This window comes from Balaenoptera physalus (assembly GCF_965194825.1).
Source record: "Balaenoptera physalus genome assembly, chromosome: 5".
NCBI lineage: Eukaryota > Metazoa > Chordata > Mammalia > Artiodactyla > Balaenopteridae > Balaenoptera > Balaenoptera physalus.
The window spans coordinates 80,896,858-81,041,036 of NC_138884.1; the positions used below are offsets into that span (position 1 = coordinate 80,896,858).

Below are 144,179 nucleotides of genomic sequence, written 5' to 3' on the forward strand. Positions count from 1 at the left end.
TTCAACTACAAACTAAATTAGCTCATCCCCCTACACTAACAGCATAACAAAAGAGACATGACCATTTACAAGCATAAACACTATTTACTTCAGTCTGTATTATTTTACATACAATTCCTGATATGCAAGAAAATTATGAGACATTGAAAAATGTAAGACAAAAAATTAAAATTATTGTCAAGAGATAAAGCAATCAACAAAATCAGACTCAGAGATGGCCCTGGTCTTGGATTATGAGATAGGGACATTTACATAACTAAAATTAATATGTTAGAGGATCTACTGGAAAAAGTAGACAACATACATGTGTGAGGAAAGTTTAGTAAAAAGATAGATAACATAATAAGGTAAAATAATAATACTAGAATTCTAGATATTGAACTTGAGTTGGAAGAGGCAAGTCCGGTCTCAAAATGGAGGGCCATGATCCAAAGGAACCAGAACAGTTGAGAAAACTGTTTATTGGTGGTCTGAGCTTTGAAACTACAGATGATAGCTTAAGAGAACATTTTGAGAAATGGGGCACACTTACAGATTGTGTGGTGATGAGAGACCCCCAAACAAAACGTTCCAGGGGCTTTGGTTTTGTGAGTTACTCTTGTGTTGAAGAGGTGGATGCAGCAATGTGTGCTCGACCACACAAGGTTGATGGGCGTGTAGTGGAACCAAAGAGAGCTGTTTCTAGAGAGGATTCTGTAAAGCCTGGTGGCCATCTAACAGTGAAGAAAATTTTTGTTGGTGGTATTAAAGAAATACAGAAGAATATAATTTGAGAGACTACTTTGAAAAGTATGGCAAGATTGAAACCATAGAAGTTATGGAAGACAGGCAGAGTGGAAAAAAGAGAGGATTTGCTTTTGTAACTTTTGATGATCATGATACAGTTGATAAAATTGTTGTTCAGAAATACCACACTATTAATGGGCATAATTGTGAAGTGAAAAAGGCCCTTTCTAAACAAGAAATGCAATCTGCTGGATCACAAAGAGGTCGTGGAGGTGGATCTGGCAATTTTATGGGTCGTGGAAGAAACTTTGGAGGTGGTGGAGGTAAATTTGGCTGTGGTGGAAACTTTGGTGGAAGAGGAGGCTATGGTGGTGGAGGTGGTGGCAGCAGAGGTAGTTATGGAGGAGGTGATGGTGGATATAATGGATTTGGAGGCGACGGTGGTAACTATGGCGGTGGTCCTGGTTACAGTAGTAGAGGAGGCTATGGTGGTGGTGGACCAGGATATGGAAACCAAGGTGGTGGATATGGTGGCGGTGGTGGAGGATATGATGGTTACAATGAAGGAGGAAATTTTGGAGGTGACTATGGTGGTGGTGGGAGCTATAATGATTTTGGAAATTATAGTGGACAACAGCAATCAAATTATGGACCCATGAAGGGGGGCAGTTTTGGTGGAAGAAGCTCGGGAAGTCCCTATGGTGGTGGTTATGGATCTGGTGGTGGAAGTGGTGGATATGGTAGCAGAAGGTTCTAAAAACTCAGAAGAAAAGGGCTACAGTTCTTAGCAGGAGAGAGAGTGAGGAATTGTCAGGAAAGCTGCAGGTTACTTTGAGACAGTCGTCCCAAATGCATTAGAGGAACTGTAAAAATTTGCCACAGAAGGAACGATGATCCACAGTCAGAAAAGTTACTGCAGCTTAAACAGGAAACCCTTCTTGTTCAGGACTGTCATAGCCAGTTTGCAAAAAGTGCAGCTATTGATTAATGCAATGTAGTGTCAATTAGATGTACATTCCTGAGGTCTTTTATCTGTTGTAGCTTTGTCTTTTTCTTTTTCTTTTCATTACATGAGGTATATTGCCCTGTAAATTGTGGTAGTGGTACCAGGAATAAAAAATTAAGGAATTTTTAACTTTAAAAAAAAAAAAAAAAGAATACTAGAATTCTAAAAATGCTACCAGATATAAAGAATTCCTTTAATGGATTTATTAGTAGATGGACATAAAAGAGAGAAAGAAGAAAAAAGAGAGAATCCAAGAGCAGAGAAAAAACATGGAACAGTCAAGTATATGTATAATTGGGGTCCCAGAAGGAGAAGAGAAAATTTGGGTGCAGAAGAAAAATTTGAAGAGATAATGATCAAAATGCCCATAGAATCTTAATCAGTATATATACAAAGAGAAACAAACATAAAAAAACTACCCACTTAGATACATCGTAGTCAAAATGTGTGGGGGGAAAAAAGATTTTCAAAATTTTGAATGCAATCAGGGAAGAAAAGAAAACATTACACACCAAGAAAAAATAAAAATAATCTTATTGATCAGAAATTATGCAAGCCAGAATACAAGAGTTTTACATCTTCAAAGCACTGGGCAAAAAATAAAAACACTCAAAGTGGAATTGTACATCCAAAGAATATATCTTACAAGAAACTAAGATGAAATAAAGAACATTTTTCACTGACAGCATGCCATGTTAAGAAATTTTTCAGACCATGTTAATATGATACCAGATAGAAACTTGAATCTAGGCAAAGAAAAAAGAATGTGGGAAATAATACACACAAAAAAGATGCAAATAGAAATTACATACTTTCTTATTTTTAATTCTTTAAAACATATTTGATTCTCTAAAGCAAAAATGTGAAAATATAATGTGGACCTTACAGCATATATAAAAGTAAAATTATGAGAACAATAGTAGAATGGATGGGAGTGCGTAATTGGAATTATATTGTTATAATTTTCTTAAATTCTTTGTGAATTGGTATAATGTTATTTGCATGTGAAATGTGATAAGTTAAAGAAGAATATTGTAAGCCCTATGGCTACTACTAAGAAAAAGAAATATGAGTAACATACATGCAAATTGGATTAAAGTCTTGAACATAAGACCTAAAATCATAAAACTCCTACAATAAAATATAAGCAGTAATCATCTTGACATAGGTCTTGGCAACGATTTTTATAATCTGACACCAAAAGCAAGAGCAACAAAAGCAAAAATAAACAAGTAGAACTACATCAAACTAAAAACTTCTGAATAGCAAAGGGAACCATCAACAAAATGAAAAGGCAACCCAATGAATGGGAGAAAATATTGGCAAATCATATATTTGATAAGAAGCTAATATCCCAAATATATAAAGAACACATACAACTCAATAACAAAACAAACAATCAGATTAAAAAATGGGCAGAAGATCTGAATAGACATTTTTCCAAAGAAGACATACAGATGTCCAACATTTACATGAAAAGATGCTCTACATCATTAATCTTCCAGTAAATACAAATCAAAACCTCAATGAGATACCACCCCACACCTGTTAGAATGGGTGTTACAAAAAAACAACAACAAATAAGTGTTGGTGAGGATGTGAGAAAAGGGAACTCGAGTACATTGTTGATGGAAATGTGAATTGGTGCAGTCACTCTGGAAAACAGTATGGAAGTTCCTAAAAAAGTTAAAAATGAAACTAGCATATGATCCAGTAAATCCACTTATGCAAAGAAATGAAAATACTAACTCAAAAAGATATACAACTACATGTTCATTGCAGCATTGTTTACAATAGCCAAGATATGAAAACGATTTAAGTGTTCATCGATGGATGAATGGATAAAGAAATTGTGATACGAATTGTGAGTATATTACTCAGGCACAAAAAAGAATAAAATCCTACCATTTGTGACAACATGGATGGACCTAGACAGTATTATGCTAAGTGAAATAAGTCAGAGAAAGACAAATACTGTATGATCTCTCTTTTACGTGGAATCTAAAAAAAAAGAAAACAAAAAAGCAAAACCAAGCTCATAGATACAGGGAACATACTGGTGGTTGCTAGAGGTGAGGAATGGCGTTGTGGGAGAAATGGGTGAAAAAAAAATGACCTGTGCCTCCTGGTATGATGCTTGGAGAAGGACAAAAAATGTTTTCGTTTGTGTTCTTGCCAAAATCATGTAACCTAAATCTAGTCAGAAGGAAATGTCAGAAAACTCCAGACAGAGGAACATTCTACAAAATAACTTGTCTACTCTCTTAAAAAATATCAAGGGTAAAATAGACAAAGATAGATTCCATTATTGGAACAAATGTCAAAGTATGAATAATGTCTATAAATTATATAGTAGTATTGTAAAAATCTTAAATTCCTAATTTGGATCATTGTTCCTAGGAAATACACACAGAAGTATTCAGAGTTGAGAGATATCATGTCTACAACTTACCCTCAAATGGTTCAATAATAATGATAATGATTAGTAACAATATTATGAAGAAGAATATGTATATATGGAAAAAATAATCAAAGGTGTGGGGAAATTTTTACAGTTGGGACTATCACAGAAGGGTGTCCCTATATTTCTTTTTATTACTATTTTCTGTAAGTCTGAAATTATTACAAACTAAATATTTACTAAATAAACTTCAAAAAGAGATATAAGTAGTAGTAAAATAAATGAAATCATGAAAATAATTAATACAAAAGGACATGAAAAAGGATGAAAAAGAACAAAGAATAGATGGAACAAACAGAAAATAAGGATTAGTATAATAGATTAAGACTAATCATATCCCAGATCAAGTTAAACTGAAATGGTCTAAACACCCCAGATAAAATGATGCGCTTATCAGATTGAATAAAAAACAAGACTGAGCTACATATGACCTATAAAGAAACTACTTTATTTATAAAGGTATATATAGATTAAAAGTAAAAAAAGAAGGAAAGAAGAAATAAAAACATAAAGATAAGAACAGAAATCATTTAAATTAAAAACAGAAAGACACTAAAGAACACCAATGAAGCAAAAAAGGTGGTTCTTTGAGCAGATCAATACAATTAATAATCCTCAGCCTGATTGATCACAAAATCGATTTTAAAAAAAAGCAACACAAATTACCAAAATCAGGAATGAAAGAAGTGACATCTTTAGATCCTACAGACATCATAGCAAGTATTGGTAATTTTTTTTCTTTATATGGACCAATAATAAATACTTCAGAATTTCCATGCCACAGTACAGCCTCTGTAGCATATTCTTGTTGTTTGACTTTTTTTGCGACAATTTAAAAATGTAAAGAACATTTTCACTTCGTGGGGTGTATAAAAACAGGGCCAGATTTGGCTCTCAAGCTATAGTTTGCCAAACCCCAGTTAAAAGGACATTAAGGCAAAATTATGAACAATTTTAAGTCACTAAATTAGTAATTTACATAAAATGTACAATTTCCTCAAAATATAGAAACTTCCAACGTTCACTCAGGAAGAAATAGATAACAGGGCTGATTACATGTCTATTAAAGGAATTGAGTTTCTAGTTAAAAACCTCCCAACAAAGAGAACTCCATGCCCAGATAACTTCACTGGCAAATACTAACAAACATTAAAGGAAGAATGTACCAGTTATACACAAATTCTTCCAGGAAATAGAAGAAAGTTGAGAATTTCCAACTCATTTTATGAGGAGGAAGAAAAATCCTACTAAATAGCCCTCAAGAATATTGTATTAGTTTCTTCTGGTTGCTATAACAAATTACTACAAATCTGGTGGATTAAAACAAAAGAAATTTATTCTCTCACATTTCTGGAGACCAAAAACCTGAAATCAGTATAAGTGGGTGTAAATCATGAGTTGGCAAAGCTGCACCCTCTCCAGAGGCTTTTAGGAACACTTCATTCCTTGCCTTTTCCAAAAATAATTTGACCTTTATGATAAAAACTGTCAGCAAAGGAGGAATAAAAGGGAACATTCTCAACCTGGTTAAAGGCATTTACCAAAAAAAAAGCAGCTAATATCATATATATATATATATATATATATATACATATGTGCACAGTAATATTGACAAATGCATTCTTGCTAAGATGGAGAGTAAGGCAGTGATGTCCTCTCTAACCATTATTATTCAATATCATAATAAAAGTCTTAACCAGTAAAATAAGGCAAAAAAAAACCCCAAAACACTAAAAGTATAGAGATGAGAAAGAAATAACTAAAATTTATTTTATTCATACTTTGATATAATTGTCTACATAGAAAAATCCCAAAGAATTTACAAATTTTCTCTAGTACCAATGAATGTATTTAGTAGGGTTGCAGGATACAAGGCGTACTAAAATCATTTTTTATATATACCAGTGATAAAAAATCTTTTAATTTAAATTTTAAAAGACTATTTAATACGGTATGAAAAATGACATCTATAGGAATAACTTTAACAAAATATATTTGATTTAAAAAATAAAAACTAAATAAATGGGGAAATAAAATTATACTTGCAGTAAACAACTGAAAATCAAAATTTTAAAAATTTTACTTATAATAGGATCAAAACATGTGAAGCACTTAGGGGAAAATCTAACAAAGTCTTTATAAAATGAATATGATGAAAACTAACACATCAATGAGAGAAATCAAAGAAAATTTAACTAAATGAAAAGTTTATTTGGAAAACTCAATATTATTAAAATATCAATTATTCCCCAATTGATTTGTGCATCCAAAGCAATTTCAGACACAATCCCAGCAGTTTTTTTTGCTTTTTGTTTTGTTATAGATTAATAAGTTTATTTGAAAATATTTATGGACATGTAAAGAAGCTAAAGTAGTCAAAACAATTTTGAAAACAAAGAATAAAGTATGAGAACTCCCAATTTCTGATTTCAAGACTTACAACAAATCTATACTAATCCAGATAGTGTGATATTGGTGTAAGGATCATTGGACCAGAATAGAGTCCAAAAATAGGCTTACATATATAACAGTAATTAATTTTCAACAAAAGTTGACAAGGTAATACAATGGAGAAAGAATAGTCTTCTCAAAAAATGGTGATGCACCATTTGGATACCTACATGAACAAAAGGAGACTTTGATGCATACTTTGCACAATACATAGAAATCAACACTAATTGGATCATAAAATTAAACACAAAACATACAACTACAAAACTTTAGAAGAAGTCATAAGAGAAAATCTTTCCGAGCTTGGATTAGGAAAAATGCTTTTAGATCATCCCAAGCACAAACCATGAAAGAAACCAAATTGATACCTGTACTTCATCAAAATTAAAAACCTTTGGTCTTTAAAAGACACTGAAGAAAATAAAAAGACAAACTACAGACTTGGAGAAAGTATTTGCAACTCATATGCCCATTAAAAACAATTCAATAATAATAATAGTAACAAAAATAAAGCATTAAAAATGGGGAAAAAAAGTTTTGAACAAATTCTTCACCATGAAAGAGATATGGATGGCAAACAAGCACATCCAAGAGGTTCAACATCCTTATTTTTTGGGGAAATGCAAATAAAGACCAAAATGAGATTTCATTACACACATATTAGCATGGCTAAAAATAGGCAATGCCTAGTGTTGACATGAATGCAGAGCAACTGGCATACACTGCCTCCAGGAAAGCAAGTGGTGCAGCCTCTTTGGAGAACAGTTTAGCAGTTCATATATAATATATAAGATGCATCTATGAATATAATATAATATATAATATAGTATATTTTAATATAATATGCAATCCAGTAATCCCCACCCCAGGCATCTAACCAAGAGAATGAAGACATATGTCCACAAAAAACTGTATACAAATGTTTATAGCAGCAACTGGAAGCAAGAAAAAGATACGTCTAAATAAATAAATAAATAAATAAATAAATAAATCTTGGTACATCCATACAATTAAATATTGTTCCCCTATAAAAGGAACATAATATTGATAACATCTAATAGAGTAGAATCTTAAATTTATTATGCTAAATGAAAGACACAAGAACACAAAATTGCATACTTTATGATTCTGTTTATATCACGTTCTGGAAAAGGTAAAGAATAGAGATAGATAGCAAGACAGTGATTGTCAGGACTGAGTATGAGATGGATTGACTACAAAGGAGTATGTTGAAAATTTTCGGATAGTAGAAATATTCTATATCTTCATAGTGACAAGTGTCAAAACCTATGGAATAGTATTCCTAAACAGGGTAAATTTTACCAATTGTAAATTATATCTCAATAATCATGAGATATAAGCAATGTTCTTTACACTCATTTCTGTTAGGTTTTATCTGCGTCAGGATTTCCCAAAGCTAAATTCCGTCATCCAGCATATAAGTAACCTTTCTCTTCTAGCTTCCTATTTTTCAGTCTTGCAAAAAATGCCTTTTAATTTTCTTTCAAGGTGACATTGATCAACTAAGTCTATTCTGTTCTTGTTTGGTTGACTAACCAACTTTAAATCCACACAGACTACAGCTACTAAACAGATTGAAACAACATGGACCCCAAGGACTTCAAAGCTATGACCCTCCACCATGTCTGTTGGCAGCAAGTTCCTGCAATGTAGTCAACTGAGAGGGTTGATGAAGTTATCTCAAAGGAACAATCTCTGTTTTGAATTCCAAGATGAAAAAATTAAACCTCTGAGGCTATTCCACATGTAAATTAATGTGGAAAAATGATATTATTTGCCCTTTTTTTTCTGATCACACGTCTTCCTTTTTATTCTAAGTGTATATAGATTCTTGATAATTGCACTTTGCTTAAAATTTAAATGATGTTGGTTGTGAGCCTGGAGGAAAGATCAGCGTGCATGCAAATCAACAGCAATATGAGTAATTTAGGGCAATAGTTCTTAACCTTTGGGGGAGAGAAGAAAGAATCCCTTATAGATAGTCAAATATTTGCTGAATCAATGAGAATGAGATGAAGCTTCTTCTCAGAAAAAAAACATGTATATTATTCATGTAAAATGGAGTTCAAAGACTATGAATCCCAATCATCTTTTAATTAAGAGGTCATCAAACCCTAAGAGAAGCATCACCATTATGTTGTCTTATAAATACTTGTTAAGTTCTTGGAAGTATTTTAACATTCCTTGGAATGTGATACATTTAGCAAAGCTGCAAAGCTGGTCACATATATTCAGTGAGCAAATATGTATTGACTGCATTTTGCCATTGTATATGGTATCAGTGGTTTCAATGGAAGTCTATATATCATTTGTTTAAGCATCTCCTGAGAAGCTTGTTAAAAATACAAATTTCAGGATTTTACCTACTGAAACTCTGAATCAGGTTGTACAGGGTGGTAGAATTTCTATTTTTAAAGGCTCCACTAGGCCTTTCTGTTCAATAGCCTGGTTTGGAAATACGGTTCAAAATTTACTAAGTCCTAGGCTACTTTTCAATGTTTATAGAGACATGAAATTATCTAACATGCTCTTTAAGTTAAACTTCTTCTCAATGAAAACAAATTAGTGATGATAAATGTATTCCTAAAGACCATAGCAGTTAATTCCATGCCTTCATAACCATTTCAAACATTTGTTCTGGGCAGAATAATTTATGGGTGTTTTTGGCAATAAGGAAGGAACCATTACGAAGTGAACTACTGACTGAAGAAATAATACTGTAATACTAAAATAAAATCCAGTTTTCAGAGAATAGCACACTGATGTTCATAATTCTTCTGATGGGAAAATATGACAGAAATTAATATTGTAAAGACTTTTAAGAATCAGCTCTACTAATCAAATACTTAATATTGGGGAAATACAATATTACGCATATGTGTTGTGTAACTTTGTAGATGCTTTCTCCTCTCCATCTATTCCACTTGTAAAATATTTTAATATGAATTTGATGTTGTTTTATGTTCCCCACTTCTCTGCTTCATAATTTGTTTCAGAGATTAATTGTCCATACTCCTGTTCTACCCTGGATATCTGGACAAATATATTCGTCTCTTTTACCCATGAGATATGACATAATTTACCTGATTAACTTTTTAAGTCTTGTCTTGATCAGCAAAAATTATCTTGCACCAGATCCTTGCACCATCTCAATTTCTGCTGAGAAACCTTTCCCCATATTAACCCTGACATCCCATCCTGTGTACCAAAATTTGTGACAAGTCTCCAATTCTTGATTATGTTTTCATGACTTAAATGCTGGTCTTATTTCTACAGCTAGTTATCTAAATAGATAGACAGACTGACTGACAGATAATTCACAAATTCACTCTTTTTCATCCAACAATTACAGTGTACCTACTATAGCTAGGTATTATTAGGGACACAAAAACAAAAGAGAGAGTCCCAGCTACAGAGAGTGTGCCATATGGTGTTATGACAAACACCGTAATATAAAATACTTACTGCTATAAACGGAACACATATACAGTGTAGAAATACAGAAAAATAGATGTCAATATCTGATGATGATTGTGTATATGTAGAATCTGTCCAAAAAGATTTAATGTAAAAATATATTTTACATTGTGAATCAACACATTAGGCCATATTTATTCCCCCAAATTTAGACACTAATATTCGTGGAGACTTTGTAATTTGGACTTCTGTCAGACCACCCTTTTGTTCAAAATGAGTCAGACTTCTATAGAATTTCATGGGTGGTTGTTGGTGATAAATGGCTATAGGTCAGCAGGGGTAGCAGTTGTGGAAGAAAGCTGGCTGTGAAAGGATAGAGAGCAAGGAAAAACTAGAAACTGGGGTGTTTCTCACAACCTCCAATCTTGACAACTCAGGTAATTTGCAGAAGAAAATGGCATCCATGGAAGGGTCCAATTCAATCCACCTGCTACCAGGTGGCTAATTAATGCCCTTGTGCAATGGTATCATATTTGGAGCTAGGTGTTAGTATCTGTTATTGACTGGCTGGAAATTTGCCAAGTCAGACCATACTTGGTGAATCTATATTACTGACTCTATGTATAACATTCATCACTTGGTGTAAAAGGACAGTCTATAAGGACATGGGTGGCTGAAGAAAGAGGGTAACTGATAGTCACACAGCACATCATCTTGTTCACTTGAATACAAAGGTCTTGTGGTGAGGCTATCTTTGGTGAGAATCATAGATGGAATGAAAAATATGTCGACATTCTGTGTTTCTTCAGAGAGGTCTATTCAAATATCTCTTCCCCATTCTCTTGCCACCAATTTTCCAAGTGTGTCTCTTCCAAGTCTCTGACCTTTAGACACGAACTATAAATCAAAGAAGATTCTACTTCTGACAATCTCTCATTAAAAAAAAAAGAATTCAACAAAACAGTTATACTACTCAAAGTTCTGCCTAATGGGAGTTTTCTTCACTTTATTCTGGAGGTCCTGGAGTAAGCTGAAGTTGTCTACTTTTGTCTACAGAATCATTTGTAAATAAGGCCTGATTTTTTTTTTTTTCATCTTGTTAACTACTCATAGGAAATTCCTAATGACACTCTAGGTGAAGATTGAGAGACATGGGCAAAGGAGCTGGAGTAAGGGCCATAGGCATTTTAGCTATTTGCTTGTGTGTCTCAGTCTATGCCTCACTCAAGTCTGATCGCTTATGTGCTGCTATCATTTGACTATGGACTTCTGCCCATGCCAACAATACCAGTTCATGAAAGGTAACTCAGGCTGTATGGTAACTTGGTGGCTCATGTGAAGTGTTCTGTCTCTACTAGAGACCTGTAGCAAGCCAGTATCTATTTCTTAAAAGGAGAATAATAATCTGAAGAGGATGGCACAGCTTTGTTCTAAAATTTTAAAAGTCTTCTTTGTGATTCATTAACAGGAGTCTGTTCATAAGTGCCACACAGCATCCTTATATGCTACAATCATTTCAAACATAATTGGATTAGTATTCTCTTTTGGCCCAAGTGGCAGAGGCTCTTATGCAGTAGTCTAAACCTATTGCAGAGGTTTTTTTCTTTTTCGAGTCCTAATAAAAATAATAAAAGCCCTAATAAAAAACAGACTTTAAGGTTACTCAGTAAATGGGTTGGAGTAATAAACCTAAATAAGGGGTATGTTGTTTCTACAATCCAAAGAGACATAATGCTCCTTCCTTAATGATAGGAAGGACCCGATGCATCAAATTTTCCTTCACCTTCACAGGAATATCTCCACGCCCAGGTCACTGAACCCCTAGTAATTTCATCAATGTGTAAACAAGGCCCTGAATTTTTGTGGAATTCTTTTCCCACATTTTGGTAAGCGTGTGTCTTACCAAGGTGTCTAGAGTAGTTTCTTCTTCCTGTCCGCCAGATCCAATCAGAACGGTGTCGTCAACTTAATGGAAGAGCATGATGTCTTATAAAATAAAAAGACAGTCAAGGTCCATTTAGACTAGACTATGTCACTGGCTGGATGTTTGATTTAGCCCTGAGGTAAGTCAGCAACAGTGTATCCTGACCCTCTCCTCTGAAAGTAAATGTCTAATGAGTTTCACCACTGAAATGTTTGCTACACATCAGGTATCAAGAGACTCTGGGAACTACAGTAATAAAAACACATCTGGGATAACAGCTGCAATTGGAATCATTACCTAATTAAATTTTTGATAATCTACTCTTATTCTCTTATACCCATCTGCATTGTGTATAAGCCAAATAGACAAACTAAATGTATCTTTAGTAAGAAGTACCACTCCTTCATCTTTTACGTCCTTGGTGTGGCAGAGATGTAGCATTACATTTTGTTTATTATATTGGTACGTAAAGAGAGTCCTGGGGCTTTTCTTGGGTTTTTTCCCCACAGGTCAAAGAATTAATTTGGTATTCTACAAGTTGCTGAGTATGTCCCTCACAACTATGCATTGTATACCTGGGATAAAATCACATGATGGGTTCAGGTGCACGCAGGCCTACCTTGGAATCACCCCAAACCATAAATCATCTCATCTCTATAGATGTCTACTATGGCTACACTGGACCACAGTGGCATTTTGGATCTCCAGGAATTGCTGTAAATTAAAACCAGGGCCTTATAATCTCAAAGAATCTGGTTATTCAGCTTCTACAGTCACTCTGATAAATGGTGGCAGGACTTCTTGGAGGAAGGATAGGACATAAATTTACAGAATAAATTTTTGTCTGTGTAGCTACAATCTTCCTTAAGCAAAACCCATCTCCCCTTCATTAAGAGGCTCTAGACTCAAGACTAGAAACTGGTTTGAGGGGCTTGAACTCTTTTGTGATAATTCAAATCACATCTTTCTTCACTAGACCTAATGCTTTTCTGACTATACATATCAGTAAGGTTCTGTAGGCTGATCATCTACTTCAGTTCCAAGGACACCATTATCATTTAACAAACACCAAAGATCTCTGCAGCTCAGGCTATGCTGATTACTGTGCTTCCTCTGGTGTACATTTCTGTACCCATGCCCATCATTACTCTGGTGATTAAGTGCCGCCACTTGACCCCTGATATTCTAGGATTTTATCATGCCCTTTGAATACAGAGAATCCCTGAGATCCCATTATCTCCATTGGATCTGGGAATCCAGTTTGATGGCAGCATTTCCCACTATCATCTCTGGCCTACAGACAATAGCCACCCAAGAGCTCTTCAAGGCTGCTGGAGGTTCCCTGATGAATACATTAAGGGAGTGTGCTTGGACAAATGTAGGGGCATAGATTGGAGTTGGTGAGCAGGACAAATCCATGCCAACATCTATTTATTCTTAAAACTTCGGATACCTACTTTTCAGTATCATGGATGTTTTAACTTCATAACTTGCTACTTTTGGGTAAAGGATCAGTCAGCCATTAAAGCAAACTGCTAGAAATACTCTTGATTAAACATATTGAATCCAGAATCTTCGCTTAGTGGAATGTACCCATTTCAACGCATTTTGACCCACCCAGCATTATAATCCTTCTACCCTGATCCAATATACTTAGAATTTATTTTCATAAAGGCTCCCCAGATTTCTGTCAATAAGAACAATTCTTTTGGTGTTCATGACACCTCCTTGTGGTCTAAAAGGAGACTTGAGGACTATAAATGCTTTTCTGGTACATACATGTTGTCACTGCATACTTTGCTGGACGAAGAGCTATTGTAAGACAAATTAGGGAGGAAATATGCAAGTAGAAGGAGTTCTCTCTCTGTGGAGCTTAAATGGCCATGGGAAACTATATTATTCTTTAGCTGCTAGTCAAAACCATATAAATAGACATATTGCAGGCTATTAACTAGATGAGTAGGGAGTTAGGTACTAGATAGGACCCATTCAAAGATGCCCTTGGGGCTGGGGCATTTCAATGCCAGTCCTGCTAGTGAGACTTTTTAAAAATAAAATATATTAGGCCATATACAAGGTGAATGAGTAATTGATATAAAGCTCCATCAAGATCTTTAAGGTTTTCATTAAATGTCAGGCTTTGATATATCTCCAAGTGCTGTACCTTTTCCTGTAAGTGTCTCATATTCTGAACAGGACTGTATTCCTTTGAATCATGGCTGCTAAAGGGTCATTCTTCAAAAACTCTTTCCCACCTTTGACATTTTTATGGGATGGCCCTTTAAAGTAAAATATGGAAGGTTTTCATGACAGTGATGCCCTGGTATGTAGTCACTAAAATAACAGTGTTGGTTAACCTGAGGTGGGAAAAGGTGTCCTGGGCAGAAATATAAATTATCTTCTTTAAAGCAGAGATCATGACTCATCTGTCATCGTAAAGACAATATCACGTAGCAGCTCAAACATGGGCTCTGAACCCTGACTCCCTAGATTCAAATCCCAGCTCTGCCACTTACTTGCTGTGTGACCTGGGAAAGTTACTAAATCTACTAGATCAATTTCCTCATCTATAAAATAAAGGAATTATAATAGTAACTGTCTCACAGAGTTATTTTAGGCTTTTAATAAGTTAAGATATCCAAATCAATTAAGATATCCAATGTTTAGAAAACTATGAGGACTATAAAATGGTTAGTTCTTGATATTTTGTATTTCCCTGTCATACCTTCTTTAATTACTATACTTTTGTACTGATCATCAAAAAGTAATAACAGTGATATCAACAACTAATATTTCTATGTTGTTTAATAATTTACAAAGAGTTATAATAAGGTTATTGTATTTGATTTTCATACCTATTTTGATAGGGGTTGTCATCTCCATTTTGTAACTGAGAAATCTGAGGTTCAGAGAGATGTGGTTTGCCAAAGGTCAGAAAAATAATTAGTGTGGACAGGATTTAAATTTATGTTAGCTGACTCTACATTCCTTACTTTTCCAAATATAATTTAATCATATACTTCCTGATGTTTACAAGAGTTTACCCACCTGATTCCAAATCTTTTCCATATATTGAGGCCTATTATGTGCTAGGCATTTTTGTTTTATCTAATACTATTATATCAACACTGCAAACTGTATATGCAATATATATATTGTATATATAGCTTAGGAAATAGACAAGATTACCCAATGTGAAAGTGTGGTGCAAAAAGAAAAGAAGTTGAACTCATATTTGAGGAACTTAAAAATGTTAGGGTCTGGTAGAACAAGCATGCAAAGAAGTCTAAAAAGAGTTAGCAAAAGGTTCATAAGAAAAACCAGGAAAGCATGGTATCATGATATTGAGTGTTTTGATAAAGAGAGTCAACTGGATCCAACACAGATGAAAGATCATACAAGGTGATTATGGGAAACATCTACCGGATTTAGCAACCTGGAGCCATCAGTGTCATGGCACAGAGGCCAGACCCCTAAGTTTGGTGAGTGAATGGATGGTGATGAAATAGAGAAGAATGGCTATTAGTGGGAGTAAGGAATAGGCATAAAAGACAGAGGGGGTAATAAGGTTAATGTAGTATATGTGTAAGGTTTAATGTTATACATGAACATATTTGTATGTTGGAGAGGAAATCAGCTAGAAAAGAAAGCATGAAAGATACAAGAAAGAACAGAGATAACCAGTGGCAAAAGGTCAGATTCAGAAAGTACTATACAGAAACCAAAAAATGGGATGGACTTAGATGCTTTAGATCCATGGCTGCCTGCCACCAATGATCAGTACTCCCTCTCTTTGCTGTACTCTAGAGGCCAGGTACAGGATTAAGGAGACTGAACAAAGAAAGGGTGTGTGTCTTCAGTTTTGTGAAATCTCTTTGAGCTGGACCTCTCTTTTGTTTGATTTAAATAATAATCTTATTGCATAAATTAAAGTGCTTGGGTTTGTTAATTTTTATCATGGCAATATGTAAATAGGAAAAATAGTTAATTCCCATGGTGTGATAAGAAGGAATAAGTCAAGCAACAAGGTCTGGATTTTGTCTAATTAGAGATGGGCACTTGGAATCTATGCTGTTGAAAGAGATCCCTTAATGGCTCCAGAAGTATATAAAAGGAATAAAGCTATGCATGTGTTTATTTATTTAATTATACACTGAATACTTATTCATTCTACAGATATTTATCGAGTACCTATTACTTGCTAGCCATTGCTTTGGACAAAAGGGGTGAGTGGATGAAAACAAATGAAATCCTTGACTTCACAGAGCTAAATTATAGGGACAGAAAGGTACTGACCAAATGTACACGTAATATTAAATATAGATAAGCTATAATAACATTAAATATATACATAACAATACACGGTTTGCTAAGTACTATAAATTTTTAATATATAAAATTTTAAAACACAGAACTGATAATTTGGGTAGAAATACAGATACTTTTAAAAAATGTGTTATGTTCTATGATACAAATATGAAATGGTTGCTTTAAGTGGAGAGAGTATTACATGCACCTATAATGTAGAACCATTAAGAATAATGCCTGGTGACACATAGTCAGAACTCAATAAATATTAACTATTATTATAGGACAGACTGTACCACAGACTAGCATGCAGTGAACAAGCAATAAAGGCTCCTTGGGGGAAAAAATGACACCTAAACTTAATCAGAAAGAATGAAGAGAGACGAGGCAGATGAAGAAGAGGGCAGGGCCTTCTAAACTGAAGGAATAGCATATGACAGGACAAAACAAACAAACACACAAAGTATGATATTGAGTGATAAGTTTAGGAACCTACAATTGGGATTTTGGCTGAAGTATAGAGTTTGTGGAGAACTAGAAAATGACTCCAAATGTCCTCTGGAGAAGCCGGGTTTCAGGACAATGTTGAGGGTGGGGTGAGAACATCAGTGTCTCCTAATCTTCTCCATTCTCCCTGTTAGACTGTACATTCTAGAAATTACTACTCTGTGCCAGATTCTGTAACCAAGCACTGGAGTGAATGAATTAGATTTGAAACCTACTCTCAACAAGTAAACAACAATGACAAATAACATTTTTTGAGTGATCTCTATTATCCATGTACTGTTTAAAGCAATCCCCATGTCTTCATCCATTTGATCTTTAAAACAACTCAGTAAACTAAAAATTCTTATAACCTTTCTATAGATGAAGAAAGCAAGGCAAAAAGTGGTAAGTCTTGTTCACCATTGTATTCTCAGTGCCTGGTACAGTGTCTGACATCATAATTTATTCATAAATATTTGAATGAATACATTAATAATGGACAAGTGAATCATATTGAAATCTAGCTTTGCTAGGCCAGGGTTGCACATTCATAATCAGGTCACTGTCTCACTGGTCATTTTGTGGGACAATTATAGGACAATGGTTTTCAAATGTTTTGATGCATGAGAACCTCCAGAGGTTCTTGCTAAAGATTCTAATTCATTTGGTCTGGCGAGAAGCCCATGTCTTTGCATTTTTAATAGATACTCCAAGCATTTTATTCTAAGGTGATACTTGGGTACATTTTGAAAAAATTGCTGTGAAATACGAGTTGATAATCATTACAACTAGGTATGAAATTAATGAATAATGGTTATGGCTCAGTCTGTCAAAGGAAGGAGAAGGGGTATGGTGACTTCAATGACAATATGAAGAAATCATCAGCTGCAATGGAATCATTCTACTGATCCTTTTCATCCACATTGATTGCAGGGCTTCTCATTTTGGGCACTATTGAGAGTTTGGACTCGATAATTCTTTGTTGTGGGATGGCTTTCTTTTGCATTTTAGAATGTGTAGCAGCAACTCTGGACTCTACTTACTAGATGCCAATAGCTCGTCCATCCTCCAAGTTGTGACAACTGAAAATATCTCCAGACATTGAAAAATGTCTCATGAAGTCAAATTGCCTAGAATTGGAAACCACTGCCATAGAGGAAGACAGAGAGCTGTCTCCAGACACTTTCCTACAGCAACTTCTGGCCTTCTAATCTAGATTTGTATACAGTATAAGACACCTGATCTGTTTCTCCATAAGTGTTCCTCTGTGAGACACTATGGCTTGTTTGATGAGCACAGTGTACCTTCTTGGCTTTTTTTCAGAGCTCACACTATGCGTCATCCCCCCTCCCACCATACACACACACACACACAACTGATTTAGTAAATCAAGTGAGACAGACTGTCAGCGTCAAGACATGGCTGATATACAAAATCATCATTCCTTCTTCAGGTTCCAGAGGGTTCAGATCCCTTTAACATAGTTTACAGGGAATTATAGTTAACTACGACAGCAGAATAGGATCAGTTTACCAGAAGACAAATATTATAAGAAGGAAAAATAAATCAAAGGAAGAGACACAGAAATAAAAAGTCAGATAAAATTTCTTGAAAGAAAGAATTTAAATAAGTTTGAACAATTTCAGCCCCAAATTGGCAAAAACATATATTTCAGAAAATACAGAAACTTTCCCAGTTTGGAAATTACTCCTGTCCTTTATTTTTACAAGAATAAACAGACAATGTGTAACTGCCTAAGGATATATCCTTCACCTTTTCTCTTCATTAATTTCTCTTAACAGTTCTCAGCATCTTTCAGTTATGTATGAGAACAATAAGAGTAAAACCTTGTTAACAATTTTTGATGGGAGAACTATAAACTACTGTTGTATAAAAATATGCAGTATCATATTGCCACTGATTAGATGCAGAAAACTTACCTAATCTTAGCAAAATGCAAAGAGTACCTAGACGAGTATTTGTTATTCACTACATACGTCTAGTGAATTCATTCCTAGTTCACTGGCTAATCAGAACGGTGATTTAGTGTGTGCACCCAGTGAAACAGTTAAATAGCTATGCAAAGCATATTCTTAATTGGCCAGAAAAAAAAAAAACTATCCAGATTCATATTGAAATCAACTTTAAATTTATTCACTTCAAAATCTATCATAATGAAACTTTATTGTTATACAAATTATTTGGTATGAGCTACCTTGACTAACATACTTTGTGGAAGAGAATAATGCTTCCTAATTAACTGGTAGTAGAAGAAAAACAAGGAAGTCAATACCTATTTTCAGAGAAGACTAAAAAGATGCAGAATCAAAGAGAGGGGAGAAAAGCCCAGCACTGCACCATCTGTTATTCTGGGCAAGAAAATACCTGTAACCTTGTTATCTCCATCCAGTTCCTTTAAGTGATTTCAGACGGCAGGGTAGCAACAACTACTCATGCACAAACACTGTTACTTCTACCTTGAACTATTTCCTGGGAGACAAGTACTCTAAGGTAACTCGGTGGTAAATTGCAGTTCACCCCTGACTCTGGTCAATTCCAGGTGGTTGTGAGATGATTAATGACAGCCAAAGACCCCAACCCCAGGGCTTCGGTGGGAAGCAGCGATTTAGGAGGGCATAGAGGCGGAAGATGGCTGGGCAGAGCAAGCCTGTTTCCACCACCACCACCACTGTCTTAGCCTATACAGTTTGTTCGAGCTGCCAGAGGCTTTCTAGTTGCCATGGCAACTGTTGGGCTCTGCTGCAAACTCAAAGCATAGCCTCTGAAGTTAGGTACCAAACACTGGAGCTCAACAAACGCAAAGGGGAGAACAAGGATTACACATGTAATCGATCTCCAGCTCCTATGACTAAAATAACCTTTTTAAAATCGGATTTTTGTTTATGTTTTTGTAAAAGGAGATTATTCTTGTCTGGTATTGTTCATTAGTATCATCTTCTGGTGCCCAGAGAGAGGAGACTGCAAATCCTCTCTTATAAGACAGCGGAAGGGGGGTGGGTAGGAAACGTGATTACCAGGAATGCACCCAGCCCGCTCATTCATTCATTCAGTTATATATTTCAGCATCTCCCGAGAACATATTTGTGCTGGGCATCGTGCCAGGTGCTGGGTCTGCAAAGAGAAATGAGACACCGCTCCCTCTCCCCCCCACACACAAAATTAACAATAATTAACAAAAATTAGCAGAACCTTCGCGAGCCTGGGGAAAACCAATTAGGCACGGCAAGCTCCCCACGGATCCCCCTTGGAAGACAGATTCAGAATACAAACACGGGAGAGGAAACAGATCCCCGAAATAGAGTCAGGCAGGAGGGAAGGCTAGAGGGAAGAGGGAAGCCGGCTTTCCCTAGGGAGGGAAATCTGTCAGGGCCACTCAACTGTTTCTCTGAGGCTGCCAGGGAGAAGAGGTTTGTTTTTCTTTCAGAAAGACAGAGCCCTTTTCCCTACTGGGCTCGATTTCTAGTAGGGGAAGCCCCGCCCTTTTGGGCCGTTGATTGGCCCAACTTCTTTTCAGATTATTTATGCCAGCATCCTCTCGGAATGATTGGCTCCCTTGCTCAGTTCCCCTGGGAGTCGCATCCTACCTGGTTGGGAGGTGTACTGCCTTCCCACACTCCCTTCTGTACTCACCAGGCTGCAGCTAAGGTGGGAGAAAAAGTCCTGGCTTGGAGAACTGAGCGGAAAAAGCGATCCCAATGGGTTCTTGGAAAACTCTTATCTTCTCCCCTTTTCTTCTGTGGAGTCAAAGGAAAGGGTTGAGGTTGATGTTCCTGTTACTGACCCTGCACCTGGGAAACTGGTGAGTAAATTCAAGGACTCAAAACTATTCTTTGGTATCTACCCACTCCCCCCCTCATTTCTCTTTTCTTTAAAAAATCATTCTAGGTTAAATAATTTGCATTTCCCTGGGCACATGTGCAACATTTTGCCATCAGTTTATTTTTTGATTAGATCTACTCTTTTTCTGATAGAATGAAATTAGCCTATGTGTGAAGTATGGAGATTAGCTCAGTTGTTTTTGACTTGAAGCACAGTAGAAACTAGTAAAGACTCAGTTACTGGAAGTGGGGAGGGGAGTAGAAATGTTTTCGCTACTACATTTAGTGAATGAATGCCACTGATGAACTTTCTGGATGATTCTGCATTTTAAAGACAAAGTTATTTTAGAAACTTGTTACAGAACATGGCATGTATGATGCTTTTTATACACTAATATTGCCTTTTCCCTTACCTTTTTGCTATTCTAAAAAAAAAAAATCAAAGTTTTACATCAAGAAAGATCATAAATATGGCTAAAAATCCATCAGGGTTGAAACTATGTTACATTTAAGTTAGAAGTAACCATGTATATTTTACTGAGCCGGCTTTGAATTTTTTTTTTTTAACTTGGCTGTGTACAAGTAAATAAATATTGTAAGGTGATGTGAATGTCCCGTGTGTGTGTGTGTGTGTGTGTGTGTGTGTGTGTGTGTGTGTGTGTGTGACAGAGAGGGAGAGAGAGAGGGAGTGCTTAGAACTCAAGAGTAAAATGTAATCACTATAGAGATGGAAACATGCCTTTTTAAGTACTTGCATCACTGCTAAAATTTATTATTATGACGATTATTTTTAGCATATAGCTAGAGTGGATTTTTGCCATTACTAACAGATAGAACAACTGTATTTTCTCTCTAAAAATAGAGAATAAAGTATGCTAAGTAATATTAGACTTGCCAGAATATGTTTGACACCCAATGTTTTTTAAGTATTACAGTTTTAGTTTATTTACCCTTTTCCCTTAGAAACGTAAATGTTCTGCAAGAGCACAAACATTCTACTTGATTAATTATTTCTTATATTTAAGCGCATCGTAATGGTTTATTTCTTTGAATATATTATAAAATTATGGAAGATATTTTGGTAGGCCATGTATTAGTGCTCTCATGCATCTTCATAATATCGCAAATGAATCTGTGTTCTCATAAGTAAAAACAGACTAACCCAGTGATTTTCTGAAATAACAACCTGTAAGCTGATTTATCACTGTAAGTGCAAGTTTCTCTTGCAATCTAATAGACAAGCTGCTTACTAAAGGGCATACTGTCTACTTAAAGAAATGTTTGGTTTTAAATAATACATTTTCTTCTTGAGGATATTTACATTATGAGAATCATGATGGGTCTCAGACTCTCTTCAAGCTGCTCAGAATTAACAAGTTGTGTGGTGTAGTGGACAGAGATGGGCTCTGGCAGTCTGGAGACATGATTCTATGTGTCAAGGGTCCTTAACCGCTCTGAACACAGTTCCTTCATCTAGGAAATGAAGGGCAGTAGTAGATCATTTATGATTTCTTCCAGTTTTCATATTCAATATTTCTAAGATTTGAACGGAAACATAAAATAACTCAATAGCTGCGTCACTGGCTTTTCATAGCAGTTTTCAAGAGAGAAATTCTAATTGGAAATGCCGTGTACTTTTTTTTGTCATATGTATGAGTGAGAGAGAGATGCGTTATGCAGCTAAAATAAATAAATCATTTTATCATAGTACTATAGAGAATATGGATTATTCTGGCCAGTGAAAAAATACATATTAAAAAATAAAGCTGTATGTTGCTGTTGTAATTAACTCTTAGGGCCTCAGTTATGAGAGTGTATGTCTTCGCTTTTCAAAGTAGCTACAGTTGTGATGAACTTTTTATCCTTTTAATATTTAGTTGAAGATAATTGATGTCAACATGTATAAACCATTTACATTCAAAATTTCTTCTTCCTTTCTTCTCCTTTTGAGGGACCTTTCTAAAACTAATCACAGATGGTTCTATTTGTAAGAATTTTGATGTCTGATGCCAGTTTCTAAATTAAATTTTCAAAGTCACCTATTTTGGGATTTACCGAATTGGAAGCTATTATTTTTTGTATCTAATCAAAGACAGTAGCTTGTTTACTCATTAGTTTTCATCAAGAGCATAAAGGAGAGACACTTTATTGATTTTTACATTGCTGAACTATGAAAACCAATCCTGTTGTTGTAACTAAAAGCTGTAGTCATGGTTCCTATGTTTCATTCTCTGTGAGGCTCTATGGCATCTTGGCAAGTTGGTTAAGATCTCTCAAGCTTGATTTGACTTATTTGAAAAATAATGTTTTGAATTTAATGTTGAAAGAAATATAATTATAATCAGACTTTTGAAAAGAATTGAAAAAGTGCTCTGAGATTTTACATAGTCTAAAATGTAATTTACGGTAAGCTTTGACTATGAAGTTGTACGTTGAGAGAGCTAAAGGAAGATAACTCATTTTTATTTCTAAAAACAATCTCCAGTCAATAATCATACAATTTAGCAGTCAGTTGCCCAAATGACAATATTCAAGTATAATTACATTATAAAATATATTATTTTAAAATAATTTCAGTAATATATTTTGTGGAGATGGTAATGCATGATTTTTCTTTAGGCATTCAGAGCTTTGGCTTCATTTTCTAATAAAATATAGATGTAAACGAGTACAAAATGACTAATGAAGCTCCATGATAATTAAATATTCAAAGAAGAACTGAGAGACAAAATGATTTTGAAGTTAAAATGCAAATGCTATAATTGACAAATCCCCTGTGTATAGAGTCTTTTTGGTATACTTTTCTTCCTTTTTATCCCATTATATACTATGAGTCACATTTCTGGCTTATCAACAAAAGGAAATGCTTGATTTTTTCATCTTAAAAATGAAAGAGACAAATCTAGTATTTTATATTTATATATTTATATAAAGGTGATTAAAATTTGTCTAAGAAAATAATAATGAAGGTGGGGTCCCAAAGAAGAGGAGACAGGCAGGGTGAAAAACTGAAAAAAAGGGCTCTTGAGATATTGTCAAAATATGATGAAATGACTGCCACAGGCCTCAGGAGAATAATTCACATATATGCATGCTACCAATTGAGAATCCTGGACTTGACCATTAGATGTAAATTCTAGTTTCAGCTCCAGCACTTCCCACTAGGCTGATTTCAGGCAAATCTTTGAGGCAGAGAGTCCTCATTTGTGAAAAGTAGAACTGACATCTACCTTTCCAGCTTGTTTCAAGACCAAGAGAGAAAATTTTTGCAAAGTACATGGCAGTTAAAGTTTTAACTGAAAAGTCATAACAACAGATATTCTTGGAATCACGGTTATTCTAGAATTTTTTATTCTAGTAAAATTTAAGTGCAGTAAACTCCTTGAATCGTTTGTGCATTATTAAATATCTTTTGGATTATGGGAGAGATCATTCAATGAATATTTATTGAATGCCTGCTATGTGCTCTACACAGTGCAACTTGCTGGGTTTACAGTGGTGAATAAACTAGACATGAGAACTAACCATATGGATAGTACTTGTGTCTAGTGTTCTACATGAGTACCACCATTATGCACACTGCTAAGGCTGAGGTTTATGGTATTAACCAAAGGAAAACATCTTGTAGTCAAAATAAGGAAATATATCTTCACAACTCCAAAGGTAAACAGAGGAGTCTAAATTTTTAAGGTTAGTGGGTACTGATAGAAAAGATCACAATCAGAGAAAGAGAATTAGAACACCATGAGATTACTCATCTACAATACCAGAAAACCATGGAGGAAATGCCTCCAAAATTCTAAAGATAAATGTTCAACCTCAAGGTTATACTTAGCCGAACTACCAATCAAAAATGAAGGGAAAATAAAGCCTAGATACTGTTATTCTCCCCATTTCACAGATGGAAAAACCAGGGCACAGCAATTTTTACTAACTCACTAAAGATCATCTTACTGATAATGCTGAATCCAAGACTCAGATCACATGTGCTCTATGCCCAGAGCCTGCATTTTTAATCACCTTTCCTCTAAGATTACAAACGCCATATAAATCAAAGCAATTAACATAACTGTGGATGAGGGGGTTGGAAAGTAAGGGAGGGAGGGATAAAAGGAAGAAAGGAAAGGAAAGAAAGAAAGGAAAGGAAAGGAAAGGAAAGGAAAGGAAAGGAAAGGAAAGGGGAAAGGAGGAGAGGAGAGACAGTAAAATTGACAGAAGCACAGTAAGTTACAGTCTGCTGTGTATTTATCACATAATCTAGAATATTATGTGTAGTGCTAGATTAATTATTTTAGGAAAAACTTAAACGAACTGGAGTTCTTGATCTAGAAAAAACACCACTGGATAGAGAGTTAAAAGCAAGAATTTTGAATTCAGGTAAATTTTGTTGAGGAATCATATATTCTTAAGGATGCTAGAGGAAATCATTGTTGAATTTATTATGTATAGATGTTACAGACAAACCATAAACAAGTAGTGAAAGCTATGTGAAGCCAGATTTTCATCAATACAAAAGCACTCTAACAAAATAATGAATGTCTTGTCACTAAACTTCAAGCAGAAGCTTGTTAGAGTTCCTGTACTCTGTGAGAGCCAGATGAAATTTATGTTTTTTTCTACTTTTAAATATCTCAGAATCTAATTCTATCTGTACTAAAATGGTTTAACCAACTGAAGCCCCATGTTTCAGGAAATAGTCTTAGCTATTAATTCATTCAATAAACAGTTATTAAGCATTAGCATTCATTCAACAAACATTTACTCAGTGCCTACCATGTATTAAGCAGAGGTCTGGGAACTGGAGATACAGTGGTAAGCAAGACATAATCTTTGCCCTACTAGTGTTTGTATAGTGTATACAGGACATATATGTGATAGTATACGTGCTGGACAAAGAAGGCAGAGCCCCTGACCCCAGTGAACTTAAACTCTAGTAGTTAATGTTGAGACGGTCTATCAATATAAACAAGTAAAGACAATAAGATGCTATAACAGCTACTTGCAATTCTAGATGAGCTATAGTGGGGACACTAAGGAGACTGGCATCAATTGTAACTCTGGGAAAAGACTGAATGCTCTTAGCTGTCACAGGCATAAGTTCAGGTCAGTGTTAGTGAAAAATATACATAGGAAGATAACACTACTATTCTGTGGCCAGAGGTATGGTCTCACGGTTTGGTGGGCCTTTTGAAAACTATATTCCTAGGATATCCTTTACTTTGGTCATCTAACATATGACATTAAGATAGCAACGTCCTATTAAAACCTATATAACTTAGTTTAGTAGTAAATTTTTGAACTGTAGGAATTCTTTCCTTACAAATACAATTCATTTAGAGATTTAACATTTCTCCCTATTTTTAGACAAATATATTGAGTGACAAATATTTTGAGTAACACAGTGGTAGAGACTGTGCTAAATATTAGGGATATAGAAAGGAAGTTAACATAGACCCTGCACTCCAACCTGTAGGTAGATGAGCATATCAGAAGATCTATGATTAGAGTATAGTGGGTTAAATATGAAAATTTTAATATTGTTGTGATCAGGGTGTGATGTGGTTCACATAGCTGTAGGGCTGCTAGAATCAAGGGTTCTGGAAAACAAGTTAATCTTTGGGTAGATTGCTAGGACCATGACTTGTGGTTGCAGAATTTGTGATCCATTTCAATATAGGCAGGTCATTTACCTCTCAGTCGGCCTAGATGTGTACCACTATTAGAATAATTTTCCAACACATGCAGTAGAGTGTTTTGAGCAGGGATTACTTTTCTACTAAATAGCCACATTGACTAGAACAACGTAGCCCTATTGGTTGGATTAAATTTAAGTTTTAATCAGACATCTGTGTTCTATAAACTAATTTGTTACTCTGTGCAGGTGTCTTATGAGTGTATATTTGTTTCTGTCATTTCCTTAGTAACAATTCTTTCTGAAAAACCTGCAAATTATCATAACTGGAGTTGACTAGAAAGAGTGTTTTGTTGTTTCTGTTCTACTCATTTGTATTCTCTCCCTTTTGAAGTGAAAGTTCTGAGAGGATACTTATGTCAATGAAACTATTTTACCTCTCACTTTATGGTCCCAAGACTTAGGGAAAAGGTATATTTTTTTGCATTCAAAAGAACAGACTCCCATTTCTTTCTTCCATTTAATTTTAAGATCTTTTCATATCGTTTATAATTTAATAAGTCTCAATATTTGCCTTAATTCTGCAAAAATTTTAGCAGCCTGATAGAATTTATCTGATGCATAAGTGCATCAAAGGCTTAGAGAATGTGAATGTCATGAAGTGTTATATGTTTCTAAGTCTAATTTATGTTCCGTTATGTTCTATGAATATAAAGTGGAACAATGGAAAATTTGGTGTTCATTTTAATATACTTTCAATCCAGCGGTAATTTTTTAATGGACTGTGAAAAAAATTATGGTTTCTTTCCCTTCCTCCAAAAAATATGCACATGGAAACAGTCTCAAAAGAACATTTATAATCTCTGTGTATTCCTCATCCCCCTAAAGACTATTCTTTGGAAGCACGGTTCCCAATTTTCTAAACTCTGTTTTAACAAAATAACGTTGGCCTGCCAAAAAAGCAAATAAAAAAATCCCAAAACTGGCAAAATATATTGTTTTATTATTAGTACTAGTTGTTATTTTAAGGATCAATCACTAAACTATGAGCAAAGATGTTACAAAACAATAATCTGCTATATTTTATATTTTTCTGTTTTTGTTTTCTTTCTAAAAATATGTCACTATACTAATTTTTAAAAATCGATTCTGATATCAATCTGTCCCTTTTCTCATTAACTAATATAACCCTACACTCCTATATCCTATCTAACCAGATCAAACTATGTTCTACTAGATTTAGGAATTGGCCATACCCCTTTTGAAACTAACAGTGAAGATCTCTGTGCCCAAAGTAATCTCTATTGCCATTAATTTCCTAACATTAGTGTAATTTTAAAGATGCTATGTATTCTACCTTACCAAGGAAGCTACATAAAAATCACAGTGGATGAAGATGTCACATTTTATTTTTTCTCTGAGACTAATATTCCACATCTCAAACTGTAGAATCATTAATATATAATCCAATTTCTGTTCTATTCTGTGGACATAAAATATTTTAAATTTTAAGTTTTTTACCACAAATAGTTTAGACCTTATTTTTCTTTACTTGTTTTCTTAAACAAACAATTTAAGTAATCTCTAAGTGATATACATATATATGTTGTTGAAATATATGGGAAAAACAAAACTTTTTTCCCTAATGTCATAATCGTTTTGATCATATAATGTAAATAATAATGGAGTAATACTTAGTCCATTCTACTCCTCAAAATTACTTAGCAATTTGGAGCCTATACTTCCAGATTTTTCCATAAGTTTAAACAAATATGTGTATACACATTTGTGTGTACGTTTTTTATACAAATGAAATCTAACACTTGTTTTTGTCACACAGCCAATATCAAAGATATTTTTCTAGATTTGTACACATACTTAGTTGTACCTCCTTTTTAATGATGATATGGTATTTTATATTAAGGAAGTATTATAATTTATTAAATTATTCCATTACAGATTCTCTGACTTTTTTTTTCTTTATTATGAATAGTGTTACTGTGTATATATATACATATGTACATGCTTTTAATTTCAATATTTCATCAATGTTGCCAAATTACTCAATTTATTCTATTAGAGCAATTTATTCTATTAATGGTTATAAAAATGTCATTTATCTATATTATCAATAGTACTGAATGTAATGAATCTTTTAATATTTTGCCAATGTGATGGCTAAAATTTGTCGCATTTTAAAGTTATTTTCCCTTGCTACCAGTAAATGTTAGCACGGTTTGTTATTTTTATTAGTCTTTTTTTCCCTCTGAAATTTCTGTATACCAGTTATGTTGTAAATATCTTTGTCTCAATCTATCCTTTGTCTCCAGTCTTTGTCTAAACTGTCTTATGTCCTCCATGAGTTATTTTTCCTTTTTTTTGTCATTTTTTTTTTTCCTTTCCTGGCTTGGTTACGTGTTGCATAGAAAGACCTCCTCATCTCAAAAGTTAAAAAATGTTTTCAATATTTTCTTTAATAGTTTTATACTTTATTATATTTTGATCTTTAATATATCTGCAATTTATTGTCTAAGTAGTAATCTAATTTATTTTTTCTAAATGGCTTGATAAACCTTTCAATCCAATTTACTGAATAATTCATCCTTTCATTTCTAAACTGACTAGTCACGTTTGTTGTATACTGAATTTCTAGATACTTGGGATCTGAATTTGAAGGTTTGATTTTGTTTTCACTGATTTCTTTATGTGTTATCACAATATGGTTTTGATTACAGTGACTTTATTTTGTTTTCTTTTTATTCTGGCAGGGCAAATTTCATCTAACAATCTATTTTTCAATAATTTCTTGTAATTCTTATATTGATTCTTCTACTTAATTACAGTATAATGATTTTAATCTGTTACATAGGAACTGTGGATTTTAATTAAAACTTTATTAAATTTAGAAACTAATTTGAGAATTATGTATTAATAATATTGTTTTATAGCCAAAATATTTATTTGCCTTTATTTTGTTCTATTCTTATATTCTTTAATTGGCGTTTTAGTTTCTTCACGTAAGACAGATATTCCCTGCTATATTTTTTGTAATTGTTTTATAGATTGTATTGTCATTGTGAAAGAAATCAGTTTTTTTTTTAAGTTTATGATGGATGAGTACTAGAATCAGAAAGCTACTGCTACTACGTTTTAAAATTTATATTAGGTTAACTACAATCAATTCTCTGATTAAGGCCAATAATTACAGTTTTTAGTTGTTTATTTTCTTTATTCACTGTAATTTTACCTGTAAACAGCAAGATGATTTCTAATATTCGGTCCATTTATTCATTTACTTAGTGAATTTTTTTTTTAATTTTATACCTACTATATGTCAGGCTAAGTGCCAATGGTATCACATTGAAAACCTTAACCCTGGCTTTCAAGGAGCTTACAGAGGGTCATAAATAAATAAAGTAAACAGCAAATTAAGATGCAGTGTGATCAATTTTATGGCAAAGTTAAGCACTGGACAGACTGGAACACACTTATTTAATATTCTAGTCATGCTTCCCTTCCCCCTCCTCAAATTTTCAAAGCATTCCTCTCTGTGCCTCACATGATGGGGCCCAAATTCTTTTGTATTAAGAGGATAATCACAGAATTGAGTGGACTATCACTTCACCTCTCTAAAACTCTGGAAGTTCAAATCTGTAACTCTATTATCTATCATCTTTTACTTGTTTCGCTTCCCTACCAACTTTTATGAGCAATAAAAATGATTCAGCATTACTACCCTAAAAAGAGCTTTGTACAAAAGAATTAAGCAAGTAGAATATAAAGGCAAAAAGAAAATAAGAAAGTTTTTTAATTTTAACTTTTATTTTCTTTGACTTTCAGATCTGAATTCAGTGCCTATACATATTCTTTAAAAGTTAGCTCCTGTAGGCTTTGACATTAAAATATAGTCTACTCAGAAACATTAGAACAGGTATGTTTCTTCCCTGGAACTTGTCATTTGACTTATAGAAATGTATCTGATGTTCATAAACAAACACTAATTTGTCATGAGCAACAGATCACAGATGAGGCCTTGTTTGGAGCTTCAGCTGCACTTTTTTTTTTAAATAACCCATTTTATTTATCCATTCCACTACTGATGCATATTTGGATTTTTTTTCTGAATTGATGGTACATCCACTAATGCTTCTCTGAACATTGTGGAACAAGCGTTTTGGTGAACATACTATGCATCTGTGTTGAGTATGCACCTGGGGGTGCAATTACTGGGTCATAGAGTGTGTGCAGGTCCATCTTTAGGAGATAACACCAAGGAGTTTTCTAAGTGGTTTTAACAGTTTGCCCTCACAGTCCTGTACAAGAGTCCCAGTTGCTCCACAACCTCATCAACACTTGGTGTTGTCAAGGTTTTTTATTTTAACCATTGTGGTTTATGTATAGTGGTATCTCGTGTTTTTAATTTACGTTTTCCTCATGAGTAATGATGTGGAGTGTCTGTTCATGTACTCATTCTCATTTGGTTATCTTTGTGAAATGCCTCATCAAATCTCTGCCCATTTTTTTTTTTTCTGATGGATCATCCATCTTTTTCTAAATAATTTATGGGAGTTTGTTACAATCTTAGAGATGAGTCTTTTTTTTTTAAGTTTTGCTATATGATTTAATATTATTTATTGCCTTGTCCTAAACAGCTTGAAATTCAATTTTGTAATCATAGCATCAGCAATATGTATTGTATTTTTTTTTACATCTTTATTGGCGTATAATTGGTTTACAATGTTGTGTTAGTTTCTGCTGTATAACAAAGTGAATCAGCTATACATATACATATATCCCCATATCCCCTCCCTTTTGCTTCTCCCTCCCATGCTCCCTATCCCACCCCTCTATGTGGTCACAAAGCACCGAGCTGATCTCCCTGTGCTATGTAGCTGCTTCCCACTAGCTATCGGTTTTACATTTGGTAGTGTATATATGTCCATGCCACTCTCTCACGTTGTCCCAGCTTACCCTTCCCCTTCCCGGTGTCCTCAAGTCCATTTTCTACGTCTGCATCTTTATTCCTGTCCTGCCCCTAGGTTCTTCAGAACCATTTTTTGTTTTTTAGATTCCATATACATGTGTTAGGATACGGTATTTGTTTTTCTTTTTTTTTTTTAACATCTTTATTGGAGTATAATTGCTTTACAATGGTGTGTTAGTTTCTGCTTTGTAACAAAGTGAATCAGTTATACATATACATATGTTCCCATATCTCTTCCCTCTTGCATCTCCCTCCCTCCCACCCTTCCCATCCCACCCCTCCAGGTGGTCGCAAAGCACCGAGCTGATCTCCCTGTGCTATGTGGTTGCTTCCCACTAGTTACCTATTTTACGTTTGGTAGTGTATATATGTCCATGCCACTCTCTAACTTTGTCCCAGCTTACCCCTCCCCCTCCCCATATCCTCAAGTCCATTCTCTAGTAGGTCTGAGTCTTTATTCCCGTCTTGCCACTAGGTTCTTCATGACCTTTTTTTTTTTTTCCCTTAGATTCCATATATATGTGTTAGCATACTGTATTGGTTTTTCTCTTTCTGACTTACTTCACTCTGTATGACAGACTCTAGGTCTATCCACCTCACTACAAATAACTCAATTTCGTTTCTTTTTATGGCTGAGTAATATTCCATTATATATATATATATATATATATATATATATATATATATATATGCCACATCTTCTTCATCCATTTATCTGTCGATGGACACCTAGGTTGCTTCCATGTCCTGGCTATTGTAAATAGTGCTGTAATGAACATTGTGGTACATGACTCTTTGAATTATGGTTTTCCCAGGGTATATGCCCAGTAGTGGGATTGCTGGGTCATATGGTAGTTCTATTTTTAGTTTTTTAAGGAATCTCCATACTTTTTTCCATAGTAGCTGTATCAATTTACATTCCCACCAACAGTGCAAGAGGGTTCCCTTTTCTCCACACCCTCTCCAGCATTTATTGTTTATAGATTTTTTGATGATGGCCATTCTTATTGACCAGTGTGAGGTGATACCTCATTGTAGTTTTGATTTGCATTTCTCTAATGATTAGTGATGTTGAGCATCCTTTCATGTGTTTGCTGGCAATCTGGATATCTTCTTTGGAGAAATGTCTATTTAGGTCTTCTGCCCATTTTTGGATTGGGTTATTTGTTTTTTTGATATTGAGCTGCATGAACTGCTTGTATATTTTGGAGATTAATCCTTTGTCAGTTGCTTCATTTGCAAATATTTTCTCCCATTCTGAGGGTTGTCTTTTCGTCTTGTTTATGGTTTCCTTTGCTTTGCTTGTCATCTGCACTGTCTTAATAGATTAATGGAAGAGTCTTCCCTAGGTGTCAGAACAAGGGCATTTTCATTGCAGTAAACTTTATATGAACTATATCCAGGGTGACTTTACAATTTATCATCCAAATTAGGCCATTTTGTGAGTGAAAGAGGTTACTATTAATATTGTAATTATTCTAGGACAACAGGTGTAAATCAAGATTGTCCTGGGAAAATCTTGATGAATATTTACCCTATGTATGAAAAATAGTTTATATTGATTGATTGACTTGCTATAGACATATATATATATTTTCTAGCTGTAAAGATGAATTCTCCTCATGATTATATGGCTTAGCATGCCTTGTCTTCACTTAACCTATCTCTTAGTTACCATTAGTTTAAAACTTTTGCTTGTTATATTCAGAAGAGTAATACAATCTTTAAAGTACTCTTTTACATACAATAATTTACTATGTAATCAGATGGATTTGTCAAGGTATTAAAATAAGTTAGTAAGACAAAAAAAAAGAAAAACAAACACTGATACAGGTGACTCAGAAATTTTCTTTAGTAACAAGTTACAAGTGTCAATTAAAGAATATGAGAAGCAAAAGCCTCAGAGAAACAGATGCCAAGTTGGGATTGGACATGTAAGAGATTTTCGAGAGAAATGCCTGTGCAGGGTAAACGAGAGGAAGTGGAAGTAAGCAGAGGGAGCCTTCAGATAATAATGGAGGTCTGATCCCTGTGCAAGTATAAGCAAAGAGGATGTTTGGGTTAAAAGAGTCTCAGACTAGAGAGCCCTACTAAACAGGCTTTGGCCAGGCCAGCAGGATTCATCCAACACAAGTTGCCCTTTAGAGGAGGCCCTAGTCTTGCAGGAACGGGTCTGTACTACCATTGCCACAATGTTCATTTATTGCCTGAAAGCAGCCTGGGGAAGCTTGGATCTGGTACAGATGCAGTGCTGGTCCAGAGGGCTGGCGCCTGGGCTGTCAGTCAACCATGTTCTTACCCAAGGAGAATCGAGTGCCAACTTTTTAAGACTGCCAATTTCATTTTCTTGGCAGAGTGTAAAGCTCTACTTGTCTCTATAAAAACCTCTACTTAATTACTTATTTTTTATGATTAGAAATTTATTTCAGGGCACTATCTGGTGTATAGGAAGAGGCAGTTCATTTTTAGGTAGGCATTAATGTCAAATTAACTCCTTTTCATGTAGTTATATTACAAAATTATGCAGAAAAATTGTAGTATACTATTAATATACAGAAAAAAATTAAATTTTCTGTAGCTCCACTAGCATAGAATACTTAGTGTATTCATTATACTGCTTTCCAGTTAAATCTTTAGCCATTTTATACCTAGGTTTTGATCAAGGCAAATTATTATATGTTACTTTGCATATAACATTAAATTATGAAAATAATTTAATATTTTTACAGACTTTTCATAATCACCAATTGAATGGATGCATCAATCACACCATATGGACATATAATACTTTACTTAAACTTGCTCTTTTGTTTAAAATTTGTGCTACTATAGAAAACACTGTGATAAGCATCTTTGTACATGATGGCTTTTTGTATCATTTGAATAGTTTTCTCCTTCATTAGAAAATAAGATCAAATAGATCAGGAATACAATTTTACTTATCTTTTTGTTTTCAGCAATTAGCATATTCGTAATACATGGTGTTTCCTCTATAAATGAATTAAAGCATTGGACTGAAGATTGAGCACACACTTTAGAAAGTCTTTTTCATCAGAGAGAGTGTGTGTGTGATTCCTTGAAATTATTATTCTAACTTCTCAGAACTCAAAGGCAGAGACTAAGCATTCTACCCATGCACAACCCAAATGCACTTGCTAACTACTTACCAAAATGTTGTTATGTTCTTATAAATTAGAAAACTCAAAATCTAACTACCCTGGATTGTTTAACAAAGATAAAGTAAGATACCATGGAAACTTCAAAGAGAAAAGGAGTCTTCAAGCTAAATCAATTTTGTTTCAAATCCTGGCTCTATTATTTAATAGTGTGGGTCCTGCAAATTCTATAAATCTATTTTTTTCTAATTTGTAAAACAGGAATAGTAATGTTTATTTCATGGGATTACTCTGGATTAAATGACATACCTTAATATGGAAGAAACCTAGCACTCAGTTCATGAAACATGGTAGGAACTTACTCAACAGCTGATAAGAACAATAAAAACATCAATCATCAAAATAAACATTTAGTAAAATTATATACTAAGGAGTATATTTATTTCCAATAATGATAAAATTATACTCATTCAAATCATTTAAGAGAAGTGCTTGCAAATGTCTACAAATTCCCAGAATATTGCCTAAGAAAATAATACTTGTTTCCTCCAAATGAATGTTCACTCAACATAGGTAAATGTTACAAAACTTCCAGTCTATGAATGATAGTGAAACATCAGATATGCTATATGAACTATCTTTAAGATTATAAGTGTTTTTTAATCACCAAAATAATACCAATATGAAATTAAGGTAGTTAATGAATATTCTGAAGGTAATTCAGAAAGTGTGGAGGAAAAATGAAGAAAATTAACTATAATGAAATTTCCTTTCTGTTATTGCCAAAAATGAGGAAAGTTAGTTTGTGATGTCATTGAGGTCAATTTTTATATTACGTATGAGATAGCTGGGAAAAGGGGGATGTAAGTCAATATAAGCATGTGCTTCCTATTTTTTCTGGGAACTTCCATTTGACTACAGTTGTATTTCAAAGAAGAATCAAGTTCTTATACATGCAGTGGTCTGCATCTATCCATCAGATGTTTTATTTTATAAAACTGGGATTTAAAGCTAGATGGATGCCCTAAATTTTGGTTGTTGACAATATCTCAGCAGTTCTAATTAGATAAAATTTTCCTGGAAGACACATGAGCAGGATTCTTAATATTTCAGTACTTTTAATGCTTTAGTTTATAAATGAATGTATGTATGTACATATGTATATATATTATTGAGAGAAAATAAGAAATTATTTAAAGGAAATCATACAACTGTATTTCAGTAGTATATATTTTTGAAGTTAAATACAGCAAAACAATTAATATAAATGAGCACTTCATTAAAAATCTGTTAAATAAATGTACTCCAGGAGTTCACATATGGATAAAATTTGTATACTGTAGTAATAAACTACCCACAAATCTCAGTGGCTTACAATACTAAATGTTTATTTCTCTCTCAGGCTACATGTCCACTGTAGATCAACTGTGGCTATGTTCATGTTGCCTTCACCCTGAAAGTGAAGTCATGGAGTAGTAGCCTCTGTCTGAGTATGGCTGGTCTTCTGGCAGAAGGACAGAGAGATATGGTGAACCATGTACTGACAATAAATCTTCTGCTTGGTAGTGATCTATGTTACATGTATTCCATTAACCAAAGCAAACTGCAGGGCCAAACCTGAGTTTAATGGGACAGGGATGCATTGCAGAAAGGAGTATTTCAGGTCACATGATCAAGTTAGAAGTCAGTGGAGTGAAAAGAATAGTTCTCTGACAGGAAGAAGAGGAAAAATATTGAGAAGAATAATGTACTCCATTATCCGTTAACTCTCCGTAATAACTATCAATACAATTATTGTAAAGATAAAATGAGGTACAAATACTTAAAGGTTAAGTTTTAATTTACAATGTTAATTTATACTCTTTAAAAGGATAAAGAGAGTGGATGTTAACTAAACTTATTGTGGCAATCATTTCACTATATATACATAGATCAAATCATTACGTTGTACACCTTAAACATGTACAATGTTATATGTCAATTATATCTCAATAAAACTGAAAAATAATTTGAAAGGATAAAGTGGGTAAAGGCTGCATTAGCTAAGATGTTTAAGTTCACAGCAAAAGAGATTTGAATGAATAGTGTAGAAATATCAACTAAGGCTGTTAAGATAAACTTGAATATCTACATGGGAGGGAAGCTCATCTCTCAAATAAATATATGTAAATAAATAATATAGATTTACCTGATTTTACCAGTATAAAAGTTTATATATACTTTTTCAGTGGAGGACTAATATTTACTAAAGTTGGGTGTAAGTCTAGGTTGATCTCACTCAAATGAAGGGGGGTTACTTACGGGTAATAAACAAAGTAGTTTGTTACTTTTGGTGAATTATAGATGAATATCTATATTACTATATGTTTCTACCACAATTCATAAGTAAGCTGAAACTTTATGCTTGTTAAACACACAGGCGTAGCAGGAAGCATTAGCTATAGGACCAGGGTTTGAGTCTCAGTTTTGAAAATAAATGAGTTTGTGCTTTGGTAGATTCCCTACTGACTTGTTTCCTCATTTACAAAATAAAGGCAGTGGGTTATTTGATCCCTAAAGTCTAACTTCTAGTCCTAAAATGTGATAATCATGCTTTCCATATATATACACATATATATATATGGAAAGCATGATTTTATATATATATGTGTATATATATAGACATGTATATATATACATATGTGTATATATATATAATATGTATATATATGTATACATGATTATATATATATGTATATATATGGAGAGTGAGTCATCCACTCATGATTTGGTAAGACAATCTTTGACAGACTTCTTGGAATAGATGTCTGGGGTCTCGGTTCTTCTGACTTAAAAGGAAGAAGCATAGGTGTGTTCAATACCTTTTCCTTTTTTCTTTGAACCCTTCTTCACTCATCTTTCATTAAGTCTTCTTTTCTACACGTGCATTTTAAAATATATTTTACCAGACTAATGATTACAACTTTTCCTGCACTTATTTACTTCTTAATTTTTATTTTAGGGTGTGGTGGTATAGAGTCACTTACGTATGGTTGTGTAGATTGTGTACCGCACAACTCTAGGGCCACTCCTCACATTATCAGTGCATAATCTCTATGGCCTTAAATGATTGTGTACCGTACAACTCTAGGGCCACTCCTCACATTATCAGTGCATAATCTCTATGGCCTTAAATGACAGTTGTGGGAGTGGCAAAACTTTATTACATTAATATTATACGATATTTCCTTGCACTGGATTCTTCATTTTTGAGTATTATTAAAACAGGACAGTTCATATGATGTAGGTGTTAGTCTAACTGAATGTAAAATATTTCTAATGCTTTTTTTCCCCTATTATTATTCTCTTACACAATTAGAATAATCTTAAACTATTTTTAAAAATACACTACTTGGTTGAACTTTCTATCATACAATTTTTGTTTTTGAATTCTTTAGTGTTGATAAAGCAGATGATGAAGATGATGAGGATTTAACAGTGAACAAAACTTGGGTCTTGGCACCAAAGATTCATGAAGGAGATATAACACAAATTCTCAACTCCTTGCTTCAAGGCTATGACAATAAACTTCGCCCAGACATAGGAGGTAAGTTCGAGTAATCATTCTGGGATTTTGGTGACTGTGAAAGCCACATTTGCTGATGTTATTTTATCATATTTCATATTCCTTGAGTGTCTGATGCGTGTTAGAGACTGCGGGTTTGGCAATTATTATTTGGAATGGTACTGTTTTGAAAGCTTCACAGTTTGACGTGGGAAGAAAGACATCTAAACATTTTCGATGTAATTATTTTACAATTGCTACAACAGAGCAATTTTTGATAAAACTGCCTGAAAAACTAAGAGATATTTCATAAAAGGGAATATTTGAAAGGTATGTAGGCGTTCCAATTTTGTGCAGTGCTGCACTGTTTTAGTTAATGTAGAATTATAAGCCTTGAGAGTATATTTAGTGTAGACAATCCAACATTGTTCTTCTTTGTCAAAATTGTTATTCTCAGTTCTGAGCATTTATGTATACATTTTATAACATAAATAACCTCAAAGTTTCCCACTGCAACACTTTAAAATTTATTTATTTATTTATTTTTGGTTGTGTTGGGTCTTCGTTTCTGTGTGAGGGCCTTCTCTAGTAGCGGCAAGCAGAGGCCACTCTTCATCACGGTGCGCGGACCTCTCACTATCGCGGCCTCTCCCGTTGCGGAGCACAGGCTCCAGACGCGCAGGCCCAGCAACCGTGGCCCACGGGCCCAGCCGCTCCGCGGCATGTGGGATCCTCCCAGACCAGGGCTCGAACCCGTGTCCCCTGCATTGGCAGGCAGACTCTCAACCACTGCGCCACCAGGGAAGCCCGTGCAACACTTTAAAACAAACAAAATATGTCAGCCAGATTTTTATTGGGATTGCATTAAATCTATAATCAATATAGCGAAATTGAAATGTTTACCATAGTGAATTTTTACTGTACCAAATTCATGATCATCATATAGTCTTCCACATATGTTCAATCTTTTATTAATGTCTTCTGTAAAGAAGTGCTGAGTATATTTTACTAGATTTAATTTTCTATATTTGAAGTTTTAATGTAAGTATAAATAGATTTTTTTTTAATTTTACTTTCTAAGTTTTTATTAGCAGTGTATAGAAATACAATAGATATTTTGCTAATTTACTCTGTCCTCAGCAGCCTTGCTAAATTTATCAACTTTATTTATTGTTATATTAATGTAGATTTTCTATAAACACAGAGAGTAATGACTATTACCAATAATGACTACTTTGCCAATAGAGTTTATTTTGCAAATAATGAACATTCTAATTAATTTTCAAAATTATACTTTTTTCATGACATATTGCACTAAGACTAGAGATCAGTGTTGAATAGTCCTGGTTTGTTCCTGATATCAGGGGAAACAGTCTATATTTCACTATTAATTATGATGTTTGATGTAAGCTTCTTTTTTTTTTAAGATGCTCTTTGTAGTTCCTTTACCTTCTTATTTTGCTAGGGTTCTTTTTACCTCCCTACTGGTTCAAATGACTTCTGTGCACCTATTGAAACAATCATATTGATCATATTTTGCCCTTTATTCTACTAACGTTTTTTCTGTAACTAACTTTGGCTGATTTTTAAAACTTAAACAAAATTTGCGTGTCTGTAATAAATGTTACTTACTTGTGACATGGTAATATTTTTAAAATATCACTAGATTCAGTTTGATAATATTTAGTTTTGGAATTTTATATCTATGTTCATAAAGGGCATTAGCCTATTATTTTACTTTCTGTAATGTCTTTTTCAGTTTTGGCGTCAATATCATGCTAGCATCTACAAATGAGCTATATTTCCCTCTCTTTTCATCTCTGAAAGAGTTATCTAAAATGGATACTATTTCTCCCTTAAATATTTGGAAGAATTACTTGGTGAAGTCATGTTGGCCTAGAGTTTGTATTTTGGGAAAAAATTTTAGCAGTTCAATTACTTTATTAGTTTTGGTTAGTTTTCAAGGAATTTAAATTTTAAAATTTACTTGAGTTAGATTGTTTCATAACATCTTTTATGATATTTTTAATGTTTTTCGGATCTGAGGGCTTTTCTCCTCCGCCATTCCTGATATTAGTAATCTATTCTTTCATTTATGAATAAATCTTGAAGGGCTTTAAAATTTTTATTAGTTTGTCATAAAATCAAATTTTAGCTTTGTCAAATTTCTTTGTTGAAAATTTTCTTAAATTTTATTATTTTACACTATTTTGTTTATTGTTAATCTATTTTCCATGATTCAGTTTTCTTTTTTCCTAGATTATTTTAATTATTTTTTCAAAATAAAATTTAGACTTAATAAAATATTATCTATCCATGAAATTCCCAGAAATCTTTCAGCCATAATGTTAATATTTACATAATCATAGAATCATTACCTAAATCAATAAATTAATATTGATACAATACTATTAACTAATCTACAGACCTTATTCAAATTATGGCAGATACCTCACTGATGTCCTTTTCTTCTGTTCAGAATCCCAACCAAGATCACACATTGCATTTTGTTCTCATGCCTCCATACTCTCCTCCAACCTGGTATAGTTTCTCAGTTTTTCTGTTTGTTTCATGAACATGATAATTTTAAAGTATACTGGCCAGTGGAACGCCCCTCAATTTGTCTGATATTTTCATTATTGGGCTGTGTTTATGCATTTTTGCCAAGAACACCGCAAAAGTGATATTTTGTGCTTTCAGTGTATTGTTAGGAGGTATGTGATGTTTATATATCTTATTACTGGTGATGTAAACCACATTTTCGTTAAGTGTGGTTTCTTCCACGTTTCTTCACTGTGAAGTTATTATCTTTCTTTTTTTTTTTAACTTCTAGCCCCAAACTGTGAAAAGTCTGATTTAGCAACTCAGTTTTCCTTCTCTTCTTTTTACCTCAAACAGAATTATTTCACACTACCGGGCAGTTTTTTGTTTTTTGTTTTTTGTTTTTATTTTATTTTTGGCTGTGTTGGGTCTTCGCCTCCGTGCGAGGGCCCTCTCCAGTTGCGGCAAGCGGGGGCCACTCTTCATCGCTGTGCGCGGGCCTCTCACCGTCGCGGCCTCTCCCGTTGCGGAGCACAGGCTCCAGACGCGCAGGCTCAGTAGTTGTGGCTCACGGGCCCAGCCGCTGCGCGGCATGTGGGATCTTCCCGGACCAGGGCGCGAACCCGTGTCCCCTTCATTGGCAGGCGGACTCCCAACCACTGCGCCACCAGGGAAGCCCCTTATCTTTCTTTTTGATTAATAAATATGTTGTGAGGAGATACTGCACTGGGGAGAAATATGCAGATATATCTCAGCACACTTTTGTCCATTCCTCTGGTCTCTATCAATGATTCTTACCTGCAAGAGTATTACTGTGATGTTTGTCAAGTGGTAAGTCAATATTATCATCATTCCTTCTACACAAATTAATTGTAATTCTGCAGTAAGGAGGATCTATGACTTGTCCAATTGTTTATCTATTCACTTATTTATTTACTCAGTGTAGACCTCTAGATATATGTCTTATCTTATAGTTTATTATCCGTTACCATCATTATTTATTTTATTGCTCAAAATGAAAATTTGACAACTGGTACGTCCTATAATTTTATTTCTCTGTTCTTTTATGTTTCTATCATTTTCTGAGCATATCCTTACTTTCTAGCACATAAAATTTTCCAGGCTCCTCTTGATCCAGCAATGGAATTCATCATTTCTCCAAGAACCCTGGTTCCTCTTTTCGTAGAATGGTATTTAGAAACCAAGATGTGAGCACCAGGTGTATTTCTTAATATTGGGTGTCATTGCTTCTTGACCTTCTCATTGCACAGAAGGAGAAAATATATGTTCTACACATACATTCACAGGCATCTATATTTCTATGTCTATCCCTGTGTATACGTATTATAAACCAGAAGTCGATACTGACAGCCCTGATTCCAGTCCAAAGACCATAGGGTTCATTCTAACCTTTCCCTTTTCCTTATCTGTAATTTATTTTTCCATCAGGGAGACACCTGGCTCTCATTTACCCATAGTATATGTTATTATTTGTTCAATTCCAGTAAATACATAAAGTAATTCTATAACTTTAACACATCTATAAAAAATTAACTAGAATAAAATATTCATATACAATTTTTTTTGCCTTTATCTTTGCAGTATGTAATCAAAATACTGTTCCTCAAAGTAACTTAGGTTAGTTCTTTTCTTCCCTATCCCCATTCAATGTGGTTATGTTAACCATTTTTTGACAGTTTCATTTCCATGTTACTGGTTATATTCCACTTTGAATGGAATTCATCTATGTTTACTTTTAGCATTTGTATGATTTTATTTCTTTTATTTAATTCCCTGATGCATTTGAATTTTATTCCTGTGTATGGTGTAAAGTATGAATCTAATTTTTATCTTTTTCAAATGGCTTTTCTGTTGACTCAGCATGAGTTTTTAAAAAGTCAATCTTTGCTTCCATTATTTGAGATGTCAACTTTATCATATATTACATTTTCTTATGTACTTTTGTGATTTCTGTCCTTTCTACCCCATTCTTTTATTTGTTTTTCTATTTATTTGCCACCACACTATATTAACAGTAGAGATTCAACAGTATTTTGAGACTAAAACATTTAGTATTAATATCTTATAGAGCTGGCCCCACCTTATATTTTCATTTTCTTTTGGCTTTCCTTTTCAGTTTTCCTGGCTATTGCGTGTCATTTAAAAAAAAATAGGAGCTTTATTATCAACAAGTTTAGTTACATTTAAAAAAGAACTGTTGGTATTTTTATTGGGATTGCGTTAAATTTGTAAATTAACTTTGGGAAAACTAACATCTTTATAACATTGTATCATCTAATATGGGAACATGGGCTGCCTTTCTAAATCTTCATGTTAATTTTGTATCTCTCTGGAATGTTTTAAGATTTACTCATAGATTTTTCACATTTCTTAAATTGAATCCTAAGTATTTAATTTTTTCTCCTGTAAATATTTCCTCAACTGTAATGTCCTCTACCTGATTTCTGGTTTTGTATATCAATGTCATTGATTTATGAATGTTCATTTTATATCTTACTACCTTCCTGCTGCCTTACTGATTTTTTGGTTAGTTTAAGCATCATTTGTTTTCAAAATATGCTATCATACCATATACAAAAAGTTATTTATTTTATTTACCAACTCATATGCAACTAATCGAATTTTCTTGTCTAAAAGCGTTATGATGTTTCATTGTCTAATATGTCTAACATAATAATGAATAGTAGTGGAGATAATGGGTAATTTTGCCTCATTTTAGTTCTCATGGAAATGACTCTAGTGTTTCTTCATATGAAAATTCACATTAAGAACTTATCCCTTGATGTGCTTGATTTAGTTTTAAAATCAGGAATTGGTATTGAAATTTTTCAAAGCCTTTTTCAACATTTCCGGAAATAATTTTGAGTTTTATCCTCTTTAAATCTATTAGTATGGTGTATAGTATTAATTGAAACAATTTGCATTCTGAACTAAAGCTCTCTTGGTCATTATATATTATAAACTTAATGAGGTATTGGATTCTGCTTGCTAATATATTTTTTAGTATTTTGTATTGGTATTTATAAGTGATATTCATCTTCTATTTTATTTTTGAGTACTGTCTTCATTTGTTTTAGCCATCCTTTTACATTTGTTTCATGAAAAGGTATTTTCCTTCATTCTCAAAGGTCTAGCACTTTATCCAGGTGTTAGCATCATCTGACTTTTGGAGGTTTGATGGAATTCCATTATAAATTCATCCAGGTCTTGTGCTTTTTGGAAATAGTTAGTCACTTTGATCACTTTGTTTTCCTATGAAAATTGGTCTGTTTGTGCTTTCTACTCATTTTTGGTAATCTGTATTTGCCTAGGAAAACTATCTCTTTTATTTAGGTTTTCAAGTTTACTTGCAAAGAAGTCTTCAAAGTAATTTCTTAGGATTAAAAAAAACAACCTTTTTCTGTTTCAATGTTTAGTTCCCATTTGTTATTTCCTATTTTATATTTTGTATTATTACCCCTTTTTTTCTGATCAAGAAAATTAAGAGAAGTGGATTTTTTCAGAATTTCCATTATTAGTGAATGAGCTCTACTGTTTTTCTATTAACTACCTTGTAATTTCTACTTTGTCTTTATTATAACCTTCATTATATTTTATTTTGTTTTGCTTTTTTTTTTTTTGAGTTGGAAATTTAATGATTTCTTTTCCCTCTTCAATTTTTGGTGTGTTACTCTCTGTATTTCCCTTTTTCTCCTGTAGATTTTGCCTCATAAAGGTAAATGCATTGTTATTTGGTGTATAATATTTTGTGTTATATCTTCATAATGACTCTCAAGGCTTTAAACATTAAAAAGTTGTTTTTATTGAGATGATTAAATTGATGCCAATTACTTATCACAAGAAACAGAAATCTGTACTTCCATTTTACTCGTCATATTTCACTATTATTATTTGACACTCTCTTTTCTTTCAATTAATGTCAGTTCCCTGAAGGTAGAAAGCACCCTATCCCTCGTTGCTAAAACAATGTGTGAAACATAAATTATGTTCATTTAATACTTACTGAGTGAACTTTTCTGAATAGAATCTAGCGTGTATAATCTTTTAATTTCATGTGTAAGTATTTTGACAGTTGTCCTACTTCATGAATTTAGCATTTTACCTAAATTATTTCAGATCAAGATTTGGACTTTCAAATGCTATATACATCTGTGACATCACATCGTTTAATAGATTAGACAAAACATGTCCTAAGTACCTTGATAATTATACCATGCACAGCAGCATTTGTATCTGTGCATCTCAGATTATACAAAATGAATTATTTAATTGTTCACATGATTTGTAGGCATTCCTTTCTGTCCAAAATTTGTGTTAACATCTTTCTTCTTCATTAATTATGAAAATAAATTTAATGAATTTACTGAGGACTTCTGAAATTAATAAGGAATTAATATTAAAAGGCTTTGTAATTCTAGTAAAGCTTTAATTACTTTATGTTGAATTTTATTTTTTATTTCTTAACAACTTTTCAGGTAGAGTCTACAGCTTTTCAGACAATTTCAGTGATTTAAATAGTTTGATTTAATCTAAAAAATTACTATCCCAATAGATTTAAAGCTATCCCTCTCCCAGAATAGATGATAGACATGTACCACTAGACAGGGACTTGGGGTGAGAAGGGGAGGATCTGCTTTTTTATTCCATCTGATTAATTCTTCTAAGTTTCTAGTGATGGGAACATGCAGGAGATATGAGGAGTTAACTAGGAGCAGTTTGAAACTTTTGTCTTCTTAGTTTTTATTTCTTTTTGGGTTAACACCAAATGGCCCTTGGTACACTTTGAGAGGCAAACATATAAATAGTGAGGGTAGGAGGGTAGGAATAGAGTAGAAATGCTTTATGTTGTTGTTCATAGGCATTTTATACTGCTCACTTCCTTGACCTGGGGAATCTAGAGGCTTCTCTATATCTTCCACCTGCCTTAGCTCCTTTCATCAACAATCTAGTCTGGAGATACGTGCTGCTGGTGGCCAAAAAACTGGTAAGATGCCTCTGGTCCAGTTATTTTCTTTTGATGTGAATTGTACCTACAAGAAAATAAAATATCCTAGACATTCCAAAGAGTGGGTGTGCAGATACTCCATTGCTTCTCTTTCTTTAAATCTCCTCTCCAACTTTCTTTTCCCCTGATCAGGTGTAGGAGCAGGAGCAGGTTGCTAAGTCTGCTGTCTAAAGAGACATTAAACTACAGAATAAGAGATCAGTCTTTCATTCTCCTAAGAAGAAATTCAAAATAATTAAATTTACATATATTTAATATATGTTATTTATATTAAAAGCAGTCATACATTTGTGAGTATTGAATACTTGAAATTGGTTATTGACTATTGAGTACTTGAAATGTGGTTAGTATGGCTAAATTTCAATTAAATTTAATTAATTTCTATTTAAATATAAGTAGTAATATGTACTGTGCAGAGTAGCATTTTATCTGTTCATCTCAGAGTATACATAATAAATGACTTAAGACTCTTCAAAAAGTGATGTTGGGAAAGCTGGACAGCTACATGTACGTCAATGAAATTTGAACACTCCCTCATACCATATACAAAAATAAATTCAAAATGGTTTAAAGACCTAAATATAAGACATGACAACATAAAACTCTTAGAAAAGAACATAGACAAAACATTCTCTGACATAAATTGTAGCAATATTTTCTTAGATCAGTGTCCCGAGGAAAAATAAATAAAAGCAAAAATAAACAAATGGGACCTAATTAAACTCAAAAGCTTTCGCACAGCAAAGGAAATCATCAACAAAACGAAAAGACAGCTTATGGGATGGGAGAAAATATTTGCAAACGATGAGACCAACAAGGAGTTAATATCCAAAATATACAAACAGCACATACAACTCAATATCGAAAAAACAAACAACCCAATCAAAATGGGCAGAAGACCTATATAGACATTTTTCCAAAGAAGACATACAGATGGCCTAGAGGCAGATGAAAAGATGCTCATATCACTAATTATTAGAGAAATGCAAATCAAAACTACAATGAGGTATCACCTCACACTGGTCAGAATGGTTATCATCAAAAAGTCTACAAATAATAAATGCTGGAGAAGGTGTGGAGAAAAGGGATCTCTTGTACACTGTTGTTGGGAATGCAAATTGGTGCCTCCACTATGGAAAATAGTATGGAGTTTCCTTAAAAAAATAAAAATAGAGCTACCATATGATCCAGCAATCCCACTCCCTGGTACATACCCAGAAAAAACAAAAACCTAATTCAAAAAGATACATGTGCCCCAGTGTTCACAGCAGCACTATTTATAATAGCCAAGACATAGACACAACCCAAGCACCCATCAACAGATCGGTTAAAGAAGATAAGATATATATATGATATATATACATATATGTATGTATATATATAAATATGTATAAAGGAATATTACTCAGCCATAAAAGGGAACAAAATATTGCCATTTGCAGCAACATGGATGGACCTAGAGAATATTATACTTAGTGAAGTATGTAAGACAGAGAAAGACAAATACTATGTGATATCACTTATATGTGGAATCTAAAAAATAATACAAAGACTCTATATACAAAACAGAAAAAGACTCACAGGCATAGAAAACAAACTTATGGTTACCAAAGGGGAGAGAGAGGGGAGGAGGGACAAATTAGGAGTATGGGATTAACAGATACAAAGTACTATATATAAAATGCATAAAATAGATAAGCACCAAGGATTTACTATATAGCACAGGGAATTGTAATCAATATCTTGTAATAATCTGTAATGGAATATAATCAGAAAAAAATAACTGAATCACTATGCTGAACACCTGAAACTAACACAATAGTATAAATCAAATATACTTCAATAAAAAATTTGAAAACAAACAAATATGAATAATTATTAAAGTGATCTTTTTAGGCATTCTTTTCTGTCCAAAATTTATGTTAGTATCTTTTCTAGGTGTCTGTGTTAGTATCTACTAGCTAAGGTATTAGACAGCACAGTCTTAAGTATCTATATATCCATATCTACCTTTTCTTCCATGTGTATCCAAGTGTCTATTTGTCCATATGTAACCTGGGGAAGGAGATGGCAAATGTTAGTTGACATTCCTTGTTAGTAAGGCCTGGGAAGAAGTATCTGGACCCAAATATAACATCTTTGTGTTGAGAACCCCTGCTGTCTGTTCTAGGGCAATAAGACATATTAGTCATAGTTCTTTCAAAATCTGTATATTATAACTGCAATATCCAGATCAGTGGGACTATTTCTGTTTTAATACCATTTAGGGGCAATAAGAAAAGACCATTAATCTTATTTTCCAGGATTAGAGTTTTTGACTGACTTAAATTAATTTTAGTATCCAAAGTGACCAAAAAGCTACATATTATGCTAAAGATATCTTAGACAATTGGAATACAGCATGGTTAAAAATAAGTATGAAGAAAATATTTTTAAAATTCATTTTAGTTTATATCTTCTGATTGATAACCGATTACCCACCCAGAGTGGGCTCTCTTCAGTTTTGCCTTAACTACCTGGAAACTCGATGTTGAGCTCCCTGTTTTTTTCTTTCTTTCTCTTTTCCTTCCTCTTTGTATTTGCTGGATTACTAAGTTGCCTGGAATGTCTATTTCTATATACTCACTTCCACTAGGAGTCTACTTATATTCTGGTGAGATACTTAAAGCAAAGTACTTAGAAGTCACAGCACAGAAAGAGGTCTTGCAAAAATAATTCAGTGTCATCTTTACCTGTCTTCCCTTTATCTATCAAAAATGTAATTTGCTGTGGCAGTACATGCTTTTCTCAGTCATTGTTGTACTATCACAGAAAACAGATCTTTGTTCTCTGTGTGTATTGATGAATTAAACATAGTGTGCCCACTTTCTAAATATCATTTAATAAGCTTGGAATAGCAATTTTCTTTTAGTTTCATTTTTCTACTTTTGAATTGAAGTATGGTGTTTTCCTTTTAAATATCACTGAAATTCTGCAATTGGACAAACCTTCTACTGAGAAAATCATAAAGCCAAGAAAGTACTTACTCAATTACTAAGAATCCTGTATTTTAAGCGATTTCACCCAAAAGTATTGTTCATAGCATAAATCAATGAAAGCAGTAATAAGTCATTATTAAGGAACAATTACAGATTTCTGTTGTTTTCCTTTTTATATTTTGAAGCATATAAGCACTAGCTGTAGTTTCAAAATTAATCTGAAATATTTTAATTCACTTTCAGGTTTATTCTACTTCGTGTTTTGGGGATGAAGTTTAAAGGATTGGATCAAATGATAGCATCTCAAAGTTATAAAATGATATACATAATAACTCAAAAAATGCTCATAGTTTGAAAATATATATTCATTGTGTAATTTATTGAATATCTTCTCTGTGAATAGCAATGTTCTACGTTGGACTTACTGATGTAATATATCTTTTGTCCCGTCTCAGAAGGACTTGATGTATGTGCATCATGAAATATCTCAGTGTGGCTCAAGCCCTAATGCCAGAGTTAATATTTTTGTAACATACATATATTTGCCTTATAGTTAGCTAAGGAAATGTTGATATCAAGAAACCAGGACAGATCACTCATATCTACAGCTTTCTCTACTGTAAAATGTGAAAAGTATGTCCTGTAAATAAAAATGTCCTCAAGAATATTATTCAGCCATAAAAAGAAACGAAATTGAGTTATTTGTAGTGAGGTGGATGGACTTAGAGTCTGTCATACAGAGTGAAGTAAGTCAGAAAGAGAAAATCAAATACCATATGCTAACACATATATATGGAAGCTAAAAAAAAAACAAAAACAAATGGTTCTGAAGAACCTAGGGGCAGGACAGGAATAAAGACGCAGACGTAGAGAATGGACTTGAGGACACGGGGAGGGGGAAAGGTAAGCGGGGACGAAGTGAGAGAGTGGCATGGACTTATATATACTACCAAATGTAAAATAGATAGCTAGTGGGAAGCAGCCACATAGCACAGGGAGATCAGTTCAGTGCTTTGTGACCACCTAGAGGGGTGGGATAGGGAGTGTTGGAGGGAGACGCAAGAGGGAGGATATATGGGGATATAAGTATATGTATAGCTGATTCGCTTTGTTATAAAGCAGAAACTAACACATCATTGTGAAGCAATTATACTCCAATAAAGATGTTTAAAAAAAATCATTTAGTTCTTGGCATAAGCAGTGTTCAGTCCCAAGTATCATGCAATAGAGAGCAGGCACTCAGTTTTTGTTGATTTATCAGATGAACTGAAAAAATCTAATCAGATAAGACTGGTACATTGCACTTAATTGCTTATAACCGGTAATAAATATACTAAATGATACTAATAAACCTATTGTTATTAATTGACTTTCATAAAAACCACTCTGTAAATCTAGTTATAATTAGCTTAATTATATGATATTTATTGGTTACAATTCATAGCTAGTCAAACATAAATGGAAAATGATTAAAGCAACTCATCTCCGAAGTCATCAGCTTAGGTTAAGCTATATAACCTTCTATAAGTCATAGAAGCTACTTTTATTTAAGAAATCTAATTGTTGGCTACTAGATCGAATTACATTGTCATGTATCATGTAAATCTAGAAACCTATAGTTTTGCATACTAAAACTATTTCTAACAAATCCCATTTATTTTTCTAGCTAAGAAAATATGTATGTCATGTAATAAAATATTTGCTTGAGGAAAAACAAACTAAATAAATACTGTATGTTTTTCTAAGTGTAGGGCTTTTTATAATTTCAAAGATTAAAAATAAATATGGTTTTAAAATAATACAGGCACTGTTTTCCAAAATGCCTCAAGTTTTCCATGGAAGCTTACCAGCCTGGAAGCTCTGACAGACTAAGTTACTAAGATAGGGAGACTTGAGACAGGATAGGGACTCAGACAGGCAGATTCAGCTATGTACTAGAGGAGGGGGTTCATCCTGCGAGGTCTAATATAGCGCCTGCATTGTAAGAGTGGTAAGTACTGGGTCAGAAAGGGAAATCACATAAACTTAGCCAGAAAGGATAACTGAGTATACAGTACTGGAAACATGCTTACTTTAGCATAGAAACTTTCAGTGTACAAGGTGGTTTTTCTGCTTTATTTTATTTGCATTATCTCTATGTAAATCTCCATGAGATCTATGACAGATTTTCTTCTCACAATGTCTTTTTCCCTTCTTGTCTACTTTATGAAACCTTTATATGCATTCCTCAACAAGTATTTGCTGAATCAATAAATGAACCCTTTACGCTTTATATGGCAGGGGGGTAGGGAGTAAAAAGAAACTATGTGAAAATGTTTTTCATAGTGAACAAAAAAATCTCATGACTATAAGTTATCATCATTATGGTAAATATCATTATAGCATGCCAAAAATACCTGACAAAGGTTCAAAGCCCAAATCACAAATATGCACTATTGCAGATATTAGTTAATCATATCATTCGATTAACATTTAAAAGGCTGACCTGTGCTGCACATTTTGATAGAATATAAGAATACAGCATATACCATTTAAACACTAACTTGGAAAACACAAATGGTTATGTACACACAACAGATGAAGTCCACAGGGATGGCTGTACAATATACTCTGAGAATTAGATGAAAATACACCTTTCACTGGAACCAGCTATAAACAACCCAAAGGAATTTTGTTAACAAGAGAGGAAGGAGGTGTGAACAAATTTAATGAAGCTCCTCACAAGAATCAGACCTGGATGTAGACGCTTCAGATCTATCACCTCCTTTAATCATCATAACTATGCTTCAAGCTCTAGTGTGTGCCGGAACTAGCTTATACTGGCTCACAATAACGACACATTATATATTGTCCCGACTCTGTATTCAGTGACTTCACACTGGTATTTTTAAATCATTCATTGTGGGAGTATTTACAACATTGAAATCAGCAAAAGGTACAAATTGGGGCTTTATTTCTCCCAGTCCAAGAGCAAGTTTGTTAATATTTGCTAGCACATCATGATATGCACTAAGTAGGATAACACAACAATGTTTAGGCTCTAAAATCCATCTAATCCTAAAATTCTATGACTATTGCAGAGCAAATTACCTAGCATTTTTAACTGAATAAACTTCCTTAGTTTTAATGGATGACTTAGACAGTTTTAGGCTGTACACTGGGAGGTTTTTAGTCAAAAATGGTAATTTTTAGTTACACAATTTATTTGTAAAATGAAAAGGTTTTTGTGTTTATATAATGGGCCATGCTTCCTCATTTAATAATGAGAATGTTTTATTATTGAAAGTGTAAAATAGTAATAGTTATTAAGATTTATTTAAATAAGATTTATTTAAGACAACCTATGATTATATCTTTGACCATTCTTTTTCTTTTTTTTAACATCTTTATGTTATGGTTTTCTCAGGGTATATGCCCAGTAGTGGGATTGCTGGGTCGTATGGTAGTTCTATTTTCAGTTGACCATTCTTTATATTGGTATTTTGCAGTGAGGCCCACAGTAATTGAAACTGATGTTTATGTAAACAGCATTGGACCAGTTGATCCCATAAATATGGTGAGTAACGAATATTAAAAATAGGTATCTGGCATAGAGTTCTGGAGTATATATATACCACAATAATGGAAAGAATACGTGAATAATTTCTGATAACTAATTCTGAATGAGTTCAGGGCAACAGGTGCAATTAGTGATTCGTTGGTTGTGCATAGTCTGACTCCAAGATATAGAGATGACTTTGCAAATGGCAGAGTCATTTTCTGAGATAGGGAATATAGCCATATGTGCCCTCAGATGCTGAAGGCACATTCAGGAGGAACTGTCCAGTAATGATTTGGATTTTAATTTCCAGGAAGAAGTTAGGACTGGAAATAGATGTAAATTGGGGAGGGAAGAGGGACAAGCAGCATAAAATATAGCTTAAAGCCTCAAGAAATGATCCAAGGAAGATGCAGATTAAGAGGAACACAGATCTGAGAATCAGATGGTATTTATAATGAGGTCAATGCATGTAAAATACAGGTGGAAGAAAGAGAAATGCAGAAAAGGGACATACTCAGAAAAGTCAGAGGGCAGGAGAAGAACCAGGGAGAAGATGATATTGTATAATCTGAGGAAGAAAAGAGAATGGAAAAGAAGGAGCTAATAATCAGTTGTCAACATACATGAGAATCCAGTGATAAATGGAATAAATTGGGCCCACTGGTGTTGGTTATATGGTACTGGTTATCTCTGCTAGATGAAATTCAGTGGAAAAGTGAAAGAAAGAAAAGAATAACAGCTGAATCGTATGTCTCTCCTCCATCCTCAAAATCGGTCTCCTATCCAACTTCTTGTCACAGAGCTAGAAATAAGGGTTCTGCAGTGATAGACATGCAATCATGTGTGGATTTCAAGGTGATGGTGAGTAAGTGGGAATGCAGGTTAATTTTATGAACTACTATTTTGAGAAATTTGACTTAGAAGAGAATGAGTTAAGAGTTTGGTGGTAGAGAGGGAAGAAAGAGAGTAAAAGAGAAATATGAGCAAGAGAGAATATGAGAAAATGTCAAGGAAAGGTCATTTAGGATGGAAAATGGAAAAGTTTGTAACTATGCTTTACCTCTTATACACAGAATAGTTTTCATTACCATTTGAAAGACATAATTAATAACTCCAATATAACCCACAGACATTATTTAAAATAGGATGAAAATGTGCTGTTCCAAACCCTAATGATCCCATTTCTGTGAGTCAAACTACTTGCTCCCATTCAATGAGCTCAATCATGTGTTATGTTCATCTCCTTTGATTTGGCCACCTGTGTTACTCTCTCAGGCTGCCATAACAAAGTGCCAGAGACTGCTGGCTCAAACAACAGAAATTTCAGACATTTATGTCTCCAGTTTTTAAGGACAGAAGTCCAAATCAAGGTGTCAGCAACTTTGCTTTCTTCTCAGGCCTTTCTCCTTGGTTTGCAGATGGCCACCTTCTCACTGTGTCATCACATGGGCTTTCTTCAGTGCATGTGTTTCCCTGGTGCTTTTTGTGTAACCAAATTTTCCCTTCTATAAAGACAGCAGTCAGATTGGATTTGGGTCCACCCTAAAGATCTCATTTTAACTTAATCATCTATTTAACTTTAATCATCTAAATCATCTATTTTAACTTAATCATCATTTTAACTTAATCATCTATTTAAAGGCCCTATCTTCAAATACAGTCACATTCTGAGGTACTGGGGGTTAGGGCTTCAACATATGAATTTTGGGAGGACACCATTTAGCCCATAACATCATGCAAAGATAATTCTCTAACACTTTGATGATTTTTCTCCCTAACTTCATTTATTCATTATTACAACAAATTGTCTCTTTATTACTGATCTTAACCACTTTATGCCTGAATAACCATTATTATATACTTGTCTGTGTCTGCTTATTCTTATAGTATTACAGTCATGCTCAGTTTTTCTCTTACTCAATATGATGTTCACATGATTGTCATTAACTTTCACAGCTGCCTATATTGATTACCGTACTGACAGCATTTTGGCCACACCATAATGGACATCTTTGTTGCCTTAGTGCAAATGAATATGAACTGGCTTGGGATAAGTTGAATTTGAGAGTCTGAAAATAGGAGCCAACTGCTCCAGGAGGAAGGGCTGGAGCAAATATTTATCAGGGATTAGCTAAACCTCTGAGGAATTGGAAAAACAGTGTTAAAGAAAGAAGGAAAATGAAACAAATATCAGACCTTGAGGAACATATATTGGGTTGGCCAAAATGTTCATTCGTTTTTTCCTGTAAGATGGCTCTAGTAGCTCTTAGTTGTCTTTAACTTAATTTGAAACAATTTTGTTAGATTGTATTGTGACAACTGTCATATCAGCATGCATTAAAAAAAAAAACAACTTACCAAACTGAGGAATTTTTGTGTAGCTATTTTAATACTGAAGATGGAAGAAAAAAAGCAACATTTCCAGCATATTACGCTTTATTATTTCAAGAAAGGTAAAAACGCAACTGAAACGCAAAAAAAGATTTGTGCAGTGTATGGAGAAGGTGCTGTGACTGATCAAACCTGTCAGAAGTGGTTTGCGAAGTTTCGTGCTGGAGATTTCTCTCTGGACAATGCCCCACGGTCGGGTAGACCAGTTGAAGTTGATAGGGATCAAATCAAGACATTCATTGAGAACAATCAACGTTATACCACGTGAGAGATAGCTGACATACTCAAAATATCCAAATCAAGCATTGAAAATCATTTGCACCAGCTTGGTTATGTTAATCACTTTGATGTTTGGGTTCCACATAAGTTAAGTAAAAAAACCTTCTTGACCGTATTTCCGCGTGTGATTCTCTACTGAAACGTAATGAAAACATTCCGTTTTTAAAACAAATTGTTGCGGGCGATGAAAAGTGGATACTGTACAATAATGTGGGACAGAAGAGATCGTGGGGCAAGCGAAATGAACCACCACCAACCACACCAAAGGCCGGTCTTCATCCAAAGAAGGTGATGTGTATATGGTGGGATTGGAAGGGAGTCCTCTAGTATGAGCTCCTTCTGGAAAACCAAACAATTAATTCCAACAAGTACTGCTCCCAATTAGATCAACTGAAAGCAGCACTTGATGAAAAGCATCCAGAATTAGTCAACAGAATATGCATAATCTTCCATCAGGATAACACAAGACCACATGTTTCTTTGATGACCAGGCAAAAACTGTTACAGCTTGGCTGGGAAGTTCTGATTCTTCTGCTGTATTCACCAGAGACTGCACCTTCAGATTTCCATTTATTTCGGTCTTTACAAAATTCTGGAAAAAATTTCAATTCCCTGTAAGACTGTAAAAGGCACCTGGAACAGTTCTTTGCTCAAAAAGATTAAAAGTTTTGGGAAGATGGAATTATGAAGTTGCCTGAAAAATGGCAGAAGGTAGTGGAACAAAAGGGCAAATACGTTGTTCAATAAAGTTCTTGGTGAAAATGAAAAATGTGCCTTTTATTTTTACTTAAAAAAACCAAAGGCACTTTTTGGCCAACCCAATATATTTAAGGACCTGAAAGATGAAATTGAGGTAGTAAATTAAACAGGATAGTTGGCAAGAAAATGAAGATAAAGCAAGGGAAGAGAAAGTTTCAAAGAGTGTTTTAGTATTACTTCTACCCCAAACAAATTTGTATACAACCTCTTGGTTTTTGTAAAGATAAAACATTCTATATACCTGTGTGTATTGATTTAACATTATGCAAATATAAGATTTCATAAAGTAATGCCTTACTAAAATGTTAATTTTCTCTTTAAAAAAATCATAAAATATTCAGTCTCTAATTAACCAATACTTAGATAAGCCCATTTGGGCATGTGGAAGTCTAAATTTTCCTGCATTGTATATGTTTTATTTGGGGCTTTTGTTTTCAATTTGAATGAATTCATTAAAGAAAAAATGTGGTCATTAAAGAAGAAGTAGAATTCAAGACTGAATTAGTATTCCAGAAATATTTTGACAAGAATGGCTATCAAGAGGCGTCTATGATGATCTTCCTATATAAAAGTTTCATGGTATTAAATTTTCCCAGTGGGGCAAATTACACACTTGTAACCTTGGACAGTGATAGTTTTTTAAAAAGCTAATTAAGTGAAATTACTATTAAAATTGGTGATACTAAAGCACATATAAGAAAAAAAACTGTGGAATATTTGATAGTGTTTATTAAAAGAGAAGCATTGTCATACTAGGGATTAAGGAACAGTTTACAGAGAGGACTATTTTAACTAAACAATGCAGGAAAATTAGAATTCAGTTATTATAAAATGAACAAAATTGCTTTGACTGTGAGTGTAATAAAGCAAGCAGACTTGAGTGTAATTAAGCAAGCAAGTGTTTTTTTCCTCTTTACACATACAGCTTAAGTTACTGATAAGGAACAAAATTAATACATAGGTTTAATGTTTTTATTTTTTCAAATGAGGCAAAATTTTGTTTGGTGCAAAATAGTTGTTTCATTTTAAGCTTGGCTACATAGAATAGTATCTGTAGATTACTGATAAGACTTAAAGCAATATCATTCTACAATAGGATATGTCTTTCTTTTCTTTTCTTTTTAAATCCAGGGTTAGATGAATGGCTTCAATCCTGGTATCACTGTCAAAAATTAGATATTTAATAATTGCATGTTGAAAGAATGAATAAATCAGTCAATAAATAGATCGTTCCTATAATTTCTATTTTGGGAATTTAAGTGCAAAGTGAATAACAGATCCACTAATGAAGATTGAAAAACTAACTTGGAAAGAGGCTGTTCAACTATGCATCTCTAAATAAAACTATCTAAATGTAAACAGAACAGAAATATACAATCAAAACTGAAGGCAAAAAATGTTAATAGAGGTTATTAGACTGGAATTAAAGTATTTTAACCTCTTAATTTTTCAGGTTTTGAGGAGATTATGTATTTTCACTCTTTCAAGTAGATGTCTCAGGATAATTAAACAATTGCACTTATCCTCTGGTAGCAAATACAACATTCAAGGGTTATAGTGATTCTCTGAATCAAGTCAAAATCAATGAAAGCTCCAGAGAATCCAAGATGATATTATAGGTATATAACACAAGGGTAGTAAGTAGAAAACAGTTATAATTGAAAATTCCAGGTATAATTTGGACATGGGTTTACTCATAGGAACTGGTACACCGTTATATAGTCCAATATTTAAGAGATTATCAATATACGCATTTTGAAAGTGTCAGACCAGAGAGAAAAACAGCTATAAAAAACTGTTCAAGAACAAGATTCCATTTCATGTCTGTAGGACTTAAGTTTATATCATCCTAACTGCCAGGGTTAGAGGTCACATGGTCTTAGAATATGCTTCCGAAGCTGAATAGATTCTTCCAGCGTGAAATTGCGATTGGTTTTGGTAACGGAGACAGGGCTGAAGAAAGAAAACACAAGTTATGAGGAAGGCAACTTAGAAAGGAGCCAGGGCACAAGCTGGGCTAGACTCCAAAGTAACTACCTGCTGGAGATGACAATGCTGGGGAGAGCAGTACACAAATAGGATTAAATTAATTTAGCAAAAGACAAGTTGTTTTCTTTCTGTCCAGTATAGAAATGTTTAACAATAATGCCCCTTTTCAGACTCCTTTTACCAGAAAAGGAAAAACCAACTGCTCCCTATAAAAGAAAAAATATTCTTTAAAAGCGTAGATGGAACTACGAAAGCTATAACACTAATCGTTATTGTATGGAAATACAGTATGGGATATGAGAGATTTTCCCAGAAACCAAATTTTGTTCCATCATTCAAATGGAATGGCCAAGCATCAAATGTGTGTATAGGGGGTGAGGTATAGTTAAATAATCTATTTGAGAATGGTGAGAACTGAAGTTTAATATTTTTTTATTTTCCCTTATTTTATCAGACTTGTTTTTGATAATAAACTCCCTAGACATATAACTTGGATTTAAACTTTCTAGATATATTGAGAAAGCTGGTGCTCAGAGAGAACTTTTTTCTCCATGAATTTCTTGCAAGGAGCACATTTCTTCAGCATGGTTCATACAATCGGTGTTAATGTTCATAGGTTCATCTTTCCATCTCTCTTTGTCTCTGTCTCTGCCTTTCTCTCTCTCTCTCTCTTCCCTCTCATTCCTCTCCTTCCTTTTCTCTCTTTTTTGTTTCTGCTGCTTCCAGATTTAAGGAAATAAAGCCTCAAGCATAGCTTCTACATATCAAATTAACCGTGTTTTTTCCTCTTACTATATTAACAGGAAACATTCATTCCTTGCCAGCTATATTATTTTTAGGAATTATGAAACAGCAAACACATTAAGTTTGTTTGGTTTGTACAATATTTTAAAGTTTGTTGCCATAGTTTTAATTTCTTTTCTTTTGCATATTATGTTAAGATTTATTGTTTTCATTAAATACTCTAAAACCTCTTTCTTTTCACAGGCTTTATTTTAAAATAAAATAGAATTTAGGTAAGTTTTGATTCAACACTAGCAGAGATAAAATTAACAATTATAAATAAATGTTATTTTCAACTCTGTGCTTCTTTGACCCAGAATGCTCACTTGCCCCATGAATAGGAAGTTAAAGCTCTTAGAATAAAGAAATTAAAATAACCTCTGAACCTCCAAAAATTATTAAAATAATTTTACTATTTCTTGAGTTGAAAAAAACACATTTAAATTTTTATTTTATGGTCTTATTTGTCTTTTATTTATGTAAGACTTGTATTGTGAAAGTTGGTACATTGGCTACTAGTTAGAATATATATGGCCTCTTTCCTTTGGAGAAGTATAAAACCTAGTGGGGAAGACGTCTAAAAAATAACAAGTTAGATCGATACAGAAGAGGAAGGGCCAGAAAAATTCTGTGTATGAACCCATACATATTTTAAGTTGCAAATGGTGACCCTATGCTATTTTTTTTCTAAAAATCTTTCATTAAAATAGGATTTTTTCCTTATTTTAAAAGAAATACATGACAAATATTGGAAAATTAGAAATTCCATTTAGGCAAAAGAAAAAATTAATATTCTAGATTATGATTATCCAGTGGTCACTATTGTTAACTACCATTTTAATAACTTCATGTACATAGTTTTCCCAAATGTTATACTATTAATATTATACATATTTTTATAACATTGTCTTTCTACTTATTATATCATGACTGTTATTCCACTTAATTACTTTTTAAAAATATCATTAAATGTTGCATGATATTAGGGGATGTATTTGTACCATAATCTATCTAATAATCCATTATCTAACATCTTGGTCAGATTTTGGAGGAGTCTATATTGAATTCTTCTTTAATGATCTGCCTCCCGGGTTAGTTACAATTTTGAGTCCTTCATGAATTGGTAAATAGAGAATGTTGTAGAATGGGCCTGTACTGCTTGGTAGTTCTGGCCTCAGGCTAGGATTAGGGAGAAAGTTCTGCCAGAATAAGGACCTAATCATACATGTGATTAAAAGGTAGGTAGCCTTGCTTCCTGCCTAGCTGATTCAAGGCACTATTTCATTTGTCAAATGTTATAGATGATATAACTATATCTTATGAGTATACATTTTTCACCTCTTTGTTTAAAATCAAATTATATGAGTTATATGGTACCTACCAATGGCTTTCAATGATAAACTCAAAGTTATTAGGCAACCGCTTTGATTGCTTTACTTCTTAATAGAAAATTTATTTACACGAGGAGAATGACAAACGTTAATACGTTGCTAATAATACTCTTTAAAAAAAAAAAGAAAAACAATGAATATCTAAGTAAAAGCAGTTTAGCACATATGGTGATAATTAACATGGCCTAAGATAACTTCAGAGGGAAAATATTTCACCATTTTTGAAGATTACATTTAAAATTCTGTTGCGGTACATTTATTAGTTGAATGTTAAAGTTTTCTTAAATACACACACACATAAACACATGTTCTCATACAGTGTTTATATATAGAAATTATATTTAAAGAGATGACAGGTTATACTGTACAGTGTGAGGAATTCTGTACAAATCTCATCTGTGGATTTCTCTCTCTCTCTCTCTAACTCTCTTTATTTCTTTTACTTTTACCTTTATATGGTCAGAAACCTAGTTATTGGATATAAATGCCTTGAGGAAGTGATAGAATTTTAAGTTGAAATTTTCCAAACTTTTAGAAACCCAAACTGCATTTAAGAAAAATGCAGTTTTTCAGTATTGCTTTGTGAGATTCTGATTCAGTAATCTGGGATGGGAACCTAGAATCAGAATTTTGAAAATGCTCTTTGGGGACTTCTGGTCAACCAGTTTTGGCAGCCACTGGCTTGAGCCATTTTCAACTACAAATTTAGCAGGAATTAGGTGGGATTAAATTAAAATAACAAAGATGCCTATAGATCAGAAGTATTTTTATGAGAATGGGTCACTGGACAACACCATGTCCATTGTAGCCTTTATTCTTATGTTTAGAACAAGATCACCAAACCTTAGAGATGGGAAAGATCAGAATGATAATTTCACGTAGTGCCCTGATTTTTCCAGTGAGAGAGAGTAAAGGACTTGGTCAGCACCCTACTCTAAGAAGTCACATAACTGGGACTCTGACATGATTTCCTGACTCCACCCAACCAGTAATTCTTTAGATTACATCATAACGTCTCACTACACACACTAACTACAACACACTTTTGATGTATAAGTATTAGTCATTGTTTACCTGAAAAGTATTTACAATTATGTATACAATTAAAGACAATGCCCTACCTCCTACTCAGTTGTGTTATTTTTATATTTGTTTCAGCCCAAAGGCTTTAAATAATGTACTAAAGTTTTAGGTTTTAGATTGGCAATGAATTTGAACTCACATCAGTTACCCTGCAGTTTAATTAAAATCTGAAGTAGAGAAAACTTGTTAAATGTCTCCACTTTTAACATCTTGCTATAATGGAAATCATGACAAATCTCTATAATGGAAATTGTGCAAATCCTGCCACAGGCTTTGGCTTATCTGGGTAGAGCACTCAGCTTTGTGATATGCACAACTTAATCTAACCTACCGAAGTAAACGTCGGAAGCCAGCACTTCCAATAATAGTGTGAAAAATGCCATCCTAGTAGCATACTGATATGTCAGAAAATCCTCTGATTCTATTTTTGTGTTAGGATTTGAACTTGTAACAAAGAGTGGACCACAAAATCAACTTACATTTTAGAGATAAAGATCTCTCTTTAATTTTAGTATTCAGCTGTGTTTGAAAGTCAGTTCAGGTTAAATACAACTTCTGTCATGAAGTCTTTCTTAATTTCCCATAGCTGAAAATGATCTCTATTGTTTCTATTTCTGTTTAACTCTATCTCCCCTAAGCATTATTAATTTCCAATTTTATTATTTATATATTCATAACAGGAAGTCTTCATGTTCATCTTTGTAAACTGAGAACAATACAGAAGTAACTCGAACACTGAAAAATATTTGTTAAAAAGTTAAGTGATGAATGCACATGGTGTTATGTACCTTTGGAAATCTAAATTTAGAGACATAAAAATAGAAGCCAAAGGGTTGATAACTGAACTCAGGATTTATGTCTGCTTTTGTAATATCTCTCAATGTACTGCTGACTGATTTAAATGATTTAAGTACCTGACATAACCTCCTTCCTTATTTCTTTTTCATTTGAAAAAATAGAATAACACCAAGTTATTTTACTTATCTTGTGATAGTATCAAGAAGTTGGTGCTTTTACAATAATTGAGCAAAGTGGGGCAGAATCCTATGAAGTTTTATCACTAAAGCTATTTGTGCTGGGGATTAACTACACTTGTACCTTTTCTCTACATGTTTATAGCCTTAGTATCTGGTTTATTGCTAACCATTGGCCCATCATATTTTGGCCGTGTGAATAGATACTTTAGGGAGAGATTAATGCCAAGGTGCTAAGATCAGATCAGGATCAACCCAACTTCATGATGTAATTATGCACCTAAATTAATTATTTAGGTCTGTATTTTGAGTGATGCTAATTCCATTACTAAAAAAAAAGTATTAAATTAACCAGTGCTTTTAAATGTTAGACACGGCACATAATTGCAAATCTCACAGTGAAGTAGAAGAATGCACTACATGAACTTTCATCAGTTATGGTTTGACTGATTGAGTTAGAAATCAAGATGGCTCACTTCTTCACCTTTATTCACTAATGCTATTTTCTGGGCTTACTTGCAAGGAGGCAAAGTTTCATAGTGTACGTTGGATCTCAAATGTTAAATGCACTGTTCCTCATCTCAAAATGTTTATCCTAGAAGCTATTCTACTTGTTCTCAGTGAATGGAAGTTCCTTTTCATGTTTCTTTTGCTTATTTATTATGCAGGTAATTATAACCTCTAAATAGGAACATGAAGTACAAGAACACAGTTTGATTATTTTCTCGAAATTACACTAATACAAATGAGCAAACAAAATAGGATTTTTCAATTATGTATAAAATGACACAGACTTTAATAACTTTTCATCTCAATGAGGCATTTATTAAGGATTAGTAATTTAAAAGAGCTTGGAAGTATTAGCCTTTGCAAAAAGTTTAGGAAGGGTGGATAATCAAGACAGGCTCTGTATCTTTCTCTTCTTGAACATAGATTGAGGGACTTGTGAGCAGAAAAAAACTTCACATTTTCCCAAAAATCTCTGCTTGGAAGAATTTGGCCCTTTGGAAGTTATAACTCTTCCAACAGTGATTAGCACATTTATAAACAGGTGCGCTAAAGAAGATCCTGCCAGCTGCTAAGCAGGATTCAGATGCTTGCTATATCCCAGCCCTATATGTTAGTTCTCAAGTGCAATCTTTAATGCCTTGTTAGTCAGGAATACTGAAGCCAAGTATACCTACTAAGTAGCTTGAGGTTTCCTCTACCAACCAATGTTGGATCTTTGCCAAGCCATAAACCTGGTGGGTATGTTAGCTTCTTCCTTTATCTTAAGCAGTTTCTGCTGTTCAATCCCATACAAAAGTACAGTGTAATTCTGGTGTAGAATGTTGTTTAAATGGCAACCAAGACTATGTGAAGAGGGGGTCATGATGCAATGTTTTTGTGTACAGGGACCTCATGTCTTCACATCTATGCAAAACAATGAACAACACACTGTAGATGTTAAATATACGAATGATCACTAATTACATTATTATATGGGACAAATTATCCATAATACTTTATCTATGCATATTAGTCCCTTTATAAAACATACATTTCATACTCAATTACATAATGTCTAGGCCTGTGTTGGATTTTAAATAATTATTAATATGTATGTGGCTTTCCCAAATTGCAATAGTGTTCATACGAAATAGATAAAATAATGGTGTTTAAAGGTATAAACTTATAAGGAGTATTAACTAATCCATAGAAATCTAATGTACAGTATAATGAATATAGATAATAATATTGTACTATAATTAGATACTGTGATAAATGTTACTATAATGGTAATCATATAACAATATATAAATGTGCTAAAGTAACCTTAAACTTACACAAAGTTACATGTCAAATTTATTCAATTAAAAAAACCCACCAAAATAGATAAAAGGAGGTTTTCCACTCACTTTACTCTCTGTATTCTAGTCAAGTAAATTGTAATTATAAATATCCTGCCTGGAAATTAGGATTTGATCCAACTTCTCTATTGACAAGTTGACTCCTAATCTGTTTACTTATTATTCTCTCTACCATTTAAACATTTTTTTCATTCATTAGTCAAGCTCCCAATTATAATTCCATTTATTATAAATATTTCTCTCCAGGTAAATTGGACAAGAGCTAGTATTACATCAAGAGTGAGTAACCAATCTCTCCCATCTCAAGTGACTCATGTAAAACTTCGTATCTTTCAATTTACTCTCTTCCTCCTCTTTTAATATCAAAGTTACACACACATACATATAATCACTTTCTTTTCTCAGTAGCATCGAATATGCATTCTTATTCATTAATTTTATCAAGTAAATTTTAATGCTTATAATATGGTAGATATTCTGTCAGGATATAAAGGTAGATTATACCTAATCACCTACTCCTAAGAATTCTCTCATAACCATGCAATTTCCTACTTACAGTCACTTGATGATTATGGGCAGAGCCTTTGCTCTAATTATGGCATCATCAGGCCTCACTGTGACCACCATTATATGTGGTTGTTAGGTATGTGGATTTGGGATTCAACCTACAGTGTCTCAGTTTTCATATCATCTGCTCTTTGATGTGGGGAGAATTATTTTATTTCTCTATTAATAAATGTTCCTTAAAAATAAAGACTATAGTAGTAATTATTCACAGGGCTGTAGTAAGGATTTAATGACATGACACTTGCAAAACTCAACAGAATACTTGGCATATTATAAGTGCTTAATATGGTGTGTGTGTGTGTGTGTGTGTATGATTGCTTTAAAATATTTGAAAACTGTGGATCTAAATAATTGAAATCAATTTTTTGGACAAAGGACAAGATAAGGGTTTTTAGATAATTTGGCGAGTGTTTGCATTTTGATTTTGTAGCTTGTGACTTTTTGTGTGACTTAAGCATTTGTAAATACCACAAAATTTAATATAATTGTTAACATGAAAATGATTGGCCTTTATGTTTAATAACCATATCCTACTTATTATAAAATCTTGAATACAATTTACAAAAAAATATGTAAAGCCACACTGGACAGCAGTAATTATGAGGAATCTTGGATTTTAGTTTACATGACTCATGTAAACAATGAAAAAAAAAGGTTAACATAATGGCATACTTTTTTTCTACAAAAAAGACTGAGTTTAAGTGCTATTTACTTACAGAAACTTTATAAAAATTCAACCTGAAGAAAATATCTAAAATAGTGGCTTAACTATTATAAGTCATTACTCTTCTTTTTATCTTTTAGGAATACACAATAGATATAATTTTTGCCCAAACCTGGTTTGATAGTCGTCTAAAATTCAATAGTACCATGAAAGTGCTTATGCTTAACAGCAATATGGTTGGAAAAATTTGGATTCCTGACACTTTCTTCAGAAACTCAAGAAAATCTGATGCTCATTGGATAACAACTCCTAATCGTCTTCTTCGAATTTGGAATGATGGACGAGTTCTATATACTCTAAGGTACTACTGTTTAAAAAAACTTGTAGTTGCTCTAATTTATTTTCCATACTAATATTTGATCAACTCATAAATTTCCATTTTTCAAACTTGCAAAGTAAGAAATATGAAGTTTCTTTTATACACTAAAATCTAAAATGGTGAACTATTATGGAAACACTTGTTTAAGCTCGGAGTTACTAGTATGTGAAAAGGACTGAAAGCAAAGAGGAAAAACTCTTCGATTTCCCCTCTTTGAAGCAGAATAGATTGTGGTACAAACATTATGTTTTTTTTAATCTATAGGGCAAGTGATTGACAGAGAGTTTTCTCTAGGAGTTCATCCTGCTATAACATTTTAAAATACTCTGATTTTCAGTGGTGTAGTAAAACATCCCTAACATAAGATTAAATGAGGGTCGATGTATAAGATTCAAGTTTATTTAATTCATTGTCTTGAACATATCGACTCATTAAGAATCATCCCTTTAACGGAAAGATGTTTATGGTCAAAAGAAAAAAATTCACCATACTTAACCAGGTACACTCTGTTAATCTGCATGTGTGTGCACGTATATGTGTTTGTTGAGATCCTGAAGTATGAATTTTTAACTGTAAACACAGAGATCATACTTGGGGTAATTATGAGGCATCTTAGTTGGCTGGAGAGAAAAATGTCAAAATTTTCTTATTCATTTATGAATGTTATTATATTACTACTTAAGACTTTGAGACTTCAGAATTATTATTATTTTCTATATCACAGTCCATTATTGTAGGCCAAAATCATGTTTAAAAATTAGACAAAAGATTTTTAATGCCTGAAATTATTTCTCATTATTTAATATTTATTTTTCCATCTAAATAGATTGACAATTAATGCAGAATGTTACCTTCAGCTTCATAACTTTCCTATGGATGAACATTCATGTCCATTGGAATTTTCAAGTTGTAAGTGATAAAATACTTGATTTTTCATAGAATTATATAGCCTCTGATCCTGTTTATTTAAAAATGTAAAATAAAATGAGATAAACTGCAATTTACACAATTTTCAGAAGTGTGGACTATGTTTAACTGTCTTAGATAAAATTACAAATGACATATTTGTTTTTGGCTTTAAATTAAAAAGTGGCAATAAATCCATAGTAAATATATATATTTTATCATTCTTTACAAATCTTAGTTATATCCATGTCCTTTTCTTATTTTGATTAAATAAGGGACTACTGAAGATAGATTTGTATTCAGCTGTTTTTACACTGCCATGAATAAAAAGTTGATTCGAATTTTATTCATCTTTCTAGAGGCCAGATTTAACTTTATTACATTGTACTTTAAAATATATTTAATTGGTCTGGTGAAGAACATTTACTATATGGTAGCAAATATTTGAGAAAACTTTAATGAGTTGGAAAAACCAAGGTATAAATAAATTTATTCCAAAGAATGAATGAAACACAGAGAAATGATTAGAGAGAAATAATTTAGATACAAACACTTAGTATTTTGTTGCAAAGAAATAGTTATAATCTTTCTATACCAATATCAGTTTTGTTTTATATTTACTAACATATTTATCCTCACATATATCTTTATAAACATGTTTTTCTACATAATATATAATTGAGCATCTTGAAAACCCATAAAATGACTTTAAAAATATTGCTTATGTCTATGAATTGTATAATGCTTTTTCCTTTTTTAAAATTCAATTTTTTTCAGATATCACATTCTAGAATTTATTCACAGTAGATTATAAGTATTTACAAGTATTATCCTGCTTCTTCACTTTAAAAATTCCCATTTATCTCTTGCTGTCATTTATTAAGGATTTTCTTGACTTTCTTAATAATTTTAATCTCACTAAAATGTCCTTTTTAATTCATAGTCTTATCTCTCACTGCTCTGATTTTCTAACATTGACTTCTCAATGAATAAAACAGCCAAATAACAGCAAAGACTTGATTAAAAGGAACATTCAAGGACTAGTTGATATGCAAATATTTAAAGATGTAGCAATTATTGTATTCTCCTCTAGATATCATGCCTGAATTCTTGGTGTGATATCTCTTTAGCTTTGATTGTCATTATTGGGAATATCCTATCCCTGTTAGTGCAATTGGGTGTTACTGACATAAATATAATAATCATAGCTATCTTTTTTCAGGCACTCTATAGGGGTCCAGTAGAGGATACAGCCTTCTCCATCTAATATTTCACAACCAATGTATTTGGAAGATTTCATTATGGCTCCCATTTTACAAGTCAACATCATGAGATTTAGAGTGGTTAAGTAACTAGCTCCCTGTTTCTATTTGTGCCCACATTCCTATATATTATGATTTTACTCTATTACTTCTACAATTCCAATGAAAAAGAATGGGAAATATGGAAAAACAAGATGCTATACCTTTAGAACAAGAGAGAGAAGATGGAGAAAAGAAAGAGGAAACACATCCTTACACAGGCCAACAAAGATGAGAGCAATTTCATTGCATGGCTGATTAGGGGATCCTGGTGGGAAATGATACTCTGTTTTGGAACTTTTTAAAGTTGATAGTGAATTTCATTCCGGTAATATGGTAGATTAACCTTTGTGTCTAAAACAATTTAAAACATTTTATTATTAAAATCGTCTCAAAAACCTTTAAGTGATCACTAGGAAAGAATTTTCAGCCACAAAAATTCACATTACAAGTTGAAACCAGAAAGGCAAGAAGGTTTGTAGCCTGAGGACATTTGCCAAAAAAAGATAAAATTGAGCTTCGATTTTGACAGCCTTGTGGATTGGAAATGTAGTAAAACATGATCGCTACATACATCTGAGTTACAAAAGGCTGGACACTTAAAGTAACAAGAAGGAGCGCCCCCTCCTCCCCCATACACACACACATGCACATACAAACACTAAGGTCTAAAAGGAAAGTTGTCTCTTCAATCAGCATACCAGGGTGAATTAACTCCTTGAGAGGATTTAACCACAAGCCCAGCCCCACATGGATTTTCCCAAATTTCCTTCGCTTGGTCCAAAAAACCCTTGTGGATTTCCAGGAAGTGTAGCAGAAACAAAATCATATCCTTTTTAAAAGAATTCACTTCCATTCTAGACAGCTGCAGAGAAGGCAAAGGCATTTTCAACATAAATAACAAAGGTCTAGTATCCAGAATATACATAAGAATTCAGATAAAAGAAAGATAAAAAGGAAAACCCAATAAAATAATGGGCAATTGACAAACAGTTATCCAAAGAAGAAACCGAAGAATCTAATAAACACATGAAATTTTTTCTAGGTTTTATTCATAATCAGGAAAAAGTGAAATAAAGTACACTCTACAGTGAAAATAAAGAAGGCTGTCCGCATAAACTTTAATGAGAATATGGATCCACATGTGTTTTCATACTCTGGTTGGTGAGAGATGAGTATAGTATACTCTCTATGGAAAAAAGATTGATGCTGTTTCATAAAGTGGGAAGTATATGTAATCCACGACCCAGCTACTCCATACCTAGGTATATATACCAGAGAAACTTGTGCATATACATGTTTTGTGAGACATGTACAATAACATAACTAACAGCAGTGTTAGTAATAGCCAACAGAAAAGATTACAAGTGTGGACACAGTAAAATGGATAAATAAATTCTAGTACATCTTTACAATAGAACAAATTTACTACTACTACATAAAACAGCATGGATGACTAAATATGATATTAAAAGAAGTAAGATATAAAATAATGCATCCAGTATGTTAACAATCAAGCAGAGTTCAAAAAGAAACTAGACTAAGCTATATATTTCAGAATTGCCTATCAAAAAATCTATAACCAAAAAAACAAGGGGAGGATTATCACAGAAATCAGGTTAGTGGTTACCTGTGGTCGGGAGGGGAAATACTATATTGGAGTGGACACATGGTTTTTCCCAAGGCTAGCAAGATTTTATTTCTTGATTTAATTGGAGTCAACATGGATTATCATTATTTAATCATTATGATTATTCCTTAAACTATACTCATAAATTTTATGCAGTATTTTTTCTATATTTGACATATAATAAAAATGAGAAAGAATTTCAAAATAATTTGTCTTTGGATGTTGGTATTGCAACAGTAACAGATTTGGATCTGCTAATGTATATATTTTTAATTTTAATTTTTACCTAGATGGATACCCTAAAAATGAAATTGAGTATAAGTGGAAAAAGCCTTCTGTAGAAGTGGCTGATCCTAAATACTGGAGATTATATCAATTTGCATTTGTAGGGTTACGGAACACAACTGAAATCTCTCACACAATCTCTGGTAAGAAGGAAATACAAATCAGTGATTAATGCTAGCATCAGTGGCATTTGCATTTAAATCTATGGTTTGGAATCCTATACTTGTATGTATTTTATAGCCAAAATAAAACATATTTTTTTCTTCCAGGGGACTATATTATCATGACAATTTTTTTTGACCTGAGCAGACGAATGGGATATTTTACTATTCAGACCTACATTCCATGTATTCTGACAGTTGTTCTTTCTTGGGTGTCTTTTTGGATCAATAAAGATGCAGTACCTGCAAGAACATCACTGGGTATGACATGTAATATATGCTATAGTGTCATATGACTTTTAGCAACATTTTAATGTAATAAAAGTTTACAGTTTAATATGTTAGAAATATTCTCTAACTGCAGTCTGACAAAAATGGACAGATACTCTAGTGCAATATGATGTTGAAATGAATATATGAAACAAGTAGGAAATAGAATTGTAAAGAGCTTGAAATCTCAGAAATGTTTTTAATAGAGGTCAAGGGAAGAATAAAAACTAAGTAAGAATTAATGCATGAAAATCATACATAATCCCTGAATCTTAAATGTGATCAATATTTTCAATCACTTTTTATCAAGATTTTATTTTTTAGCCAAATCACTAATAGCCAGTATTTATTGACTGGTGTGTGTTTAGAAAGCTTTGAAATCCCCTTCTCTTACAATGGTGCTAATGAACAGTCAACGGTTCCAAAGGGCAGGTGCTGAAAGGAACAAGAAGTTTCCAGGCTTCTGTGATCTATAAAATGTGTAATTAGTCTGTGAATATTTTTGAGAGTTGCCTGTACAACAACACTGATTAAAAGGGTAATTTGTAATTCATACTTGATAAAATAGACTTTTCATTTTTTCTTTAGCAATGTGTTGCAATAAAGTCATAAGAAAATGTGTCTAATTATTATACATTTGTTTAAAAGAAAATGATAACCTAAATTTATGCATTGATATACAAAGATGAATTATTGATTAATTGATTAATTCCCAACATCAGTATAAGATATGAATCTCACTACTGATAATTGTGTCCTAAAGACATAAAGAAAGTTGGGACAGTTTCTAGTTTCAACAATAAAGAGGTTTCCATGTGGTTTCTATGGTAGGTGGTGACTAACTCCATTTAGTAAATATAGTAAAATGCAAATTACGTAAAAGCAGCAAGATAAAACCTGAAGTACCTAGTTCTATACTTGGAAATGCAACTCCTTGGGAATCTAAATAGAGGTGTAGATATAGCTAGGGGACAAAATGCACTCATATCTGAGTTTTGTTTCCTACAATTATTTCAAATTATTTTATGTTCCAAGGTAATCAAATTACTTTCGTTTTTTTGTATGATTCTCTGAGTATAACAAATATTATATTTTGTTCTTAAATATTATTCTTATATTTTTTCCCAAAGAAAATTTGGATGGATTATTTCTACCATTACGGTTATATGAAGCCAAAAGCCTATGCCATAGTGTCATGAAAGAGAATAGTCAATAGTGGAATTGTGTTTTTACATGAATTCATATTTTTAATATTACCACATCAACTATAAAGATAAGCCATAGCCAGATCTAACTTAAAGAATATCTCTTACAACTGTGGACCCTGTATAGCTGGAGGATCAAGGATTTTTTTTAAAGTGTACATACATACATCCATACATACATCATTGAAGGACAATTTCCTGAGCTCATTTATTCAAGACTGTATTTTAACAAACATTTATCAAAAGCTTTATGTGAAATAGGCAGCATTCTAGGTGCTGCAGTGTTAACAGTGAACAAACTGTGATGTGCTCATGTTCATGTTAAAACATAAAACATTTATGTTTTAGTGGGGTGTACAGGTAATGTACACATATAAAAAGCATACAATAAAATGTCAGTGAGTATTAAAGGGTATGAAGAAAAAGTAAAATAAATGGCTAGAGAATGGCAGGGGATGTGGCTGAGCATACTGTTTGTTATGTTATCTTGTGGAGTCAGACTAGACCTATTTGAGGAGGTGGCAGAGACCTAATGAAGTGTGGGAGCTAGCCTGGTGGATATCTGGTAGAAAGATAGTCCAGACAGGGAGAACCACAAGCTTCTGAAGTGGAATCTTCCTTGCCATCCATGCTTGAGGTTCAGAAAGAAGACAACTGAGTCTAGAGGTGACTGAGTAGTGGTAGAAAACAAGATTGGAGAGGCAGCCAGTAGTTAGATCATATGTTTTAGTAGGTCATTTTAAGGGCATTGGGTTTTATTCCAAATGTAATGGGAGACTATTGTAAGATTTTGAGCAGGGGAAGCCACCGGGGAAATACCAATGAATCTGCTACGTATTTTAAACGTTTTCTTAATTTCATGAACTCAGATATATTTTAATAGGAAATCCACCATATTATTTTTAAGCTAAACTCTGTGATAATAATTACTAAATTAAAGAAATAAATGTGTAGAAGCTAAGTTCTACTATAGTTTTCCTTAATTTATGCAATAGAAATGTAATAGTATTTTAGTAAAGTGAAATTTAATTCCATCATTGATAATGAAATCAAAGAACACATTGGCCTTAAGATTTTTTTTCTACTTGAGATGGGACATTTTTATGGAAGCCAGGAGTACCTTGGGAAAGCTACCTTCGTCTGACTATGGGAATGTTATGATTTAATAAGTTATAAAAAAAATAGTGCACAAATCAAGGAAGAGAGAAGACTGGTAGTCACTGAAATTATTTCGCACTTACCATATGAAAAGCCTTTAAATATAATTTTGGCTTAAAAATAATTGAAGCAAAAACTGTCAGGAATAATGGGAGAAATACACAAATCTTCAATAATAATTGAACATTACAATACTCTTTCTCTTTCATTAATAGAATAACTACATGGAAAAATCAATTAAGATGTAGAAAATTTGAATGAAATTATCAAACTTAACCTGATTGATATTTATAAAACACTGCACCTAACTACAGAATACACAATATGTTCAAATGCATACGGAACATCAACCAAGATCTCAATAACATTCAAAAGACTAAAACTTTCCAGAGGATATTTTCTAACCAAAATGAAAGTAAATTAAAAATGAATAAAAATAACACAGATTAATAATGGCCTCATTCATTTGGAAAAATTTTAAATGACCTTTAGATAACTCTTGGGTTAAAGAAAAGTCAAAAGGAAATTAGAAAATATTTCAAACTTAATTTTAATAAGAATTTAACATATAAATATTTGTAAGATGCAGCTAAAGCATTGCTTAGAAGGGAAATTTTAAACACTAGTATTAGAAAGGAAGAAAGATTTTACATCTACTTTAAAAAATAAGTAAATACCTTTTATGTAAATATATTATACAAAATTTATTACATTACTGTGCCCGTTTTTTAGATGAGAGGCACAGAGGAGTTAAGAAACTTCCCTGAGGTCACAGAGTTAAGAGTGGGAACATCAGAATTTGAACCTAATTTGCCTCCATGACTTCCAATTCATTTTACGTGTATCATCTTTAATTTTTTCAATCCTAAGCGATAAAAATAAAAAGATGGGCATGTGAGAGGAATTATTATTAAGCCATGTTTCAGTGTAGACATGAGGGAAAGAGGTGGCTGTTGCCTTCACCATACCAAAGAGGCGCTGTCTATTTTTTCAACCCAGATGTTGCCACTTTATAAATAATTGGCCAAATTAAGATCCATTTGGCATTATATTTAGTACTTTTTGGAGAGAAAACAATCCCACTAATGGTGCCTTCTTTCATGAGGCAAAGAATGAGAATTAAGGCAGTTTAGATCAGAAGAGATATAACATGTGCAGCTGTGAGTTAGGGGGCCTAAAATCAGCAGTGGTAAGAACCACAAGAAGGCCATGGATAAAGAGAAACAGATACCCCCAAAGATCCATACACAGGGCTGGGGCCCAGGCGGGTATCCCAATTTTATATGTTGACTTCTTCAAAACATGAAGATTTACTCTGTCCTTTTCAAGTATTCCCTTGATAGCATTTTGCCTGTATTCTTCACCGAGATGAAAAAAATAGGTCTAATTCAAGTTATAAAAAATAAAATTCTAGAGCAGTTTGGATTACTTTTAACTGTGTGTGGCAGGAAACTTCAAATCACTGTAGATTCAATTGGGTAGAGGTCTAAAATGGCTTCTGGTGCTCTGGCTATTGTAGTCCAGCAAAATGCAATTAGGAAGAGGGAAAGAAGGGCATTTCCTATCTTTCTAATGACATCTTCTGGTAGTAGTTTACACCCTTGACTTAATTCTTCTTGGCTAGATTTCAGCCTGTGGCCACACATAGCTAAAAGAAGCTGGCAAATAAATTTGTACTTTCAGGCAGGCGCAGACTAGCTAAAAATTGGATAGTCTATTATTATGGAGGAAGGGAAGAATATGTATGGGGAGTCAACTACCTGCGGTCTGGAGAATTTAGATGATTAGAACTCACAGAGACACAAAGAACACATTGAACACAATGTAGCTATGGTTACCAGAATTTTTTTTTTCTGTAAATCACAAGTAATTATATGCTTTTATTTTCCATTGTTTATTTCTGCTCACAATATTGCCAAATCAGATGGAAGAATAAAAATGGTCTAAGTTATTTTTCATCATTTATTTTTCTTCCCTCCCTCCACAGGTATCACTACAGTTCTGACTATGACAACTTTGAGTACAATTGCCAGGAAGTCCTTACCTAAGGTTTCTTATGTGACTGCGATGGATCTCTTTGTTTCTGTTTGTTTCATTTTTGTTTTTGCAGCTTTGATGGAGTATGGTACCTTGCATTATTTTACCAGCAACAAAAAAGTTAAGACTACTAGAGAAAGAAAGCTAAAAAACAAGGCCTCGGTATGTTAAAAAAAAATCTCTATTTTATAAGCAACAATTTACTGTTAGAGATACTCTTTTGGGTTCTCATGTTATACTTTCTTAGACTGATATGGTTGCTAGTGGTACCTTGACAAAAGATAAAAAAAATATTAAGATGAAACTGGAGTACCTAACATCGCCCACCAGCAAAAGTATTCTTATATTTTTCCCTAGAAAAGACTTTTGGATCACCTTTGTAAACAGTGGTTATTATGCTGTGAAATTTTCCACAAGTAGTAAATTCTTTGTACCTAAAAATTATTTAAACTCTCTCTTTGAATCTATTTTTGTGATAGGATTTGGACTTCTTACATTGGTACCCCACAAAATTAACTTAATTTTTAGAGATAAAGATCTCTCTTTAATGTTAGTATTCAGCTGTGTTTGAAAGACATAGCTTTCTATGTCATAGAAAAGATATCTGTTTGGCTTTTGTGTATTTGTACTCACTCCCCCTTCCTAAGCATATATCTACCTTAATTTATATCACATCAAGTTGATAAATTAGAATTAACTCTACTGATTCTAAAATACTTAAGTATTGGATGATTAACTATAATTTCTTTTTATAATGGCAATTATAACAACCTTAAAGTAATATGTAACACTGAGTATTCCAGGAACTCCTTTATATGCATAATTTCATTTATGCTCATAGGCACCTTATATATACAAGTTCAGTAATTTGCACAAGGACAAACTTAGGAAGTGAAGGAGCCAAGACTCAAACCCAGGTCTTTTACGGTGACAGAGGTCAAGCTTGTAATCCTTCCTTTATGTTGCCTGTTTTCATAGGACTCAGAAAAGTAAACATCTTTTTCTCCAATATTAACAAAAAAGACATTTCATTACTAATTCCAATAAATGTTTTTAAAGCAGATTTTTTTCCAAAATACCAGTATACTTGAGAACTATATAAAACAGTTATGCATGAGTGGTAAGCTTGTAAACCTACCATAGCATGTACATAATGAGGCATGGGATTTTTCATGTTATGTCCTAAATTTGTTAAGTTCTAGGATTCAATGCTTTTTCTCCCTTCTCCCATTTTTCATTAGTTTCCTTATAAAACTTTACCATACTTCTAAATTATATTTTACTTTTTATGTTATACTCCAAGGACCAAAGCCTTGTGTATTTGGTTCCAGATTCCCACAATATCCCAAGGAAGGAGAGCACATTGTTGGTGGTACACATTTCAGAACTTACATGGTAGAATTAACATGTCACTCTCTCAACCTGACATGATTTTAGCTTATCCATAGGATTTATTATGGCCTCTGAGTAGACAAAGCATCAGGGGGCAATGATTTCAACTTTAAAATCCATTTGCTAATTTTTTAGGTAAAGAAAAACACAGGTTTTCTACTATCTGCCTTTAATCCAAGCCAAACATCCTCTCTGGATTTTACATTTCATCATTTACTCAGCCACAGCTATGCTTGATTACTACCTTGACAATTTTATTTTTGGAAATTGTGAATGAAAATGTTTAGAATAAAAATAATTAACATTATAAGCCAGACAATGTACAATCTCACATGGATTCTAGAATTTCATTCTAAGAATATGTAATATAGGTACTAATATTATCTAAGGCTACTCAACCAATAAGTGGCTACTGTAGGAATACAGATAATCAGTTTGACTCCAGATCATGTGCTCTCAACCACATTACCAGATGTCTCATTTACTCAGGAAGCTGAAACATTGGAGTACAAGCTTTAAAATTATGATGTTCATTTAATCATTCATTCATCAAATATTAATTAAGGACACCCATGTTCTAGGCACTGTTCTAGAATAGTTATTTAGGAAAAAAATGTCTGTATGTTGAATATTTAAAACTTAGCACCAAACCCAAGAAGCAAAATATTAAAGATGAAAAATTAAGGAATAAAAAATAAATGAGAGCTTTGAAGCATTAAATTGCAAATATCAAAAGTTAAATTGATATGTAATTGACTACCTAGGTAAGAAAAATATTTTTAGAGCCGTCCAAAATAAAATTCTATAGTAGTTTCTTTCTGTTCAGTTATGTGTTTCATGAGCTTTTCCAATACAAAATGACACTTTAAGTGAAAAATTGGATCAGTAATCAAATCTGACTCCCTGCCTAGTTCAGTGTTTAGCCATATTGTCTTGCCAATCAGGTAAATCAGAGCACACTTTTATGAAGAATAGGTAGCTCAGCTTGCTGTTGTCTCAAAATATTCTATTTAAGGGCTTTGTGGAATCTGTGTTTTTCTTCTGTTCCAGCCCGGAGGATCAAATGCAAGCCTAGACCCAGAAATCTTGCAGCATCTTGCCTTTACACCTGTTTTAATTGTTTGTGAGTTTATCTTCGTTCTCTCTCTCTCTCTCTCTGTCCTTCCATCTGCCCACTTTATTTTATAGGCTCAAAATTCTGAGTTGTTTAAAATCCAGCGTTTCCCTTTTCTTCACCAAATTATTTATGGCAATAGGCCAGGACCAAAGATCTTGCCTAGAGTCACTGAAAAGTCAACATGTCTGTTTTTAAAAGAAACTAAAATCCCCTTCTTGACATCTCTTTGACAGCTTAGCTGAGAATCCCAGAAAACTCCAATTTATTTTACTCAGGAAGAGATGATATTTGAACACAATAGATTTTTAGCTTCAATGACCCCTCTAAGAAAAATATAAATTAATAAAGATGCTTTCTATCTTACTCTCCACATGATATATTGGACCTTTTCTTTCTTACTCTTTCTTGCTCTCTCTCTCCACCTCCCTTCCTCCCTCCCTTCGTCTCTCCCTCTCTCCTTCCTTCCTTCCTTCTTTCCATTATCCCTTTCTTCCTTCTGTCCTTTACTTATGTCCATATTTCTTTATTTCTTTCTCCTTTATTTTTTATTGTGAATGTCAGTGACATTTTGACTTGCTCCATATTACCATCCAATATATTTTATTGGGTTTTTATTTCTACTCATTAAGAATATGATTCAGGTGTGTTTGTATCAATACCTATTTTCAAGAGAATCTAGTAAGTTAACTACGTTGAAGTATAGAATCAAGATCCTTATGAAACATGTAAAGATCTCAGAAAAGCAATGGTAGTAAACCAGCTAACTAAAGAGTAGTTCCTGTTGAAACTCAAATAGCCCATTGATGATAAAGAAAATCTCAGAAAACCATGTTATACCTACATCAGGAGCCTGATCTACCCATTTGAGGTAGAACTTATTTGAATCTCTCAATTGGTTAAAATGTTAAATGAAGGAAGTTTATTTCACCAGCCACGAACAAGGCACTATGAAGAGAATGACGACAGAATGTGTTCTCTGCTTTCAGGGATCTTTGAATCTAGTTGTGGAAAAATACATTAGAAGTGTAAATGTAAGATAATAAAGTACAGTACAAATAACAGTCCAATATAAATATCAAAAGTAGACAAAGACACTATAAGGAAGTAGCAGTTAGGTGACTGGTTTCAAATACCTTTTCGGCAGCAAAATATTTTCTATGATAGATATAAGTTAAGAATATTTAAAGACGTTCTTATTGAAATAGAGATAGGTACCACAAAGTCCAAACTAAGTGGCCTGTCCTATGCACAGAGGAAATCTTGAGACATCATGTAATATGGTCTGTGAAGCACTAACAAGTACATAGTGTTGAGAAGAGGCTATGTCATTGTGAGCCAACAGTGCAGTGGGTGGCCTTTTTCATTTCATTGTAAATAATTTATTCAAAATGTATGTAAACTAACTCTTCCAAAGGGAATTTGATAGAGAAAATTACAAAGAAAGCATGGCATCAGTGAAGTAGTTCTTTAAAGAATAAGTTGCAGTTTTCAGGAAAACAAATTATCAAGAATATTTAAGAGAGAAGGAACCATGTAAGCCAAGTTGAGGCATACATATAAGAATAAAAAGTAGATCTGTATATTTCTCAGGCTTTTCGTCTAATACAATAGCCACTAGCCATATGCTAGGTTGATTTAAATTAATTAAAATCAACCAAAATTTAAAATTTAGTATCTTAGTAGCATTAGTCACATTTCAAGTGCTTAATAGCTACATGTAACTAGTGGCTACCATATTGAACAATACTGATACAGAACACTTCAAGCATTGCAAAAGCTTCTATTGGACAGTACTATAGAAAATAGGCATCTTAGGAAAGAAAATACCCAAGTTGAGGATAGAAAAGTGGTTTATTGCCGAGACGTGGAAAGTCTCCAGAACCATGTTAAGAAATTTCCACTTTGCACTGTCAGCACTGATAAGTCATGCATGTTTTTAGGCAAGATGGCATATTTGCTTCTATGTTTTTGAAAGATAATTATAAGTAGCATGGAGTATATACTTGAATGGCAAAAGAAGCAAGGAGATAAAGACTATTGCAGTAGTTCAATAAGTCATATATTACTGAGAGTGGAACTAGGGTATTGGAGTGGAAATAATGTGTGGAAGGTTTTGTTTTTTGTTTCTTGTTTATTTGTTTGTTTTTGCCCACAATACCCAACCATAACCTTTTCTTCACACAAAAAAAATATCATATTTTCAGCCAGCGCATATCTATATGAATAAACATTCTTCTACCTTTCAGAGCACAAAAATAATGAAAAGATGAATCAATACACAGTTTCACAAATTATAAACCTTCTTTTCTGTAATGGTAATTGGCAAAGCTCCTAGGAAGGATTATTTGATATTGGTGAAATGTGAAATACAGTAAGAAGTTTACTTGTGCATGGTTGAAACAAATGAACAAATCAAACAGTATATAAATGTACAAGTGAGAATACAATTCTCTGCTTCACAGCCTTGGTCCCAACCCTCAGAATTTTTTTTTTTTTAACTTTCTATTTTTTACTTTCCTCTGATAGTTATTTCCATTAACCTCTAATTCTTGGAGTACCAAAATTGACAACTCAGAATCACCAAAATCCACCTCATGTCTATTTTTAAACATTGATGTAGATTTTGTAATTTTTGAAATTCTGACTGATAAATAACTGGGATTTTGTAAAAGTTGATTGGAGAAAATCTGTGCTTAGTTTGGCATTCTCATGTGCCACTTCTTGAATGAGAAATTAATAGTGATATAAGTCAATATTTCATAGTATCAATAACATGACCTAATAATGTTTGCTAATCATATTGCTAATACTTAATATTATTAATTGTATTAGTATATGATCTAAATAGTTATTATATTATTGGTCTTGGTGCTTAAAATATATTTTGTATATTTAACTAAACGATTAATCTATAAGTAAGAGTATTTAATATATAACCAGACACATGTATCTTTAATAGTGAGAATGGGATGGATTTCTCAAAATGTTAAGTTCAGCTATTCTTAGTGACTTTTTTAAACAAAAAAATGGCATATTCTCAAAACTACATCATTTGAAGTAAAAGGAAATTCTATTCAATTGTGTTGTTTCTTTTTATGTCATTTAAATGGATCTATTTTATTTTTTCAATGTTTGCTATTTGGGGGGCAGCAGGACTTTTATTTGAGAAATTGTAAGGTGGGTTTTGCTGTTGTACTTCAGATAAATAACGCATATAATGTTTATATTCTTCCAATTAATTTTTCAGTGGTTTCCAAGGTCACAAATGTGTCGAAAGTATTTTATTTTACTGATACTGTGTCAGCTCTTTGGCTATTTTTCTCAATACATATAAAATTCATTCCTAGTCACATTCATCATTCAATAAAGAGTAGTTTCTTTCAATTTATGAATTAGTAGCGTTTTGGGGGAGGCAGCAGGAAACTAGAAAATTGTCAATCTAAATTGTCACTGCAATAAGAAGCTCTCCATGATTTTGACCACCAGGGATTGGTCCATGTTTTAAATGAACCATTTGTAGTTTTTCTCCATTTTTGTGCACTTTAATGTTTAATCATACCTCTCATGCACAACTGATATCTTCTAACAAACACACCATCTTCCCATTTATGGCAGTTCTGAATGATATATGGAACGTGTTTTATGCCATATAACCTTGAAATTGCGGACTAACAAACTTGCATTTTAACCACTTTTCACTCTGGTTAACATTGGAACATACGTTATTTAAGTAACAAGAAAATGAATACCAATTTGCCTCATTTTTATACATAAGTTTAGTGCTCCACTAAAATTTAGGAGTGTAGTCGAGTATCCCCAAGTGTCAATCTCAAAAGATCTGTCATTAACATTTAATAATATACTGCCTCTGTTTTTCATGATATATCTAGGCAAGTGAAGTCATGCATTTGTGTTTAGGGCATTGCTTCTTATCTTCAGGCTGCACATTTTCTTCCTAATATGGATGTTACGACTTGTGTGATGGTTTTATTTTTTTAAAATATCACTAAATGTGATTATTTGCTTCTCTTTGCATCTACTGAATGTTTAATATGTAGTGGGTCAGATTCTATGTTTCTTTTTAGGAATGAAATGGGTTTGAATATAGGTCCAAATTTTTAAAAATTATCATTTTTTGTGTTTAATTTTTTTAATCTTTCTCATACAATGTTTAATTTTCATGGCTTTGAGATTTATTTATTTCAAAATTTAGGATGAAAAAATTTTATAAACATTTTCATTAGAATTTAAAATCAGGATAAAACAATTGTTTTAATCTCAGCATTGTATTCAGTGTTTACATAATGACACCACTGATTATAATAAATTGTGAGGTTCACATTTTAAAATAATCCCTGTAATACGTGGAAGTCCTGAGAGATGAAGAGTTACTAAAACGGCAATCTTCACATATTTTACTTGCCATTTTATTCAAGCGTTCATTAATGTATTTCTTTCCAGGAACATTTTTGATGAGGTCCAAGTTTTTGTTGTTGTTATTATTGTTATTACTGCTTGTTTTAGCACATATTTTATAGTCAATTATGATATATCCTCTCCAGGAATCAACAGTAGCAATGACAATTACAACACTATTATCAATTGGCAAGGGAATACTTGCTATGTTTCAAATATTTTGTTTGGTGTTTTATGTATATCATCTCATTTAATCATCAAACAGATCTATGTATTGTTATTGTGGCTTTGGTATGGCAAAAGACACAGACACAAAAGAGCAGTGACATTTCCTGTTCAAAGTTACAGGACTCTACTGGGCAGAGCTGGAATTTCAGCCTAAGAGATTGCTTTAATATTCCACAATATCCTGACTCCAAAGTGATTGCTCCAAAGTGATTCTTCCAAAGTGTTGGCTTTAATATTCCACAGTATCCTGGCCATGCTCGATTTTTTATATTTTTAAAAATTCTTCTTCTTATTTAAGTATTATTCAGAACATGGTATCATCAAGAGTTAGTTTGGTATGTGTCCTAAAAAATCTTGGTAAAAATAGTAACTATTACTACTGGGCAAGTCGAAGCACGGATCATTTTACATGTTATGAAGTTTATTCATCACAACCATCACAAAAATTAGGTGGTAATATAATTTCAGTTGGATAGCCGGAATGAGCAGAATTTTGGTAGAATTAACAGAATTTTGAATACCAGTTGTTCCCCAACCTAAATTTTTACCTCCTGCACATTCTATCTCCCAAATATGATGCTTTGTGCCTATCCACAACTCCAGACCTCATATCTTTTATATTCATTCATAGCTCCTCAAAGTTTTCTGCTTTATCAGAATGTCATCTTTACTATTTGTTCTCATTATTACTAAAATAAAGTACAGAATATAACCATAGCAAACCAACACGTTTATAGCATTGTAAATGATTTACTGTAAAATATCATAGAAAAATATAGTTTATTCTCATTTTAGAATTAGATTCATGGTTAACAATAATTCAGTAGAACAACTTTCTAAAGGTATAAAATATATTTAATTTTGAGTGTTTTTTTCCCTGCAAAATCTTTGGAATGTAAAATAATATTTTTATGTGCTACAAGGTAAATTATAATCTAAAAACATGTTAGAATTGGGTATTCATTTGATTTTTGGAAAATAAGGTTATTTTTACTGCGTGTCAGTCTCTCAGAGTTTGCCTTGAGGGGACAAATTGATCTTTTTTATGATTTTTTTTCTCAAAACTCATTTATTATTTTACTCAGATGTCCTCTGGAGTCCATCCAGGATCTACTCTCATTCCAATGAATAGCCTTTCTCTGCCGCAAGGAGAAGATGATTATGGGTACCAGTGTTTGGAGGGCAAAGATTGTGCCAGCTTCTTCTGTTGCTTTGAAGACTGCAGAACAGGATCATGGAGGGAAGGGAGGATACATATACGCGTTGCCAAAATTGATTCCTATTCTCGAATATTTTTCCCAACAGCTTTTGCCCTGTTCAATCTGGTTTACTGGGTTGGCTATCTTTACTTATAAATTCTACTTACTAGGCAAAACTCATAAGAAGTCTGACTAAATCCAATATAATCGACTGTCCTTCAATAACATGAAGTTTAAATTTAAAATGCAGAGAAACCAATGGTTAAAATGTGAATAGTTATTTTAACTATTTTACAGCTTTCTTAGGTAAATAAAATAGCAGCTTTCAGATTAATATACATAAATTTATGTAAAACAGATTAGTCGCAAAATTCAGTATATTAAATAGTATTATATATTTGTACTTTAATTTTCTTTATTTTTACATATATCCTATTATGATTTTGAATTTATAAGTTCTGTGATTCATATTTCAAAGATGGAATAATTTTAATATATATTTTATTTAAACATAGCCTATCATTTGTAATGGTAGCTTAATCTAATGCCTAATATTTATGTAATATGTTTTTGCCTAGAAAATATTGTTAATTTGATTTTTTTTTTTTTTTTTTTTTTTTTTTGCTTTTTATTTTTATGCTCTGTTTGGAATAGAGCTAGTTGAAAACATATGAAACATATGAAAACAATGATTTCATTGGATTGACTTCCAGGAAACTTTACTCCCCAAAAGAAATTAATTTATTTTTAATTTTTTTATTATTTAAAAAAGAAAAGGCCATTTTACCTTATCTTTGATCCAGTTCATTTCCTGATGAAACATTAAATAAAACTCCAGTTATATTTAGGTTTGGTGATTTACAAACTAAGATGGAAACCATCAAAGTAATTTAAATACAAGGTGAAAAAAAATGAAGAATATTACATTTAACCATTTTATTCTCTGCCGCATAGCATTTACGAAGAATGAAGAGATTAACACTGAAGTGTTTAGATCTACCAACCCTGAAATTAAATACGGAAAGAACTGACTTTTTCTTAACCCTCTACAAAAATGTTACATTCCTTAAATTAACCAAAAACATTGAGGAACAGGGCTTGTATTTGCTCATTGTGGCTAAATAATTATTATCTAGCAAATTGATTTGAAATGCATATTGAGGATATGGTCTTAATTACGTACTATTAACATTTTTCAGACCAGAAATGTTCTGGAAACACAGTCTTAGGCTTGTGTTCTATATCACCTTTCCCAGTTCCTAAATTTGGACTTGGTCAGCTTTACGACTTTGTTATCAATTTTAATGGTATTCTCTTTTTTTAGAAGAGGTGAGCAGGCACAAAAATCATGTTAAAGGTGGAGTTCTGTTAGAGGCACCTCTAATGAACATGAGTGTGTGGGGCTCTCTCAATTCTGAGAGGAACAAAAATAGTCTTACTATAGTTTACAGCCTGTTGCTTAATAGTTTCCAAAATGTCTGTTTTGTTAAGAGGCGAGATAAATTTAGGCTTTAATTAATCTATTCCTGTAATTAGTTGGGCATATCAACTACTTATAAGAACTCCCTATTCATTCACCATTACCTAATTATCTGTAAAATCACCAGAATGATCTTGAAGATAGCCTTTAAAAATTGTTTCCCTTGTCAAGAGCAACTATCAGGGTGAATAATTTTGTGATCAAGGCCTATCTTATGGTATGTGGAGGAAGCTATCACCTGTGCTCCTGACACCACGTGGATAGTGAATACATGTGTATGCTCTGGCATGGTTATACTTATGTTTTTAGAATATATAGTGGGGTTTTTTTTTAATCTAAATATGTTTCATTGTGTATCCACCACCTACATCTGAACTTTTTCACTTTGCTTATAAATCTTGGAAAAACATAAGCATGAATTAAATGATATTGCCCAAATATCCACCGACACTGGTTTTTTCTGAATGGAGAGCCAAATTAAACTTTGGCTATGTATATATTCACTTACAAAGTGCTCATGCATTCATTATTACAACATTGAGTATTGATGGATATTCTTAACGTAAACATTCATTTAAAGATAAATGAAAAATGAAGTACCAATGAAGAATAAATCATTTCACTAAAATGTATCATGGCTATTTCCATGTTTTAAGCTATAGCCTGCTCATTATCATGGGGGCAATTTTAATTCTGGGATTCTTTCAAGTCTATCAGCATGACCCTATTTTAAAATTCTTAAAAATGCTTGATATTAATAGTTTTGATTTTCTCACTGGTGTTCCATTAACTTGGCTTTAAATGTTGACAGTATTTACAAGTGGAAATAAAATATGATATGATGATAAAAATATGACAGATGCTTTTCTATATACATTCATTGTATATATCATCAAAACTAGTGCTTTGTTTTCAAAGCCAGTGGCATTTTGAGCAGTTCTGTTTAAACAAGCAGATCAGAAAGGGAAGTGTGTAAAAATCTTATTATTTCTAAAAATGAGAATGAAAAGGTGAAAATGCAGTTAGATTATTTTTACAAGAAATCAAGTAGAGCTTACTTTCAAAGGGTATGCAGTCTAATCCCTGTTTCTCTCTTCTTTCAAGTATTAGTTTTATCATCTTGAGAAATAATTTTTAAAAAAAATCCTCCTCTTTCTCCAGGTGAGTTATATCTTAATTTTATTGGATTCACTGGTACTTGTGTTTCCTGACTGATTTAAATGTTTTTAACACTAATATAGACCAAAAAAGTGGATATAGATGAGGGGAGAGATAATTAGAGCAGAGGGACTTAGAATAATTTGGAAAAGTGTTAATTCACATCGAGCCATCTTCTAAATATGTGACCAGGATCTAGAAGTATCAAGAAGGGAAATTGTGACTAGCATGATTTTATTCTCTTGGGTTTACAATTGCATGATAATATTTTATCTATTCTTGAATTGCATAGATAGACTCAATTGAAATCAATTCCTAAAAGGCCAAGTAGTTTCTGGAAAAAAAAAAAAAAGAACTTAGATTTCCTGAGAATTCAGTAGGGAAAGGGCAAAATTAAAGAATAAATCTAACTAAATATAAAGTGTTAATGTAAGCAGAAATTAGATAATTCATTGGCTACATTTTATTTTAAAGATATAGATTTCATTAAGGAGTTTTAAAAATATTAACTTTAGGTTAAAGTACAATAAATGTGGGTAAATATACAAATAATCACCAGGGGTTTTTTTCCCCTTTAGTGTATTCCCATATTCTGACATCAAATTTAATCATAAAATATCTTATATTTCAGTTTAAGAGCAAGATCAATATTGAGAGCTGCATTCTTTCCAATGATTCAGCATCAAAAAGAATGATCGACAGTACTCTCACATCAAGGGCCCATAATTGTAAGATGTGAAATTGTATTCCAAGTCAAGGTGTTGTGAAGAAATGCATCTCGTACTTTGATTACACAAGAGATTTAGAGAGGATGATTTGTTTGAGTTTAAAATTTAAATTAATAACCAAAAATTGGTTAGATATATAATAAATGAATAAATACATGTACAAAATTATCAGTTTTATACCAGTGTCTATTTTCACTCTTGCAAAATTCAGCAAGATACCATTCACAATTATTTCATTGATCTTAGCGCTGGAGTTTAAGTGATCGCTTAGACATTCAATAATTTAGCATATGTCCCACCAAAAACATTTTGAAAATAATTTCTGACCAAGCTATTTTTCTTTATATCATCAAATTTATTTAACTCCTCAATGTCACACCAAATGAAGTCTAGACATACTTGGTATTATGTTTCTGTTGGCCATTGTTTTTTACTGCTAGTGAGCCCTTGACAGAGCACTGTAAAGTCACAGAAACCATTACCAACCCTCTATCAAAACATTCCTAATGGAGTTTCCAGACACTGTTGACCACATTGCTGTAGTCAATGTAAGGTCAGTTCTGTCTTTTTTTGCTTGTGCATTTTGGAAATGACATAACCTAATTCAAATATTTACGCAGCACTTCTTACATATAAAGTACTGACTTAGATACAATAGGGAATATAAAAATGAACTCTGGAGGAGATTATAATATAATCAGAAGACTAGTTATACAATTTAAGGGATGGAGGATAACTCTGGGAAAGTTTCTTGGAGAATATAGGCTTAGAGGTGGGAGCTTGAGAATTCAATATGTCAATAGGCGAGGTTAACAGAGAATACATTTTCCAGTTGAGTAAACAGCTTGAATAAAGAAACAGAAGCATGGGCACAAATAAAAGTTCCATTTCAATTGAAGGTTAAGATTCATATAGGGAAGCAAAGATGAGGCTAGAAAGATAAGTCTAGCCCTACGGTAGAGAGGCAAGAATATGAACTTCAGAGGGCTGAGTGATATAAATTCTTGAAGTGTTCACAAAGATACATGAGTACAGAAGCACCATTATTAATATCGCAAGAGTTTCATTTATTGGTGTGTGATGTTTGGAGTAAGGAAAGCCAGTTAGGAAGCTACTATAATATACATGAGGTGAGAAAAAATGAAGGTCAGTACGCTGGTGATTGAAGTTCAATGTAGAAGGGGGAAAGACAGATCCTGAATAAAACAAGGAAAAATGGCAAACATGAAGCTGTGATTAACAGGCAACTGAGTGACATGTGTGTAAGAAGAGAGGGGATCCTGTATTGCATAGTAGGTATTTGGGTGTAAATGAACACTAAAACACTGCAAGGAAATTCTGGATGTATTACAATCTTGTTTGCTGTTACTTTTAACATTTTAATCAAATGCTTATTTTTCCTAGTGATCTATGTTTCCCACATTAGGCATGAAAAAAAGAATAATCTCCTGAAGTATAATCTGTCCAGATTATTATTATTTTATGAGAATCTGTTCCTCACGAAAAGGGCTTTCTCTTCAAATAACTTTCTCTTCTTTCTTTCTAACTAAGAAAAAAAATAATATATTTGGACAAAGAGAGGAAGGGAGAACTGTGAATAGAAATAGGCTGCTGTGTGACCAGACAAATCCAGGAAGTTGATTCTGATTCTCAACCAATTTCTGAAATATTTGCCTCAAAATAAATTAATTTATTGTTGGACAATGAAATATGTACCTGGAAGCTTTGAGTCTGGGAATAGTTAAGATGAGCCTGTAATGCAGTTAAGCTGGAAAGAGCTAATTAAAGGACTTTTAAGATATAGTTGACCTCAATAGAAATAGTTTGGATCTCGATAAACCACTGTAATAAGAGTTATTTGTGTCCATAAGGTGTATGTAGTCACATCGTATAATAAAGTTTTATGGCTTGTGATTGCAGTGGCTTCTGCTTCATCATTTTGGGGAGCATTTTGTGTGCGGCAAAGTTACTCACTTTATCAAAGTATTATGTCCTTTAATGATTCTAAGTGCAAAATAAATTCAGTAACGTTATGAAATAGTTACATTCTCTTAAAATGTGTCTTTTTTAGAGTTTTCATACAGATATGTCCCTTTTTAGTTTTAGAGTATGTAATCATGATTTTAGCATTGAAGTTAATTTATGATCAATGTTATTTCACATTTTTTCCAATTAAGAAAATAAATTTAAGAGTTCTCTTTGACACAGAGTTCTGAAAATGAATTAAACTAAATGAATTAAAAGGTTAAGCAAAGATAGTTAATATTTATGCATGATTTTCACTACCAAGACAATGAATCTGGATTATTCTAACAACTTGTGATTTCATCCTAATCAGAACTGCCAGATAGTATTCCCCAGGTGAATCAATGAGAAAAATACATATTAGCGAGGATTAATACTCAGGCCATTCCAAATACCTCATGTTATGAAAATGTATTATTTCATTTGAGGAAGCAGTTAGTGAAGGAAAATTGTCTGCCACTAAAATACAGTACTTAAAAAAAAAGGAAAGTCTGTGACTCTTCCTTCAGGTCCAATGCTGTTTTCATTAAAAAAAAAAAAAAACCTGAATAAGATGAAGGAGGTTTTAGTGTTTCTTGAGCACTTGCCATGTGTCTGGAACTTTAAGTGCATTATATATTAATAACTTAGACTTCAAACGAATGAGCTCTATGTAACAGATGGTAAAACTGAGGCTCAGTATATTAGATACATGCTCCAAGCTCATATACCTGTAACCTGAAATTAAATACAGGTACCTCTAGTTATACATACACTTCTCTTTCAGTTACAAGGAACTATTCTGATGACAATGTGATCGTTCATATTCCAAAACTAAAACAAGTTTCCTTCACAGAAGAGGTGTTTAGACTTAAAAAGCAACCTACTCAATTCTGTTCAAAGCACAGAAACCCTATATTATTCAGTAAGAGCGTAATCTTTGTTATCTCCTTACTTGTTATTTCCAGCGTGGACTCAATGTCAGCTGATATATTTTAAACAGGTACTATAAGAGTTCTGAAAAATTACTCCTGATATCCAATCAAATATAATACAGACTACCAGGCATGCCTCAGAGATATTGCGGTTCAGTTCTTCACCACTGCAATAAAGTGAATATCGCAATAAAGCGAGCCACACAAATTTTTTGGTTTCACAATACTGAAGTTATTATAGTGTTTACACTATACTGTAGTCTATTAAGTGTACAATAGTTTTATTTCTAAAAAAACGTACATACCTTAATTTTAAAATATTGCTGAAATATGCTAACCATCATCTGAGCCTTCAGCAAGTCATAATCTTTTTACTGGTGGAGAGTCTTGCCTAGATATTGATGGCTGCTGACTGATCTGGGGGGATGTTTGCTAAAGGTTGGGTGTCTGTGGCAATTTCTTAAAGTAAGACAAAAAACGGAGTTCTCCTCATTGATTGACTCTTCTTTTCAAGAATTATATCTCTGTAATAGGGAATGCTGTTTGATAGCATTTTACCCACAGTAGACCGTCTTTCAAAATTGGAGTTAATCCTCTCAAACCCTGTCTCTGCTCTATCAACGAAGTTTATGTAATATCCTCAATTCTTTGTGTCATTTCACCAATCAAGTTTGCTGTCTTATATGGACATGATTTGTGGCGCACCCAAAAAATTGTAACAGTAACATCAAAGATCACTGATCACAGATTACCATAACAAATATAAAAGTAACGAAAAGTTTCAAAATATTGAGAGAATTAACAAAATGTGACACAGAAACAGGAATTGAGCAAATGCTGTTGGAAAAAATGGCGCCAACAGACTTGTTCGATCCAGGGCTGCCACGAACTTTTAATTTGTAAAAAATGCAATATTTGCAAAGCACAAAAAAGCAAAGCACAATGTACAATGTACAATGAGCAATGCACAAAGTACAATGAGCTATGCCTGTATTTACTTTTTATAAAAGGGAGTGGCACACTATGGTCACAGCAATAGTAACTGGCTCACAGCCATACCCCTTCATTTACATATTGTCTGCGGCTGCTTTTGCACTGTATCGGCACAGTTGAGTAGGTACAACAAAAATCGAGTGGTCCTTAAAGCCTAAATATTTACCCTCTGGCACTTTACAGAAAAAGTTTGCCAACCCCTGTTTTGGAATAACTTTATTGTGCTATTTAAAAAGGCACCACATTTTTTAAAATGCATTTTCTTAATTTTAAAAAAATAATACAGTTAATTGCTCTCCACTGTACTTTATAGTCTCAACTCCTCTCACAGAAACATTAATCAAAGCTATGTTCTCTTTTTTAAAATCTGCTAAAAAAACTGTTGTGAATCTGTTTTATTAATGAAAATGCATGTTTCATAATTATGTCAATGTTTTTTGAAGTAGATAAAGTAGACTAATCTAGAGAGAAGATTGCTGTTACTACTAAAATTGACACAAGAATGCTTTAAGTAAAAGAAAAGTGATAAGTGCAACTGCTAAAGTAATTTTAATATTTTCCCCCTTGAGACAGCATAAAGTGTGTTTTCTCATTAAAATTGTTTGTGTCAGTATACTATCTTGCTTTTAACATTTTTCACAGTATTAAAATCCAAACAGCTTTTTCTGAATAATTTTATTGGAATAAATATTTAGTTCACTTTACACAGTACTCATGAGCTTTCTCTCTGCATTTCAGGGTGTGCACTTCAATAATTAAAATTTACAATTCAAATAGTCACAAAAAATTATTTTGTTAAAATTTTTATGCTCAATAAAATAGGAAAACATCTTTAAGATAATACTATATAATAGGTAACTTTAGTAATGATACATTCAACATTTACCATAAATCAAATTTCTGAATATTGATTCAAGTACACTACTAAAAATTGTTTATGTTCATACTAAGATTTAAATTTTTACTTTTTTCACTTTTTTAGCTTTAAACCTTTTAAATTATTGTGCTAAAATTTCAATTCTTCATTATGGCTTATCTTTTTTTTTTTTTTTTACAATATTACTTCTGTTTTTTTTTTTTTAATTAATTAATTAATTTGTTTTTTTATTTTTCGCTGTGTTGGGTCTTCGTTTCTGTGCGAGGGCCTTCTCTAGTTGCGGCAAGCGGGGGCCACTCTTCATCGCGGTGTGCGGGCCTCTCACTATGGCGGGCTCTCTTGTTGCGGAGCACAGGCTCCAGACGCGCAGGCTCAGTAGTTGTGGCTCACGGGCCTAGTTGCTCCGCGGCATGTGGGATCTTCCCACACCAGGGCTCAAACCTGTGCCCCCATGCATTGGCAGGCAGATTCTCAACCACTGCGCCACCAGGGAAGCCCCTGGCTTATCTTTTTAAAAGATTACTCTTATAATAAAATTTCAAAATTGTGAAAACCTCACTTTGCATTGATATTAATAATTAATATTAGCATATTGTTTTACCACACATTTTAAAATTAATGATCTCAGCTGATGAGTAGCAAAGCCTGTGCCATATGAGGGACCAATAGTAAACATTCCGTTTGGCAAACTAGAAACCGTGAGCTTGGGTGACCCAGACAACATGACACACATCAAGTTCAGTCGTTTGCTTATAAATTCTGTGTTTATAAACTCTGGATTTTAAGACATATTATAAAAGAACTAGAGCCATTTGTACTGCGTGCATAATCCCTCCCATCTTTCCTGACTTTGTCTTCTCAAGGATGAGTAAGAAAGGTAAGAACATGTACTCTTAACTCAGAGTGTTTTGATGTGTCTTTCAGTCATGGTCCCAGAAGGAGAATGATGGGATAGTTGAATTGTGTAACTTGAGGAGGGTTTAACAAAAGGACACTTTACAAAAGTATGGGAAAGACTTAGGAAAGCCTCCAAGCATCTTCCAGAATCCTGAAACTAATTCCAGAAGGAAGAGCTGGTGCCAAAGGATCAGAGGGGAGGGAGTAGTTGCAGGGAGCAAGAAAGAAATAACTGTGGGCAAAAGGACATCTGACAGATGCTGTCAACTTGTGGCAACCCTGGCAACTTGTGGCAACCTTGTTGGAGGATCCTGTGGAATAAATACCTCAGTGACATCATTTCCCTTCTTCCCTCCAATCTTCTGCTAGTGCTCCTCAGTGGCAAAACTTAACTGGAAGCCGAGAGCAAGGGGCATTTGATTTGATCCCTACAGGTCAGTTTTCTGGGACACGGAGCAGAGGGCAGAAGACTGGCGACATTTGGAGGGGAAAATGGTAAACACCCAGAACAATGTTTGAGGGCACTACTGAGAGATTTAGAACTGATTACAGTTAACGACCTTTATGGTCACATAATTACTTTCTCTCTGCCTGGAAAAACAGAGCTAGCATCCGCTGGCAACTCGGAGCTCTGTGCCTCTCACTGCGCAGTCACCAGCCATGGCTGCATCAGGATGCCTTGGCAAAGTTGACCTATGCATCAGAAAAGCTTCTCTATCTCTCCAGCTCTATTTTCTCTGATATAGGCAGGTATTATTTGGTGCACATTAGTGCAGTAAATTTTTACGTATATGTTTGTTCTAAGAGCAAAGGGCTACTTTACAGATTTTTTTTTTAAATTGACATTTGTTACCAAAATTCCAGTTACAGTGTTTTTCTTTTCCTTTGTCTCTATTACACACCTCTTTTTCTTGATAATTTGAATGGAAGAAGAGAAGCAGGGCCAGGAAAGACAAGATCCAGGTTTTTCTAGCTCTTTCTTTTTTGCTAGGATTACAACAATGAACATGACATAGTTTCTGACTTCAATAATTATTATAAACTAAAGTGTAACAGTACATGCTGAGCTTTCACTATGTACCTAGAACTATTTACAAAAATTCAATTGCACATGAGGGTGAAACTTTCAAACGTATTGATGGTATTGACTGGTCTGCAATTGAACATCTGTGATACACAAGCACACCATAGTTCAATTCTGATTTAACCACCTTTGACAAATAACTGTAATACAGGAAATTGCAGGTGACACACTGAACTAAGTATAGTGAGAATGAGCCATGTTTTTCTATGAGGAATTGTGAGAGGGAATGGCTTCTGAGAATAAAAAAAAAAAAAGAGTGGGAGGTAAAATATAAATAAAAATAAGAAAAAGTAACTTTAGCCAGTACATAATATATACTTGGCATTATCCTAAGAACTTTATTCATAATAACTAGCTTAATTCTTACAACATCCCTAAGAAGTAGTTACTATTTTATTTGTAATTTACACAGCGAAGCTGAGGCACAGAGTGTCTGATATACTTGCTCAAGGACACAGAGAAAGTGAGTAGCATACCTGGGATTAAACCCTGGCATGCCAGCCTGAGACCTGTTCTCTACATCACTCTACAAGTTGCCTCTCTATGCATACAGGATCCACATACTGATGAACTGGAGAAACAAGATTATTTATATTAATATATAACTGAGAAGTCAAAGGCCAAATGTTAATTGTCCTAGCATGAGACTGCAGGGATAAAGGGTGAAGGAAAAAAAGGGCAATCTCCAAATGGAATATACAGATTTCATATTTTAAATCCTTTTATTAATTAAAATTACTTCTACAATGATTCAGCAATCCTATATATCCCAAAGAATTGAAAGCAGGATCTTGAAGGGATAGTTGCACACCCATGTTCATTGCAGCAATAGCCAAAAGGTAGAAGCAACCCAATAGCTATCAACAAATGAGTGGATAAAGAAAATGTGGTATATAAATACAATGGAATATTATTCAGCTTTTAAAAAGAAGAAAATTTTGCCACATGCTGCAACATGGATAAAACTTGAGACAATACACTAAATGAAATAAGTGCATGCCTATGAAACATTTTCTAAGCCTAAACCATGTAAAGCGAAGAAGCGATTACCTTAGGACACATCTTGCTAACAGATGCCCATAATAAATAGAAATAAAGTACATATGCTCACAAAGTTAAAAGCTATGGAAGATTGATGCTGAGATGTTGTGTAGTTCCTGGAGAAGGAGCTTGGTGGTGCCATTCTTGCTGCTCAGGCTGTGCACTGCCTCTATAAAAGCTTATCAAAAAACAAATGCTGAACACTATTTTAACCTTTCACTTTTGTTTTTTTGTTTTTTTGTTTTTGGTAAAAGCAAAAATCCTCTTAGGATTTATTTCAGTTAGCAAAATCAGGTACCAATGTAGGTCTTTCGATAAGACTGAAGTGGCATAAAGTGAACTTTTGAAAAGTGGGGTGCACCTGTACTGCAGATTCCCCTTTATGAGGTATCTAAAGCAGTGAAATTCATAGAAATAGAAAGTCGAATGGTACTTGCGAAGGGCTTGGGGAAGGGAGAAATTGGGAGCTGTTCAATGGATATAGAGTTTCAGTTCTGTGGTTTTTTTAAAGATCTTTTTTTTTTGATGTGGACCATTTTTTGAAAGTCTTTATTGAATTTGTTACAATATTGCTTCTGTGTTATGTTTTTTGGTTTTTTGGCCGCGAGGCATGTGGGATCTTAGCTCCCTGACCAGGGAGCGAACCTGCACCCCTGCATTGGAAGGCAAAGTCTTAACCACTGGACCGCCAGGGAAGTCCCGAGTTTCAGTTTTGCTAGATGAAAAACTTCTAGACAGCTGCTGCACAACAATGTATACATAGTTAACACAACTGAACTGTACAGATTAAGATAATAAATTTTTTTAACCACAATTAAATATATGTCTATATATCTATCTATAGAAGATAGATAGATATACAAAAGTTAAATTACTTCCACAATATTCTTTGCAGACTAGATATAGATGAGTAGTATCAGCAATAGTCATTTATATTTAGGAAAATTAAAACCTGATTGTGTAGTAAAAAAGAGAAACAGCTTTGAAATTATGCAGAATTGGAATCAAATCCTAGCCCTCCCTTACTTCTGTGTGGCCATGGACAAATTACTTAAATTTATAAGCTTTGGCGTTTTTTTTTTAATCTAAAAATTGGAGGTAACATATAATTCAAAGGATTCATAAAGATAACATTTATGGAAACACTTGGTGTCTTGCAGATGCTCCAGAATTGTTAATATCTGCCCTTGATGTTTACGTGAGGGGAAAGGCTTATGAAAGGGAGAGTTCTTGAAATAATGACTTTTTGATCCAGGACTGTAATAGGAAACAACTTTATATAGCAGTTGAAAATGTGACTCTGAATTCAGACGCACAGTTTGTAGCCTAGATCCACTAGTTACTGACCACATGGCACTAGGAAAACTGCTTAACCCCTTCAAGGGTTGAGCCACACTCATCTCAACCGTAAAACATGGATGATAATAAATGTACTGACTCTATAGAATGTGTAGCAGACACTATAAAGTGAGTGCCAAAAAAATATATTCCAGAGAAAGACAAATATAGGATATTACTTATATGTGGAATATCAAAAATGATACAAATGAATTCATTTACAAAACAGAAATAGACTCACAGATGTAGAAAACAAATTTATGGTTACCAAAGGGGAAGGGGGGAGGGACAAATAGATAGATATACAGAAGTTATGATGCTGAGCATACCCTAGAAGAAGAATGCATTGGTATCAATCTGCATGTAAGTCATAGTTTGGGATTAACATATACACACTAGTATATATGAAATAGATAAACAACAAGGACCTACCTACTGTATAGCCCAGGGAACTATATTCAATATCTTGCAATAATCTACATTGGAAAAGGATCTGAAAAAGAATATATATATGTATATATATAATTGAATCTCCTGTACACCTGTAACTAACACAGCACTGTAAATCAACTATACTTCAATAAAAAAAAATTCCAAAACCCTATCTTTCCCTTAGGCTTTCTCTACTATAGAGGAAAATAAAGAAAATAAATATGTGTTTCCCATACTTTTCTATAATTTAAGGGTGACCTGTGATCCAGTTCTCAATTTTATGTAAGAAAGTGCCTGGGTATTCCTTCTAGCAAAATTTTCTTTTTCTTGTTAAGAAACAGACTAGTGTCTGCAATCAGCCCTTAGGCCTGTCAGCTTTTGGCCTTCCCCTTTTTCCTCTTGGAATTCAGACAGAAGACCTGGAAGTGCAAAAGTTGATGTATAGAAAAAAATAAAGATCGTTATACCACTGATGAGTTGCCACATAAGCCTTAGACTGCTTATCCCAGAATTTCTTGTCATTATGGATTAAAAAAACCCAAAAACCCTCTATTCTTTTAGACACCGTACAAGCTTATCGCAAGCATTAAAGGAAGCAAAGGGAGGAAAACACTTAGCATGGTGACTTGCCTGCAGCAAATTATTATTGACAGGCATGTATGCCTAGATGAATGTGGATCTCACAACCCCTCTATTTCATATTCTATGATGCTGAGCATATGCTACAAGAAGAATGCATTGGTGTCAATCTATATGTAAGTCATATTTGAATGTTTTTATCACTTTCCTAACCTTTGCCAATAAATACATAATTATGAAAAGTCAATTGTATTACAGGCTTCCTCAATTTTTACAGAGTTACTTTCCATTATATTCTGATTGATTGGTTGAACAGTGAGGAAAATAGACATTCAAGAATGCCTGAGAATATATTGTAAAATCTTCCAAAGAGTGTGTAAAAAAATCATTTCTGGGATAGATTTTACTGTTGCATTAAAAAAAAATTGGATCTGCATCTGGTTTGGACTATTTTGATGAGCTTAAAATATCTTGGGGGGAGTAGAGTGTGTATACCATATGCTCAAGCCTTAGTTCATTGATTAGTTTATTGAGCTGAGCTGACTTCCTAGTGTAAAGCTGATTCATTTTGTGACTCATCATAGAGAAAGCTAATAAGTTGAAATGCTCTTTCTACTATTATGGAAAATGTATGTTTCTTAATGGGCTTTATAATAGTGTAGTTTTCAACCATGACTTGCTTTCCTTAAACTATCAAGATGAAAATTAAAGTAGCATTTAATCTAAAACGATACATTCAATGAAGTAAAGATGTGACTGGCTCTTTGAAAGCATATGAATCAAATCATATTTCTAGAGTTCCATTATTTACTGAACCAATTCCACTGTAGACTGTGTTTTCAAGAAAAGGTTGCAACAACACTTCCCAGCATACATGATTTGTTTGTTTTATAATGTGATTTTTGACTTTTCCCCAATTAAAAGGTAGGACTTAATTGTTACTTATTTCCTAGAAATTCCTATGGTATCTGGCCTTGCCAACATCTACAAGTTTATCTAGTGCCATTTCAAAGACCCTGGGTGTTCACAACAAAGAACCTTGGCATAATTTTTTATTTTGGCTTAGATTATTCTTTTCCTTACAGTTTGCTTTGTTGGCCCATTCTTATATTGTAGATCTAAGCTTAAGTGTAATCTGAAAGAGGAATCCTCTGACTACTCTGTAAATGTGGGACCCCCTTCATTATTCTCTGTTCTCTATATATGATTGATCTGAGGCCCATTATTCACTTTGTAGCACTTATTATAAGCAGTAACTTTTATAAGTATATACACACATATTTATTAATTGATTAATAGATCACCCTCTAAGTTGTAGCTTCAGATAGTCAGGGGCCAAAATAGCTACCACATAAGACAAAATTAATAACTATTATTTGAAAGAATCATTGAAATAATGATTCAAAAGAGAAGACTCATAATTATACCTGTTACAATACAACAAATGTACAAAATTTTTCTTTTAAAAAAGTATGGAATGCAATATATATATATATAATCAGGTAAATGGGCAGTATTTAATGTTACCATCAGTTAGAAAAAAAAGGAAATGGATCAAATAAAAATTCAATTAAACAATACAACAAATGCAGGAAAACCGGAAAATAAAGAATAGTAAAGAAAAAATTAAAGATTGATAAACATGACATGAATTGATAAACACAGGCAAGCAATTAAAGAATAAAAGAGAAAAATCACTTACAAAACAAGAGAGAATAAAAAAGATAACTCATGTAACCAAAGTTGTAAATCTAAGGAAGATAAAACATCAACTAGAGAAATAATTGAGACATTTTAGAATACTTTGTGCAATTACACAATAGTAACAAGGCAACATGAAATAGGCACGATTGACATAAAAGTATTAGATATGCCAACAACAATGTGAATCAAGGGGAAAAGGCACTGGAGTCAGAGACATATAACAAGGGATTATTTTACATTTCAAGGAATAGACTAGAAATAAGTTTTAAAAACCTCTCAATTTGACTTTTCCAGAAAATATATTTTAAAATCTGAAAAGAAAAAAAAATAAAACTATAGGCCTATTGCATAAAATATATTACATATATTTTATATAAAATTCTAGCAAATAAAATTCAGCATTAATTGTTCCATACCTGACAGAGAATATTACTTGCTACATATGGCCAAGATCTTCTGAATGATAATTAACTCAAGAAGGTTGTGAGATGTAGCTTCCCAGAGGGTTTTCCCGAAGCTAAATTTCCATTTCCACAGGCTATTTGATATGATATCTCATACATATGACAATTTAAAACAATATTTTTAGCTCAATAACTTAAGCAATAAATGTGCACATGCACAAATATACTTTTAATATTTCAAGGAAAATAACAATTGGAAAAAAATGATTTATACATTATTTATTTCAGGCAATTTTACCATTATTGAAGTTATTTCAAACCAAGTTAAGTAATGAAGGAACATACACGTAATAAGGGGTTTTCAAAAATAGTATTTTTGAATTCATAAAGATTAATTCCAAGTTGAATATTCTACGCTTATTCAATCTTCAATTTTTCTCTACCACAAGAAAATTTTATGGAGTACATTTTATTCACAGTCATCTTGAAAAGCTTATTTAATGATTTTATGGATGCCTTAATTCTACTATCTGAAAAACTCCTGGCTATGAAGGTAGGAAATGGATCCATGTCAGGGAAGGAAATTCATTGTCAACATGTGCTTAAATAGTGGCAATGCTTGATGCATTATTTCATTTAATTCCTGCAGTCTCCCTATGAGGTAGTTATTTTATTTTAAATTAGGTACTGAAGGTTTTGGTACTAGAGTTATCTGTGCAGGTCATGCTGTCGGTAAATAGCAGAGTGAGACTTGAACTTAGATTAACCTGACTAAATACAGTGTGTGTGTGTGTGTGTGTGTGTGTGTGTGTGTGTGTGTATGTGTGGTGTGTTTCCATCTTTCATGGTTTGATATGGAGAAGGATAAAAGAAATGTGGTTAACTCTATTAAAAGCAAAATAAATTAACCACAAGTCACAGAAACATTAAGTATGGTAGCTCTCCAGCAAAGAAAACCATAAACAAGACAAAAAGACAATCCTCAGAATGGGAGAAAATATTTGCAAATGAAGCAACTGACAAAGGATTAATCTCCAACATTTACAAGCAGCTCATGCAGCTCAATACCAAAAAAAAAAAAAAAAACCCAATCCAAAAATGGGCAGAAGACCTAAAAAGACATTTCTCCAAAGAAGATATACAGGTTGCCAACAAACACAGGAAAGGATGCTCAACATCACTAATCATTAGAGAAATGCAAATCAAAACTACAATGAGATATCACGTCCCACAGGTCAGAATGGCCATCCTCAAAAATCTACAAACAATAAATGCTGGAGAGAGTGTGGAAAAAAGTGAACCCTATTGCACTGTTGGTGGGCATATAAACTGATACAGCCACTATGGAGAACAGTATGGAGGTTCCTTAAAAAACTAAAAATAGAACTACCATATGACCCAGCATTCCCACTACTGGGCATATACCCTGAGAAAACCATAATTCAAAAAGAGTCATGTACCACAATGTTCATTGCAACACTATTTACAATAGCCAGAACATGGAAGCAACCTAAGTGTCCATCAATAGATGAATGGATAAAGAAGATGTGGCACATATATACAATGGAATATTACTCAGCCATAAAAAGAAATGAAATTGTGTTATTTGTAGTGAGGTGGATGGACCTATAGTCTGTGATACAGAGTGAAGTAAGTCAGAAAGAGAAAAACAAATACCATATGCTAACACATATATATGGAACCTAAAAAAAAAAAAAAAAGGTTCTGATGAACCTAGGGGCAGGACAGGAATAAAGACACAGACGTAGAGAACGGACTTGAGGACATGGGGAGGGGGAAGGGTAAACTGGGATGAAGTGAGAGAGTAGCATTGACATATATACACTACCAATTGTAAAATAGATAGCTAGTGGGAAGCAGCTGCATAGCACAGGAAGATCAGCTTGATGCTTTGTGACCACCTAGAGGGGTGGGATAGGGAGGCTGGGAGGGAGATGCAAGGGGAGGGGTTATGGGTATATATTTAAACATATAGCTGATTCACTTTTTTATACAGCAGAAACTAACACAACATCATAAAGCAATTATACTCCAATAAAGATGTTAAAAAAATGGTGGCTCTCAATGTGAAATATTCTTATAAACATCATGAATTATTTTTCTAAATGATATTGTTTTAGAACAATATTTTATTTCCAAATTGCTGAAATACCACCATAAACATACTATCATTTTGAAAATACATTAACAAAGTAACAAAGTGAAGCCAAATTGCCCTCAGGATAGATGAGAGCAGCTATTAATGAAACAGGACTTTCAAAAATCATAAAAATAACAAGTAACAACAGACTTAAACATTTTCTAGTAAACTGTGAAAAATGGAAATAATCAACCTATTTGTGATAATCACAATCACAAAGTACTTGAGGAATCTTACTATTGTTTTAATTCCTATTCAAATAGATTGGAGTATAAATATTATTTCTTTGGTAACAGCTTTTAATAGTCACAAGACAAACAGACAAAAACCTTGGACTCAGCTTTTCTCTTATTTCCATCATCACCTTTTCTACTGAATATTTCTAACTTTCTTCTAAATATAAAAAAATCTTCACTAAGTTTTCACCACAGAGTTTTGATGGATATTTACCCAAGGATATATTAACAACTTTCAGGTTTTAAAATGTTTTCTGTTCTGTTTGTTTGTTTCATGAAACTCTGACTATACTAATGGTAATCATTTGACATATGTTATACCTGGTTTTTTTATAGAAACAAACAAAAGAAAAGTGGTTTAGAGTCAAACAGCCCACTATCCATCTACTATATCCAATCGCATTAAATAAATCACCTGAGTTTTCCATTCATCAGTTCCAGAACAACTGAATATTGTCCAAGTATTCTGAATCTCATCTTGAATATCTAAGTCAAAAGTCCTTCCAGTATATGAAAAACCATCTGTTACTCATTTCTATTTCAAGGTCTTCTTCTAGACACAGCATAATATTATATACTAGTCTTAAGAATTACTGTAGAAACATTTGAAGTGATAAGACCCAATTTTTGGAATTAAGAATCATCAAGAAATTTCAAATATAGTTGATGTTACGGAGAGTAATAAGATGACCTCATCTCACCAGAGTCAATATTTTTCATTTCTATTACTGGTTTCCAAACTACAGGAATATTTTATCCATTCTTTCAATGTGACCTTTTTGAAGTAAATACTAGAGCTCATTCTCTAAAGGAATTCCTTCCTTGGTGCATGTGCAGTGGTGGGTGACATATGTAAATGTGCAATGGGATACCTGGGTTCTCCAAGAAGAAAGTCAACACGGGATTAGATATGTAAGAGCTTTACTGGGGGTAATTCCAGATGAATTACCATTACCAGCTTCACCTTGCATGATTTTCTGAAATAAAATTTGGAGATAATGTAGGTAAATCATATATTTCTACACTTAGATGATCAGTTTTTCAGGAAGTGATAATAATAACTCCTTGACTAAATACATCTTCCCCAGTCTGTCTTCTATACTGATGCTTCCAGTTAAGCAATAGAGGAGAGATACTGTCTCTGGAAGACCTTTGTTAAACACTCAAACACCTTTTCATAATGATGGGAGGTTCCAGGGAGTCTTCACTGCCTTCCTTCTGCTAGAATGGATGAGTTTTTCTGAACTGTAATATCCACTTATTTTTGTATGTTTTACCATTTATAAGGCATTAGGGGACCTTATTTCATTTGATCTTCGCAATGTCAAGAAGTAGCTAAAGAGTACCACTAGTCCCATTGCACAGTTAAGAAAACAAGAATTAGTTATTTTCTGAAAGTTAAAGAAGTACTCAATTAAGGCCAAAGATATGAGCCTTTTCAAGGCTAATTCCAGAGCTCTTTCTAACACAAGGCCATTCCTTTCCGACTGGTGTTCCTTCACTTTGACCAGCCCAGACAATCTAGCCCTGTGGGATGTGAGGAAGGAGAGAGGGTTCTTGCTGAGAGAAGGGATTGATCCTACAAGAACAAATGTCCTTTGAATAAAGGAATATCTGAGGTCATTTGGCCTGGTGGGCAGTAAGGAAACAAAGGGGCAAAGAACTGAAGGTATTGAGAGGTAGAAAGGGAAGGCTCCAGACTCCCTAGATGTGGTCTACCTGTTGCCACGTGGAAGATCCAATACATTTCACCAAGACATTACAAAAATTTAACATCACAGTAAAGTACTGCAGGATTGAGTAGTATACAGCACAATATATGTCATTTTTAACTCTACCAACTAATTTGATTACTGTAATAATGTTCTGACTAAATTAATTTTAGAGATTGAGGAAATTGGGACTCAGTGAGGTTTAGTGATTTTGATAGAAGTCATCAGCTAGCAAGCTAGAGCTGAAAATAGAACCAGCTTTTGACACCTATTTCTATTTCATTTCCTCTACATAAATCTCAGTGAACTGTATTTGTTGTGCCTAAGACATTCTGGTCCTTTGAATCCTATTCACAACATTAAAAATAAAAATAAGAATAATATTTGAATATCAAAATTCTTATGAAACATAAGGTACTAGGTAAAAGTTAAGCAATCTTCTTAATAGATATATTTCACTTTTCATGATGGTTCATAGTTAACTTTTTTCCTGTAAATCTAGGCTCAAAATGGCATTTTCTTTGAATTTCAGTATTTTATCTTCTCAAGAAAAACTTAGAATGTCATATATTAAATAATGAAAGATTTTAATGTAGGTTAAACTTTATCAACTTTTATACCAAACAAGCAATAAAATAAGGTTTTAAAAATTGAGTAATTGTGGTTATGCTAAAGTAATTTGTAGTTACAACACCAAGATTGCAGCTTACCATTAATTCATTGGGGGTATAATTATTTAACAATGTTGATAGAAGAATTAGCAGGAGAAAGAGCCTAGTGAATGAAATATGATTTGTTTATTTATTTTTCAAGACATTAGTGGGAATACGAAAGCATTAACATAAGGCCACAGCAGTATTTGTCTATCAAAAAAAAGTGCCTATAGAATTTTTGTAATAACTACCTGAATATCAGGAAATGTTAAAATCATAATACATGTCAAGTGTAGGACAATACCTCAATATAAATTTAAGCTACACAATGTTGGTAAAATATATTGAATTTGTTTTGATAAAAATATATACAAGGATAATTTACATTGTCAGGAGCTGAACTGAGAGAGAGAGCTGAGCCATCAAGTGTCCGAGTAGTGCATTAAACAACAAACCCAAAATGAAAGAGTTAAACCTTTAACTACTTACTGCTATGATATAAGCTAGAGTCTGAAATAGGAAAAAGCTCCAACTCCCCCTTTCACTTCTCCAAAATGGCACATCAGTCTGGTGTCAAGTGGATTAACACAGAAGCGAGGGTTGGGTCACTCAGGGTTTGAGGAAGCCCTTAACAAAAGGCCCTGGCAGTTTCACGGACCCTGGGTTGGGAGGAGAGCAAAGATAAAGGACTAGGAGTGAACAAGTACTAGGTCAGACTGGGTAAAATTGCCTTCAAGTTTTCTGCCTCTTACTTCCTAAGGAGGTCACAGCAGAGGTACCTCTACCCAAGGCCCCACATGAAGACGTGGGAAAGAAGATGCCTGGGCTAAGAATGAAAATATGAGAAGACCACACCAGGTAAGGGGCTCTGAACCCTTGCCTGCAACTCCCCTCAGAGCCTGCAGTGCACTGGCTGTGCCCCGATTCTGGTGTGGGGAAGGCAGCTTTCCCAGTGAGGACTGCCAGGTAAAGCCTTTGTAATTGCCTATGGTTGGGCCTGAAAAATCATACATAAGTTTGTAAACAGAAGCCAGACTCCTCATACATAGTACTCTTGCTATGGAGCCAAAATATATTCCATTTCTTTTTATTCTAAAAAGTAAAGTGAAAGATACTTCATAATGAATACAAACAACCAACTATTCCTTTATTTTCAAGATACATCTTTATTTTCAGTGATTGCAAGTATGGGACTTGATAGGTCTGATAAAGGAACTTAAAAGTTTTCTATTATATTTTTAAGGCATAGGAATTTTACTTTACTAATTCGCTCACTTCCAGGGTGATTTCATCTAGTAAACACTATCTAAATGCTAATGACTCCGCAGTCCCCATCTCTTCCATGAACTCTATCCCCAGCCACCAACTTAAAACATGTTGACTTGGTTCTCCAGAGGACATCATAATCTTGCCCCAAGCTCTTGATTTCTGTCTTCTCAAACATACTCCCTCTTTAGTCTTCTCCATTTTAATAAAATGTAACATCATCCTTCAGGTTTGCAGCTCAGGCTAAACACCTTGGGTGTATCCCTGACCAAACATTTAATTCAAGTGCAAATCTTGTTGGCTTTTCCTAAAATTCTACTAAGTTTATGGGTACTTCCTAGCACTTCCAAAGTTCTGTTCACAGTAACAATTCACCATCATATCCTGCCTGTACCGAATAGACTCTTCATTTTCCTCTTCTTTTCTCTGAGCCAGAGTGATCCTTTTGAAATGTATGCAAATAAGATCATCCCAATCCTCTGCTCAAAACATTTTAATGACTTCCCATCTCTTTCAAGTAAAAATCCCAAATCCCTAAAATGGCCTACAAGGCTACATGAACTGACCTGGTACTACCCTCCAGACTTTATCTACTTCCACTCCGTTCCCCATTATTCCCACCTTGGCCATTCTCATTTCCTTGCAATTTGCTCAAGTACGCCACTCACACTCCAGGCCACACTTTGTACTTGCTCTCCCTTCTGCCTGAAAAAGCCTCCTTCTGATATCTTCATGATTAGCCTCTTCTCTTTCTTCAGGTCCCTGTTCTAATATCACCTTATCAAGGAGGCCTTCCCTTAACCTACTGAATAGGAACATCTTTTTTCCCTTTCACTGAAATTGATAACCCCTTACTCTACTTAAGTTTTCTCCATGGGTTTTGGTGACAATATTAATCAAATAATTAATCCCAGATTCTTTTTCTAAATTTTCCATTAAAATGTTACTATAGTTAAGTATTTTTTACATAGGATTTCTAATGAACAAAATGGTTGTGTTAAAAATCAGAACTAGTGTTCAACAAATTCCTTTGAGTTTATGTTCTTCCAGTATACATTTTAACTAAGATGAAGCCATTTCTAATTTTCTTAGTGGTCAATATATGGAACTAAAGTTTACCTTTAAGTAAAATATAATTATTATAGGGAAAAACTAATTTATGAGATATTTTGTTCAGTTGAAACAAACTCCTCAAACATTTTACTCATTCAGCTATTCATTCAACCATTTATATGCAGAATATTTTCATTATGTTCATTTTATATATAAGGTTCTAAGTTAGCCATCCCATATGCAAAGTTAAATAAAGCGTAGAGCTTGTCCTTACCTTTACCAGAACTTGATGTCTAAATCTAATCATAATTGTGATCTAATCAATAAAGCAGGCCCAGATAAACTATCCTTATTAGCAGCAGTATTTAAAATGACCTTATATGTTATGTTTTTTGCAGGAGCTGATTGTCTTTAAGTGATTTTCTAATGATTCTGATTTTTCAGCAATTCAGATGATGTTTCCTAATTCCACACAGTGAAGTTGGATATTATCCTTTATGTTTTTCCCTTGCAAGAAACTGCTTTGAGGCCATTTAGAAGAAGACTAATTTGTTCTTGCAATATCTTGCCAAGCTAGTTGACATAATTTTCTTCTACCTATATCTTTTGCAAGATGGATACATTCATATTTCAAGAACCTAAACTTACACAATATTTGCTGTAATTATTAAATCATGAAGGACAGAACTACTTGCACTATTTTTTTTAAGGAGGACTAAATTCATATCCAGTTGACTTTGCATGTACATATACTAATAACAGAAAATGTGTGCATTTTCTTCACTGATTAGATTTTCTATTCTTCTTCCACGGAGAATTTCTTTAAAGCAGTGATAAGTCCTAACAACTAGATCACTATATTAGGTATTTTAATGTACAAGAACATAAAGTTATGTTAGGTAGGTTAGGTATTTTATATAACATATGTTCTAGTTATAGAGAATATATTTTCAAGTGCCTTGACAGCTGATTCCCCTATTTTAGAGAAGACAGGAAATTTGGCAAATCAAGGAATGATCAAGCAATTTTAATAACCATCCATACTGAAATAAGTTTGTTTAATTTATTTTTTTAACTTGTCAGTTTATATCTGTATCATTGAAAGATATCTCAAATTAGATTTTAATCAGTGATGAAACGGATATTAATTATGACAAGATAACTTGACTATACTATGGTTTGAATCACATCAAAATTGAATATATTGATATATATATATAAATTTCAAAAAATTGCCAAATGACTTTCTATTTCTATAACTAACTTGTGGTTTTTAATCTCAAGTCAAAATTATCTCCTAGACTCATGATGCCTACTTGTACTTTCCCAGAAACTAAGAAAGAAGAGATATAAAAAAGAACGAAACAAGTTCCATTAATTGTAGAAACTTACAATTTTGTTAGTTATTTTGACAGTCACCTAAAATATCACTAATTACTTCAGAATGTGAAAATTATATGATTTTTTTAGTCAGTATTATAAAAATGTGTTTAACTTAGAAAAAGTAATTGATAAATTTAGAAAGCTGCTAAGAATTTTTCTTATAAGATTATTTTTTATGTTTCCTTATTGTTTCCTTAATTTTCACCAACATATCAAATATAACCAACTGTTTTTAAAATTTTAAAGTAGATGTAAAGTACTGCACATTAGGTGGTTAGCAATGAAATATCTAATCAAAATAACTATATAAAAGACAAAAAAAAGGAGTGTGTAGGTAAAATAGTCAATTTTATACTTTGATGTTAGCTTCGTTTAGACAAAATGATACAAAAAGGAAAATTGGAAAAGAACATATGGTACATCAGAACTCATCAAGAAAAACGTTAATGACTGAAGATTAGAGACAGAAGTCTAAGCTACCCAATTTAGATAACTGGTCAAAATGCTGCTAAGAATTCTAAATCACATCATTAAATTTGGGATAGTTTTGTGAAAAAAGAAAACCATCAGCACTGCATGCAGACTTTTAATAGAGCTTTTCTATAAACCTTATTCTTTTATATTTATGTAGTCTACACATTATAATTATTGCTCATAATTTCACTTACAAAGAGTTAAGCCACAGGTAATGTAGAAAAGACACTCTATAAAAGATCATTCTTGCCTGAATTTAGTCTTACTATATAAGTTGAAGAATGGTGATTTTTCCAACTCTATCATTCTTTGACAATGATCAGTTGGCATTCTACTGTAAGAGTCTTCCCTTCTCCCTGAATTTATTTGTTTGCTTGGTTTTTACTGTTACTATGTAAATCATGAATTCTTTTATGTTTGTTGTGATTTTTTTTCATTGACCAGATCTCTTTTCATTTATTTTCACAGCATCCTTGGGTAGCAACAGAATCATTTAGAAAACTGTAATGAAGTGAGTCACTTACTCTTTTAAAATATTTAGTATACTGTATATAAGTAACAAATATAATTCTTCCCAATTATTTTTAATTTTACAAGAAAATATTCCCAGTGTTAACTTGATAGTAAAAACTGCTATATATCTGTATTGCCCTGCTGCACATCTCTGGTATCCACAATAATTTTTCTAAATACCCATTGTGTTTTAATCCGTAACTGTCATTATTTTTTTTTGAAGATATACTTTCCCAAATTTGGCCAACAGTGGGAAATTTTTCAAAACTGGTTCTTGTGTCATTTGGACAGGACCCCTCATTTTTGAGTGTCTGCATACTTTCTGACACAATAAGATATTCCAGAATCATCTTCTACTTTCCCTGGAATTGGCCATTTCTCTAAGTACTCCTATTTTACATTTAATAGGGAACAGTATTTAGAAAACAAGATACAGTGGTAAGGTGTGCTCACTGTGGCTGTAGTTTCATTGCTTCTATCCTTTCAGAGTACAAGAGCAGGAATTATGTATTGTAGGGCTGAGCAAATTTGTAAACACAGGGATATTTCTGGGAGCCAGAGTTCTCACTATGGGAGAAAAGACAAATAAATATAGAATGGGGAAAGAAAAAATCTTATTGTATTTAGTTGGCATTAGATATATCAGCATAAAATGATAAATTTTTGTCATTTGAATTTATTTTTATGTAAAGAAACCTTTAACTTTTGAACTCATCCCAGTTTTCTCAATTAATAGACTTTCCACTTCTGTTCCCATTAACATGAATGAAAATTTTACAATTGTTTTTAACAGAACACTATTCTTACAAGATGCTTTAGGGTTGAATAAAGATTTTGTAGTCATTAAGTTTGGAAAATACTGTATTCTCTATTTCCTTTCTGGTGATAGATGATACACAGTAGCATTTTAAAGCTCCTAAGAAGTCTAGCATTAAAAGAGTCTATCTAACCACTTTCCTTAAACTATTTAATCACAGAATCCTTTTCCCATTTAGAAAAAGGAAAATCTAATCAAACTGGTATTACACAGAATACATTTTAAGAAATGTTCTTCTATATCACTTCTACAGAAATATGTTCTTGAGTTTGTCAATGTGGCCTCCTTAAAAGGGAGCAAAACTAGAGGGAACACATTATTTTCACATGTGCAAACTGTACACAAGATTATTTGCTGCCTTAAAAAAGGAGAAATCCAAGGATAAATTTTTCTGGCAAGATCCAAAGGAAATTTCAGCCAGAGTCTGCTGATGGGACTCTTCACTGCCTCCAGTTTACAGCTTATAGGTGATGATTCAATAAGGGAAAGCCTCCTGCACTGTTGGTGGGAATGTAAATTGATACAGCCACTATGGAGAACAGTATGGAGGTTCCTTAAAGAACTAAAAATAGAACTACCATACAACCCAGCAATCCCACTACTGGGCACATACACTGAGAAAACTATAATTCAAAAAGACACATGCACCCCAATGTTCATTGCAGCATTATTTACAATAGCCAGGACATGGAAGCAACCTAAGTGTCCATCAACATATGAATGGATAAAGAAGATGTGGCACATATATACCATGGAATATTACTCAGCCATAAAAAGGGACGAAATTGGGTCATTTGCAGAGACATGGATGGACCTAGAATCTGTCATACAAAGTGAAGTAAGTCAGAAAGAAAAAAACAGATATCGTATATTAATGCATATATGTGGAATCTAGAAAAATGGTACAGATGCACCTATTTGCAGGGCAGGAATAGAGACGCAGATGTATAGAACAAATATGTGGATGGAGGAGGAGGAGTAGGAGGAATTGGGAGATTGGGATTGACATATATACACTACCATGTGTGAAACAGATAGCTAGTTGGAACCTGCTGTATAGTGCAGGGACCTCAGCTCAGTGCTCTGTGGTGACCTAGATGGATGGGATGGGGGTGGGGGTGGGAGGGAGACCCAGGAGGGAAGGGATATATGTATACATATAGCTGATACACTTCGTTGTACAGCAGAAACTAATACAACATTGTAATGCAACTATACCCCAATTTAAAAAATAATATGTGTTTACAGTACTAGTCAGTAATTAAATAATCCAAAAGCCTTATCCAAAGCCTCTTTTTAATACCAAATCCAGGAGACAAATAAATTGCTGCTTCCTCAGTCTTAAAAACAATTGTCTTTCCTTATTTAACTGCAACGATTTCAGTGTAGGAAGACTTGGAATTACAATATGACAAATATTACTATATGTCTAAGAGCCGTGTTCACTACACATCTACACATCTGTTGCTGAGAAATTGGTTTCATCCTTGGATAGATAAAGAATAGCTGGAAACGTAGAAATTGAAGTAGGTATATGTAATATAATTATTGCTAAAGACTATACTCATTATTGTCTTTTTAAAAAATATTTATTTATTTATTTGGCTGCTCCAGGTCTTAACTTGTGGCACGTGGGACCTTCATTGCCATGGGTAGAATCTTCATTGTGTCATGTGGAATCTTTTAGTTGTGGCATGCTGGATCTTCAGTTGTAGCATGCGGGATATGGTTCCCTGACCAGGGATGGAACCCAGGCCCCCTGCATTGGGAGTGCAGAGTCTTGGCCACTGGACCACCAGGGAAGTCCCTCATTATTGTCTTACACAAATTAAAACTCACAGAAATTCTTTGCATATCCTAGATAGACATACAATTTCTTTTGTTAGGTGGATAAACCAGTTCAAGCCAGTATTTCTTAAAACTGCATAATACCTTTAATAAATGAGAGAATACACAATTTAAGTGATCCTGCTTCTTTTACTATTTTGTTTCTCTCCTGGTTTTATATAAAGAAATTAGGAACATATTAAAAGTTGTCTAAGTCATTTCTTCAAATTTCTCTCAGTTCTCAATATGCACAAAAGCTCTAAAATTAAGATATCTTGAAGAAATTCATTGATATATGTACTTTTTCATGATTTTTATACTGCTTTATTTAATATAGGTGGCACTGTATCTTCAGTTTAAAAAATAAAAGTGTTTGCTCTGCAACTATTCACTCAGCCCTTTCTATTTGCTAGATATAATCTTAGAGGTTTAGAACACAAAAAGTGAAGAATACATGCGCCCTGCTTATAGTATAGATGCTTGTAGTATAAAAAGAAGGCAGGCATGAAATGAGATATATGAGTGGAGAGTGTCAGAGGAACCATAAAAATATAATAAATGAAGCATTATGGAGCACAGCAAATGAAGAGATTGGTAATACCTATAATGTTTGTAAAAACTGATGCTTTTCTGAATTAATTTTCAACAATTTCACCTTAACCACCAGCTAAAATCCTGTGAAGACATGGTACATTGTATTCTAAAATTCAGGAAAAACACTAATACGTGAATTATAAAATTTCATGAACAGAAATACCACTGTATTTCCTTACATTAAATTCAGAATAGTGGCAAAGGTAAGGCCTCTGTGGTAATAGAAGAACCAATGCTCTGGAAGGAGCTGTATTCATTGAGAGACTTGGCATGTAGCATCCTTTTTCTATTTATTCAGTCCTGGTTCAGGAGAGGGTTGAGAAGGCAAAGAATGCCATAGACTTAAAACTCAGTTGCTTTAGAAGTAAGATAAAGATGTTGGGTTATATGATTCTTAAAGGGCCCTTGAAGCTTAAGACTTTCTAATCCTAATTCCATTAAGTATGAAGAGGGCAGAATGCAGAAGAGGCAAGAAGCAGCAGGAGCTGGGCCCAGTAGATCGCAGGACTGAATAAATTCTGACAACCAAGTGGAAACTAAGGTGTATTGGCCCCTGTAGGCAAAGGACAGAAATTATGGGGGGGCGGACAGAGTTGGGGAGAGGTGCATAAGAATGAAAAGGCCAGGTGAGGACTCCTTTCCAGTCCTTTCTCCATCATCACTAAAAAATGGCAAGAACCTGGATATTACATCAGATACTAAAAAAATCCTATCCTTACTCTGATTTTCCATGCAATAGCACAGGAAAGCCAAACACCTACACTTATACCCCCACTCCTTGTTGAACTGCAAGCACACAGAGCAAGGAGCTGAACAGTCAACATGGAGAAAGCACCCTCTCTAGACCAGATTACAGGTTTCTCTTTTTGCTTTGATGAAATGTTCCTGGGCTCAGGGGAAAACATTCCACAAATCTGAATGAAATCTCTTTGGTCTGAAATTTGTGCATAAACCTGGAAGGAGGTAGTTTTCATGGGGTATGGGGTTTGGGGTTTTCTGATGAAAATTTCAGTGTTCTGATTTGTTTCCCCTAGGAATCTTCACAGATAAGCCTGTGTGAAAGTTCCCAGCAGATACTTCATTTTATTTGCTTTCCTTCTTTCTCTTGTGGCTTATTTTTATCTTTCTCTTTCAAACTCACACAGCCTAGTCCCTCAGAGCTATGTGTTAGGTCAAAATGTTATTGTATTGCTCTGTGAATGTCCATGTGGGGATGAGATGCTTCTTTCGTTGTAGTACATGAGCTAAAAACTCTGGGGCACATTTTTCCATCAGAAAGCTAACTTGAGTCCATCTAGCCCAACATCTTTATTTGCTAGCAGATCAACCTGAGGCTCGGAGAGGTTAAGTAAAATTGACTTCCTTACTCTTATGACCCTAGTGACTCAAGGCTGTTGCTATCTCTTCCTTCGTTTGCTACACACCTACCTAAGTGTATCATTGTCTTTAGATCTGCCTTTTGCAATCCATTCTCCACATTAACAAATGAGAACCCATTCAAAAATGCACTCTTCATGCCATAAAATCTCTAAGGCTTCCCACTGCCTTAAGTAGCCCCGTAATTTCCATTCCAAGTCTGTGACTGATCTGACCACTTCTGATTTCCAGCTTGAACTCTTCTCACCTCTCCTTCTCAAGTGCTGTCCTCTACCTTATTGACTCAGCATGTTCTTGCGTGCCCCTGGGTTTTGTATTGATAAATGCTGATTTCTTGCTCTATAGAAACTTCCACCTTATCCTTAAATCTAACTCCTACAGGTTATAGATTTGAACTCAAATATCACTAATACCTCCTGCACACTGCCTTAGTTCCTTGCACACCTCCCTCCCTCCCAAATACCACTTAGCAACTATAATATGTGTTGTAAATATTTTTGACTGTATGTTTATTCACTAGACTATGAGCTCCATCGAAGCAGGGTTTTTATTTGTTCTTGCTAATTGCTGTAAGTTATGCAATTAGCATAGTGCCCAGCATACGAAGGACTCAAGATATCTGCTTATAAAACAAAGTCAAAACTGGAAACAAATTTTCCTGCTTTTTAGTCTACTATTCTTTCCTCTACTCTATATATTTTAATCTCACTTGAATCACCTATAAATCCACAATGACAGTCTGTGTTTATTCATGTCCTCAGCCTTATTTACTACCCTTCAGCACACTGTGGTTCCAGTTTATAGAATTACCTGCTGCTCCTCTAAAGTGCCACCTCATTTGTATCTTTCTTCCTCTACTTCGTCCTCAGTCTTGTGAAATCCTGTTCATAGATCACCACCTCTAGGAAGCCTTCCAAGATTCCCCAGGTTGACACCCTTGTGTCTCCACTGTACTTTCATTACACTGGCACACATTTTCAAAAGGACTTTTCCTACACATATTTGGCACATACTTCCAGGATGACATTTTTTATATTTGTTTATATGTTTGTCACCCTAATAACTTCAAGATTCATGGATTTAGGGATTATGATTTACTCACTTTTCAATGTCAGTATTTATCACATAACCTAATGCATGTTAAGCTCAATAAATGCCTCTTGAATAAATAACAAAACTGGTATGATATTTTTCCCCATTCTTTTTCTCTTTAATTCCTGCAAATAAGAGACAAGTGGCACCTTACATATGATAAAGCAAGACACATTCATTTCATGTCAGAATACCCCTGGGTTCCAGTTTTACCATCGATGAGCTGAGTTACCTGAGGTCACTCCTTTTACCATTCTGAACTTCAACTTCCTGATCAATAAAATAAGTTGAAAATAAATAATTGAATAAATAAATAAAGTCTAAAATTAAGATATCTACATGAAATCCATTGTGACTATTATGAAAATGAATGCAGTGTTTTTTAATCAGTGACATGATATTCTGATGTTATCTTTTACTACTAGAAATATACAGATTAAAAATGAGATCTGAATCTTTCCCACAGCATTGAATTAATTTTACATCAAAATTTCTTTTTGGTAATTTAAATAATTATGAATGATTAATTAAAAGTAATTTAAATGTTTATGAAATATTATTTTTCTTCCTAAAGTTTGCTATTTTATTTTATAAATTGTACATGCTCAGTATATAAAATACAAAACATTTATGAAGATGTAAATAGTTAACAAATCATTTTTTATTTGTATCTATAAATAGCTTTTAATTATATTTTGTTGCATTTCTCTCAGCCTTGTATCTATGTGTAATTTTATTTTCTTGTTTCACATAACTGTGTTCCTTATCACATAGTCTACATTGTATTCTTCTTTTTTAAATTACTCAATCATCATATAAGCAGAATTCATGTTATTTTTCACTAAATACATTTTAATAATTGAAATTAAAATAATATACTAACAATTACTTTTGTACTTTTATATTGTTTCAAAAATTTACAGTTACAAATTATGTTGTACTAACTATCATTTTGCCTAAAGTTTTTTAACCTAAAGCAAAATTACAAAATATTATTTTTAGGTCAAATAATAAAAGACTTTACCTTTCATTATAAATATTGTTAGATTGATTTCCAAAATGATTATACAAATTTACACTCCCACTAGCATTATGCAAGAACGTTAAATGTAAAAGTGTAAACTTCTTGCATAGTACATTCTTGTATTTTCCCATATCTATGCTACTTTAAAAAATAAAAATTATATTTTATTTTTTCATATGTATTTCTTTACCAATGAAGTTTACTTTTCCCCTAAACAATATATGTCCTCCTTTTTGAATTATCTATTTATGTCTTTTATTCATTGATCTATTTTAAGTATTTCTAATAGGTTTATTGGAAAAAATATTGTCATATTATTGCAAATATTTATCCTACTTTGTTCTTCATATTGGCTTTTGAGTTATATTGGGTGCTTATTGCATATTATCACTCTTCCATGTGGTTTACCTGTATTAACACACTTAATCCTCACAGCAGCCCATCCACTGAGTACTGTTATTATCCTTACTTTAGGCATAAGGAATTTAATATATAGGAAGTTAAATAATCTGCAGTAGCAAGTTAGAATTATCACTCGATGTTGTGGCACTAGCACCTATGCTATTTGGCAGTATGTCATGCTGTCTCAAGAACTAAATAAATCATAAAATGTGATTACTTGAAAAAAAAGGATTTATTTGTTTTACAATTTCTTACCATTCTTGATGTGATTCAGGAAACCATTAACTCTTTTTTTTTTCTTTTTTTTGTTTGTTTGTTTGTTTGTTTGTTTTTTAATTTATTTATGGCTGTGTTGGGTCTTCGTTTCTGTGCGAGGGCTTTCTCCAGTTGCGGCAAGCGGGGGGCCACTCTTCATCGCGGTGCGCGGGCCTCTCACTGTCTCGGCCTCTCTTGTTGCGGAGCACAGGCTCCAGACGCGCAGGCTCAGTAATTGTGGCTCACGGGCCCAGTCGCTCCGTGGCATGTGGGATCTTCCCAGACCAGGGATCGAACCTGTGTCCCCTGCATTGGCAGGCAGATTCTCAACCACTGCGCCACCAGGGAAGCCCCCCATTAACTCTTTTTTAAATAAATAAACTATGTGGTTCCACCAATTGAGATCGTTATACATTACTATATAAGGTAAAATGTATTTACGTTCCCAATTCTGAGCTCTTTCATTAGTCCCAGATGCTGTACGCAATTTCTAAGAATTCAGATGTCTGCAATAGTTTAAATTACTATAGAAAAGCAAGAATCTTTCAGCAGATATAGGGAATATGAACAAAAGAACCTCATCTAAATTCACCATGCACTCCAAATTTATATATAGATCTGGCTTTGGTAAAATAAAATTATACCTGTTCACAATGACCTGCTGAAATCTCATTTGACTTATACTCTCTCAGAAATGGAATTAAAAAATATCAACTATATATTTTTTTGAAATGACATTATTGATAAACATTGGGTGTACTATTTCACAGAGATTCTCTGATTTCCCATGAATTATCTGTTTGCAGTCTTGAGTAGCAAGAACCTTGTGAACATCAAGCAATATGATTTATTAGATAATATGGTGACAGAATAATTTACAATGCACATTAAAAAAACAAGCCAATGCACCCAACATAGGAGCACCTCAATACATAAGGCAAATGCTAACAGCCATAAAAGGGGAAATCAACAGTAACACAATCATAGTAGGGGACTTCAACACCCACTTTCACCAATGGACAGATCATCAAAAATGAAAATAAATAAGGAAACACAAGCTTTAAATGATACATTAAACAAGATGGACTTAATTGATATTTATAGGACATTCCATCCAAAAACAACAGAATACACATTCTTCTCAAGTGCTCATGGAACATTCTCCAGGATAGATCATACCTTGGGTCACAAATCAAGCCTTCATAAATTTAAGAAAATTGAAATTGTATCAGGTATCTTTTCCGACCACAATGCTATGAGACTAGATATCAATTACAGGAAAAAATCTGTAAGAAATACAAACACATGGAGGTTAAACAACACACTGCTTAGTAACCAAGAGATCACTGAAGAAATCAAAGAGGAAATCAAAAAATACTTAGAAACAAATGACAATGAAAACACAGCGACCCTAAACTTATGGGATGCAGGAAAAGCAGTTCTAAGAGGGAAGTTTATAGCTATACAATCCTACCTTAAGAAACAAGAAACATCTCAAATAAACAATCTAACCTTACACCTAAAGCAATTAGAGAAAGAAGAACAAAAAAAACCCAAAGGTAGCAGAAGGGAAGAAATCATAAAGATCAGATCAGAAATAAATGAAAAAGAAATGAAGGAAATGATAGCAAAGATCAATAAAACTAAAAGCTGGTTCTTTGAGAAGATAAACAAAATTGATAAACCATTAGCAAGACTTATCAAGAAAAAAAGGGAGAAGACCCAAATCAATAGAATTAGAAATGAAAAAGGAGAAGTAACAACTGACACTGCAGAAATAAAAAGAATCATGAGAGATGACTACAAGCAAGTATATGCCAATAAAATGGACAACCTGGAAGAAATGGACAAATTCTTAGAAATGTACAACCTTCTGAGACTAAACCAGGAAGAAATAGAAAATATGAACAGACCAATCACAAGCACTGATATTGAAACTGTGATTAAAAATCTTCCAACAAACAAAAGCCCAGGACCAGATGGCTTCACAGGTGAATTCTATCAAACATTTAGAGAAGAGCTAACACCTATCCTTCTCAAACTCTTTCAAAATATATCAGAGGGAGGAGTACTCCCCAATTCATTCTATGAGGTCACCATCACCCTGATACCAAAACCAGACAAAAATGTCACAAAGAAAGAAAACTACAGGCCAATATCACTGATGAATATAGATGCAAAAATCCTCAACAAAATACTAGCAAACAGAATCCAACAGCACATTAAAAGGATCATACACTATGATCAAGTGGGGTTTATCCCAGGAATGCAAGGATTCTTCAATATATGCAAATCAATCAACGTAATACACCATATTAACAAATTGAAGGAGAAAAACCATATGATCATCTCAATAGGTGCAGAGAAAGCTTTCAACAAAATTCAACACCGATTTATGATAAAAACCCTCCAGAAAGTAGGCATAGAGGGAACTTTCCTCAACATAATACAGGCCATATATGACAAACCCACAGCCAGCATCATCCTCAATGGTGAAAAACTGAAACCATTTCCACTAAGATCAGGAACAAGACAAGGTTGCCCACTCTCACCACTATTATTCAACATAGTTTTGGAAGTGTTAGCCACAGAATCAGAGAAGAAAAAGAAATAAAAGGAATCCAAATTGGAAAAGAAGAAGTAAAGCTGTCACTGTTTGCAGATGACATGATACTATACATAGAGAATTCTAAAGATGCTACCAGAAAACTACTAAAGCTCATCAATGAATTTGGTAAAGTAGCAGGATACAAAATTAATGCACAGAAATTCTTGCATTTCTATACACTAATGATGAAAAATCTGAAAGTGAAATTAAGAAAACACTCCCATTTACCATTGCAACAAAAAGAATAAAATATCTAGGAATAAACCTACCTAAGGAGACAAAAGACCTGTATGCAGAAAATTATAAGACACTGATGAAAGAAATTAAAGATGATACAAATAGATGGAGAGATATAGCATGTTCTTGGATTGGAAGAATCAATATTGTGAAAATGACTCTACTACCCAAAGCAATCTGCAGATTCAATGCAATCTGTATCAAATTACCACTGGCATTTTTCACAGAACTAGAACAAAAAATTTCACAATTTGTATGGAAACACAAAAGACTCCAAATAGCCAAAGCAATCTTGAGAAAGAAAAACGGAGCTGGAGAAATCAGGCTCCCTGACTTCAGACTATACCACAAAGCTACAGTAATCAAGACAGTATGGTACTGGCACAGAAACAGAAATATAGATCAATGGAACAGGATAGAAAGCCCAGAGATAAACCCATGCACATATGGTCACCTTATCTTAGATAAAGGAGGCAGGAATATACAATGGAGAAAAGACAGCCTCTTCAATAAGTGGTGCTGCGAAAACTAGACAGCTACATGTAGAAGAATGAAATTAGAACACTCCCTAACACCATACACAAAAATAAACTCAAAATGGATTAAAGACCTAAATGTAAGGCCAGACACCATCAAACTCTTAGAGGAAAACATAGGCAAAACACTCTATGACATAAATAACAGCAAGATCCTTTTTGACCCAACTCCTAGAGAAATGGAAATAAAAACAAACAGGACTTAATGAAACTTAAAAGCTTTTGCACATCAAAGGAAACCATAAACATGACGAAAAGACAACCCTCAGAATGGGAGAAAATATTTGCAAATGAAGCAACTGACAAAGGATTAATCTCCAAAACATACAAGCAGCTCATGCAGCTCAACATTAAAAAAACAAACAACCCAATCCAAAAATGGGCAGAAGACCTAAATAGACATTTCTCCAAAGAAGACATACAGATTGCCAACAGACACATGAAAGAATGCTCAACATCATTAATCATTAGAGAAATGCAAATCAAAACCACAATGAGGTATCATCTCACACCATTCAGAATGGCCATCATCAAAAAATCTACAAACAATAAATGCTGGAGAGGGTGTGGTGAAAAGGGAACTCTCTTGCACTGTTGGTGGGAATGTAAATTGATACAGCCACTATGGAGAAGAGTATGGAGGTTCCTTAAAAAACTAAAAATAGAACTACCATACGACCCAGCAATCCCACTACTGGGCATACACCCTGAGAAAACCATAATTCGAAAAGAGTCATGTACCAAAATGTTCGTTGCAGCTCTATTTACCAGGACATGGGAGCAACCTAAGTGTCCATCGACAGATGAATGGATAAAGAAGATGTGGCACATATATACAATGGAATATTACTCACCCATAAAAAGGAATGAAACTGAGTTATTTGTAGTGAGGTCGATGGACCTAGAGACTGTCATACAGAGTGAAGTAAGTCAGAAAGAGAAAAACAAATACCGTATGCTAACACATGTATATGGAATGTAAAAAGAAAAAGAAAAAAAAAGAAAATGGTCATGAAGAACCTAGGGGCAAGATGGGAATAAAGACACAGACCTACTAGGGAACGGACTTGAGGATACAGGGAGGGGGAAGGGTAAACTGGGACAAAGTGAGAGAGTGGCATGGACATATATACACTACTGAATGTAAAATAGATAGCTAGTGGGAAGCAGCCGCATAGCACAGGGAGATCAGCTCCGTGCTTTGTGACCACCTAGAGGGGTGAGATAGGGAGGGTGAGAGGGAGGGAGTTGCAATAGGGAAGAGATATGGGGATATATGTATATGTATAGCTGATTCACTTTGTTATAAAGCAGAAACTGACACACCACTGTAAAGCAATTATACTCCAATAAAGATGTTTAAAAAAAATAAAAATAAAAAAAATAAACAAGCCAGTGCATAAAATAAACCTTCCAGCTTGAATTCTTGTAGAGGAGACAAAGCCTATGTAACAAATATCAATATAAAAGATACAACTTACACCTCTTAATAGAAAAGAAGAAAAAAAAAAAAAAAACACCAAAGCAAAATCCATCCTGATTACTGTGAATGCTTGTCCTCAGTTTTAAAAGAAGGGGCAAACTGCATTAAACACTCCAACACGGGAAGCAATGTGTCATGTTATTCTCTTCCATAGCATGATGTGATGGGTATGGTGTCTTATGACCACTGGTAATGTCCACCACAGGAGATGTCAGAAAGAAATCTTGTTGTGAAATGTCAGCTCTAAAGCCCTGAATAGTGTGTTCACAGATAGAGTGCTTAGATCAGCCAGCTTCAATGAAAACCCACAGGAAGGTGAAAATATTCTCCCCTACTACTATCAAATACATAACTCCTGAATGAGTACAGTTAACATCACATTACACTTTTTTTGCTTTCATATTTTAATATGAAGTTGTGCTGAATATTTTCTCTTACACATTGTATAGCACTGTAGTATGTATTGATAATCATATATAACATTCATTAAGCACTTAATCCATGTCAAATTTAACTCTCATAGCAATCTTTAGTGGTAGGTGGTGTCACTATCTACTGCGAAAGAAATTAAGATATGCTTTTAACACTTTCTGTTGATCCTAAGATACGATATTTCAACACCAAAAGCTATTACTATTACGGTACTTTCATCAGTGCTATCATTCCGCGATTAGTAACTGATATGCATATTGAAAGCATATGTGGTAAAGTTAATTACTGAGTCAGATTTATGCAGTAAAGAAATTTCAAAACCATTTTTAACAGTTTTAATAAATGCACAGGAAGAGTAAGATGAGATAAAAAGATTGTTAATGTTGACATTTTATACAGTACAAAACATTTTATCATTATGTATTATTGAAGTGACTTTTAATGGGAAGACTCTCTGAAGTTTTATCTCCTTCAAATACTGGGGACAATGATTATTCTCACTAGGGAAAAAATGCAACTTATTATAGTTACATATCAAGACAAACGTATTCATTGGCATATGTTCTGTTTTAATTAGCAGTCAGAGTTCTGCTGGGGTTGCTTATCTTTGATAATTGAAAAGAAAACTTTAGCAGACACATTTACAGAAACAATTTATCATGTTACATGCAGACCCAATCACAAGTCAGTATGGGAATCAGGCAGGCAGGAAGAGGGGAGTGACTTGGGAGTTGACATGACCAAAATTTGAACTGACAGTTCCAGGACCAGAACTTTGCACCCACAGATGTGGAATAAAAAAGCTTTGTTCTGATTCACACCGACTAAATATCTAAGGGCACTGGTCTGGGAGCTAGTACCCACCATAGCAGACTCTAAGCACAAATGGGGCTGCGGGGGAAATTAAATCCCTTTGAGGTCATAGTGAGTAAGTAGAGTGTTGTCAACCACGGAGAAGACACTTATGAGGATATAATTAGTTGTTATAGTTCGCAACAAATTCAGGATGAAATGAGGGCATAATCTCAATGATGTTGCAGAAATCTCATCACTCTGACTTGGCAGAGAGGAGGAAATGGGGAGCAGTTAAGTTCAGGCCTGAAGCCTCACTTTATCCATTTTAGATAATGGGCTTAAAACAGAAAACAAAGTGCTGACTCTATCCATTGCATCAACGGCTTCTAATATGCTACCAGGGTCATTGTCATTGGCCTGGGGACAGAAGGGAACTGTATCTGCATCTGTCAGTCTTCATTAATTGGGCAACTCAGCACAGGCATGGAGACAGAACATAAAGCATTATGATTCTGTTTCTTATTCGTGAAGTAATGACAATTGGATCCCTAGGAGAGAATGAGCTCTTAAATATGCAAGCAAAATCCACCAGTTAGAGAGGGGTAAATATCTCTGATTATAATATCTGTTCATTAACTCAGCAGATAATAATTGAGAGCCTACTAAGTGTCAGGCATGTGTATAGTTGCTAGGGTTAAAGATATTAAAAAGTAGTAGATGCTTATACTCTAAAGGGCAAACTCAATTTTCCTTTCCCTTTCTACAAACCGGAAAATAATTTATTTTACCATCAGAAGTTCCTATGTATATACTGTTGTGGTGAGATTGAGGAACTTTGAATTTTGATAGAGTGTCTTTATATTATTTCCTGTAAGGTTTTAGGATATCACTCCCTAGATACATAATTAAATTTGAATTTTGCTGTTAAGGATTTTTGCAAAAATTTTATTCCAACTAACTGTGACAAGTTGTTCTGGAAAAGCCTGAATACAGTTGAAGTTAAAATAGCAGATTTGGGGGCTTCCCTGGTGGCGCAGTGGTTGAGAGTCTGCCTGCCGATGCAGGGGACATGGGTTCGAGCCCTGGTCTGGGAAGATCCCACATGACGCGAAGCAACTGGGCCCGTGAGCCACAGCTACCGAGCCTGCGCGTCTGGAGCCTGTGGTCCGCAACAAGAGAGGCCGCGATAGTGAGAGGCCCGTGCACCGCGATGAAGAGTGGCCCCCGCTTGCCACAACTAGAGAAAGCCCTCACACAGAAACGAAGACCCAACACAGCCAAAAATAAATAAATAAAACAAAATACTTAAAATGCAAATTTTGAAAAAAAAACTAGCAGATTTGTTTTATTTAGATTTCAACCGAGGATAGTTTAGTTCATCATACTCTTCCATTCATGGGACTCTATGATCATCAATCTTTACAAGTCCTCTCTCATATTTTATATTTTATTTATTTCCTACATTTTATACCCATCCTGCCCTTAACTACATTCTCACTTTCATATATTATCAGGGAAATACAGAGATAGATCTTTTCAAAAATATATAGTACTGGTGGGTGTATGTATATATTTTAAATACATCTTAAAATAAATAATAAACAGTTTTAAGAATTGTTCAGGTCTTAATATGTGTGAAGCACTCTTCAAAGTGTTTTTCATATATTGACTCATTTAATTCTTACAACAATTTTATGGTGTAGGTACTATTATTTTCTCCATTTACAGATGAGAAACAGAGGTACAGAGAGGTTATGTGATTTGCCCTAGGTTACACACCTAACAAGAAGTCATACCCAGATTATCTGGCTCCAGAAACTGGAAGTTTTAACCCATCTTTATGTATTTTGCCTCTATGTATGCCACATTGTGTTGTAGATCTATTTTCCATATCTTAATTTTCCACTTGATACTACAATTTTCAGTCCACATTAGCGTATAAATATCATTCATTGTTTTGAACTGCTACTGCTGCAGCCTGTTCTATAGTACAAGGAAACTATATTTTATTTAACTGTTCTCTTTGTTGGAGACACCCAGATTATTTCCAGCTCTCTGCTTCTACAAAAAATACTGCAGTAAACATTCTGCGAATTTCCCTTTTGAGCCCATTTTTGTTTGGATGTGGAGTGGAATTGCTGGGTCATGCTATACATTTACATTACATTTTAACACGTCGTGTTAAAGTACTCTCCAAAATAGCTGTACCGATTTTCATTCCAAGAGGAATGCATGCAGGTTACTATTTTTTCACATAATACACAACCCTTGATATTTATCTATGTTTGCCAGTCTGATTGAGGGTATATCACTGTGGTTTTAATTTGCCATTTCTATTTACTAGCAGAGTTAATTGTCTTTTTATATAGTTTTAGCCATTTTTTCTATAACTTAATTGTTCATATTCTTTGTCCATTTTTCTAATGTGTTTACTTATTTTATTTGAAGTAGTTTCTTGGACATTTTTTTATATTAATGTAGAAGTCTTTTTAAAATTTTTTAATTCTTTTTGATTTTTTTTTAATCAACAGTTTCAGTGTTACCTAGACTAGTCACAATCATAAACTGCAAGCAGGTATTCTTAATGGAACCAAGAAATTTGGTGATACTCACAGATTATGGTGACTGAAACAAAAAGAATAATGACAATGACAGAAAAACCACAATAGAATGTTAGTGAAAAAAGACTAACACATTACATCAGAAAGTTAAATAAGCATAACAACCCAGTGAAGTAGGTGTTGTTATCCCCATTTTAATGATGATTAAACTGAAACTCACGACAATTAAGTTACTTATACATAGGATTGATAATTGAAGGTCAAAAGTACTTGAGTAAAGAAAGATGCAGTGGGCCTCAAATCTTCATTTCTATCAGCAGAACAAGTGATTCTGATGGATTTAGTTCTTTGCCAGCACTTCAAGAAAGACTGTCTATCTAAATCCTACATTTGTCAAATTTTGTGACTACTGCTCTATGTGCAGAGATGAAAAAGAATTATCAAAGTGTGAATAAGGAAGAAATCCAGAACTTCTTTGCCAGTTGTCACCCTTCCTTTCTCTATAGATATAAATGCTCATGTATCTCTTGGTCCACATATAAAGAGAAGGTGTTTTGGCAAAATATAATTGAAAACAAAATCTGTCAATTCAGAAAATTTCTCCAAAATGCGGAGAAAGAAAACAGTTTATTATTGAGTAAGCATTATCAGAATGTGATATGCATCACAGGTAATCTGCTAAGAGGTTTAGGTTTCCAAGACAGAAAGAAATCTCAACCTTTTTATAACCAAGCAGATACAACCCATTGCATATATATTCTCAAGATAAACAATAACTAGTCCTCAAGTAGGGGGACATGACAGCATCACTGACCACACGTAGTGTGATCGCCTACAATACCCTGGTAATTGGGATTACCATCTGTGTTAGTTACTTAGCTAAATTCAAAGGAAAAATAATCTTTTCATATCTCTATGACAGGAAGCAGTTTTGTAACTTGCAGCCAGTTGAAGTTAGGCTCCTATTCTCCCACAGAAACTGGGAGATAGGGACCCTATCTTCCTTGGATGTTTACATTACAATGAGATGGTTTCCAGGTCCTTGAGAAAGCCATTCCTGGGTATTCAGATAGCCAACAAAAACCTTCTTTAGCTTTTACCAAGTGTAAAACTGACAGCTAGTGGGGAGCAGCCGCATAGCACAGGGAGATCAGCTCGGTGCTTTGTGACCACCTAGAGGGGTGGGATAGGGAGGGTGGGAGGGAGGGAGACGCAAGAGGGAAGAGATATGGGGATATATGTATATGTATAGCTGATTCACTTTGTTATAAAGCAGAAACTAACACACCATTGTAAAGCAGTTATACTCCAATAAAGATGTTAAAAAATAAATAAATAAAAATAAAATAAAATGTTTTACATACATTTCAAAGAGACAGAGAAAGAACTTACACTTAGAAATTTTCTAAAGCAAATGGTCTAAGAAAAGGGAGGAGAGGGAATTCCTTTCCCTTATTTTTAACATAGAGAATTAAGCCTCTTGTTTTTAATTTGTATTTGCCCTTACAGATGCTAATGTATTCTACAGTTAATATCCATGGATTTTCTACAATGTCCTGAGTGTCTTTTATCCACTGGTAATTTTAGGGTAACAATAAACATAGCAGGGTTTGTTAACAAAATAAACAAAACAAGGCATATGCTTTGATAAAATAGTTTATATGTATTAAAACAATTAGTACTCACCACAAACTATGAGAGTAATACTATTATCCTCATTTTTAGATGAAGAAATTGACAAACAGAACTGAAATAACTCAAGGTAGCATGGTTCTGAAGTCTAGACAATTAGCTACACCTATAACCTGGAATCTGTTCTGCATAAAATTTTCTCTCTCTCTCTCTCTCTCTCTCCCCCTCGTACACACACCTCCTCATATCTTCCACTTCTCGTTAAGAAAATTTTGATGACAAGTTTAATTCTGAAAAGCACTAATAGTTTCCTTCCAGACAATTTTCTGAAGGAACAAGACTACTCTGACAGCAAGTGGCTGCTAGTTATTTTGAATGTTTGGAATTTATGCTTAGTTAATTCCTGCTTAATAAAACAAAAACTTATAAAGCATTAAGACAGGGGATACGAAAGAGAAAAAGAGCTTGCCTCATAGTCTTTGTTATTTCTCATTATAAAGTATGTAGCATGGCCTCTAAAAAGCTGAAATAGTTTATTATATTTCTATCAAAACAAAATTTATTTGTATAAGACAATAGTGCCCACAAGCATATAGCTACCAAAGCAAAAATCTTGCCTGCCAAATATGCTTTCTTATTAAATCTCCAAGTAGTGTAAATTAAGTGTAGGTATTAGGCTAAACACTGAGAATAGTTGAGGAGGTAAGGTCTTGGCCTTCAGAAATTTACACGCTAATGGGTAAGGTGGAACCATTAACATTCCAAGCCCTGTCACAGTTACAAAACCTCTTTTGCATTTACTACCTCATTTGGTCTTCATTACAACTAGTGATGTATGTCTTATTTTAATTCTCACTTTGCAGGTAGGGAAATTGGGGCTCAAAAAGGTTAATTAATTTGTCTAATTTACATTCTAAATGAGAGGCTGAAACTAGAACTTCTTACTAAATGTTGTGCTCATTCCACTCCACAATAGCTGCTTAATTTACTAATACTGCCTTTAAAATAGAGTGAAGTTAAGTCAGAAAGAGAAAAACAAATATCGTATATTAACGCATATATGTGGAATCTAGAAAAATGGTACAGATGAACTGGTTTACAGGGCAGGAATAGAGATGCAGATGTAGAGAATGGACATGTGGACACAGGCGGAAGGAGAGGGTGGGATAAACCGGGAGATTAGCTTTGACATAAATACACTACCATATGTAAAATAGCTAGTGGGAACCTGCTGTAGAGTACAGGGAGCTCAGCTCTGTGATGACTTAGATGGGTGGAATGGGGGGGAGGGAAGTCCAAGAGGGAGGGGATATAGGTATACATATAGCTGATTCACTTCATGTACAGCAGAAACTAACACAACATTGTAAAGCAACTATAAAAAAAAGAACCCTCACAAAAAAATTTAAGTAATAAATTCAGATAATTAATCCACTTATTAATTATAATAAAATAATTAAAATAAAAATATATATAAAATCAAGATTTCTAATAATAACCAATTTATCAATATTTTACTAAAAAGTTTTCTGGTTCATTTCCAAAATCTAATTTGGAGAATCTCTTGTTCTGTGTTACTCAGCATTCATTTCACCCATATTCTGGTAGCCACACCCTGATTTTCATGAGAGTTAGATCCCTAGCTACCACTTGACCTTAGGGTTTGTAGGGAACACTGTTACTCCAATCCTTTTGAATTCCTGTGAGCTCTCGCCCGGCTTCCATGTGCATTTGCTTCCAGTGGTCTGCATTCAAGACTCCTCTTCAGGAGACTGCCCTCAGAACCCTGGATCCACTGTACCCTCATGCACAGGAGATCTGGAGATCATGTTTACCCAAGCCCAGTCATTGAAAAGGGTAGGAATAAATCACACACCAGCTTTCCATGCAGGAAAAGGTAGAAGACACCCCTTTCTGGACAGTTCCTGAAACATACCCCTTTTCTGGACTCTGCCTAAAATTACATCCTTGCTTGTTTTCCTTCGTGTCCCTGTCTTCCTTTCTGGTTTCTTCTAGGAATACTGCCTTACTCACCTACAAAGGAACCTGGGGAACCTGACCTAAGACAGAGTGTATCATGTGACCTGACCTTACACCAATTGGTGACTCATATTCTCCTGCCGTAGGTTTATGTTTAGAGTTGATATACAATTTAAACCAGTGAGAGAGAATAAGATCCCGGGAATCCTATGGGAGAGAACACTGTCCCTTCTTAAGGAAATTGGAGCTAAGAGAATGTAAAGTTTTCACCTTCTGCAGCTAGTTTTTCTGAGCCTGTTGGAGAGTGGAGCCAAAACATTGAGTCAAGTTGAGCCAAGTGGTGGGGAAAAAACAGATGCTAAGGATCTCATTTACGCCAGTACATCAAGCTTTGCCTGAAGGCAGCCTTACCTCTGGACTTCTCAGATACTTGAGCCAAAAAAATTCCCCTTTTTGCTCATGCCAGATTGGCTGAAGTTCTCTGAAGAATAACAAACTATTTCCTTATTAGTAGAGGAAAATGAGATACATTTTTCAATTGATGTAATGTAAGGAGTGTTGAGTCCATTTTTTGGTCAACAATGAAAAACTACTTGAAATCATTCAATATGCTCAAATTTTAGGATTATGTATTTAAAGAGAGAGAACAGGCCACTGCTTTTTTAAACTGTTTTTATAAGTATTTTCCAGCAAAAGGGTCTCCCTGAAATATCATTTTTGTGCTGATAAAAATTCCATCTTTGACAGTAAAACCAGATTGTAAACAGCACATTAAAATTATCTTAGTAATTTTTCACTAAATTAACCCAAGGATTTACATACTCTACATGCAACATATACACTTTAAGTATTATACTATCGATTACTATTTATGAAAGTTGAGAGAGGAAAGGGTGGTATAAATAATTCCAAAGATAGCACATCCTCACTGAAAAGAGATTATGTTGTTATTATTATTACTATTATTATTATTAATTAAAAGCAGTGTATAACTAAGAGTATGGATTCTAGACCGATATGGGTTCTGGAAATGTATGCAAATTCTGACAGATTCTAGCTATCTAGCTGTTTGATTTTTGGAAAAAAATAGCTTTTCTGAGACTGAATAGCCTTATCTGTAAAGTGAGAATTATGATGGTATTTATATAATTAAGTTGTCTGAGGAATAAGTAAGATAATTCAGTTCAAATACTTAGCACAATGTTGGCCATATATTTATAGTAAAAATTTAAAATTAGCAATTGTTATTGTTTTCAATGGGGAAATCGTTTATTCACATTTGTCACATACACTGGTTTCAAAAGAAATACTTTTTCACAAAAAAATCTCTTTAACTTAGTAAATAAAAAGCTTACATAGCTAAAAGTAAAATATTTGATGGCATCCCATATCTATGGAGAGGTTCTCAGTGCCATAAGCACAGTGGTCAAATTATTTATATTTTATTTTTTCCTTTCTACTACTATTTAGATATTTTGTATACAATGGGATATTTTTGAAAAATTTAGCATGAATTTATCAAGGACTATTCAGACTTGGAGTTATGTACCCTAGATATTTTAAAGAAAAGAATCAGGTTAAAAGTTGTATTTTTAGTGAGGCCTCTTATTTGTAAAAATTCATAAATATATGTGAATAAAAATTTCTTGAAAGATAAACTCCAAAATTTTAATACTGTTCAATTCTGGGTTGTGAGATACTAATATTATTTTCATCTTTTTACTTAATTATATTGTCTATTTTTCATATCATTTCTATGATTTACTTTTCAAATTTAAAAAATTAGTTTTAAAAAGAAAAATAAGCAAAATAAAATAAAATTAAAATATGGCTAATGTTGCACATGCTCATCATAGTTAGAGAACACACATAAGTAGAAATTTGTTGTTTCCCTAATTCCTTGATTCATTATCTACACATGGCAGTTTTGCTGAAAATCATCTATCACTCAAAGTATGGGTTAAAAAAAAATACTTTCCCAAAATATTCCAGAGGAGCCTAAGTCAGAAAATCTCAAGTACTGACAATAGCTTCATTCTCTATGGGTTAAAGCCATTCCCTTTAGCAAGTCATGGACTTAAATAATTTGGAATCCACAGCCTTCTCTTTTGTAGCACATAGGTAAGAAACTGAGTTTTGGGGTCATTTCTGTAAAGGGAGATATAAATAAAATCTGTCCCTTTAACAACATTTTTTAAAGTCTAGCATTCAGTTCCTTAGATTTTTTTTTATTGTTTATTTTTTAATTTCCCCTTTCTAGTTCTAGTTTCAAAAAGTCAAAGTAGAGAGAACATTAGGCAAGACATATAGCAAACTGCCTACAAGTGACTTAAAAAATTTGATCTTTGATTCAGAAGATCTAGGTCTTAGTTGAGTCTCTGAACTTGGGAGATTAGGTGTTTCCAAAGTCACTTCATCTCTCTGAGACTTATCTGCCTATATAATAATTAAAGTTAGGATTAGGTGAAGGCTGAAGCTTTTTCTGTCTCTAAAATTACATTTTATATGTTTACAGTTAATTCCTATAGTTAAAATCAAATTTTAAAAGTCCCAATACAGATTAATGTGTGAAATATATTAATTATAACTTCTCATATCTGTCAAGACCACATAACCAAAGTTTTCCCATACCCTACAATTTGACAGTAAATTTCCTAAGTAATCTTCAGATGCTTTTCTCTATTGAGAGTAAAAATATATATATTAATTTGGAGGTCATTTAAGATATTAGTTCCATTTAAAGGAAAAAAACAGCATAGCTTGTCTTCCCTCCAAATATACGTAAATTTATTTTGGCTCTTGCTAATTCATAGAATAGCCTAAAAATTAGTTATAAAATCTTAACAAGAAATGAAAAAAAGAGATAGGAAAAAATTAGGAGGAAAGAAGAAGGGATGTAGGAAGAATGGAAGATAAATATAATTGCTCTTGACACCTTAAGAATATTTAACTTATGGATGTCTTAGCCCAGATTCTCTAAAATTCAGAGCCTGAAATGAAAACTTATATGCTAACACTTTATGGGTGAGGAAAATTGAAATCTCAGGAAAAATGGAATGAGGGAAAATGAGCCGAGGATAGAAGAAGACCCCACATAAGAGGGTGCATTTCTGAGCTGGCTGTAGCCAGGTAACAATCATAGACAACTTCCCAGTGTGAGGGGCATCTGAGAGAACCACTGTGTTGCAGAAAGTTTCTCTGTTTCTTTTCTCCCACTGACCAAATTCCTCCATAGGGCTCTTATACCCAGACTTGCAAGTTTTTCAGTTCAGTCTTACTGGGCATCTTCTAGGGAAGCCAATCTCAAAGTAGCAGAGGAAGCCTCCAAAAGATCTAGTGGTGCCTTGTGTCTCAGAAGCAACAGGAGAACCCGTGGCAGAAGGCAACTGGTGTAGGTAAAGGTGTGAGGTGAAGTGCTGCCTATCTATGTCAATGAACAACATGGCAGACCAGGAGCCCCAGCCTGAAGGTCTGCTGCCCAAGCAGGTAGATTACCATGAACACCACGACATGGCATCAGAGCTCAGTGGGACTTCCTCTCCAGAAGATTAAACCTACCAGAAGGAAGATAATTCCAAGTGATCTTTCTGGAAGTTCACTACAAACATAGTGCAGAAAGGGAGATGTGAGCAAACCTGGAGAGTTACCTAAACTGCATCCAACACCTGGGTATAATAATTCTCCATTTCTGTACTCTGCTTTAGAATTATTATATAATAATATTTTTGTTAACCAGCATGCATTTCTAATCTATTCATTCTCTGAAGATAGATGGCATTCTGAAGGAAGCCAGTCCACTGTAAATTGGTCTGCAAGGAAGTTATTTATAAGAGGAAAGAATAGCTCTCTTTAATAGCCAGGTGGATTTATTGCAGAAAACATTCATTGCCTGAAATATTATTTCAGGTTTTAAAGGTCAGCATAATAATATAATTTCCACCAATTAGCTTTTATGCAACTCTTAGGTAGCCAATGGTAAAGATTATTTTTAAATGTTATCTAAGGATCAATTTCAACTGGCCACAGGCCTTTTGACAATAGTTGTTTTTGTATTTTAAAAATAATGTCAAAAGAAAAACACAACTAGCAACAGTCTCTCTTAAATTGTTTTTGATATAAGTACAAGACTGGAACATTAGTTCTTGGAAATGTCCAACTCTTTCAAAGAATTGAGCCTTTCTTGAAAGAGAAGAGAAACCAACACTTTGCTGAACAGGGATTTCCCTGCTGGTGCAGTGGTTAAGAATCCGCCTGCCAATTCAGGGGACACGGGTTCAAGCCCTGGTCTGGGAAGATACCACATGCTGAGGAGCAACTAAGCCTGTGTGCCACAACTACTGAGCCTGCGCTCTAGAGCCCGTGAGCCACAACTACTGAGCCCGTGTGCCACAACTATTGAAGCCCGCGCGCCTAGAGCCCATGCTCCACAACAAGAGAAGCCACTGCAATGAGAAGCCCGTGCACCGCAACGAAGAGTAGCCCCCGCTCGCCGCAGCTAGAGAAAGCCTGCGTGCAGCAACAAAGACCCAACACAGCCAAAAATAAATAAATAAATAAAATTACTTAAAAAAAAAACACAAAAAACTTTGCTGAACAACGTTAATGGATGACTTGTTTCTCCTCATGAAACTGCACAGAAAGATAAACCATGAACTATAAATCTGTATTTCTTCTCTCTTTAATTTGTACTCAACCTTATTTCACCAATATCCTATAAGGTTTGCCATCATTAGGAGCCTGCAAGGTGGTAATTCAGAAAAAATTCCTTGTGGGTAGGAGGATAGATGATAATTCAATCGATTGGTAGACTGCCTATTAATTAAAAATATATATTCTGGTGACACACAGGAAGTACTTCAAGATTACTTTGAATCAGAATTTTTATTTATATCAGAATCCAGAAATTCAAACATTTTTTCTAAATATTAAATTACCTTAATTGATATTATATAATTTTGTCCACAAATGTTGTGGTTGAGGCTGCAGTTTTTCTTTCAATTCTAATTTTCCCTTCCTTTTTTTTTTTTTTTTTTTTTGGTAATAGAACTCTTAAATGTTAGCAAGGTACATGATTATCAGAATAAAGACCATATCCCCTAGTCTTCCTTGCAGGGAGTTATAGCCACCTCACTAAATTTGGCCCATGTCTTGTGAATAGAAGTGAGAGCACACCTTTTAGATCTTGGCTTGAGGGAGAGGAGAATACACTTCACTTCCCTTTTTATCTCTTCCTTCTGGCTGAAAGAAGCTATGGTGGTGAATGTAGAAAATGTAAGCTGTGACAGAGATAGTAATGCTCACCAGACATTCTATGTATTTTCAATATATTCCAAACCCATGTATTTAGGAAAGGCCAGATGCCTACTTCTGTTCAGTGAACTGTGAGAGGAAGTGACCTCTAACACTTCCTGGCTTAGGTAGGGAAAATACCAGGGGGTAATCTGCAGTATCTCTCTTCCTCTGCAATGGTGACCAGTGAAGCTTCATATTCCATTTGTTGGTGCTATCAGATCATAGAGTCCCCATCATGCCATGTCCCTGAGTGACTTTGTGGAACAGAGCTCTTTGCTGATGATACGCTACAGAGCAAGTAGACAATAACCTTTCTTACTTTAAGCCTCTGGGATTTAAGGGTTAACTTGTTAATGCATAATAGCTTGTCCTAACTAATGAATGGATAGAGGCAACATTCTATGAAAGGCAGAACACAGAGCTGAGAGAACCTGGGTCTCCAGCACTGTGGAGCTTTCATATCAGTTTTGGACCTCTTAAAGAGTTAGGTAAGAGAGAAATAAACATCTTTCTTGCTTAAACTTCTGAACTTATGGCCTTAAATATGAAGTTTCACAGTATCCAAAGAGTCATTTGCCAAATTTGAATTTAAATTCTTTAATGTTTATATATTCTAAAATAAGAATTATAATTGGTCACAATAAAATAACAAAATCATAATTGCTAGGATTGTTAAAAACCACTATTTGAAATCTCCTTTGAATAATGGTCTCTGAAGATATTCTCAACCAAGATTGTTGTATTTTTAAAATAAATACACATAACATACCTAATTCTGAACTTGCACACCATCTTTTACATAGTAATGACATTTTATTGAACTGTTACTACATTCCACGAACTGTACTATTTATGTGCATTACTTTATTTACTCTTCACAACTCTATAAATTAGATACTATAATTACAATCCCCATTTTATAGGTGAAGAAACTGAGATATAGAGAGGAAGATAACTTGCTAAAAATCACATAGACGATAAATGTCCAAGACAAGATTCAAACCAAGTTTTTAATGATTTAAGAGCCTGGTCTCTGACATGATACTATATTTGTGTTCATGGGGAGATAAATGCACACAGGATATTAAAAGTCCTTTTTAAATTTTATTCATCTTAAATGTATTTTTTGCTCTTTCCCTTTCTTTCTGGTTTTCTTCCTCCCTCCTCCTTCCTTTCTTTCTTCTTTCTTTCCTTCCTTCTTCCTTACTTTTCTTCTTTCCTTTCTTGTTTTCTTGTGTTCTTTCTTTCACTTTTTCTTCTTTTAAGAATGAAATGCATGCTTGCCTTACTCAAGATTAGAAATCTGGGGATTGTTGCATTTGTCTCACACTATATGGCAATAGATCTGCATGAGAAATCATGAGCTTCCTCTACTTGCATCAAATCTCCTATTACTCCTGTAGACGTAATTTTATATCTGGAAAATTACTTTTTTGAAAATAGCAAGTTCATTCTGGAGGATTGTTTTGCAGACAGTTCTAAGGGCAGGATCAATCTCGTTTTCATTGTTCCTTTCACTTCATTTAGTACAGGTGCCTGTGCTGCTCTTTGCTGTGTCCCAGCATCCCAAGTGGCTCGATAGGCAGTCCCTCGACATGGAGTGAGAAGCCTACAAACTGAGCTGGGGGACTGTTTCTGGGTAGGCTCCCAGGGTGGGTGTGAAACATATGGCAATGAGAGAAGAAAATTTCTGTGCTGGTATTGCTACTGACACTTCTAATATAATTTTGATATGTTAGCATAATGAAATATGTTATACATGCTAGAATTACAGAAATAAAAAGCATGATCTTGAAAAAGGTGTTTCAAGACTAGAAATAAACAGAGAATATGCATGATTAAGGTTTAATAAAGATAGATATTCTGTACTGTGGTAGCAAGAAAGAGAGATGTGGAACAGAATTTAGTCACAAAAAGGTGAGGGTAAGGGGTTAGAGAAGGCTCTGGGAGCAAGTGATCGGTGCTCTGAATCTTAAATAATGAGTAGTAGTTAGCCAGGCAGGTAATAGTAGGAATATTATGTTGAGATGTACAAAATTGCTATTACACAATCATTTTTCAATTATAAAAATGACAATTTCTAATGGTTTAACCTAACCTAACAAAGGCTTTTCATTGATCCAGGAGTTTGATAATTATTAATTTATTTAGTTCTCATAACAATCATAGGAGTTAAGTACTGCTGTTTTACGCTTAAGAAAATGGGCATAGAAAGGTTAAGTATATTCTAAAAAAAAAAAAAAAAAAACCAGTAGAAAAGCCAGGATTAGAACCCAAACAATCTGGCTCAGTCATTTTCTTAAAAGCACTGATTTGCAGTCAAGATAGTAAAGGACACTCCTTTCCTCTTTAGAAGTAGATGATTCTGTTCACATATATCTACATCTAATTCTCATCAATTTCCAGCATTCATGCTAGCTTAGGGCCCTCCTACTAGAGAAAAAGAGAATGATTATTTAAAATATTTATTCACAAATAAGTTTACCTCTTGATGGCCTCTGGATTAAAATATCAATAAAGTAATATTGTTAGGACTTTAAAACTTACATACTGTACAGCCAAATTTTACTAGATTCATTGAGTGTCTTTTTTCCAATTAAATATATCTGTTTTATAGACTTAAAAGTGTGTTAAATGCCAATTTAAATATTTATTGCGTGTGTATGTATATACAATCACAACCAGAACACTAACAAGAATTTTTTAAAAATATTATATAAGCCCATTTACAGAAAGGAGACAACTTTAATTTCTAATAAATTTTTTATAAAATAAACACACAAAAAAGCTCCATTAACTACATTAAAGGCTATGGCATCTTGGTGACTTGAATAATATAAATGGAATCAGTAGATTTACCACATAATTTAAAATTAAATCAGTTGTGAATACATGATTTGAATATTAAGTTTGGGTATAATTGAATCAGTTTTTATTCTTATAACTAATATAGTTTCACAAAGTTATATAGGTCAAAATCAAAATATTTTAGTCAAGGTTTGTTTTTTTTGTTTTTTTTTTGAGCCAATTGCTAAGACTACAAAATTGCAGTTTTATTTTTTCAGGGTGCTTCATGCATATAGAACCATTCCAATATAAATGAAAACTCTTTTTAGTTAAGTTATATCACCTTTTACTTATTTTTTGCTTCAAATTTTTAAATAAAATATGTATTTATAGTTTAAAAATTCACCAAAACTGACTATTAGTACTTCATAAACAAGGTCAGTAGCCAATTTAATACATTTTAATATTTTATTCATTTACTTTTATTATGTCTAAATAGTTTTAAATTAATAATTAAAACTCAATAAAGACACATTTTTATGTTCATCCAACTAAAATAAAGTTATGTATGTAATCAGGGCAAAATCAAAATATGGCACTGTGATTGCTTATAGCATTGATTATTCACAGGCAGTTGCAATTTTCATATATATATCTAGAAATGGAAGAACAAAAAAATAATAATAAGATTAATAGTCGGAGGATTTTACTTGTTTTTCTTTTATCATCAACATCCTCATCATCATCCTCATCATCAATCTGCTAAGGTGAATGGCTAGCTTACTCCTTCCAGAGTAAAAATAATAGATATTTACTGTGTCCTTGAAACCTCTTTTAACTATCAATGATTTACCAGCCCCTACTAAAGTCCTCTTCAGTTCTTCATTAACTCTTATAACTTGTGTGCAATGTCTGCATATTTGCTTATCCTAATATTTGTTCAGTATAGGCTCTCCACCCATCCAAATTTGGTTGAAGCTGCTCACTACTACTACTCCTTCCGGAAAAGGTGAGGCCCAAGACAGGTTCAGTCAGTATTAAGTGGGGAAAGATTCTTAAAACATCTGCCTCCTCATAACTAACTATTCCAATAAACACCTCCAGGTAAAAAATAAGAGTGTTTTCCCTGAGTCAGGAGCATCTTCTCCTGCCATTTCTTTTCCTATTCCAGTTAGTTTTCCAAAAAGTTCCTCCCCGGGATGTGACCAGGAAGGACTGGGATGATGGGGTTGGTGGGTGGGGTTACATGCTCAGTCAACCCCACTGAGTAAATAATACCTCTTGGGTGATCACCATGAATATGAAGCTGCTGTGCCTGGCCATCTTACACCGCATTGAACTCACTCAAGTTTATTCTTCAGCCTGGGGGCAGCACTGTTACCAAGTTTGCTATTTGTCACTCTAACTCCGACTTTGTGCCAGAAACCGTGCTAGAACTGGGTGTGTAGTGTTGAATCAGAAAGTCCTGGGTAATTGCTGAAAGCTGCTGTCAGTGTCACCACCCACTCAAAGACTCTTTTTATTTAGATTAAGGTGACCAGCTCACCCTGATTCTACATAGAGAGATAAAGACCCAGCAAAGGCTCCCTCAGGCTGAGGAAAAAGCTTCTCTTTAGAGAAGTCTCTAAGACAAAGTTTTACCTTTTATAATTTCTTTTAAATGCTTCTTTATTTCTAGTGTATTTGTAAGAGCTTAAAATGTTTGGCGTAATTAATATGACTAGCCTACCAAAAAGAAGGAAAGAGAGAAACCTGTGGCATTCTCACCTACAAAAATGTTAAAGATTTAAGCTGTTGGTAATGTTGACATCACAGGTGTTTGAGAAAATCTGGATGATGTACCAGGAAACTGGATTATAGTTTTGGGAAAAGCAGTGTAGGAGATGTTCAGATAGGGAGGATGGATGTTAAAAAATGAATTTTCCTGTCTTTTACATGTGGAATGCTTATTACTCTTTGAATTTGTTCAAAGAGCGTGAAAACCCATCTCCTGGCTCAAAATGTGGAACTGTGCCTCAGGGACTACCTTTAGACTGAGGAAGTTCTCTTTTCCAACCCAAGAGGGCATGTGTCATGCAAAGTAACAAAACAAAGCAGAAAAAACAAAAACAAATAAAGAAATGCAGAGCACTAAATTTTGAACTAGAAGACCAGAGTTTGTCCAGCTGCTACCTATTAACTTATTTGTGACATTCAGCAATTTATTTAACCTTTCAAAACTCACTGCCTTCATTAGAAAAGAGTAATAATAATTCCTCATAGGGTTTTGTGGTGTTTCCATGAAATAATGTATGTAATATGTTTAGCCTAAAGCCTGGCATAACTTGAGCACCTCAGGAAATGGTAGCTGGAATTATCCTTCTTCTGGAGAAATGTGTATATATTCCAACTTGATAGAAATTATTTTTAATACCTCTAAGCCCCATATATTTTAAATATTACATCAAAGTTAAACTAGAAATCCTCTGTGCGTTGAAGAGCAAGGGCACTTTTGGGACTCAGAATCCTATAATCAAATCAATGACGCATAAAATTATTTCTGTGTTTTGATATTATTTATCATACAGCTGCATTCTCAGTCAAGTAGAGGTGATGGGACATGCTAGACTATGATCTTATAATCTATTTCATCATCACATGTTTGGTCTATTTGCATGGTGTTAGGCAAAGGACAGCTTAGAACACAAGTGCTTTTATGTTCCCAATTATGAAAGATTAGTTGGCCCTCTCATATCTCAGTTTCTTTTTGTCCTTGGAGAACACTTTTGCCATGCAATCAGAGTTTTCTGTCTAAACATCAGAAATCGCAGAGTTGATGGACTATATATCTGTAAATCAGGTTTCTCTTGATTGGTAGAGGCTAATTATCACCACTCTGACAGTGTTAATAAAAATGCAAATATAGACATTCTCCACAACCAACTTGTTCAATTCATATTAATGTATCTTGTTCAATCCAGGAAAATCATTCCTTGACTAGTATTTGTCCTTTATTTCTATTCATCTAAATTAAGAAAATTATATTTTAAAGTTTTCTTCAGGTAATAAAATATTTTTCATTAATAGAAAAGCTTGCTAGTTCAGGGGAACAGTTATTACGTGTCATCATTTTTATAATTCACTTTGCTAATATAATAAATAAATTAAAATGTCTAGATTTCAACAGAATCCTAAAAGAACTGTTCAATTATTTCAAAATTAATTTATACTCATAAACTTACTTTTTAGGTAGGTCTACCTGAATTTTAGAACGAAAAAAGTCACTTAGGCGAAAAAAATACTGAGCTCCCTCCTGTAAGATGTTGTACAGAACTCTCCTTCTGTGATCCTTATCGCACTTGTAACTACTTGTTCTATGATTGTCTTACCCAGGAGGCCAGAGACTATTTCCATTTTGTTCTGTGTTATATTCTCCACTTTCTAATATACTGATTGCACATAGTAGGAGCTCAATAGATACTTTTTCACTGAGTGAATGGAAGTATAAATTAAAGTTATAGTTTTAAATACAAGTATTTCCTCTATTCATTAGATAGAATGACATTTTAAAATTGTGTTAATATGCTTTTCCTCTTCTATTTTCCACATAAAGATCTTGCTTCTGTTTCACCAGAGTACCACCATTGTCTGAAGGGCAACTAGAATTGCCTTAGTAGGAATGCACAGAAGAGGAGAAAATTGGTGAATAGCTATTAACTTGTAAGAAATATAGTGTGTGGGTGTGTGGGTGTAAAGTGAGATAAAACCTTGAATGATGGGCTTTTGTAGAGAAACAAAGGATTTTCAGATTGCAAAGGCATTTTCATTTTTATGTCAAAAGCCAGGTCTCTAAAGACTATATAAGCCTCAATGAAGAGAGGACTCAAGATGAGACAGAAGAGAATTCTTACCCATTGAAGGAGAAAACAAAGAGCGCTTTTGAGACATTGAGAGAAGAAAGCAAGATAGAGGAGAGGGCAAGGAGTCAGATGACAGAAAGTCCTTGATTTTTCTTCTCTTCACTTTGGAGTTGAACTTCCAGAGGAACAACAGAAAGAATGCAGATAACTTGAGAGTGGAAGAGAGCTGAAAGCAGAAATGTTTTAAATTTTTTGTTTGTTTATTTTGAACTCAGGGTGTGTAGACCACTCCACCATGGCTGTTAAGATGATGGAAAGGAAGCATGCTGTGTCCAATCACAGAGAGGGTCTGCATTAGCCCTCTACCATCTCTTGGCCTCCACTGCTTACTCTTGGGTCCTTGTGGCATGCAAAGTACAGAGGTGCCTCTCATGATCTTAGCAGAGAAAACAGAAAAGTAGGCTGGCACCAGACTGCCTGCTGTAAGGTTGTTGTGATGAGGGGATGGTGACACTGTGAGGATGACAGCATAGCTAGGAATGGGATAGAGGACACAATGCAGTGCCAGTGACTGCTATGCTGGGACTACAATCAGTGATGGGGAGGGCAGACAACAGCCTCTTACAATTCACAGAGAACTGTTTTCTGAAGTTCCACCACGGGGAAACTATCAGCAAAGATCAGCAGAAGTGAATGTGCACAATAACATAGGAGATGATACATTTCTTGGGGAATCAGGATTCCAGAACTTCAGACCCGCTAACGTAAGCACCAGTACAAGAACAAATTGCCCCATCCTTGCTGTCAGGAGGTCACCTGTTTGCTTGCTAACATCCAGGAATCTTCTTAGATAAGCGGATAGAAGAAAGGCCATCACTTGAGAAGACAGAATTATCCTTGTTAGGTAGATAACTTTGAATTGACTGAATATTTGCCCCAAAGAGATTGTTTTATATTGAAATAGATTGTTTACTTTGAGAAGAGACTAAATTTAGTTTTCTTGGCAAGTTAAAAACATCCTCCCCTCACCTCTGAAAGGGATGTGGACTTGATAATAAGAAAACATGGACTTTGTTGTATCCCATGATTAATATTTGGCATATATATTCTCCTTAAACCTTTAGAATAATTCTATATAAGAGACATCCTTATTTTGGAGATGAGGGAAATAACTTACTGAAGGCCACATCTATTAGATAATGTAATCAGAACTCAAAAACAGATTTGCTTCTCTCTACAAGCAACCCTTATGAATGTCATAATTTACTAGTTTAATCCTAAAGCAATGAAATTGTTAAGATCTCTAATACAGTTCATTATTCAAAGAGCCATTCATAAACATTTGACAGACCCTTCTTGTTTAACACTATAATGGTAGTTATTACTAGTATGATTGTTATTATTTTGTAGCACTATCTAAATGTCTCACTAAGCCAAATTTCCACCCTCCTATATTGTTACTGAATTCTTCCACCAGTGAGTTTTTGTAACTGTGTGCCCCTCCTGCTGTAAGAGCACATGCAGGCATATTGTGGGGAACTCCTTATCCTATATGGTTTACTGTGACTCATCTAAACAACCGTATTGAAGGAGAGATCGTTCATAGTTAGTGTTCTTGGTTACAAACTACAGAAACCAAATCATATTAACTTAAACAAAACAAGGGATTCATTCAGAGAGTTTATAGAACTGATGGAACGTCCTAAGCCAGAACAGCTACAGACAAGGCAGAATCTGGATTCCACTACTGGTCTGGGATGTGCTGGTTGATATAGGTCAGGAGTCCTATACAGGTACAGGTCTAGCAAACCCTGGAGACTTCAGCCAGGTATACCGCTTTGATCAGCAGTGGAAATACTCTGACTCTTAACTCTTATTTCATGTTTGTATTAGTCAGCTAGGGCTGCCATAACACAGTACCACAGATTTGGTGGCTTTAAACAACAGAAATTTATTTCTCACAGTTATGAAAGCTGGAAGCCCAAGATCAAGGTGTTGACAGGGTTGGTTTTTTATTGAGGTCTCCTCCCGTTATCTTCATTCTCTCTTTTGTGTGTGTGCACCTCTAGTGTCTTTCAGTTTGCCTAAATTTCCTCTTATTATAAGGACACTAGTCAGATTGAATTTGGACCCACCCTAACTTCCTCATTTTAACTTAATCACCTCTTTAAAGGCCCTTACATTCTAGGGTACTGAGGGCTTCAACATACAAACTGGGGGAGGGGAGGGCATATTTCAGTGCATAATATTCAGTTATAAGACCCAAAGTCCTGGGTAGGATTTTTGACCTATGTATGGATTTATTTTTTTAGCTTGTGCCAGATTTGGTCACATTCTTAAATGTTTTTGGACAATTCAGGCTAAAATATGTATAAATTTTACAATTACATATTATAACCAATAAAGCGTATATTCTTTTCCATTTTTTTCAAATTAAGCGTAGAAAATGATTTCTATTTGTATTGCTATGTAAGAGACTATCTGAAAAAAATAAATTACTACTTTTTATCGTTCTATGGGTTGATTGGACCTATCTGGGTAGTTCTCATTCAGGGTTCCCAAGTGGTTTTAGTCAGAAACCACAGGCTTGTGCTGCAGTCATCTGAAGGTATAACTGGGCTGGGGTTCAGATGGCTCTTCATTCATATGCCTGGCACTTAAGCAGGGATGGGTGGAATAGCTGGAGACTGACTGGCATCTCTTTCTTTCCATATTGCCTCTCCACATGACTAGTTTGGGCTTCCTCATAGAAAGGCAGCTCAGAATAGTTAAACATCAGATAAGACCACCAGCTTTACCCAATAAGCTTTGCAAGACACTCAGACAGAAACTGCAAAACTTCTACGACCTTGCCTCAGAAGTCGCTTTCACCACATCTTATTTATGACATAGGCCAGCCCAAATACAACCCAGGGGCTGGGGTGGGGAGGGGCATACAACAATGTGAATATCAGGGGCATTGTCCACTGGTCCATTGGGAAGCCATTTTGGACACTAACTACAACACCTGTTTTATAATAGGATTAACAATAATGATTTGCAATTAGATGGAGGGAAGGGGAAATTTCCTACTGATTATTTCCTGAAAAATATATCAGTAAGTATAGAATTCTCCGTTGCATAAGTAGGTTTTAACTAGTTATTAAAATAAACTGAGTAGAAAGTTTATTTTAACTTTCTACTCAGAAGAAGATTTAAATCTTCTTTGTTGATAACAACAATATCCAATATAATCATTTGCACTCTGATGTATTACCAAAGTATTCCCTTGTAGGTGTTTCATTTAAAGTAATCAACAGTCACTGGTGTGTGGCCCATGAAGGCTTTCCACCCAATATGAAATGACAACAAACAACACATACCATTAGCAAGAAACCTAAATCTACTCTATTAGATTTTGAAATGAATTGTCTTATTATATCCTCATTGCAGCCTTTTGAAACAGCTATTATTCTTCCTCTTTTATTGATGAGGAAGCAGATGAAAGAACAAGTGGAGATATTTTTTCTAGTTAACATAGCTAGTCAATGTCAGAGCTGGGATTTGATCTGTGTTTCATTGACTCTATATATTTAACTGTGTACCAAGTCTAGGCATCTTTAAGGTAAATCTACAACATGCTTTCTAACCAATCTACCATTTTCAGAATTAGTCGAATGGGTAATTTAATAAAAATCCATGGGGGTAAGAAGACCTGACACTTGTACCAACACACTGTCACTTGCCTTGCCAGTTATTGTTCAAGGGAACAGCAGCCTTGCCTTGGCAGTGACTTTGCTGAGACACAGAAGCAAGAGCTGGCAATTCTCTGACGCAAGCCAAAGTTAATGCTACCTCTTTTCTCTATAAACAATGGAGGAATATCATCATCTGAATAGTAGACAGGACAATATTTCTGTAATTGTTTTTGAAGCATCACAGCATCACATTTTCTCTTGCCATTAGTGATTTGACATGCTTTTAGTTACTGTGATATTAGGATCTGAACACTTGTTTACATGTTAACTTAGTGTTTGCTGATCATGGTGAACACTACTAAAGGAAAAAGTATTTAATAAAGAGTTAATAAGCAAAGCCATGCAATACTAAGAACACTTTTCAAATTATATATCAAGTAGGCAACTCCAAAATCGAGGAAAAAATAAGAAATTACCTCAAATATAATTTGAAACAAAAAATGCCGTTTAAATATTTTTTCAAGTATTAAGCATAAAATCCTAGGGTAAGTTTGTATTGTCAATTTGAAGTTTTATTTTTATAGAATGATATAATCAAACTTTTAAAAAAGATAATTACACTCTTACATTTTTGAAAAACCTACTTGAAGAGACAGTCTGTTAATATAGATGATATCTGAAAGCATAAAATATATACTATTTTCAATGAGCTGCTAACTCAGAGAGTACATGGATTACTTACTATGGTCTATTTGGAGGAAATACAATTAAAAACAAAATTTCCTCTCAACCCAGAAAACCTCTCCCCAAAGGTAAAAGAGAAAGTAAACAGTTTTGCTATTGAATAAGCATTAAACCAGAATGGGATGTGCATCACAGGCAATCTTCTGAGAGACTGCAAAGACAGAAAGAACTCTCGCTCTTTTATACAGCCGAGCAGATTCACCCGTTACATACATGTTCTCAATTTAAACAATGACTGGTCCTCAAAAAGACTTGACAAAACCATTTGTCACACATAGCTCATCCTAAATTGACTTGGCAGTTGAGGTGATAATCTGTGTTGCCTAATTGATTTTATCCAGAGGAAAATAAACTTCTCATATTTTTCTGACAAGAGGTAATTTTAGAGTTAGGCACCTGCTGAAGTTAGGCTTCTATTATCCCACAGAAACAGGTAGGTAAGGACACCATCTTCTTTGATGATTACATTTTAAAGGGATGTTTCCCAGGTCCTGGAGAAAGACATTCCTGGGTCTTAAAGTTGACAAGAGGCTTATTTAACTTTTAAAAAGATTTGCTTACATTTCAAAGAGAGAAAGAAATAACTTACAATTACAAGTTTTCTAAAGTAAATGCTCTAAGGAAAGGGTGAGGAAGGGGAAGGGGTCTATTTCCTTATTTTTATCAGG

At 33.8% G+C, this 144,179-nt stretch overlaps 1 protein-coding gene and 1 pseudogene across 2 annotated transcripts; both read left to right on the forward strand.

The window, feature by feature from the left end:
- Window positions 1–362: 362 nt before the first annotated feature.
- Window positions 363–1,678, forward strand: LOC309661985 (heterogeneous nuclear ribonucleoprotein A3 pseudogene; annotated as a pseudogene). Its single transcript has one exon. The product of its transcript is annotated as a heterogeneous nuclear ribonucleoprotein A3 pseudogene (transcript).
- Window positions 1,679–1,814: 136 nt separating this feature from the next.
- Window positions 1,815–87,695, forward strand: GABRG1 (gamma-aminobutyric acid type A receptor subunit gamma1). Its single transcript, XM_082464290.1, has 9 exons — window positions 1,815–20,620; window positions 37,809–37,957; window positions 51,949–52,016; window positions 64,872–65,092; window positions 65,937–66,019; window positions 69,238–69,375; window positions 69,502–69,654; window positions 74,014–74,225; window positions 82,302–87,695. Exons 1-9 carry the CDS (start codon window positions 20,517–20,519, stop codon window positions 82,569–82,571), a joined length of 1,398 nt encoding a protein of 465 aa, XP_082320416.1. The 5' UTR covers window positions 1,815–20,516; the 3' UTR covers window positions 82,572–87,695.
- Window positions 87,696–144,179: the final 56,484 nt, after the last annotated feature.

Excerpts from the sequence above, each read along its gene's own strand:
- GABRG1 (XM_082464290.1), top strand. The coding sequence starts at position 20,517 with ATGGGTTCTTGGAAAACTCTTATCTTCTCCCCTTTTCTTCTGTGGAGT. Across the intron at positions 20,621-37,808 it reads ACCCTGCACCTGGGAAACTG|TGTTGATAAAGCAGATGATG; the intron begins GTGAGTAAATTC and ends TGAATTCTTTAG. Across the intron at positions 65,093-65,936 it reads CGAGTTCTATATACTCTAAG|ATTGACAATTAATGCAGAAT; the intron begins GTACTACTGTTT and ends CCATCTAAATAG.